This window comes from Microtus oregoni, unplaced genomic scaffold (assembly GCF_018167655.1).
Source record: "Microtus oregoni isolate MIOR12 unplaced genomic scaffold, Mior012 000003F_ref0000135, whole genome shotgun sequence".
NCBI classification, from domain to species: Eukaryota; Metazoa; Chordata; class Mammalia; order Rodentia; family Cricetidae; genus Microtus; species Microtus oregoni.
Genome location: NW_024543062.1, coordinates 63701350 through 63844076, shown reverse-complemented (window position 1 = coordinate 63844076; position 142727 = coordinate 63701350). Strand labels below are relative to the sequence as shown.

The following is a 142727-nucleotide window of genomic DNA, read 5'->3' as shown; positions in this document are numbered from 1 at the left end:
GTAATTGTGTGCCTTGAACGTTGCTGCAGCGGGGACATGTGCCAGCAGGCTTCCCCTTGGGCCCAGCCAGCTGTATCTGTATCAAAGACAAATGCTCCGCATCCCTCAAGTGGGAGACTTCTTTTCTAAATCGACTCAGGCACTGACCGAGCTCGTGCCCAGCAAGATCAGTGAGAGGGTATAGTACTCTCGTCTCCTCTCCTTGGACATCAGTCCATTCTTTCAGCAAACAAGTACAGTACTGATCATGCCTGGCTTGTGTACACTGAAGCTGAAATAAACCAAGCCCCTGACCTCTGAATTTAGTCTCATGGGGAAGAGACAAAGCAAATACTGAGCACGTCCGGGGTGACTGGGGCCAGGGTAGAAAGAGAGGTGAGGTAAACGGGGAAAGGGAGCATAAGATGGGCAAACAGAATCGTCAGTGAATGCCATTGCGTTGGAGGCATTTGTGGACCCACCCAGAAGTAGGTAGATTTTTTTTAAAATAGGGTTGTTTTTTTTTTTTTAAATTTTACGTGCACTGGTGTTTTGCCTGCATGTGTATTTTTGTGAGGATGCAGTTACGGACAGTTGTGAGCAGCCATGAGGGTGCTGGGCCATCTCATTAACCACCGAGCCATCTCTCCAGCCCCTCCCCCACTCCCCACCCCATCCAGAGATAGTGAATGCGTGCCCCAAAGAGTCAGCCCTGAGGCAGGAGATATTATATTTTGGGGGGCCTGCAAAGAGGTCACAGGTTAAGTTACTGGATGACTCATGGGGAATTGAAATGGCAGATTCATAGCCTGGAGGCTTCTACACAACAAAAGAGAGTCCAACCTTACAGTTGAAAGGGGTCCCACTGTCTGTCATGAGGCTGTGACCTAGAAGACAATGGGAAGCCATATCTTGGGTGACTCACTGCCGTGCCATTGTCTGGTGGCACACAGAACAGTAAGAAGGAAATGCCACCCGCATGTGTTTGCGCCATCCAGTCAACGAAAGGACACGATGGTTACTGAGAGGACTCTAGCCAGCCTGAGCATGGCAACATGGCTCCTGCAGGCATTGCCCTGTTCCCCCATTCCCTCTGCCTTACCAAAACCCCTTAGATTACATTCTAAAGCTAGCCACCACGGCCTATTATCTGGCCGATTCCTCCTCCTGAGGCTGACTACCAAGGTCCAGCTATGGAACCATTGAAGTCCTGCAATCAAAAGCCTCCTTTGGCTCACCTAATTAACATGCCCAGTTTGCCTGTCTGGGCCACATCTGTCTCCTCTTTATCCAGAGGCAGTCCTTGTCTCCTGTCTTTGTCGCTTATTCCCTGTCCTTTGTCCCCTTGGGGCAAATAAATCTCCTTTGGGCTGAGAGCTTGGTCTTGGGGGTCTTGAGCCAGTCCTGGTCTCTTCCATTATTGCTGGGAGTTTCTATTCATCTGCCAAGAGGCACAAAGAAAACAGTCTAGCCCGGCAGTGGTGGCGCACACCTTTAATCCCAGCACTCGGGAGACAAAGGTGTGGGGAGCCGTTCCCACATACTCCATTGCAAGATGACACTGACCATCAGCACCACCACTGTAATCAAGCCAGTGCGCATGTGCATGGTAAATGACAGTTTACCTTGTCAAGCCAGTGCGCATGCACATAGTAACTTTCCATCCCTTGCTCTCTGCCTCTCCCGTGGCGTCATAGGGTTTGACAGGCTGCAGCCAGTCAGAGTTTGACACGTCCGAGGCGAGGGCTGTTAAGCTATATAAGGGCCGGGTTTTCGACCCTTGAGGTCTTCGCTCTGTAAGCTTATGCTCTCCCTCTCAAGACGCATAAAGCTTTTCTGCAGAAAGATCCTGAATGTGCCGGCGAGAAGGTAGCGCGGGACACAAAGGCAGGTGGATCTCTGTGAGTTCGAGGCCAGCCTGGTCTACAGAACTAGCTCTAGGACAGCCAAGGCTACACAAAGGAAGTCTGTCTTGAAAAAGAAGAAGAAAGAAACAGAAAACAGCCTTGGCCAACACTCGCTATCTTCTGGTTCTTACATTCACTGTCTGGGACACAAGCAGGTGTTACTCCCCCGCTCACCTCCCCTGAGACTTGCTACAACCATCTGATTCCTACTGTGACCACCACAGTTTCCTGTGCTAGGTGTCACCCTTTCCTGGCAGGGCCCAAGGGGTCTGCTTGTCCTCATAGAGGAAGGTCACCAGCCACTTGCAACTCGGGGGACCAAGAAAAGTTAGGTTGTTCTTAGCAGCGCTTCCTTCCTCTGGACACACCTGATCACCACGGATCTGTGACTCTCGGGCTGGTTGGTCTCTAGGGACACTGAAGAAGCTGCTAGATTGAAAATCCCAGAAAAAAAACAAGAAGGCAGAGGCCTGCTCTGTCCTTGGAACTTTCATCCGTCGGTTACCAAGCACCTCCCCCATCAGGCCCAGTCTTTGTGAGTGGGCAGGGACTGCCTCCAGCCTGGCCTCAGTTCTCACCTCTGAAAGTTCCTCAAGTTGCTTGCTCAAAGGTTTGGGGTGGAGTGGAGGTGGGGAGCAGAGAAGGGAGGGAACTGCCTGGTTTTCTCAAATCTTTAGCTCTAAAGGAAGGTATTTGTTGCCTTTGTTCTGTTTCAGACCTGTCTGTACTGGAAAGGCCCCGGGGACTGAACCAGGATGGGGGAAGGGATGCCTCCATAGAGGTATTCTTGTCATCTAAGATTGTCCCAGCCCCAAAAACTTCCAAAAAAGGAAATCTGGTCTGGGTTGTTTTTCATTCTTTCACACAAGGCAATTTGGATATTTTTTTTTCCAGAAACATATGAGCTACTGTTAACACCTTTGTAGGGCAAAGACCAGCCACAAGAGCCGGGTGTCCTTCCTGTGCGGGCGGCACTGCCCTTGTCCCATGGTAGAAGAGTGCCCAGCAGGAAGAAGGAAAGCCACTGAGAAGTCCCATCTTCTCAACCATTACACTGTGGATCACAAACTCAGCCGCAAGAAAACTAGAGTCCCTCTGTGAGGTGACTCCCTGACCTTAGACCAGAGAGAGATTCCATTCTCCTGCCCCAAGGGCCTCAGAGACCACTCAGGGAGACAGATACACAGCAAAGGCAGACAGAAGAATGCCCAAGTCTCTAGAGGGAAAGCTCCCAGAGATGGTAATTCTTGGGCCACATTTTCCTTTTATAAATGAACAAACAACAAAACAACAAAACAAATACATTATTATCATTTTTTTTTCTCTAAAAATAGGATTTGATGGTTGTAACAATCTGAGCAGCGAGAGTTCAGAGAAGAAAAGTTACAGTTTCCTGAAGGTCTCTAAGCCAGAAAGGGCCAACACAGAGTTTCAGATAGGACTGTGCTGGAAGTTTACAAAATAAAAGGAAATGCTGATAAAATGGACACCCACTGTACTGTGAGGATGACTGGGGTCTCTGTATAATGTATGTACCCAAAAGGGAGTGGTCATCCAGACCTGCCACTGTGCCAGGGCAGGACCCAAGAGTGGGTCCCCCAGTGAGCAATGCCTCAAAAATATGCGATGGGGGAGTTGTGGGTGTTTTATTTGCCTCAAACCCTCAATCCTCCTGCCTCAGTCTCCCAGGAACTGTGATTACAAGAATGCTCCATGTTTAAGAAATAAGGTAATTCTGAGAGTGGAGAGCAATGGGGGCAGTTCATATAAGAGAATGAGATTAATATCACCATAACAGCAGAGCAATGAGCTCGTGTGTGTGTGTGTGTGTGTGTGTGTGTGTGTGTGTGAAGTACTGAGCCCGACAGTTTTCATTAGTGGTTCAATTAATTTTCACAACAATATTGTGTAAGAACTTTTACTGTTGCCAGCTTACTGCTAAAAAAAATACCACAAAAAAGAGAAAATGAGCTTCTAGGATCCTCTTGGTAGTTAGAATCTAAACCCTGTTGATGTTTGACTAGAACTTTGTGTCTTCCTGAGTGTTAAGAAGAGCCTCTCTGCTGGTGCAAAGAACTCCAATCAAACCAAATTAGACTGAATCAAAAATACCCATGTTTAATAAATGCCACGATCCCGGGTGGACCGGGACAGCATGGCGGGGAGAGGAGCCCACGCAAACCCGGAGACCACATGTTCCTTTTTCTAGTGCCAGCCTAAATAGCCTGTGGGAGTAGTCCTGACCCTCCCTAGGAGGGGTCAGCTCTTGGCAGGCTGGGAGTTGGAGTCTGGAGATAGAGTCTGACCCAAGGCAACTCCCAGGCCAGGGGCTGGGGTGGTGCTTCCAATCCCTGAGGAGGACTTCTGAAAAGATTCTGGCATTAGAGGCATTAATGACATAGCAAGCAACCCTCCATTCCATCAAGAGTCTTTGCTCTAGTCAGGCAGTGGTGGCACATGCCTTTCTTTCCAGCATTTGGGAGGCAGAAGGAAGTGCATCTCTGTGAGTTCAAGGCCAGCCTGGCCTTCAAAGTGAGTTCCAGGACAGCCAGGACTGTTGGTGTCTCAAAACAAACAAACAAACAAACAAACAAAACAAAATAAAGTAAAAGTCTTTGTTCACCAATATACATAAGTTGATTCTATTTCAAACCAATCTAAACCTAGCGTGGCAGGAAGATTGAGAGTTCAAGGATAACAAGGGTTACTTAAGGCCCTGCCTAAAAAAGGTAAGCAAGTCCCTATAGTTTATAGTCATATGTCACTCTCAACTCCTAAAATGATTTTGAGAGGTTTCAAGGAATACTAAAAGAACCCAGTTTAAAACATGCATTACCTCGTTTATCAGAAATAAGTGGTTTCCTTCCCTTATTTCTGAGATAGTAAATTTCTATAGTAATTTCTTAGCCAGACTTGACTTGTGGACAGGAAGAAGAGCAGGAGAGTGGAGGGTGTGGAGCCAGCAACTGAGGGAGAGAATTCCTGAGGTGGCTTCCCTCAGGCATCATGGAATACTAGGAGGGAATGCTGGTCTGGCTGCAACAGACTGGACAAGTAAGAGATGATTAGACGTAAAACGCACGCTTTTTCAGTTCTTATCAGTCAGGGTTCTGAAGTCAACTTGACCTGCCTTCCCTGGAGGCCTCACTCAAGGTCCTGGCTCACCCAGCACACGCCACAGTCTCACAAGGGCTCACAAGGGCAGTCTGGCCACCTGCCTTCTAGCGCAAGAGATCTAGTGAGGAATCCTAATTTCTATTCAGACCTGAAAGAAATGTATACAGAGACTTGGATTCCAGCCCTGGAGCCAACTGCCACCAAATCATCTGTTTCGAGATAAGCGGGCTCCCCAGAGGGAAGGTGGTGAGAGCCTGGCATGGCAGGGTTTCCTGCCGGTTACAGGGCTGGCTAGTCTGCAGCCTCCTGGGGCCCTGGGAGAGCTAGGACTTGTCTGGGCTCTGGGAGTCAAAGACTCCAATGTCCATTGGGAAGAGGTCAGGGAGAGGCCTGGTGACAAAGGCACCGATGGCGTCAGCCCATCCATCTTCCTGAAGCTCCATCCGGCTTGAGAAGCAGAGTTAGAGAGACTCTCTGTGTGCTCTCTTTACTCTTCTGGGCCTATGTGGAGCAAACAGAAAGGGAATTAAATTAGAAACAAACTTGGAACATTCTCCTAAGCTTGGGACCTTCAGGTCAATGCTGGGGAGGAACCCACTGGCGCCTGAAATTGGAGGCTACCCAGCACTGACATTGGACGACAGAAGAGCCAAGCCAGCAGCAGATAGCCCCTCACCAGAAGCCCTGAGTCCTGAGAAAGAAAAGGCCTCCAGAGGCCCTGCAGCCCAGGCTCGGTTCCATTCCCACCATGACACCGGAACAGAGGTCCTCAACGTGTGAAACACAGACGGCCTCTGGTGCTGTCACCTGCAGAGCGTCTGTTTATAAAGCCTGTCCACCCACTGAACCACAAGCAGGTGCCAGATCAGCACTCCGCTCTAAATAACTCCTCCCGGTACTGTGTTGGACCTGCTGAGAACCATTCGAAAGCCAGATGTGGTGGTGGTGGTGGTGCACAGAGGCTGGAGGATCTCTATGAGTTTGAGGCCAGCCTGGTCTACATAAGAGAAATACATAGACTGTGTCTCAGAGAAGGAAAGAAAGAAGAAAGGAAGGAAGGGAGGGGAGGGGAGGGAAGGGAAGAAAAGAGAAAGAGGGAAGGGAAAGAAAAGCAGAAAAGAAAGACAGGTGGTGATCGCGCACACCTTTAATCCCGGACCTCAGGAGACAGAGGCAGGTGAATCTCTGAGTTCAAGGCCACTGTGGTCTACTGAGTGAGTTCTAGGACAGCCAGGGCTACACAGAAAAACTCTGCCTCAAAAAACAAACAAAACAGACACACACACACACACACACACACACACACACGAAAAAGAAGAAAGAAAAAGAAAAGAACTATTCTGAGTTCCAAGCCTGGCCCACACCTGTAACTCCACCACCAGGGACATTAAGACAGGAGGGTTATTTAGATGGGGTTGCTTGTATCTCAAACTAGCCTGGCCTTGCTATATAGCCATTCATGTAAAGTTTCACGTATTTCAGGGTAGCCTAGAACTCTGCGTAGTCAAGATACATAGCTGAAGACAACCTCAGACTTCTGATCCTTCTGGGTTATGACATGTGTTCAGCTACCTTGGGCTTTGAAGGGAGATCTGCCTCAAAACCAAACAAACAGAAAAGGTCAGCAAGCTGGTTCACTTGTCTCGAACTCTGACTACTGGGGTTTGATTCCTGACACCCACATGGTAGGAGAGAACAAACACCACCAAGTGTCTTCTGACCTCCACACAAGTGCCACGGGCAGGTGTGCAGACATGCTAAATATAAAGTAAAAATAGTCAACAACGAGCAAACTATTTTAAACCTCCAGATTTTAACCCTGGAAGCTTATAACACTTAGAAAATGGTCAACAATCAAAGCTCTCACTCCCTGGCCCTCTTTAACCATGTGTGCCCCACATGCCAGAGTGCCTCTGGGGAGCAGCAAGGCTGAAGATGGGTTTCCTGCCGCCTGTGGAGAGTTGAGCATTTCCTGTGCCCCGGGCCTCATTAGCACGCTGGTGGAGGTGCTTCCTGTCAGCGACTCTTTCCATTCTGCTCTGGGGGTTGGAGGAAAAAGAGTTTCTCACAGATCCTCTGGGCAGTTTGTCCCCCTGAGCCCTTCATGTTCCCACCAACAGGCAGAAACTAGAGAGCCACCCCAGCTACTTCACACCGGGAGCATCAACACCTGGATGAGAGACAGCTGACTTTCTGCAGCGGGCACCACTCACCCCCAGTAAACCAAACCTGATGCTTTTGAACCTTGTACCAACTCAGCCTGGAATTTCACGTGAAGGTAGGGCGGTTTGGGTTTTATTATTGTTGTTGCTGTTAGTAATAGTAGTAACTTTATTTATGGTGTGGGGGGGAGAGATTGAGAGAGAGAGAGAGAGAGAGAGAGAGAGAGAGAGAGAGAGAGATCAGAGTACATTGTGGGAAATGGTTCTCTCTTTCCACCTTGAAGGTGGTAACGGGGGCAAACTTAGGTCATCAGGCAGGCAGCAAGCACCACCTCTGCCTGCAGAGCCATCACACCATCCCAAAAGAGGGAGTCCGTTAGGAGAAAGTTCTAGAACAGAAGATTAGCATCTTCAGAAAGGAAAAAACAAAAACAAAAGCCAGAAAGCAAACTTTGTTTCGTATATGAGAACTTCAGCGAATACAATCTAGGAAGACTGGCTGGGGGGCTGCTTTCATGGTAGAGTGCTTGCCTACGTATGTGCATACGTACAGCCCCAGGGTGCCAGCCCTAGTATATACAGAGTGTGGTGGCACAACCCCGTAAATCCCAGTTTTAAGGAAGTAGATGCAGAAGGATCAGAAGTTCCAGGTCATCTTCAGCTACATATCTTGGCTACAGAAAGAGTTCTAGGCTAGCCTGACAGACATAAACCCACCACGAGTGGCTGTATAGCAGGTCCCAGGCTAGTCTGAGATACATGCAACGCCATCTAAATAAACAAGTAAGAAAATTCAAGCCGGGCGGTGGTGGCGCACACCTTTAATCCCAGCACTCGGGAGGCAGAGGCAGGTGGATCTCTGTGAGTTCGAGGCCAGCCTGGTCTACAAGAGCTAGTTTCAGGACAGGCTCCAAAAACACAGAGAGACCCTGTCTTGAAAAACCAAAAAGAAAAAAAAAAAAAGAAAGAAAGAAATTTCAAGAGTAAAAACTGATACATTTGAGAAAACATGGAGATTTGGAGAATTTTCTGTCATTCTTATCTGTTTTTTTTTCCTTTTTCTTAAAAAGGTGGTTGTATGCAAAATACATACCAATTTGCCTTTTTTCCCTCTGAATCAGCAACTTAGAAAGAGCCAAGGAAAGCGAAGCCATAGAGACTAGTCAATTCTGACCCCCAGAAGACTTAGAAGCTGCCAAGCCCCTAGAGGTTCCAGGGATGTATACCACCCCAGCCCCACCAGACGTCACCAGAAGGAACTCCTGGCCCAGCACTTTGCAGAGGACTCTTGGCGGCCTGGAAGGGTGAGTGCTTTGGGAAGTGAGCTCCACTGTCCCCTGCTCCCCTACAGGAATGGTCTAACCTGGCAGAGCTGCCATACACACCTACAGTATAGGTTTGGGTCCATTAGGACCAGCAAACTTTGAGCCCAGAGCCATTTGCTCAGGGATGCTGGAGGGAAGAAAGAAGATGGGGGGGGGGGGGATTAATAGTTGAATTTCTGATTGGATTTTCTTCCTTTCAGAGGCCCTGAACTCAATCTTTCTGATCTCTCGTTCTGCCGTGATAGAAACAAAAGTCCTAATTCCCCAGCGATGAGTTTTTAGATCCTAAAACCTTGTCATGAGTGTGAAGTGTAGGGTAAAAGTGATAAAGTTTTAGGACACGGGATCTTACAGAACGAAATTCACTCTGAAGTTCTCAATCTCAGATAAACAAAAGTAAAGTGTCTGTCGGGTGTTAAGACTTCAGAAATATTAGTGGGCATGAATTTCAGGGCTCTGATCAAAGGAAAACCCAATGAAAGAATATTTTTTTCAATTCCTGTAGTTTTAGAAAATTTCAATTTTTGTTTGTTTTGTTTTTGTTTTTTGAGACAGGGTTTCTCTGTGTTGCTTTGGAGCCTGTCCTGGAACTACCTCTTATATACCAGGCTGGCGTCGAACTCACAGAGATCCGCCTGCCTCTGCCTTGAGTGCTGGGATTAAAGGCATGCGCGCCACCACCACCCGGCCAGAAAATGTCAATATTATTACCAGAGTAAATCCATGTCCCTTGCAGTTATAACGCAGGTGCTGAAGAAGAATGAGTTCATATTCATTGTTGAAGCCTGAAGCACCCTCCCAAAACTATCTCCTTTTTTTTTTTTTCATTTTGGGGAGTGGGTGGAAGGGTGGAGAGGTCAGAGGGCAATTTGCAGGAATTGGTTCTCTCCTTTCATCGTGTTGGTCTCAGGGATCAAGCTCAGAGTGCCAGGCTTGACAGTGGTGCCTTTCCCTACTGAGTCAGCTCACCGACTCTAGAAACTATTGCTTCCTTAAGTTGCCTTTTGTTTTGTTTCCTTTTTCTTTTTCACTTTGTAACTAGAATATAAAATTTGTATGCTTATATTACATTTAGCATGTTGTTTTGAAATATGTAGATTTTGTCAGTGGCTAGTGAACTAGGTAAACATCTATTAGTTAATGCACTTTTTTAGGAGAGGATACTTCAAATAACTCCTTGAGGAATATTCAAGAATACTTCATTTTCAACATTGCTATGTTGAGCTTCTTCCTTTACCCAACCTTTGACCTACATCTCTGGGACCCCTCTCTCCCCACTCCTGGTGACCACCATTCTGCTACTCCCTGCTGCTTTGAGTTGAGTCTTTTTCGGTTCTGCATGTGAGATCATGCAGTAGGTATCTACCTGCCCCAGGCTTTGTTCAGTTCGCACGATGTCCTCCAGGTCTGTCCACCTTGTCACAAACGACAAGACCGTCTTCCCTCTCTATCCAGCCATCTGTTGAGAGACGCTCAGACTGATTCCACATTGGCTCTTGTGAATTTTGCGGCGGTGAGCATGGCAGTACAAACTACTCTAACAAGCACGGGGTACAGGCACACAGCTTTCATTTGCTCTGAACATGGATCTAGCAGCGGGACTAGCAGAGCATATGGTGGTTCTATTTTTAATTTTGGGGATAATTACCGTAAGTCATTTTCCACAATGACTGCATTATTTTCAAAACCATTTCTGGGCTCGTTCACTTCTTATTTCATTCAGATAGCATTGAACAAATACTCATTAAACTTCTATTATACATCAGAGGTGCTGTTTGAGATGCTGAGTGGATAGTACAGACAAGTCCACGACTTCTTAGAGCTCACAGTCAGGGAGTGATGTTTGATAGCAAAGAGATAACCAGGTATTGTGTATTATCAGTCAACCAGAGGGGCTTGAAAGAGAAAATGGAACTGAGTAAGAAGACTGTGACTAATGAGCCTGGCAAGGGAGGATCCCTTTAAGGAGGTCACAACACTGTAGAAGAGACTTAAATAAAATGAGGAACTTGGCCCTTCTGAGTACCTACAGGGGAGGTAGATCTGAGCTAGAACTAGTCTTCATATGGGCAGGAACAGCGAGAGGCCATGGTGGTTAGCATCAGAGGTAAAGGTGTTGGAAATGGGCCCAGAAGTTAACGAGGAGAAGCCAGATCACATTAGGTCAAAAAATTCTCACTGAGTACCGACTAGAGATTCACTACCAGTATGACGGAAAGCCGTGGGAGATTCCCAGTGGAGGAGAGACATGGTGTGACTTACTCTTTACAATGATTATTCTAGTCCATGGGTGAGCACGGTATGTTGAAGCCATGTGTGAAAGCCAGGAGAGCCACCAGAGAGGTGACCACTGCAAAATTCTCCCTGGAACTCATGTTGACTTAGGCCACGGTGGTGGCAATGGGAACGCAATGGCTGGGCTTGAAGCAGATGCTCTTGCCCAGGGCAAAGCCGATTAACTGGAAGTAGGGCATGAAAGAACAGTCAGTCAGGAGTGGTGCCAAGGGTTTAGACTGGACTGCTAGATGGTGGGAAGTCTAGAGGAAAAGCCGGTATATGGAGGCAGAATGGGAGTCCATCCGGTTTTGGTTTGAGATGTCTACTGGACAACCTAAGAGGAATGGCCAGTGAAAAACTGGGTCAGTCATTCCAGAACTCAGCAAGACAAAATCTTTCCAGGAATGACCTGGTTTTAATATTTGAGGGTCAGCTGCTTGTTCCTGCTCTACTTCCACTGCCTACTTCCTGCTAGAGTGGGCGTGGCCGCCTGCTGCTGCAATCATCTGGATGCATTTCAGTACCCAAGCAGAGCCACAACTGTGCCCTGCCAGAGAATCACAAAGCTACGCAAAGCTGATGTTGGCTAAATTTCACCCAACAGTCTAGTGTTGCTTAGAGACCAGCTCTACATTTTGGGGTTACTCAAGTTCAAGTAAGCTGGACTCTGTCACAGAGTCACTTCCTGATTGTGAGTTGAGTAATCCTCTCCCAGCAAGCCAGAAAACCCTGAAAGCAGGAATGAGGGGATGTCGGGCCAGATGTATTTGGTGCTGAAAGTTCGCAGATAGTGTGAGAGCAGAAAAAGATTGCTTTCTGGCCTCAACCAACCCAGATGCTTATTCCATCTCTGCACCTACTTGAGATCGTGGCTTTATTACTTTTCTTTTCTGGTCTCAGAATCCTTAGGGACAGGTAGGAGCAGGATAGGAGCTTTGTGAAGATTAAATAATAGATTTCATATGCAAGCCCCTAGAACGTAGTAGACATTCAAAGGGATGGCTCCCTTTCCCATGTGTAAAACTCCTTTCTTCATGAAACTGCTGTTCAGAACTGACTTTCTTTCCATTCTTTGTAGCAGCAGCAGCAGTAGTATTTTCAAGACAGGGTTTCTTTGTGTAACAGCCTTGGCTGTCCCGAAGCTCACTTTGCAGACCAGGCTGGCCTCGAACTCACAGAGATCCACCTGCCTCTGCCTCCTGAATGTTGGGATTAAAGGAGTGTGCCACCACCGCCTGGCCTTTTTTTATTCTTTTTAGTTATGTATAGTTACATGTGTGTGTGCACGGGCATGTGGGTCCGTACACTCAGAGGCCAGAGGTGTTGAATCCCCTGGAACTGGAGTTACAGAAGGTTGTGAGACACCAGTGGATGCTGGGAACTGAACCCCGGGACCCTGGAAGAGCAGCAAATGCTTCCAAACACAGAGCCATTTCTCCAAGTCCCAGATATGACTTTCTCTTACTCCAGTTTGTCCCCTCCACCTCAACATCATTTGTCTGGCTCCCCCATTCTAAATCCTTGTGTTACAAGTGGGGGGGGAGGGCTCTTCTTGAAGGGAAGAATACAAACAAAAGACATATACAATTTAAACCAAAGTTTATTTTGCAACAGTAAGCAAAGCAAACACTTCAAGGAGAGATTGGGGTGAGTGTCTCAAGGCAAGGAATAGCTCAATGAGCACTGTGCTGTTGATTGCAAAGAAGCTTTTATAAATATGTATGAGGTAGGTGGCTTCACCACAGTGACCTCTGTCACCCTCCTCTCTGCCCAAATCAGGGTGGGCCAGGTCTCCCTTTCAGAATATTTCTTCTAATGATCCCTACAAAGGGTGGGAGATGTCAAAACCATAATGCATAACAATATAATAGCATCAGTCTTTCGGGTGCACGTGTATAGGAAAACGTCTGGGTGTGTTGGTTTATGATAGAGCAGAAACAACTTAACCCCAGCTTCAAGGATGTCTATGCACAAAGGGGCATCTGGCCATCAGGGGAATCAGCTAAGATTCAGTTGTGGTTGCCCTCTGTTTCCTACCTGGTATCATTTGGGCTCTATCTCCTGAAAGAAGTCTTCTCCAACATCCCCAAACCCAAATCCTATGGCCACCTGGAGCATGACCACCTGGTTTTCCTCCTAGAAAGAAAGGCCAGACCACCAGCATCTTCCCTGGCTTTCTGGCACTCATGGTCATCCTCCTGGTCATCATGGTGGCCTGCATCCTGTGGCGCTGGAACAAACAGAAGAAGCGTGAGTCCCATGCTTGTCTCCGGTTGAGAGGCTGTAGGGTCAGTCTTCCAGCCTGGTGTTTAAACCCTGGGGCATTTTCTAATCAGAAGATACCTCTCTGGAGTCCTGTATCCTTTCCTGACACTGGTCCTAAGCTGTGGCCATAGTGTGGATCAGAGTGACATCGAGAAGACATAGCTTTGGCATCCTTGTGCCTGGTTTCCTCTTCCTGCCTCTGTCCACTGAATTTCTTGTCCTTGGACTGAATTAGAAATGTATCTTTTATGACACCTGGTGAGGGTGGGGACTACTCAGCCTGAGAGACCCTGTGCTCTGCGTGTTGACCCTATCCTACCATTGCCTTTCAGGGAGAGTGCCTTACTTCCAAGTAGCTCCGTCTCTGACTCTGCCTCCACCCAGACAGAGAGCCAAAAATATTTATGACTTCTTGCCCCAGCAACAGGCACAGTTGGGTAAGTTTCTCCTAATCTACCTGTTCTCAACCTGTGGGTCATGACCCTTTCGGGGGTCAAATGACCCTTTCACTGGGGTTGCATATCAGATACCCTACATATCAGATATTTACATTATGATTCATAACAGTAGCAAAATTACAATTATGAAGTAGCAACAAAAATAATTGTATAATTGGGGGTCACCACAGCATGAGGAACTGTATTAAAGGGTCTCAGCATGAGGAAGGTTGAAAACACTGCCCTAATCTATGGAGTCCTGACATTCTGAACTTAGGCTCCCAAGATGCACCTCGCACCACTCAGAAGCAGCTTCCTCCAAGTATCCAGGCTGCGGAGTAACTAACACTCAGTAGTCTGCACCTCCAGTGGGAACTCTGGACAGAGAGCAGGGGTCAGCCAGCTTTAGGCAACAGAGCAAAGCCAGTTACATCGTAGGTGGTGAAGACATGAGTAAGACCTCGTAAGCAAGGAATGGGGAGTTCTCCACAGGCAGGCCTGGAAATGCATTCAGGTCTCAGAGTGTCATCCTGTAACTCTGACCCTCTTAACCACAGACTACCAGACATTCTAGGTTCTCACAGGAACCTAGAGACCCCCATTCATCTGCTAGCTGAGATATTGGGGCAAAAGCACTCTGAAACCCACTATCTTCAGGATTCATTTGGTTGTTGCAGGGAGACATCAGTCGAATGGCTTCAGTACTGAGAGCCTCCTCTCCAGAGATTCTGACAGCCCTGAGCACGAGGTAAGAGCCAAGGGAAAAGATAAAGTCCCAGGAGCATGGCAGAGGGCAGGAGGGAATGGGGTTTGTCTCAGTTCCGGTTGTCTAGCATTTTGGTGTCGTTTGGCACAGACCATGAAGAACTTCCTATGGACAAGGGAAGAGAAATAACTATTTAACTTATGGCTAGTGTGGTCACACATTCCTGTAATGCAGCTCTCAGGAAGCTGAGGACAGTTTGGCAATTAGAGGCTAGACTGGAGTGCATTGTGAGTTCAAGACCCACCTAGACTACACAGGACTAGCATGCCAAGAGAGGAGTGAGGGGAGGAGCCGGCACTTAGGATTTTAAGAAAGGCGCATGCACTCAAGTGTGTGATGTTAGAACTGAAAGTGATGACTTTAATAAAGACACGACAATTTGTTTATCCCAATAAATGTTGCTCCATTCAGAGTGGACACTCCAGGAAGCCATAGCTATTTCAACGTTGTCATTAGTGTTCAAACCACACTTTAAATTCATCTTTTAAAACAAAAAATTTACACTTCATTTTATTATATTGTTTTACCTGCATATATGTATGAGCACCATGTGTGTGCCTGTTGTGCAGGGAGGTCAAGAGAGACCACTAGATCCCCTGGAACTGAAGTTGTAGACAGTTGTGAGCTACCCTGTGAGTGCTGAGAACTGAACCTGGGTCCTCTGAAAGAGCAGCAAGGGCTCTTAACTGCTGAGTAATCTTTGTTGGGGTAGGTCGGGGTTCAAGATAGGGTTTCTCTGTAGCTTTGGAGCCTGTCCTGGAACTTGTTCTGCAGACCAGGCTGACCTTGAACTCACAGAGATCCTCCTGTCTCTGCCTCCCGAGTGTGCCACCACTGTCTGGCACAGCTACATCTCATGTCTCTCTTTACATACATACATCCCTCTCCCCAGCCACACCTACCTTCTACATGGCCACATGTCTCTATACATAGTTACATCTCTGTCCTACACAGCACCTCATCTCTCTACACACATTTCTGTGTATCTCTGTTTACACACTTATTTACACAGCTATGCCCCTTCTCTCTACATAGCTCTCTTCTACATAGCTACTCTTTCCTCTTCCCAGCTCCCTCTGCACAGCCCTTCTCAGCCACTGCATCTCTTCTCGCCACACATCTCTGTTAACCTACATCTCTCTCCTACATATACATCTCCACCCTACATATACATCTCTCCCTACATATACATCTCTACCCTACATATACATCTCTCCCTACATATACATCTCTACCTACATCCATCCATCTCTCCTGCACACAATCTCTCTCCTACATATACATCTCCACCCTACATATACATCTCTCTCCTACATATACATCTCCACCCTACATATACATCTCTCCCTACATATACATCTCTACCTACATCCATCCATCTCTCCTGCACACAATCTCTCTCCTACATATACATCTCCACCCTACATATACATCTCTACCTACATATACATCTCTACCTACATCCATCCATTTCTCCTGCACACAATCTCTCTCCTACATATACATCTCTACCCTACATATACATCTCTCCCTACATATACATCTCTACCTACATCCATCCATCTCTCCTGCACACAATCTCTCTCCTACATATACATCTCTCTCCTACATATACATCTCTCCCTACATATACATCTCTACCTACATCCATCCATCTCTCCTGCACACAATCTCTCTCCTACATATACATCTCCACCCTACATACAATCCTCTCTCCTGCACACACATCTCTCCCCTACACACACAACTTCTCTCTACTCTGTTCCATTTCTTCACACATAACTACATCTCTCTTCTACATCACTCACCCATTCACTCCTCCAGGAACAAACTCTGGACAAAATATGAATTACATTTTTCAGGGACATAACTTTACTTGAGTAAACAAATAAGAGTCCAAGCCATTCTGACACACGTAAGGAATCACAGTTTCTCTCAGGCTTGGAATGTCACCTTGACCAGGCGTGGAGAGTAAAATAAGCGCGTAGCTCTAAGGGGTCAGGATTCCCAGAGAGCGACATTGAAACTCAGGACTTTAACAATAAACAGTTAGAGCCGGGCGATGGTGGCACACACCTTTAATCTCAGCACTCGGGAGGCAGAGGCAGGTGGATCTCTGTGAGTTCGAGACCAGCCTGGTCTACAGAGCTAGTTCCAGGACAGGCTCCAAAGCCACAGAGAAACCCTGTCTCGAAAAACCAAAAATAATAATAATAATAATAATAATAAACAATTAGTTGACTGAACCTTGACTACTGCATCACAACTGAGGCCAGGAGTTCATGCAGAAAATCAATTACAGTGGGGAGTTATGTCTTAGTGTTATCAGCCTGATTTTGGTTCAACAAACAGACAGCTGGGAACTTCCCCTTGGGCAATTTGTCTCCAGGGGCAACTAATCTATTTTGGATTTGCTCTGAAGTCTAAACTCAGGTAAATGTGTAAAAAGCTGTCTTTGTAATTGAGAATATTGCAATTTTTCTTTGTCAGTTTGAACTATGAAAAATATCCTAGTATTATTTCTATTCATCAGAGTTATACAGTTAAGCAGAAATTATCTTTCTGATCATCCACAGATATACCGTGTGCCCAGTAGATGAAATGTATTCATGAGATAAACACACAGCAGTGGGGAGAATACCCATAGCTGTTTTTAGGGAAGAGCTATAGTAGCTCATGAGAGAACTGCAGACAGAAGCAACCGGTTCAGAGTTTGTGGTCCCGGAAGCCTTGCTTAGCAAGATTCCTCCATTGGAAAATTATTCATCTGGTGGGCTAACACCTGAATTCTCAGTTGCTATCTGCTTGAATATTCCTCTGCCCTCTGGCAAAGCCACAGCCGCCAGCGGCTCAGCAGTTTACCGTTGGTATTCTATATGCCTTGTGATCTGGCTCTGAAGTTGACTCCTAAGAAATCCGAAGGCGGTTTGGTCCAGAGACGCCTCTAAAATCAGGATAGCGGTTTTCATAGTCAATATGTTTGCTAGATGTCAGTTGCTCTGAGTCAAGGATGGTTCTTGGCTCAGTGGGGACGTCCCAGATGGAGAAGCTGTTGTTGCTCAGATGTTTAGGTTCCCAGGGAGTCACATTACAGTATGGCCTCTTCCTCCTATTCATTGACTATGACTTCCTGGAGTATCCGAAAAAGGATACTCCATTGCTAAAGTTTGGGTAGTCCCTGAGGGAATCTGTCTTTAACTTGTGGATCTGTTTGGATTCTGCAGTGATCGAAAAACATTTTGAGCTGGGCAGTGGTGGCACATGCCTTTAATTCCAACACTTGGGAGGCAGAGGCAGATGGCATCTCTGAATTTGAGGCCAGCCCTGTCTGCAGAGTGAGTTCCAGGACAGCCAGGGCTACACAGTAAAACCATGTCCCAGCCAGGTGGTGGTGGCACACGCCTTTAATCCCAGCACTCAGGAGGCAGAGGCAGGCGGATCTCTGTGAGTTCAAGACCAGCCTGGTCTACAAGAGCTAGTTCCAGGACAGGCTCCAAAACCACAGAGAAACCCTGTCTCGAAAAAAACCAAAAAAAAAAAAAAAAAAAAAAAAAAACCATGTCCCACAACAAAAAACATTTTAAACATATTTAAACATTTAATAACCGATAGCACCGGGGGTGTGGTGCATGCCTTAAATCCTAGCACTTAGGAAGCAGAGTCAGGTGGAGCTCTGTGAGTTTGAGGTCTACATAGAGAGTTCCGGGATATCCAAAGCTACTTAATGAGACCCTGTCTCAAAATGAATAAAACCAAAAATAAAAAAATAAATAAATAAAATGAAACTAGTACTTTGTTATGGAACTTGGAACTTTATGACTGCAAAAGCACTCAAAAGGCTAAAGCTGGATTGTCCATAAGCGGAAGGCCAGCCTGGGCTACGTAGTAAGCTCCTGAAGAGTGTGAGCAACAGAGGAAGACCTTGTCTCTAAAAAAAGGGGGAAAGGGTTTCCCCATTAAAAGTCCACAAGCGCCGGGCGATGGTGGCGCACGCCTTTAATCCCAGCACTCAGGAGGCAGAGGCAGGCGGATCTCTGTGAGTTCGAGACCAGCCTGGTCTACAGAGCTAGTTCCAGGACAGGCTCCAAAGCCCTGTCTCGAAAAAGCAAAAAAAAATAAAATAAAATAAAAGTCCACAAGCTTTCTTAAAATTTTTGGACTCCAAGAAACCAAAATCCTTCATCGTTAGTATTTTCTATTTGCTAACACTGTTCTCAACACTTCACGTGTAGAATCCTTTGACCATTCACAAAACCTTATAACATAAACCTTGCGACAATCTTCAGTTTACAGACTAGGAAATGAAGGTGCCAAAGGAAGACTTTCGGACTCACTCGGAGTGGCAAAGCTGGGATTTGCACGCTCAGACTGAATCCGAGTCTCCGTCTTCAGGCCATGCATTGACCCTCCAGTGTGCATTGGTGAAGGGCACTTTCTCCTGTGTGTCCTTCTCCTTACCTACTGGCTTCTCCCCCTCCACTGAGCCAAAATCTGCTGTGATTTGACATCTCACTTCAGCCTCTGTTTTTCTGAATGCATTTGCGATCTTAAGGGCTGAACCTAGGTCCTTGCATGTGCTGCACAAGTACTCGACTACTGAGCTACAGGACCAGCCTTGCTTCTCTTATACCCTTCACTCATGCCCTCAGCATACCTGGCACCCAAAGCCTTGCAGTGTGGATCCCTCGCTTGGAGCTCATCTCTAAGCTAGAGGATGGATGAAGGGATTGTAATGCCAGGCAGTGCAGGGAGGAAGAGTGGCCGTGTTTCTATTTCAGGTCCCATCCTGTCACTTTCTCTTCTTTGCAGGCCTCTCAGGCACTCAGCTCCCTTCAGATACACAGAGCTTCTGTTCATGCCGTGGCGTACACAGTAGGCATCTATGACAATGGCACAGTGCCCCAGATGTGCGGGGACCTTGCCCCCTCAGCACCTTACAACAGTGTCAGAACCTCCAGAAATAACTCCAGCATTTCTTCCAGGGAGTCAAATGATTATGTCAATATCCCTACAGCAGAGGAGACCAGTGAGGCTCTAACTGCTCCCAAAAGCACTCCTGAGAGTCACCGTGGTCTTCCCAGTGCCCAGAAGCTGGAGTTTGCTGAAGCAGGGCATGCAGGCTCTGGGGCTGCCTCTGACCACACTGCTCTGTGGGCTCCAGGAAGTAAGCGCAGTGATTCCCTCAGTGATGGAGAAGCTTCATCTCAGACTTCAAATGACTACGTCAATATGACGGCTTTGGATCTAGAGGACATTCAAGAGTATCAGCCCAGCATGGCTCTTCAGTGCTGCAGGGATTATGAAAATGTCCCATCAGCAGATCCCAACGGAAGCCAGCCGGAGACTCGGGAAGAAGTGACATCTTCCAATACGGATCATGGGGACCCTGTCTGGAGAGCCCTGTCCTCTGTGTATTATATGGCGTTCCAGCCATTTACACAGAGCGAGGAGAGTGAGGCGGCACAGGCAGAAGAGCAGTCAAGTGAAGACTCTAACGACTACGAGAATGTGCTACCTGCCAACTTAGAAGGCAGGGACTGTGAACAGGGGCCTGGCGCTTGGCATCATTCTGATGAGGGAACACCAAGCTACCTAGCTGGGAAGCCTGGTGGGGTGGCCTACCCTGCTGGGTCTTTAGCCACTGAACTCTCTAGCGAAGAAGCCTAGGTGCCCTGGCATCCTATTGGATTCACTTGGCTTGGCTAAGGAAGCTGAGAGGAGCAGGCTGCAAAAAGGCAAAAGTTTAGGAAGCCGGGAGGAGAGATCTCCTCAGGCAAGACTGCCGTTAGCTCTTAGGCCAGCTGAAGTCTTCCTGGGGATATCAGGAAAGGGAAAAGTGTGTAGCACTTAGAACAGGATGGACATGTAACACAGATGAAAATACCACCTTCACAAACACACGCCAAAAGGAGTGTAGGTCATTTGTGATTCAGGCAGGCCAAACGGAGGAACAGCTGGGGCTGGGCAAGCGAGTTCAAGTCTAAGAAGAACCGGTGAGGGTGTAGAACTACGGGAGCCCTGTTGCAGCTAGTGTGATTGCAAACTTATCTGATGAACTATTCATTTCACTCTTAGGAACTGAAGCCGCTTTCCAGTGTATGCCGGAGTTGTACAAATAAGTTAATCTGCTGGAGATAAGGAAGGGCAGGTTCCCTGTAAAATGGTTTTATTATATGAACCTGAATATATATGGCCATTTTTATGCACACATAAAGTGTGCTCTGAAATGCCCGCCCATTCCTTAAGACTTCCCTTCTCTCATTCCTTCTCCTTCCCATGAGACCTCTGCATTCCCCTGTATGGTCTCTCTTCCACTTTCCTACCAGCTATGCATAAAGAATTTTATGTATGGGCTGGAGAGATGGCTCAGAGGTTAAGAGCATTGCCTGCTCTTCCAAAGGTCCTGAGTTCAATTCCCAGCAACCACATGGTGGCTCACAACCATCTGTAATGAGGTCTGGTGCCCTCTTCTGGCCAGCAAGCATACACACAGACAGAATATTGTATACATAATAAATAAATATTAAAAAAAAGAATTTTATGTATCTATATAAAATCTAGGACCAACTAATGGGAGAAAATGTGATATTTGTTATCTTAGTGTGGTACTAACTGTGGTAAGACAAAATCTGAGTGTGGTTTTAATTTTCGTTTCTCTGATGGCTAGTGATGATAAACACTTTCTACTTCTTCTCTTTTTCTTTCCCCCTGGTTTTTTGAGACAGGGTTTCTCTGTGAAACAGTCTTGGCTGTCCTGGAACTTGCTCTGTAGACCAGGCTAGCCTCAGACTCACAAAGATTTGCCTGCCTCTGCCTCCTGAGTGTTGGGATTAAAGGCGTGCACCACCACCACCTGGGCTTGTACTTTATCTTTCCAGAACTATCTATTCCGCTCATTAGCTCTATGAATTATGAATGAGTGTGTGTGTGTGTGTGTGTATGTGCGTGCGCGTGTACACGTGCGTGTGTGTCACTAGGATGACCTAGGCAATGTCCATGAGCACACTGAGCCCTCAGATCCTGGTCCCTAAGTGCTACTTTCCTGGAGAAGGAACAAGAACTTGCTAGAGAAGCGTCTGGTTCTAAGGCTGCTTGTGCATCTTGTAAAAGGAAGAAGAGTAGAGTAGAAAGGGAGTAAGGAAGATACAGGCAGGGAGAAAGAGCCAGCTGCAAAGAGTTCCTGACTTTAAAACCTGGAACAATTGGACAATGAAAAACAAGTAATTATTGATTAGTAGTTCAGAGAATAACAACCACAAAATCAATTCTCATAAGTCCATACCAAGGGTGAATAAGTAAACCCGCTGTAAGGAAAGAATGCCTCTGAGCTATAGATGAATTCCAAAAGCTGTGTGCAGAAAGGATAAGGCAAATGGACAAATTGACACTAAGCACCCCAGGACAATGCTGCCAGCAGACCCACTGATGGATGATGCCATGATTAGAGAGTGACATCTGTAATGGATTAAGTAAAAATGCTGCAGGTTCCCAAGTGGCTGCAGTGGCAGAAACGCTGTAGGTCCCCAAGCGACAGCAGGCAGCGGGCCATGTGGTGCCAGGCAGTGGGCAGCAGGTCCCAAGAGCAGCTAGTCCCAGGCAGGGACGGCACAGTTCCCCAAGTGGCTGCAGCAGGCCACGAGGAAAGACAGACAGATGGGCATGCCACAAGACCACGCTGCAGGTCTCCGAAGGCAGTTGGTCCTAGGACGTGTTGGGTGAGAGACAGAGACATGGATAGGCATGCCATGCAGAGTGATGTTGGATGTTTATTTAGTAGGTTATGGAAGGGAAGGGGGAAGGTAGAAGAGGAGAGAAAGAGAGAGAAAGGAGAGACAAAAACTGCCTCTTCAAGAGGGAGACTGCAACGGGGGGGGGGGGACTCAGGCTGGAAGCTGAAGCTCAGCTTGCTTAGGCAGACAAGTGAGGGAGTGGATGTGACTTGTCTCTTAAAAGGACAGGACAGATCATTACAATACCAAGAGGCAAGATCATAACAGAACTTCAGAGAATCTTCCCTAAATATTTATTTATTATTGTGATGGTTTGAACACTTGTCTACAAACTTTCCCATAATTGTCCTGAAACTTAAACCTTCTCTCTTTGAATACAGGTTGCATTCATTTCCAGTGGCTAGAATATGAAAAGAGAGAAATACTAAGTTTATAATGGAAAAATTTGGCAGATACCACCTTCATCAAATGATTACTGTTAGTCAGCCAGCCAGCTGTAAGTCACGGGCTGCTGATAAGACCAGGAACACCATAAAAAATAAATCCATAACTCCAGCCTTATCCGAAATTCACACTGGGCTAGAGAAGTGACTCACTGGTTAAGAGCCTGCAGTACTCTTGCAGAGGACTGAGTTTGACTCCCAGAATCCATGTTAATTGTTCACAATTACCTGTGACTTGAGTTCCAGATCAAAAGCCTCTGATCTTCAAGCACACTTGCATGCTCAGGCACAGGCCTACATGTTGAAAGGAGCTGCAGGTTGCATTCCTGCTGCCCTGCTCCCAGCCGCCTGGCTAGCTTATGCCCCGAAATAACAACACACAAACTGTATTCATTTAAACACTGCCTGGCCCATTTCTATTAATGTGTGTAGCACTGAGGTGCGCTTACCGGGAAGATTCTAGCCTACGTTCATCTGGGGTTGGAGCTTCGTCGCGTCTGCCCAAGAGAGCAGAGCTAAGGTGTATGAGCTCACTTCCTCTTCCTCCCAGCATTCTGTTCTGTTTACTCCACCCACCTAAAGGCTAGCCTATCAAATGGGCCAAGGCAGTTTCTTTATTAGCCAATGACCTTTCTCCATCACCTACACACAGACCTACGCACTGACACATAGTTAAAAATAACTAAATCTTTAAAAGAGAAAAAAAATCCAGACTGGATGTGTTGCACAGATACCTAGCCAGAAAAGACTGAGAAACAGTCACAGATTAGAGGAGACTCAGGGGGCACAACGAAATATAGCACGATGCCTCAGATTGGATTCTACAGTAGAGAAACAAATAAGATTCCAAACACCCATATTGTCGGGATCCGGTAGCAGCCTGGACCATTGATTATTTTTTTTTAACCAGATCCCAACATAAACTATCACTCTCTGGACCAACATAGAGGCGCAGGAATAAAGAGATAACTCACATGGCTTTTTTGGGAGGGAGATTCCCAGTGGTCCCTCATGAAATCCTGAGTTCACATGCTGAAGAATTTCTCTCATTTATTCTCCAAACAGCTTTTATACCAAAATGTAAACTGAGGGGACAATTCATTAGCATTTTGTTTCCTAGGTAACCAGGTGACTGGCTTTTAGTCACATCCACATCTACCTATGTCTCTATCACATCTTCCTCGTCTGTATGCTAGCTTTGTCACGCAGGTTGAATTAGCATCTCTTTTCAGGAATCCTCCAAATTACAGAGAAGGAGCAAAACAACATCCTGACCCTTTGTTAGGTTAATGACAGCCTGTCTGGAAGGTTACATGACCATCTCAGTGTGGCCTATGGCTTTTGAGCCTGGCTGCCATACCATATAGAAATATGGGCCTACACCATCGGTAGTTAGTAACATTGTGTTAGTGCTACTGTCTTCAGTTTTATGGCTATAAAGTGATCATGTAAAACATCAACACTAGAGGAAGTGAGATGAAAAGACATATGATAATGCCCAAATTATTCTTTCACCTCTTTTGTAAGCCTGAAAGTATTTCAAAATAAAAACAAATTTAGCTGCGAATGGTGGCACACACCTTTGATCCCAGCACCCAGGAGGCAGAGGTAGGCTGATGGATCTCTGTGAGATCAAGGCCAGCTTGGTCTACAGAATGAGTTCCAGAATACTCAGAGCTAAATAGTGAGATTCTGTCTCAAAAAACAATAAACAAACAAGCATATATAATTAAAGCCTAGTTTTAATAGTTACGGTTTCCTAAAAGAATAGAACCAACAGCATGAATATGGATTACAAAGAAGACTTACTCTTAAGGCTTACATAATAAGGGCTGGTAGTATGACAAATGCTACCTGAATTCTGGAGAGATTGAGAACCTGCCACTCAGTCCAGAGACTGGAAATAGTGCCATGGACTAGACATGGCATTGCCCAATAAACTCACAGTGACTATAGTACCTATACAAGGTCAGATAACAAAATAAACCAACATTTCGGCAAGCAGCAGGAATTGAACTCAGTGGGTTACAAAAAAAAACAATTTTAAGAGAGAAAATGTGAAAACAGAAGGGAGATGTGGGGGATCCAGGAAAAGTTAACAGTAGGTAGGTGTTATCAAAATGTGTTGTACACATGTATGAAATTCTCAAAGGATAAATAAAATTGTTATATTTGAAAGATAAATAATCCATTGTGATTCCTTAAGTAGTTAAACAATAGATTAATTACTTATATTAGTCAATAGTATCAGTTCTGTAAAAAGGAACAGAACTGTTAGAATATAATATATACACATACATATATGTATGTGGGATTTTTTTTTTCTTAAGACAAGATCTCTTTGTTATTCAGCCCCAGCTGTCTTGGAGCTCTCTCTGTAGACCAGGCTGGCCTCAAACTCACAGAGACCCACCTGCCTCTGCCTCTGCCTCCTGAGTGCTTGGATTAGGGGCGTGTGCCACCACCTCCAGGCTTTTCCATATCCTTTTAGCCAGGCTGCCCCCAGAAAGTGTGGCTCAGATGTGGTGGGGGGTTTCCTACCTGTAGGCCCATATTTCTGTATGGCACAAGAGCCATTAGCCCAGTCTGAGCTGATCATGTAACTCTGCAGACAAGCTGTCTCTGTTTAACAATAGCCAGGATGTGCTGCTTCTAGTTTCTTTTGTTAAATGTAGATTACCTGAGAAGAGATGTTGGCTGAAACTGATGATTTAAGAGTTAAGAGGTTTGGTGCTTCCTTCCTTTGTAATTTGGAGGATGTCTTATAAAGATGCTAATTCATGGCCTACCTGACTGCTAGCATACAGGTAGATGCAGACGTGACTTGAGCCCATGCACCTGGTTGCCTAGGAGACAGCCTAATGTGTTTTCTCCGTTCAATTGATGTGATGATATATAAGGTGGAGAATAAAGAGAGATCTTTGGGAGAGAGATCTTGCCCTTCCATGATGACTGTGTAAGCTGTGTCGGTTTATTCCTCGCGACTCCGTTCCAGTCCAGTTAGGGAATCTGTGTTGGACCCACACGGTCTTCAACACCTACCTTCACTAGTCTGACCAAGAAAATTCCTTACAGGAGTGTCCAGCAGCTTGGGTTTTAGTTGATCCCACATGCAGTAAAGTTGGCAATCAAGATTAGCCATCGCATCATCTCCTGACCTTGTGGCTATTGTCTCCTTGTTCAGAACAGTAGCTAGTATAAAACACAGAGATTTGTTATGTCTCTCTTTCCCTCTAGAAGACACCATGCCATAGTGGGGAGCAGAAGACAAGTCGTGACAAGCAGAAGACAAGACAGACTCACAGTACCTCTGGCATCTGTCTTTCCTGATACTTTAGTACCCTGAGGGTGTTATCATTATTTCTTGCTTTTCTGTGAACTAAGGGCATGTACTAACCTGCAATAAGCCAGCAGCCTGCTCCTCTGGTGTTAGAGGAAAGTGGAGATAAACCAGCCCGTCTTTCCTCTTGCCAAGCACCCTCCTCGGCATTCCCAACTTCGGGCTGGGTAGGTAGATGACCTTTTCAAACCTGAGAAATTAGAATCTTTTCAGAAGAATACAACATGGCTGGACTCTTATTCCCAGCTCAGATGCCCTCCAATCAAAAGAATTTGAGGACTTTAACAAGAAAAGAATTTCCTACGTAGGGCCCCTAACCACACACCTACACACAGTACCTCATTTAATGACCCACCATCACCACCCTGAAATTCTTTTTTTTTAAACAAGTGGCATCTAATATACCCGAGCAACCTTAAACTCACTGTGTGACCAAGGATGACCTTGAACTTTTGTTCCTCCTGCCTCCCCCTCCCAGGTGACTGAGCTACCACCCCTGCCCTGCCATCTTGAAATTCTTGACTATGAAAGAAATTCTTACTTTTGAACTTGAGCTTTGTGCTGACAGTCCAGTGGGACAGTGGAGCACTCAGTAAGAAAGAGAAGACACACTCAGTGTGCTTTCTCTCCTCTTCTACCTTCTGCTCGCAGCAGCTACTGCTTGCTGCAGGAAAGAAGTCAGCAGGGGAACGCTGGTCCTAGGTTTGCCTTCTGCTCTCACTCTGTGTGGGAAACCATTCCAGAGACTTGTGCTGACCATATTAATGGACAGTTTACTAACTCACTCTGAAGGTTTACTCAAGTCACTCTGATCTACAAACTCCCTTGCAGACATGTCCAGGGGTTTATCTCCTATGTTATCCTAGAACCTGTCAAGTTGATAAAATTAATGACTATAATCATAAATCATAACTAAATTGGTTTTACCCCAGCAATGCAAGGTTGGTTCAACATAAGCAAAAAAAAAAGTGATCTATTATAGACCAAGAAAAGAAATCCTATAATTATTTTGATAGATTCAGAAAAGTTTCTAGAAGAAACTAGGAATATACAGAACAAACATCAACATCATAAAGTCTATATAAAGCAAACCTGTCCCCAGTGTTATCCTTAAAGGAGAAAACTGAGAACATTTCCTCTAAAATCTAGGAGACAAGAGTGATAACACTTTGCAGTCTTATTCAATATGTTTAGAGTCTTAGTTATATCAGTAAGAGAAGATGAAGATATAAAAGAGTTAAAAAATAGGGCAAGAAGAAGCCAAATTATTCCTAGTTTTAGATGGTGGAGGAGAATTGTCTGTATTCTGTCAATCATGTTTTGAATAAACGCTGATCGGCCAGGCAGGAAGCATAAGTGAGTCAACCAGACAGGAAGTAGAGGGGGGGGCGATGAGAATAGGAGAATGCTAGGAAGGAGGAAGCCCATTCCCACCAGTTCTGCTCAGACCAAGGAAGAAGCAAGATGTAACTACCCAGCTGAGAAAGGTACCAAGCCATGTGGCTAACATAGATAAGAACAATGGGTTAATATAAGCTACAAGAGTTAACAAGAAGCTTGAGCTAATGGGCCAATCCGTTTATAATCTTATGGAGATCTCTGTGTGATTTTCTTTGGGTCTTACTGGCTGTGGGAACTGGGCAGGGCAGAAACCCAACAAGCAGCCCCTCATGTTACATTTAGACAACATGATTCTATACTTTTATTTAAATATTTATTTATTTACTATGTATACAGTACTCTTCCTGCATGTATGCGTGTGGGCCAGAAGAGGGCACCAGAACTCATTACAAGTGGTTGTGAGCCACCATGGGGGTGCTGGGAATTGAACTCAGCACCTCTGCAGTCAGTGCTCTTAACCTCTGAGTCATCCCTCCAGCCCATGATTCTATACTTGAAAATTACTGTGTATGCCACCAGAAAACTTGTAGATATATCTGATAATCACGTTCTGTTAGTATTCATCTGACCTTGGGGTACACGTCCTCAGCTGTGGCCACTAAGAGCACCTCCTATGCACATTCACTACATTCCCTTTTAAAAGGCCCTGCCCATCTCCCATCTCTAGCTCCGTCTGTCTGTCTGTTTCTCCTTCTCTCCCTTCCTCTCCCTCTCCCCCCTTTTTCTCTCCTATCTTTTCTTCTCACACTCCTGTCCCCAGAGGCTAGTCTCCTTTCTCCCCTCCCTTTTTCCTTTAAAACACTTTCTCCCAATAAAACCCCTCCACCTGAGCTCTGTCTCTGGCATCTTTTTCTCTCACACTACTTTTCCTAAATTACAACACTTTTAGTAAAGTAAGAGGACACAAAATTAAGATAAAAAAAAATCAGTAACTTTTATATGTACCAAAAATGAACTTGCTGAAAAAGAAATTAGAAAAAGTATTCCATTCACAACAGCTTTAAAAAAAAAACACCAACTGATAAACAAACGAAAACACAAAACAAAGAATAAATCTACCTTAGGAAATCAAAGACCTGACACTGGAAACTTCAGGCAGAGTTATGGCACATGCCTTTAATCTCAGAGCTTAGGAATCAGAGGCATGCAGATCTCTGAGGTTGAGGCCAGCCTGTCTACAGAGCAAGGTTCAGGACAGCCAGAGTTGTTACACAAAGGAACCCTGACTCAAAAAAATCAAAATGAAAAAAGAAAGTTTCAAGACAATAAGAAGAAATGGAAAAAAGACACGAGACATCAGAAAGACCTTGCTCCTAAATTATCAAAATTAATATTGTAAAAGTGTTTTATCACCAAAATTAATCTGCAGATTCCATACAGGCCCCATCAAAATTACAATGAAAATCTTCACAAAGTAGAAAAACAACTCTAAGATTCATGCTTCTTTATAAAACACCACAGACAGCCAAAGGAATTCTAAGCAAAAAGAACACTATTAGAAGCATGAATGTATCTGACCTCAAATTATACTACAGTGCTATAGTGACAAACAGCTTGGTACTGGCTCAAAGACAGACATGTATATAATAGAATGTAATACAGGACCTAGAAATAAGCACACATACAGCTATAGCTTAATTTTTTTTACAGTGATCTCAAGAATATACAACAGGAAGAAAAGAGCTTATTCAACAAATGAGGCTGTCAAAACTTGGTATCCACTTCCAGAAGAATGAATTTGGAGCCATATCCTTGCACAAAAATCAATTCAAAATAGATAAAACAGAAACTTTAACTTAATTCTGAAACTTAAAGGAAAAAAAAAACCACTTCCAGATATTGGTATAAGCAAGAACCTTTTACAGAATTCCACTAGCATGCAGGCAGTGGTGGCACACGCCTTTAATCCCAGCACTGGAGAGGCAAAAGCAGGCAGGTCTCTGTGAGCTTGAGGCCAGCCTAGAATAGTGACTGCCAGGACAGCCATGGTGAAATAGTGAGACCCTGTCTCAAACAAAGGAAAACAAAACAAAAGAAAAGAAGTTAATCCCCAGAAAAGGTTAAAGGTTGCCCCATAAGGGACCAAGCAACACCTGGAATCTTGTCAGAAACAAATAATTTCTTTTCTTTCTTCCTTCCTTCCTTCCTTCCTTTCTTCCTTTCTTTCTTTTTTTGGTTTTTGTTTTGTTTTTTGTTTTTCGAGACAGGGTTTCTCTGTAGCTTTGGAGCCTGTTCCAGAATTAGCTCTTGTAGACTAGGCTGGCCTCGAACTCACAAAGATCCGCCTGCCTCTGCTTCCTGAGTGCTGGGATTAAAGACATGCACCACCACCGCCTGGCTTGTTTAATTTTCAATAGTTAAAAGGAGTCAAATGCTGGGTGGTGGTGGCACGTGCCTTTAATCCCAAGACACAGGAGGCAAACAGTGAGTTCAGGGCTAGCCTGGTGTACATAGTGAGTTCCAGTTCAGGACAGGGCTAGGTAGAGAGACCTGGTCTCTAAAGGAAAAACAAAAACGAAAGGAAGAAAAGAGAAGTAACCTTGAAATAGCAGATCTATTTTCTATCACCTATTTCTACTGTCCTCGGTGGTGTTTAGCACAGCAATAGAAAAGGAACTAAGATACTAGCCAGGACTGCATAGGAAGACCTTGTCTCAAAACAAAACAAAATTTCAGGTGTGTATATAGCTCAGTGGCAGAGGATTTTCTTACCATGTGTGAAGTCCTGCGTTCCAACCTAGAACTACAGAAGTGGAGGAGGAGGCAGAGAAGGAGGAGGAAGAGGAGGGGGAGGAGAAAGAAGCAGCTAAAACAAGATAAAAAACTTTATTGAGCTTAAGGAGCTAATAGACATTGATTAGGAAGGCCCGAGTCAGGCGGTGTCCCATCTCTGAAATCAAAGGGCTCTTCAGTGAGCCCAGACGAGAGGACTTTACAGTCCCAAAACGCTGAGGTTTATATGTGCAGACACCCTGTCGTGTCTGGAAAATGGTTTCCTCGGAGTCCTCCACCACCTCTGGCTTTTACAGTCTTCCTGCCTCCTCTACCTCGTAGATCCCTGAGCCTTGAGGGGAGGGGTTTGATGAAGATGTTCCTTGTAGGCCCGAGTGCTCCAAAGTCTCTCGCTGTCTGCACAGTGCCCAGGTGTGGGTCTCTGTGTTAGTTTCCGTCTGCTGCAAAAAGAAGCGTTCCTAATGAGGGTGTGAGGCCCTCATCTATGGACATAGCAGTATGTCATTAGGAGTCCTTTTGCTGTTTCTTTAGCAGGATAACAGCAGTGGGTGTCTCCCTTGGCCCCAGAGATTAGCACAACTGATGCCATGTTAGAGGCACCAATGAACCGTTCTGACCTAAACGACCCCAACACCTGTCTAAACAAGCACAAAGACCTAATCTATCATTGTCTGTATGTGGTTCTGGGAAAGTCACTAAATGTACTAACCTTGCCTTTTGATCTCTGTAGCTCCGCTCATTGCTAACTGTTCTTGCTAATTGAAGTGTGTCAACCAGAATATGGGTTTCGTGAATAAAAAGCCGAGACTAGCAAGGCTCATGGTTACACGATTTGGGCAAGTTTCTCAAGTAATTTACCAGCTGGTAAATAAAGACTTTTTGCTGGCTTTAAGAGTTTTCGGAAGGAGTTACCTTGTAATACCCTAGGCCCATGATCTATGTAGTCTTAGATTCTTGGTCCCTTTAGCAGTGTCAGATATGGGTTCCTACTCATGAAGTGAACCTTAGATTCTGTCTTAGTTACGGTTTCTATTGCAGTGATGAAACACCATGACCAAAAGCAAGCTAGGGAAGAAAGGGTTTATTTGGCTTATGCTTCTACACCATAGTTCATCACTGAAAGAAGTCAGGACAGGAACTCAAACAGGGCAGGGACCTGGAGGCTGGAGCTGATGCAGAGGCCATGGAGGGCACTGGCTTCCTGACTTGCTCAGCCTGCTTTCTTTTAGAACCCAGGACCATGAGCCCAAGGATGGCACCACCCACAATGGGATGTGTCCTCACCAATCAATCACTAATTAAGGAAATGCATACAGCTGGTTCTTTTCTGTTTTTTTGTTTGTTTGTTTGTTTGTTTTTTGTTTTTCTTTTATAGGGTTTTTTGTTTATTTGTTTGGTTTTTGTTTTTCAAGACAGGGTTTCTCTGTGTAGCTTTGGAAACTGTACTGGAACTTGCTCTGTAGACCAGGCTGGCCTCGAACTCCCAGAGATCCACCTGCCTCTGCCTCCCTAGTACTAGGGTTAAAGGCATGTGCCACCACCGCCCAGCAGGTTGCAGGGTTTGTAACTGGGTAATATTGATGATCCCCTTTCTCCTCTCATGGTGCCTAGAGTTCCTTTCAGCACTGAATGCTACTGATTAGGAATGAAGCTCCAGGTTCGATGACATAAGTGGTTGTCTTCAGCAATAGGGCCTTACCAGAAGGTTGTGAGGAGCAACCAATAGCCTTGACAATACCCTGTGATGTTTGCTGGGGATTATCCATGGAAGTCAACAAAATGTAACCTATCTGGCGCACTGGAGGCTTTATTTAGTGGCATAAGATGTCTAGTTGAGCCAGGCGGTGGTGTCACAAGTCTTTAATCCCAGTACTCTGGAGGCAGAAGCAGATGGATGTCTGTGAGTTAGAGACCAACCTGGTCTATAGAACTAGTTCCAAGAGAATCAGGATTACACAGAGAAACCCTGTCTCAAAAAACCAAACCAAACCAAATTTTAAAAAAAAGTCTAGTTGGGGCATTGTCTCCCACATATGGTGACTCCATCTAGATTCCTTCATATATGTATATATTTTAGGAAGCTTCTATAGTAGCAGGTTTCCACACGGCTTTCAAGGCCGTTAGTGTTGGTTGTCCCTCTCCATATTCCCTCCTTTGTCCTGCTTTCCCATCTATGCCCCCATTTAATCCTCCTATTTCAGTTTCCCCTTTATCTTTCCATATACCACATTATGTTTCTCTTTCCTTGGCAGACCTGCTATTCCACCCTCTGGTCTCTTCCTAGGTACCTAACCTCTGTGATAATTCTAATTTCAGCAGATATATTGAAAGTTTACAAGGTAACATCCATAAATAAGAGAAAGCCTGCAATTATTGTCTATTGGGATCTGGGTTATTTAGAATGATTTTTTTTTTCTAGCTCCATTCATTTAACTGCAAATCTCACTTTTCTTTTGGTTTTTGAGACGGGGTTTCTCTGTATAATAGTCCTGGCTGTCCTGGAACTCACTCCGTAGACCAGGCTGGCCTCGAACTCACAGTGATCTGCCTACCTGCGCCACACAAATGCTAGGATCAAAGGCATACGCCATCATACCTGAACTTACGGTTTCATTTTTCTTAACAGCTGAATCATATCCCATTGTGTAAATGCACCACACTTCCGTTGTCCACTTCACTTTACAAACATCTATGGTGCTTGTGGCTTCTCACTATTATGTGTAGAGCAGCAGTGAACATGGATGAGCAAGTATGAAACCATCCGAATGTAGGAATGTTGGAAGCATTCTGTGAGAGTACAGCCCTCACTCAATGGTGTATCAACCACCTAAGAGATGTCCTTCGATTGTCTGGAGTTTAGGGAAGCCCGGAGCCACGGGTTTTGCCTCAAGCAGCCCCAGTGGAGCCACAGTGAGGAGAAACACAAAACGAGTTCAGTAAACACGAAAATGAAATGTCACCGTGCACTGTTTCCCTTTAGTCTTCCACAGGAGGGCCCACCCTTGGAGGAAGTAACACAGGTGGGAAAGCCATGAGTGACAGGACAGCCGTCACTCATCGCTTCAGCGCCCACCTTGGGAAGATGCCTCCAGAGTGAGGGCGTATGGAGTGTGGGAACACTTCCTACTGCAGGTTCAGAGGCGGGCCTACAAACCTTCTGGAACTGAAACCTTATCCAACCCTGGTGAGAAGCCCTTATGAGTGCAGAGGACATGTAAAAACCTTCTTCCTCAGCTAATCCCCGACTCCTCACCAAATTATTCATATGGAGAGAAATCCTTAGCGAAAGATGCGGGGATACCTTTCACAAGTGGTCAAACCACAGCTGACATCTCGGAATTCACATTAGGAAGGTTTACTGTAACCACGGAGGAAAGTCAGTAGTCAGGAGAAGCCTCGCTTGGCCTCTGGCTACTCGTACTAATGGGCAGCTCCACTGACAGCATTCTGGGAAAGATGTGGAGGATTGCCATGTCTACTCATGTTTGGAATGGACCCAGGCGTCAGTCTTTTCTTGTTGTTGCTAATTTTATTGTGTTCAGAAAGGGTCTCGTGTAGCCCACACTGGCCTTAAACTCATTCTGTAGTTGAAGATGCCCTTGAACTCCTGATCATCCTGTCTCCACCTCCCAAGTGCTGGGCTTGCAGGCAATGAGCCACTCTGCCCAGCTCACAGTCCGTGTACCCTGAAACACAGCTCAGTAGGCATGCACAGAGCTCTGGGTTTGCTACCTAGTGCTACACTCGGGCTCTGCCACTGATTGTACCCTAGCTGCCCTGTATTCCCTTTTGAACCTGTCTCAGATTCATCCTTTCACTGTAAACTGAGAAATATGTGCCTGAAGATGTTTGTAGATTTCTCAGCCTTCTCATGATAAACAACATTATTATCAAATATTGAATCCGCCTTCTAATTAGTAATCCCCCTTATTCTCTTTCCCCCTTTTCCTCCTCCTAGCTAGACCTTCTGGTATGACTTCAAATTAAAAAGCTGACAGAGGGTATAACTGCCTTGTTCTTTTTTTTTTTTTTTTTTTCGAGACAGGGTTTCTTCGTAGCTTTTGGTTCCTGTCCTGGAAGAAGAAGAAAAAAGAAATGATGGAGGAAAGGGTAGATTATTGAATCTACTTTAATCCAAAAAAAAAAAAACAACAGTTAATCTCAAGATATTTTACATTGGTATGGATTTTAGTTTATTGATACAAAGTTAAAGTTAATTTTGTTATGTTGTATGTATATTTCTCATTTAAGGAATTGTGTTTATGCAGTGGTGTTGTAAATATGTTTTATTACCATTGGTTGATGAAGAATCTGTTTTGAGCCTATGTCAATGCAGGGTAGAGCAAGGTGGGAATTCCAAGCAGAGATAGAGGAGTAAAGAGGGCACAGTCAGGAAGATACCATGTAGCCAAAGGAGACAGATGCTCTGGAACCTTACCAATAAACCACGAGCCTTGAGGTAAAATACAAAATCATAGGGAATGGTTAATTTAAGATATCAGAGTTAGTTAATAAGAATCCTGAGCTAGTAGGCCAAGCAGTGTTGTAATTAATGTAGTTTCTGTGTAATTGTTTGGGTCTGGGTGGCTGGGAATCATACGAGCAGTCTCTGCCTACACAACTCAGTTAAAATTGTAATGTATAATTAAGAAATACAGATTAATAGTCATCTATAATGTCAAACTTATAGTCATTTTAGTTAGGTTTTCTAGGTATACAAAGATATTTCAGATAGGTAATCTTCAAGCACTTCAAAGACCTACAGAATACGGCATTTAATTTTTGTTAAGACAGGGTTTCTCCACTTAAAATGTTTTAATAGCTTTGACTTTTCATGACAATGAGACATGATTGCTCCCAGCAGCACCCATGCTCCTCAGAGAAATTGATGTGTATCAAAGAAACTCCCTGCTTTCTTTGTGGCAAAAGCTAGCCATGTGGGCAAAGAAACTGCCCTTGCCTCAATTGTTGACAGTAACTGAACAAAATGGACCAGCAGGACATAAAAAATGTGACTGCTGAACTTTGCCAAGACAAGGTAAGACAGTCCTTCAGAATTCCCTGCTTCACAGGAATGTTTGTCAGATATGCTAGGTCAATAGGCCAGAGTTGGATGCCCCAATATTACAGAAAAACTTTGGGTGAGGGTCCCGGCAGCAGTTTGTCCCTGTCATTAAGTAACATTTTAACCTTCTAGGGTCTTTGACGGAGCTGAAGACTAAATAGTCTTAATTATGATAAAAGGTAAATTAGATATAAAACTTTATACTCAGACTCACTAAGATAAGATAGATAATAAAATGTGCTCTCTAATTTTGCCAAGTACAAATGGACTGGATAATGTAAGTGTAATTCTCAATAACTATTTTTGCTGTATATAATCTTGCTATGTTAAGGTTAAAACCTTCCTTTTTAATTAGACAAAAGAGAAAAATGCTGTGAAATTTGTATCCTTCTGAATGCTATAAATATTATTCTCTCATTGGTTAATACAAAAGCTAATTGGCCTATAGCAAGACAGGAAAAGGCTAGGCAGGAAAGCCAAACTGAAAATGCTGAGGGAAAGAAGGGCAAAGTCAGAGAGACACAAGCCAGCCTCTCAGGAAGCAAGACATGTTAAAAAATAGCTTAAACCCAAGCTATGGGGCAATATATAAATTAATAAAATGGGTTAATTAAAATATAAGAGCTAATGTGAAAAAAAATATATTTTACTTACAAAATATATTTTACTTAAAATATAAGAGCTAGTTATTAATAAGCCTGAGCTATTGACTGAACATTTGTAATTAATATAAGTGTCTGTAAGTTTATATGGGACCAGGTGGTCAGGACATTCTGCTTACAATTGCCACAAGTCTCAGAAGAGACTTTGAACTTGACTTTTAAACAGTGTTGAGACTATAATAGACTTTGAGGACTTTTGAACTTAGACTGAATGCATTTTTTTCATTATGATATGGCTACAAGTCTATGTGGGCCAGGGAGTAGAATGTAGTGGTTTGAGTAAGAATGGCCCCCTATAGGTTCATGGATTTAAATTCTTAGTCACCAGGGACTATTTGAGAGTATTAGAAGGATTAGAAAATGTAGATTTATTGGATGAAATGTATCATGAGGAATGGGATTTCAATTTTTAACAACTCACGCCAGGCCAAGCAGCACATCTCCCTCTTCCTGTCTCTGCTTGTGGATCAGGATGTGGCTCTTAGCTCCTTCTCCAGCAACAAACCTATCTGTTGCCATGGTGATGATGGACTAAGCCTCCGCAACTATAAGCAGTTCTCCAATTAAGTACTTCCTTTCACAAGAGTTGCCTTGACCATTGGCTCATCACAGCAATAGAACAATGACTAGAACGGAGTGCTTAACCTCTCTTCTGGGGTGTTGGTCTTAGTGAAAAGCATCATCCACCATCCATTCAGCTGTTGGGGCCAGAAACTGAGTGGTATCAAGGACTTTCTTCAAATAGCACATCCTACTCACTTTATATCCTAAATATATACTTTTTCTGAGCGTCATCAATGCCAAGGCCTCATACATTCTAGATAAGCACTCTATCACAGAGTTGCACACCTACATTCCTAGCTTAATGAGTTATGAATTCACTTGTTTTAAATCCATGAGACAGAGTTTCATGAAACCTAGCTATGTGTAGCAGAGGCTGGTCTTGAACTCTTATACTTTCTGCCTCCATCTTTCCAATGCTGGGTTTACAGGTGTATGCCACCATGCCTGACTTGAGTCTACATTTCTTTCATAATTCCCATTGCTGCTGCTAAGTGCAAACCTTAGACACCATTGCTTACTCTCCACTTTGCTGTCATCATTGGCCTTGAACTCACAGAGATCCCCCTGCCACTGCCTCCCCAGTGCTGGGATTAAAGGCGTGCGCCACCACTGCCCGGCAGAAATCCCAAATGTGTTGCCAAGGCAGACATGATTGTTGGTTGAGGATGTAGAAGGCTGAGAAGTGTCTAATCAAACATAAAATAGAGTCAGTATAAGACAATGTTCTTAGTAGATTTATACTAACACTGTTTAACTAAGGAGACCAGGTAGATGTCTGAGGTAAGAAGATATTTATATTTTATTGTATACCATTTTGTTTGGGTTCTAATTTCATTTTAGTATACATGGGTTATTTCTATTATAGGAAAACTAGTTTCTTTTTTCTTTTTGTTTTTTTTCTTTTCTTTTTTTTTTTTTTTCAGGAGGGAATTCAAGACAGGGTTTCTCTGTAGCTTTGGAGCCTGTTCTGGAACTCGCTCTGTAGACCAGGCTGGCCAGGCGGTGGTAGCACATGCCTTTAATCCCAGCACTCGGGAGGCAGAGGCAGGTGGATCTCTCTGAGTTCGAGACCAGCCTGGTCTACAAGAGCTAGTTCCAGGACAGGCTCCAAAACCACAGAGAAACCCTGTCTCGAAAAACCAAAAAAAAAAAAAAAAAAAAAGAGAGAGAGAGAAAATGTAGACCAGGCTGGCCTCGAACTCACAGAGATCCACTTGCCTCTGCCTCCTGAATGCTAGGATTACAGGCATGCACTTCCACCACCCTGTGAGGGCCAGGTTTTAAAATCTCTCTATACTTTGACCTAGCGGTTCTACATTGAGCTGTTTATTTTATGACTTTACTCACACATGGTGTACCTATGTGTCTATAAATACTACTGGGACTAAATATTACATATACAGCCAGGCTGGAGAGATGGCTCAGCAGTTAAGAGCACTGGGTGCTCTTCTAGAAGATCCACTGGGTTCATGGTGGCTCACAGCCATCTGTAACTCCAGGTCCAGCGAATCCAATAACCTCTTCTGAACTCCCAGGGTACCAGACATACATGCAGGCAAAAGAACCATAAATACAAACGCAAAAAAATTTAAATTAAAAGCAATTGCAGTCATAAAATGAAGCTCCATGCTGTCATTAAGAATATTCATGTTGCTGGGCATGGTGGCGCACGCCTTTAAACCCAGTACTCAGGAGGCAGAGGCATTCGGATCTCTGAGTTTGAGGCCAATCTGCTTGTATGATTCCTAGCCACCCAGACCCAAACAATTACACAGAAACTACATTAATTACAACACTGCTTGGCCTACTAGCTCAGGATTCTTATTAACTAACTCTGATATCTTAAATTAACCATTCCCTATGATTTTGTATTTTACCTCAAGGCTCGTGGTTTATTGGTAAGGTTCCAGAGCATCTGTCTCCTTTGGCTATATGGTATCTTCCTGACTGTGCCCTCTTTACTCCTCTATCTCTGCTTGGAATTCCCACCTTGCTCTACTCTGTAGGGGGGGCATCTGAGAGCCAGCCTACCAAGCTCCTTAGCTCAAGGCCACACCTCACACTCAGGGGATGCATCTCTGTACCTGGCCCACATGAGAGACACGAACTAGGAAGCTGTTATTAGCTACATTTCTGTGTATCTAGAACTCCCCCCCCCCGCTTTAAAGCTTTTTTTATGCTTTATGTAGACATTATACCCACCTCACTAGAGTGCCATACGTATGCGGAGTTTTCCCATCCTGGGAGTCACTTCCAAATTACCACACAAATGCCTGACCAATAGCTCAGGTTTTTTACTAACTAGCTCTTACGTTTAAATTAATCCGTCTTTATTAATCTATGTTTGGCCACATGGCTTGTGGCTTTACCTGTCCTCTCGCATGTCTTGTTCTCCCAGCGTTTGGCTGGCATCTCCCTGACTCTGCCCTTCTTCTCCCCAGCATTTTCAGTTTGGCTTTCCTGCCTAGCTTTATTCTGCCTTGCTATAGGCCAAACAGTTTTTTATTAACCAATGAGAGTAATACATATTCACAGCATACAGAAGGATTATTTCACAGCAGGCAATCTCTTAACCGTAATCCCTATAAGATAAAAATGAAAATGACAAGCCGGGCTGTGGTGGCGCACACCTTTAATCCCAGCACTCGGGAGCCAGAGGCAGGTGGATCTCTGTGAGTTCGAGGCCAGCCTGGTCTACAGAGCTAGTTCCAGGACAGGAACCAAAAGCTGTGGAGAAACCCTGTCTCAAAAAATAAAAATAAATAAAAAAATGAAAATGACAGGGCTGGAGAGATGGCTCAGCGGTTAAGAGCACTGACTGTTCTTCTAGAGGACCTGAGTTCAATTCCCAGCAACCACATGGTGGCTCACAACCATCTGTAATGAGATCTGGCACCCTCGTCTGGCCTGCAGGCATACATGGAGGCAGACTGTTGTATACATAATAAATAAATAAAATCTTTAAAAAAAAATGAAAATGACAACAGTTCACATACTTCCAACATATGATGGCACAGAATATACATTATCATCCCAAAACTGGGGAAAGAGAGCATAGGGAGGAAATAATGGATCAAAACAAGACCAAAAACCAGCAAAGTAAACTCCAAACTCTGCATCTCCACGTCTGATGTCAAAGTTCACTTCAGATCTCCAATCCATTCAGCTTTGTTTACTAAAGCACACCTCTTTCTATTGAGCTGGTTCCACACGTGGTCTGCAGCTTTGCTTGACAGGCATCCCAGGACTCTGGCATCTCCAACATCTTGGGTCTCCAGCACAATCCAGGCTTGCCCTTCACAGCTTCACACAATCACATCTCTGGGCCTCCACGAGAGATGCTTGGCCCTTTCAGCTTCCCCCAGCCCCTGAGGGAGATTCTGCAACCCTTTCCTTATATCTCTAACTCTAAAGCCAGAGCCACCTGGCCAAAGCTGCCTGAGTTCTGCTAATTACTGGGACTATAATATGGCCCTTTATGTTCAAAAACAATTGCATCAACTTACTATTATTGATAGTTTTCTTTACTGTTTAAGCTTTTTCTTTAATTCCTTTATACAAATAAGAAGGCAGAGATTGCAAATCAGTTCATAAAGTGCGTTTTTTGATGGAGCTTCCATTTGGAAGCTTGGTTGTTTTTTGTTTTTTTTTTTTTCACTAAAAATGTGATATTTATTTTGTTCGCCGCTCGTCAGCTCGGCGGTCGCTCGTCTCCGTGGCCTCTCCTCGGCTGAAAGTTGAACAGCGGGCCGAAGTTTTGAGGACTCGGCCGGAGCTCAGTTACTGAGTGTCCCGCAGACGAGCACAGCGGCGGAGATGCGGCCTCTGGATGCGGTGGAGCTGGCGGAGCCCAAGGAGGTGGAGGTGCTGGAGCCGGAGGAGGACTTCAAGCAGTTTCTGCTGCCCATCATCCACGAGATGCGCGAGGACATCGCGTGGCTGACGCGCGAGCGCGCGCGCGCGCCCGTGCGCAACCGGGGCAAGCTGTGGGAGATGGACAATATACTGATCCAGATCAAGACGCAGGTGGAGACCTCGGAGAAGAGCGCGCTCAACCACCTCGAGGCGGGCGGCGCCGACCCCCGCGGCCCCAGGGCGGAGAAGGCCGAGGAGAAGGCGCAGGAGATGGCGAAGATGGCCGAGATGCTGGTGCAGCTGGTGCGGCGGATAGAGAAGAGCGAGTCGCGTGAGCGGGCCGCGGTCCCCAGCCAATGGATTCTGGTCGAGTGATGGCGATTGGCTGCCATGACACCCTGAAGAAGCTGAAACCAGAGAGCCTCTTGTTTTCCCTTTTTTTCTCTTTTATTCCCCCCCCCCCCCCCCCCCCCCCGTCTTGACTCTGTTCTCACTGACACTACGTTTCTGCTACGGTCTGCGGTTGACGACCTCGATATGAGTTTTGATTATTCAGCGGTTCTATTTTTGTTTATTTGGGTTCGGAAATAACTTTGATTTGGAAAATGCGCTCACATACAGGAATTGGGGCCTAGATTGTAAGCCCTTGTGGCAGTTGGATGACGTTCATTCCTGGGCTTTGTTTGTTGTTTATGCATTTTGAGGTGCTTTGCTCCTTCTTGGGTGACCTGATAGCTCCCTGGAACTTTGGGTCCCTGTGACACTTGTGACTCGGGTTGGAGCTCACTGGCTCTGGAAGTTCTGAAGGAGCTGCGTTCTAGAAGACCAGTCCATGCAGCAATGGCAGAAGAAGGTACCAGACTGGGACTGCGGATGGGCCGGAGATGGCTAGGACTGATGACCTGGGAGAAGGGTCGGAGGATAGTATTGTTTCTATCAGGGGGGCTTTAATTTCTGTGTGAGACCAAAGGAGGAGAGATGTATTTTGTGCAAAATTTAAATTTTATGTGCTCCACTATCTATTGTAACCTGTTTGATGAGTTTGTTTGGACAGCCTGACTCATTTCTAAATGAAATGGAACCCAGAATGGGACACAAAGTCTTGACAGTCTGTACAAGTTGATATTTTATCCCCATATATTCGAGGAGATCTGGGCATAAAATGAAAGACATTTGCAGTGCCTGTTGTGGGCTGAGAAGGAAATCTTAGAACTGTCTGCAGTGGACCCTAAACTTAGAGGAAGAGGCGTCTTCAAGGTTCATATGTAGTGAAGCTATAAATGTATTGAGTAGCAGACCTGAGAAGCATTTGAGGTCAAAACCCCTACCATGTTTGAAAAATCTTACATGTTAATAAAAGTATTCGTTTGCTTGAAAAAAATAAATAAATAAATAAATAAATAAAAATAAAAATGTGATATTTCCGGTTTGAGGAGATAGCTTTGTGGGTAATCTCTGAACACAGGATCATGAGGATCTCAGCACGAGTCTTAAAAGTCATGTGACAAGCGGGGCATGATGAGAGTTTGGATTTTGCTTTTGTTTTTGTTTTTTTCTTATGGTGTGGATTTGTAATCCCAGTACTGGGGAGGCTGAGGCCCTGGGGCTTGCTGGCCAGTCAGCCTAGTTATCTTGGTGAGTTCCAGAACTGAGAGATGGTGGGAGGGAACAAGGGCGGTGGGGGGGCGGGGTGAGGGGTGGAGGTGGGGGTGGGGGAAGCATCAGAAATCGGCTTCTAGCTTCCACAAGCCCACATCTGCGCCCACACATACACACAAATCTGAATCTCTGCTGAGAGCGTCCACCCACTCTTCTTTTTCTCCTGCTCGCTTTAGAAATCTTATAAGCCATGCCAATACTTGGCCTGCATTCCATTCCTTCTTGGTACAAACAGACTGGAGTTAAGGGTAACAGCTGGCCCTTCACTGAAGCATGCTTGAGTTATAGCCTTACCATTCTCATACATACACACATACATCTGGATTGTGTAAAAATTGAGTTTGCAACTTCAGTATAAACCACGGCTTGATGCTTAGTGTATATCGTCTGACAGATATCATTTGTTATTGATATTTATCATAGCTTCATCTAAACTTCCATATGGACGAGGAATGCAGCCTAGATTCAAATTCCCTAACGCCTACCTAGCACGGTCATCCAAACATAGATGAAGACCAGTTCAGGCCGGTAAGGCCTGCATTGGGAAGCTGAGGGAGAACAACAAGTTCAAGTCCAGTGATACTCTGTCTCAAAATACATTGACAGAAAACAAACACACATCCCAGTGACAAGAAACCCAGAACAAAGCCAAGCCAAGCTTTCAGGAGCATCCTGACCCCCCTGCACCGGGTGATCTGTCAGCACGGCTTAAAGTAGCAAGGTCAGATGGTATATCTGTTTGTTTTGTTTTTCCAGATAGAGTTTCTCTGTGAGGCCTTGGATGTCCTGGGCTCCATATGTAGACCAGAATGACCTCGACTCAGAGATCCACCTGCCTTTATCTTCCCAGTGCTAGGAATAAAGGGGTACACCACTGCTTCCTGAGTGCTGGAACTGCAGGTTTATACTACCATACCAAGCAGAGAGGTCATCTCTTTTTCTAAAAATTATTTATCTATCGCTGTGTGGGGTTGTGAGTAGGACAAAGAAACAACTTTTGGGAGCCAATCCCGGCTTTTCATCTTTTTTCCTTTTTTTAAGTTTTTTTTCCCCTTTGAGGTGGTGGCACAAATTTAATGGCAGTGTGCCTTTAACCCCAACTCTCAGGAGGCAGAGGCAGGCAGATTTCTGAGTTTGAGGACAACCTGGTCTACAGAGTGAGTTCCAGGACAGCCAGGGCTACACAGAGAAACCCTGTCTCAAAAAACAAAAAAGGAAAAGAAAGAAAAAAAAAAAGGAAGCACCATCTGCTCTTCTAAAGGACCCAAATTCAATCCCCAGCACCCCCCTGACAGGCATCCACTTTCTGGCCTCTGAGGCCATGACATGCACATGATGTCCAGGCATACATGCAAACAAAACACAAACAACAAAATAAAATAATGTTTGTTTTAGCGGGGCGGTGGTGGCGCACGCCTTTAATCCCAGCACTTGGGAGGCAGAGGCAGGTGGATCTCTGTGAGTTCGAGACCAGCCTGGTCTACAAGAGCTAGTTCCAGGACAGGCTCCAAAACCACAGAGAAACCCTGTCTCGAAAAACCAAAGGGAAAAAAAAAAAAGCCAGGAACAAGAAATTACTCAGGAAAAAAAAAAGTTTAAAAAAATAATAATAATGTTTATTTTATTTTAAATTATATGTATGATGTGAGAGGTCCGTCTGTATATGTGTTGCTTTCATTAGCTTATGAATAAAGCTGTTTCCACCAATGACTTAGCAAAGTAAGACAGGAAGTTCAAACAGAGAGAGTTTGGGAGGAGCTGAGGAGATGCCATTAGCTGCCAAAGGAGAAGAATGCCAGAACATTACCAGTAAGTTACAACTTCATGGCCATACATAATAAATAGAAATGGGTTAATTTAAGATGTAAGAGCTAGTTAGAAATACGCCTAAGTCATTGTCCAAACAGTGTTGTAGTTAATGTAATTTCTGTGTGATTATTTTGGGTCAGGATGTTTGGGAAGCGAAAGTGCAGTCTCCATTTACACAATGGCACCCAAACATTTGGCAAGAATTTCCACATAAAGCCTGAGTAAGCTTTTGAAAAGAACAGAGTCCTCGCAGCTTCTGGGTAACTGTCTTTACTCCAGTAGGCTCTGTTTGCTGCCAGCGAACAGAGGTGCGGCTCCTTTAAGAGAGGCTCCCTGATTCAGCCTTAGCCTCAGAAACCTCACAGCTCTTTTAAGAGGCTCTGCCACCAAACACTTAAATGTGCTTATGAACAGCAGGCATTAGGCTTCTTAGTGGTAACATGGACCTAGAAACTACACAGAGTGGTGGCAATACATGTGGCTCCCACCAGTACCTCCACCGTGAAGTTAGAGTCTCAAAAAGTTAAGGACTGAAGTAGAGTTAGCCACCAAAGTCACAGCTTATCCTAGGCATATCACTTAGCAGATTAAAGGCTCATGTGGTCAGAAAGAGATATAGCTATACAGTAAAGACAGATTCAGACGAAAAAAATACAAACAACAAACTCTAAACAGTATACATTGTGTTTAAAAATATACCCAAGCTTGGGAAAGAAAAGAAAAAGGATAGAGAAAGTCCTTTAAAAAAAAAAAAAGAGCCAGGCAGTGGTGGTGCACGCCTTTAATCCCAGCACTTGGGAGGCAGAGGCAGGTGGATCTCTCTGAGTTCGAGACCAGCCTGGTCTACAAGAGCTAGTTCCAGGACAGGCTCCAAAGCTACAGAGAAACCCTGTCTTGAAAAACAAAAAACAAAAGAAAGAAAGAAAGAAAGAAAGAGAAAGCGTAGTTGGGTGTGGTGGCACATTCCTTTAATCCCAGAATTCTGGAGGCAAAGGCAGGCAGATCTCTGTGAGTTCAAGGCCAGTCAGGTCTACAGAATGAGTCCAGGACAGCCAAAGATACACAGAGAAACCCTTTCTCAAAAAACAAACAAACAAAAAAACAAACAAAAAAAATATATGAGCTAGCTAGAAATACACTTAAGCTATTGGCCAAACAGTATTATAGTTCTGATGGAGGAAGGTCATTGGCTAATAAAGGCACTGCCCTGGCCCATTTTATTGGTTAGAGGATAGGTGGGAGGAGTAAACAGAACAGAACGCTGGGAGGAAGAGGAAGTGAGCTCAGAGACTCCACAGCTCTCTCGGGAGCAAATGCCTCAGAGAGAGACGCCATGCCCCACTCCCGGGATGAAGCTCCGACCCAGGATGGACTAGGCTAGAATCTCCCCGGTAAGCGCACCTTGGGGTGCCATACACAGATGATTAGAAATGGGCTAAATTGATATGTGAGAATTAGCCTAGAAGAGAATGGGCCAAGCAGTGATTAAATGAATACAGTTTGTGTGTTGTTATTTTGGGCATAAGCTAGCCGTGCGGGAGGCTGGGGTGCTGGGGACGCAGCCCCGCCGTTGCCCTTATTGCTACAATTGGCGCCCCACGTGATGGACTAAACCCACTTAAAAAACCTGAGAAGGCTTAAAAATAAGGGAGAGAGAGTTTAACACAGATTTTTGCTATTTGTTGGTGGTGTGCTGTAGAGAGATTTCCTGATTCGGCAACAGTAGCAGAAAAAAACGCTGTGTCATTTTAAAGCGCGACTTCCTGGGGCTGTGCCGCCATTGCGATCTCTGTCTGGCTCCTGCGGGAGACAGAGCTTTTGAATAGAGCATTTGGAGTAAAGTGCTATGATTTGTTTGATGGCAACTAGACTCGTTGTGTTCTCGGGTCTGCTCTGCTTGCTAGAGGCAAGCAAGTGCCTCTTCTAAGAGAAGCTTCCTGACTCAGCTTTAGCTGCAAAACCCTGCAGCTCATTAAGAGGTCCTGCCACGAAACACTTAAATGGTGTTGACGAAAAGCTGAACGCATGCTTTTCGGTTTTCAGCCGTAGCAGGAAAAAAGCTGCGCTGTTTAAAAATGCCGGCTTTCTGGGCCATCCTGCCAGGGCAAACTCTGACTGTTTGAGGCAGGAGGGCCGGCTACCGAGAGAGGACTGGAGTGTTGTCTGTTGTAGCTCACTTGCTGGCAGGGACCTTGAAATGCCATACAGTTGTTGCAGTAAACATGGCTACAGCCTGTATATCCGCCATGAGGCTGGAAAGCTAAGGAATGGACTGGATCTAGCTGGCAAAGCCACGCCTTTAGACCTACTGAGATTGCTTGGTAAATTAAAGATTCATGTGGTCAGAAAAAGAGAGATATACAGTAAAGAGAGATTCAAAGACAGAGAAAATTTTTGAATGGTTTAAAGTGTGTTAAAAATATAGCAGACTAAAAGTTGAAGTTCTTAAAGTAAAAAACAAAAAAAAGGAAGAGAGTTGTTGTGTGTGGTAGCACACGCCTTTAATCCCAGTGCCTAGAAGGCAGAGACAAACAGATCTCTGTGAGTTCAAGGTGTAGTAGTGTACACCTTTAATCCCGAATGCCTCGGAGGCAGAGACAGGCGGATCTCTGAGAGTTCAAAGACAGCCTGGTTTACAGAGTTACTTCAGGTCAAAGATACAGAGAACCTGTCTCAAAAAGTTAAAAGTAAAAATAAACGAAATAGAGGTTAAAACAAAGCTGTACAAAGATGGAAAATACACAGAGAATCTTGATACTGTATGCTATTATGCTCTCTTTGAATTGTTTGAATGCTGAGGAAGGAGCAACAGCTGCTAAAAGGTATTTATTTATAAATGCTGCTGAACTAATCCGACATAGATATTTTGATGCCTTGACTTTGAAATTTGGATCTAAGGACATGATGCTTTGGAAAGGAGTTTCTTATTTTGTTTTCACAGAGGATGAGACGCTGTTCATTTCTTCTATTCCAATTTGGTATGATGGACCACGCCCTCCTGAAGGGTTGGTGTGAACATCTTCAGAAAATTGCTTCGCTCAACTGCCAACTGAGATGAAACTAGCACACAGGTTATACCATGAAAGACCTAATTAACGACGCCCCCATTCAGCAGGAAGCAGTTTGGAGAGAAAAAACTGCGCCCATGTTCCCAAATATGGTTTATAAATGTTCTTTTACATTTAAAGGGGGATATAATATAGATATGAATAATTTACATTGATATAGATTTTGTTTTAGTGATTTAAATTTAAGGTCAATTTTGTTATATGTATAAGTGTTTCTGATTTTGATTAAGGTATTGTGATTGTGTAGTTCATTTAAATATGTACTGTATAATTAAGAAATATAGGTTGTTAATGGATAATCATCGTTAATAGTAAAGCTTGTAGTCATGTTAGATTTTCTAGATATATAGAGATATATTTTAGATAGACATTCTTCATGTCTTTCAAAGATTACAGAATAGGACATTTAATGTTTTAATAACTGAGGACTTTTCATGACAATGAGACACTCTGCTCCTGGCAGCACCAATCTACTTCGAGAGGAAGATGGGCATCAAAGAGGATCCTTATGGAGTTTGATAGCCATTTGGGCAAGAAACTGTTTTTGCCTGGACTATTGCATAAACAGGACACAGAGAACCCGCAGAGAGAGGACTACTGAACTTGCCTAAGGTGAGATGATCTTTCGGGGTTCCTGATTCATGAAAGAGTCTGCGAGACATTCTGCAGGACACAACAGATAGTGACTGAACTGACTTTGAATTTTCCTGCTTTATGGAAATGTCTGCTGGATACCATGGGCCTGAAGGCTGAAGATGGATGCCCCAACGGTACAAAAGAACTTTGGGTGACTGTCCAGGCAGCGAGATGTCTTTGTCATTTCTAGAGTTTGAAGTTTCTTAGTTCTTGTTTACTTAGGTAATATATCTTTCTGGAGTCTTTGATGGAGTTAAGAATAGTTAGTTATAGTTATAGTTTTCCTCAGTTATGATAAAGATTATTGTAACTTTTACTTGATAACTGTTTTGTTATATGTAATTTTGCTATGTTAAAGCCTTTTTTTTTTTTGTTTAAACCGAAAAAGGGGAAATGATGGAGGAAGGTTATTGGCTAATAAAGGCACTGCCCTGGCCCATTTTATTGGTTAGAGGATAGGTGGGAGGAGTAAACAGAACAGAACGCTGGGAGGAAGAGGAAGTGAGCTCAGAGACTCCACAGCTCTCTCGGGAGCAGATGCCTCAGAGAGAGACGCCATGCCCCACTCCCGGGATGAAGCTCCGACCCAGGATGGACTAGGCTAGAATCTCCCCGGTAAGCGCACCTTGGGGTGCCATACACAGATGATTAGAAATGGGCTAAATTAATATGTGAGAATTAGCCTAGAAGAGAATGGGCCAAGCAGTGATTAAATGAATACAGTTTGTGTGTTGTTATTTTGGGCATAAGCTAGCCGTGCGGGCGGCTGGGGTGCTGGGGACGCAGCCCCGCTGTTGCCCTTATTACTACATAGTTCCTGTGTGATTATTTCAGATCTGGGCAGCTAGGAAACGAACAAGCAGTCTCCACTTACAAAATGCCAACGGACTAGTCACTGTTAATGCAATTATTACATATATATATATGGATATCATTATTGTACTTATTGTTTGTGTTGTGACAAATAAAGCTTTCCTAGAGATCATAGGTTAGAGCTAGCCACTAGTTAACCATAAAGGCCAGGCGGTAGTGGCTCCCACCTTTAATCCTAGCACTTGGGAGGACCATGCTTTTGATCCCAGCACACGGAAGGCTCATGACTTTGATTCCAGAACATAGGAGGTGGAGACAGGAATGTAAGGCAGGTAGAGGCAGGGTCTCCGCCACTCAGTCTGAGGATTTGTAGAGACAGGACAACCCCACTTGGTCTAAGGTTTCATAGAGGTAAGAAGTCTCTGGTGGCTGGCTGCTCTGCTTTTTCTGATCTTTCCGCTTTCACCCTCAATATCTGACTCTGGGTTTTTATTGTTAAGACTGATTAGGATCACACTTCAATTCATCTCTGCAGCCTCCCATGTGCAATATTAAAAGGTGGACTGCATTATCACTAATGTCTGATATGGTAAGAAGACTGGGAGGTAGGCCCCAAAGAACTCAGCCTTGTTTGTTTCTTTCTTTGTTTTTTGAGACACGGTTTCTCTGTGTAGCTTCGGAGCTTTTCCTGGAACTCAGGTTAGCCTTGAACTCACAGAGATCCTCCTGCCTCTGCTTCCCCAGTGCTGAGATTAAAGGCGTGTGCCACCACTGCCCGGCTTCTCCTTTCCTTATTTTAATTGGGTTGTTTAACATTTGAGGAATGAGTTGCTTGTATTCTTTAAATTAATATTTTCTCAGCATAAATTATGTGCAGGTTACTGGGCTCTGATGCTGGGGAGGAAAATCACAGAGGTGAACCAGCTAAGATTCCTGGCAGCTGTCATGTGAACAGGGAGTCCTCCCTCTGAGAGTCAGTGAAGAGCCAGAGGGAGCACCTACAGCTAATCCTGGGGCCCTGTGGAGGGGGCAAAACCTGAGTGGAATGAACTTGGAAGCCTCGGTTGGGGGTGGGGAAATGGTAAGAATGCCTGGCCGGAGTCCAGGGATCCCTGGGGAGGTCCTGAGTGTAGAATGTTAAGTGTGGAGGTGGAAAAAGGCATGGAAGTAGGAGAGATAATATAATTAAAAACTGACGGGGTTGGGCTGGGGAGGTGGCTCAGTTTCTAAGGTGCTTACTATGGAAGCAGAAGGACTTGGACAAAGTCTGGTAGCAAATGCTTCTAGCCCCTCTGTGAAGGAGGTAGAGTTGTGCACATCCCTGGGGCTTGCTGCCCAGCGGGCCCAGCCAAATACAGTGAGTCCCAGGTCAGTGAGAGATCTCCCAAACAGCTTCTGAAGAACAACACCAGGATGACCTGGCCTCCACAACTACAAGCACACACACACATATGCACCCGCACACACTAACATGCACCTCTCCTACAGGAACATGAGCACGCATGCGCACGCACACACAGTTGACAAGGCAGGCTAGGCATGTAGCTCTGTGGTAGAACACTTGCCTAGCATGCTTAACCTCTGGCACTATAAAAAAAAAAATAAAATGAAACTAAAGTAAATGTTAAAATGTACAAGGTAAAAGCATAATGTAAAAACCATAGGAAGTTTTGCCCCATGACTGAAAGTAACTAGGACTATGGACTCCCAAACTATGGCCAGAACAACTGCACCCTTGTATACTCCCAGAAGCAATGTGCAGGCTTCCAACTGATGTCCCCCACAAAGGCAAGTGTGATGGTGAAAGTGAAATGCTGCGGATCCCCAAGGGGCTGCAGCGGGCAGCGCGCCATGAGACCACGCACAGGTCCCCAAAGTGGCGGCAGGCAGCGGGTCCTGGGAGCAGCCGGTCCCAGGCAGGGATGGCACAGGTCCCTGAGTGGCTGCAGGGAGCCGTGTGGTGGGTGGAACTCAGCCTTTCCTTACTATCTGGCCCTTGTTTGGCCTCCTCTCATACCTGTGTTGATCTGTCTCATCAGCAGACTACAGAAGAATGGAGGTATGGCCTTTCCAGGCAGGGACTTAGGGCAGTCCAGCGCGCTGTCTCCTGCTTTACCACCAAGTACATCCTTCCTCAGTAACAAAACTCTGTCCCCTCACAATGTTATTTTCATTTTTTTTAAAAAAACTATTATTAGCCGGGCGGTGGTGGCGCATGCCTTTAATCCCAGCACTTGGGAGGCAGAGACAGGCGGATCTCTCTGAGTTCGAGATCAGCCTGGTCTACAAGAGCTAGTTCCAGGACAGGCTCCAAAACCACAGAGAAACCCTGTCTCGAAAAAACCAAAAATAAAAAAATAAAAAAAAACAAAACTATTATTGGTGAACTTGCCACAGTAAGCCTTCAAAGGTCAGAGGAGAACCTTATAAGGATTCAGGGATCTGAGGCCACCAGGCTTATACAGAGCCTGCTTTGCAGACAGTGTTACCTTGTAACTTTCTTACCAAGAAGAATTATTTTTCTTACACACATTCATTTGAAGAAAGAAAATCAACTAGCCAGGCATGATAGCAGATGCCGGTGACCCTGGCACTGAAGAGGCAGGCAGAAGCAGGATTGCCAAGGTTAGAGGCCAGTGTAGTCTACAGAGTAGATTCCAGGCTAGGGCTTCATAGTGTGTCTTGCTCTCAAAAGACCAAAACAAACAGAAAAATGTAATTAAATAAAGGAAACCCTCCTGGGCACAACTTCCTGTCTAGGAGTTTTACAACTTTGTATGAGAAAAGTAGTTTCTTTCTTTCTTCTTCTTTTTTTTTTTTTTTTTTTGGTTTTTTCGAGACAGGGTTTCTCTCTAGCTTTGGAGCCTATCCTGGAACTAGCTGTTGTAGACCAGGCTGGCCTCAAATTCACAGAGATCTGCCTGCCTCTGCCTCCCGAGTGCTGGGATTAAAGGCATGTGCCACCACTGCCCGACTAAAAAGTAGTTTCTTTAATGTTAATGCACTTCCCCAAAATGAGAGCCCTGAGCATCGCTGTTCATATACGCTACCATTGAGCCACTAAACTATACATATCCTCAACCCTACAGTATGTTTTTGTTGTTATTTTGTTTTTGTGAGACAGGGTCTTTCTAAATAACCCTGGTTATACTGGAACTCAAATTGTACCTGGCTGGACTTGAACTCGCAGAGATTCTCCTGTTTCTGCCACACCTAGCTTGTTTTCCACATCTGAATTGTTTTAACTGGTGATGGGATTATAAACCTACTAGATGACTGAATTATAAACCCTGTGTTGCCCCAGAGCGGGGTTTATTTAGTGAGGTTTTGGTTTTTTGGTCTTCCTTCTTTCCTCTTCCTCTTCCTCTGCTCACTTTCTCACTCACTCTCTCTCTCTCTCCCTCCCTCTTTCTTCTCCCCTCCTTCCCTCCCTCCCTCCCTTTCTCCCTTTCTCTTTCTCCTTGGCTGTCCAGGAACTCGCTCTGTAGATCAGGCTGGCCTCGAATTTACAGAGATTCGCCTGCCTCTGCCTCCCGAGGCGTGTGCCACAAAAGCCCGATTTAGCCCTGATTTTTAATTAAATTTATTTAATTTAAAATTTCAAGATTTATTTATTTATATGTATACAATGCTAGAAGAGGGCACCAGATCTCATTATAGATGGCTGTGAGCCATCATGTTGTTGCTGGGAATTGAACTCAGGACCTCTGGAAGAGCAGTCAGTGTTTTTAACCTCTGAGTCATCTCTCCAGTTCCTTAGTTAAATTTATATCAAGTTTGGACGAGTTATTCATTATACAAACTTCGGCTAAAAACAAATTTTCTTGATTATCTACTGCGATTTTACAACAAAACAAATACTTTTGTGAAGAGTAATTTTCTGAGAGGCACCAGGGTCCAGAGAAATAGTCACGTCCGCTTGCCTCCCTAGCGCCACGACCCTATGACCCAAGAAGCCATCTTAAGGCTCGCCTCATAGAGGAAACTACAACTCCCAGAATGCCTGCGCTTTGCGTCGCGCTGGCACTTTTACTGGCCCAGCCTTAGAGCCCAGCCTGTAGCCGGGCGCCATCTTTGACGCTGGCAGTCTTAGGTTTCTGCTTGTTCTGCTGCTGTGAGGACGGCGGGCGGCCGCGGCTAAGGAAAGAGAAAGACGTGGCAGCACGCGGGAACCGGAGACAGTGTCATCGGTTCGGTAAAGTTTCTGTTCTCTGGTAACTAGACCCGTTTTTTGATTCCCGGGTGACTTGGGGCCTGGGGGGTGAGGAGAGGGCGAGGGGAGTGGCAGCGGCCTCCCCTCGCCCGAGTTTCGGCCTAGCCCGGGAAGTCCGAGCTGGGCCCGTCAGCGCGGCAGCCACCGGGGCTCCCGCCCGCGGCCCTGGCCCGCCAGGCTCCTAGCCAGACTCCAGCTCACTTTCCCACTCTCCCCACCCCCACCCACTCCGCCCCACCCCCACGGCGCCTGCTCTCTTACCAACCTCTTCCCCTCCCCCCACATCCGGTGTTCCCGAACCGGGATTCCCGGGTAGCCCCAGTAGAGTAACTGTTTCGGACCCCCTGAGCGGGAACAGATTACTAGGTTGCTTTCGTCCCAGCATCGGTTGTTTTAGTTAGCCGGTTTTCACTCCCTAAATCAGCGAGTGCCTGGACCCGAGTTTACCTACTCTCATTCCTCTCTAGGCTCCTATTTGGAGATTTTTCTCATATTCCACGTACATAGTCGATCTCTGGTGTCCTGTAGCCATTCCCCACCCTGATTACTCTCCCGCCCCAGCCCTCATCTTCGAAGTCAAGAGCTACAGGGACTCTTCGTTCTTGTAGGATTGGTGAGACCGTAATGAAGAACACCCCTTAGACGCCCATAATCGGTGCGGATCCCTATGGGAAGGCTCGTTTTGTTGACATCTACCAGGCTTTGGTTCTGAACTCTGAGAAGGCGGCTGTGGAGCTAGTGATAGCCATGCTTTCGTAGGGTAAACGTGTTGGTATTGGGGGCAGGGGGGGGGGAGTTCACGGAAAAGGAATGGAAGTGGTTTAAAGCTCTCTTCAGTTCTGTTCCTCATAGATGGTCCGATTTGTGAGTTGCGAACAGGCTGTAACGCTTTGCTTCAGTCTGAAAATATGAACTCTTGATAGAAGACGTAAATGAAAATCATAGTTTGTTACCTTGTTTTAAAATTTTATTTCCAGATAATTTTTTTTCAGTCACCTACATATTTCAGAATGTCAGAACAGGAAGGGCACACAGCTAGAGTTCACTGCTAATGACCACTGTGTGGAGTCTGATTTAGCTGTCCATAATTGACTTTTCGGGTTGTATTGGCAAATCACAGTCCAAAATGAGGACTGTTGAATGATGCGCTATGTTTAAGTGAAATTCCTGAAAACAATCCCCAAATTAATGGAAAATAAATGTTGTTGCCATGTGGGTTCATTAAAAGTACATATTTTAAAAACTGAAGGCGTTTTCAGCAGATGAAGTTCTTGATACAGCAGCTTTAATATGAACCTTCGATTTGGAAGACTTGCCCCTTAGCTGCTCCAGATTCCATGACTGTGGGAAAATGGGCCTCAGTTGTTTTTTCTATAACATGAGGACACTGGACTATTTGAATTCAGAAAGTTTAAAGGACTCTACTAACGCCTTGCAAGACAGAGTTTGGGAATGTTCTCCATTGCTGCCATTTTTCCTCCAAAAATAACCTGGCTTGGAAGTCATTGGTTGAAAGGGAATTTGACTCTCCATAGAAACTGGAAGAAAGGTAATGCAAGTGGAGAGGGCCAGCTGTGTGTTTGCCGGAGTCGTGAACCCACGGAAAGGTTCTGGTACAGATTTTGGAGATACAGAGAATGAGTGTATGTACTTTAAGTGGCCCAGTTTCCTCGATTTCTCCTGGCAGAAGATGCAGTACTTTTGGTGATGCTGGGATTCTGGGATGTGTTTCCATTAATTCAAATCCAGAAGATGATGTGGTAGAGGGAAAAATGGTGGCCGAAGGAGTGAATAAAGAGACAAAATTGCCTGCTAAGAAGAAAAGAAAGAAGGGCTTGCGAATTAAGGGGAAAAGGCGCCGAAAAAAACTGATCCTTGCCAAAAAGTTTAGTAAAGATTTGGGGTCTGGAAGACCTGTTGCAGATGCCCCTGCTTTGGTAGCTTCCAGTGCCCCTGAGCAAGATGAAGAAAGTCTTTTTGAGAGCAATATAGAAAAGCAAATCTATCTACCTAGTACCAGAGCCAAGACCTCCATTGTATGGCACTTCTTTCATGTTGACCCCCAGTACACCTGGAGAGCTATTTGTAACCTGTGTGAGAAAAGTGTCAGCAGGGGTAAGCCAGGCAGCCATCTTGGTACGTCCACTCTTCAACGACATCTGCAGGCAAGGCATTCTCCTCACTGGACCAGGGCCAACAAGTATGGAGTCACTAATGGGGAGGAGGACTTTACCTTGGATTTATCTTTATCTCCTTCTTCTCCTGAAAGCAATGGAAGCTTTGAGTATATTCCTACTGATTCATTAGATGAAAACAGAATGGGTAAGAAACGGGATAAATCAGCATCTGATGCCCTGAGGGCAAAAAGAGGGAGATTTCTCATCAAAAGCAACATTGTCAAGCATGCCTTAATTCCTGGAACCAGAGCCAAGACATCTGCAGTTTGGAATTTTTTTTATACTGATCCTCAGCACATCTCAAGAGCTGTGTGTAACATATGTAAAAGAAGTGTGAGCCGGGGTAGGCCAGGTTCCCACTTAGGAACATCAACACTTCAACGACACCTTCAGGCCACACATCCCATCCATTGGGCGGTTGCCAACAAAGACAATGGTGCTATAGGAAACGGATTAGATGAGACTGAGACTGAGAGCAGCGATCTCTTGAATGATACTTTGCATGGAGAGAAGTCATCAGGCAGCCAGGATTTAACAGCTGAGGACCTTAGTGACTCTGATACTGATGAACCTCCTGTTTTAGAAGTTGAAAACAGATCTGAGAGTCCTGTTCCTGTTGCTGAGCAAGGTAATCTGGTGTGTGTACAAGAGAGAGAAACACCAGCACCTTGTGAAAATGCAGCTTCCAGTCAGATAAGCCAGGCAGTTATTCAGATGATTGTGGAAGATATGCATCCTTACAGCTATTTCTCAACCCCAGCTTTTCAGAGGTTCCTACGGATTGTTGCTCCTGACTATAGATTGCCCTCGGAGACTTACTTTTTCACCAAAGCTGTACCTCAGTTATATGATTCTGTTAGAGAACAAATTTTCTTAACTTTAGAGAATGTTCAAAGCCAGAAGATCCACTTGACTGTTGACATATGGACCCATGACCCTTCCACTGACTATTTCGTTGTGACTGTGCATTGGGTCTCTTTGGAAACTGCATCTTCCCCGAGTAGTGGTAGGACCCCCAATTTTAGAAAGTGGGCAGTACTTTGTGTTACAGGATTAGCCAAAGACTGTTTGATAACTAACATTTTACAAGAATTAAATGACCAGATTGGTCTGTGGCTTTCTCCTAATTTCCTTATCCCTAGCTTCATTGTTTCTGACAATTCCTCTAATGTGGTACATGCAATCAAAAGTGGTGGTTTTACCCATGTGCCATGCTTCCTGCATCGTTTAAATATAGTGATTCAGGACTTCTTCTGTGAGCACAAAAGCATTGAGAATATGTTAGTGGCTGCCAGAAAAACCTGTCATCATTTTAGCCATTCAGTCAAAGCCCGCCAGATACTACAAGAGTTCCAAAATGATCACCAGCTTCCATGGAAGAATCTGAAGCAGGATGAAACTGGCCACTGGATTTCTACTTTTTATATGTTAAAATGGCTTTTAGAGCATTGCTACTCTGTTCACCACAGTCTGGGTAGAGCCAGTGGAGTTGTGCTTACCTCCCTTCAATGGACTCTAATGACATACGTTTGTGATATTCTTAAGCCATTTGAGGAGGCCACCCAGAAAGTGAGTGTAAAGACCACGGGATTGAATCAGGTGCTACCCCTAATCCATCATCTCCTCTTTTCCCTGCAGAGGCTCAGAGAAGACTTTCAAGTCAGAGGTATTACTCAGGCTCTCAATCTGGTGGACAGTTTATCTTTGAAACTTGAAACTGATGCCCTACTAAGTGCCATGCTCAAATCCAAGCATTGTATCTTGGCTACTTTGTTAGATCCTTGTTTTAAGAACAGTTTGGAAGACTTTTTCCCTCAAGGTGCTGATTTAGAAACTTACAAACAGATCCTTGCAGAAGAGGTTTGTAATTATATGGAATCTTCGCCCGGGGCCTACCAAATTGCAACCTCGGAAGCTCCCGGCTCTTTAGTTAGATTAGGAACTGATTCATTTGCTTCTATAAAAGAAGGCACCTCCAATTCAGGTTCTATGGATAGCTCAGCCACAGACAGTGCTGCTATTGGAAGCAAAAGCTTCTTGTTCCCCTGTGCTGTAGCAGTAGTGGATGAATACTTCAAAGAGAAGTATTCAGAGCTCTCAGGAGGTGATGACCCTTTGGTTTACTGGCAGAGGAAGGTGAGCATATGGCCAGCTTTAACCCAAGTTGCCATTCAGTATCTGAGTTGCCCCATGTGTAGTTGGCAATCTGAGTGCATGTTTACCACAAACAGCCACTTTCATCCAAAGCAGATGATGAACATGGACTTTGATAATATAGAACAGCTGATATTTCTGAAAATGAACTTGGAGAATGTTAACTATGACTATTCTACATTGATTCTGAGCTGCAACCCTGAAAATAAGGCTGTTCAGAACAATGAAAAAGAAATATTACCTTAATTTCTTCTTTCTTTTTCTACTTAAAATAAGCAGCTTTTGCTATATAACTATATCTTATTGCTATTGTTATTATATGTAGTCATACTATCTATTCTTTAAAAAAAAAAAACAGCTGGGGTGTGGTCATGGGTGCCTGTATTCCTGGCTATTTGAGTTGGTGAGGCTGGGTTATAACTTTAGCACATGAGTTTGAGACCAGCCGGGCCAACATCTTAAGATCCTGTCTTACAAAAATGCAAACCTGGGGAAATCTAAAAGTACAAAAAGGCTGAAAACTCGGCAGAGGCAATATGATGATGATAAAATGAAGATTAATTTTGAAGATTCCACAGTTGTAACTCAGTGTAGCTAACATCTATCAAAGTGTCATACTAGTTGAACGAGAAGAGTGTTAATGAGAAAATACAGTGCAGCTCTGAAGGGCTTAGGTGTATCTGGTTGGTAGACTGAACGATTTGAGTAAACATTTCTTCCAACGTGGAGGTTTGATTACTCTGAAATCAGTGATTTGTTTAAATATAGTGATTCAGGACTTCTGTGAGCACAAAGGCGTTTAGAATGTGTTAGTGGTTGGACTAACATATTTTTTCCCTTCTCTATTTTTTTTTATTTCTTTAAAACCCTGATACAGCTTGACAGAATAAACCCACAAAATTATTTCATCTTTGGAAATTCATAATTACCTCATACTGGTCTATTTATATTGTCAAATGACTGGATAAGATAAAATTGCCCTTGATATTTAGGACTAAGTCTGTATGAAAGGGAAAGATTACAAAACAATTAGATAAAAACGACTTTTTTAGTTTTGTAATATAGTACAGAAAAGGGATTATATAGGTGACTTTGTATAACCTATTAGTAAAAACCATTATATGTTATTTGAAAAAAATCAATTGGTATTTAGAATGCAAATCCCATGAAAATAGCAAACCCAGTATGAGTTTCCCAGAGAATATTTCTATAGTTTGTTCATTTTTTTTTTAAAGGGTACTTTATGGTCCATAGCATAGTATTCCTAACTGAAGTTTGGGCCACTATACTAACTGAACTAAACAGTTATATTTTACTGTGTTAGGCAGCGTTGTTGAAATGAGTGAACTAATCTCAGTGGCCCTACTGGTTCCTTTCCACTCGGAGTCTGTTTCTGTGACTGAGTGGCAGGCCAGAAAATAATGACTTTTATTAAGTCTGTTAGACGTTTCAGACTGAATAACTAATGTGAGATCCCAATTTTTCCTTTTTTTCATTTTAGATTTGGGGATATTCCCTGCCCAAAAAATTCCTGGAAAATTGACTAGTATTAAGTGTGAGTAAAAGGTGTCCACTTTTTTTTTTTAAAGTCTTGATTTTAGTTTTGTCTTGGATAGTATTTGGCAAGATTTAGCCTAGAAAGTATGTAGTATTTATTACATAAGAATCAAAATGGCTTTGTTACTGGGCTGGTTTTGAAACTCATTTCTGTGTATTGAAGTAACTTTTTTTTTTTTAATTTTTAAATTCTTAAATGGTGAATGTACCACTCATTGTGAAGTGAAATTTCATCTAACCCAAATTTACCCCTTTACCAACTGGAGTGACATCTTTAGCTATAACCATCAATAGTAAAGAATTTGGAACTAGTGTATCAACAAGCCCTTGCAGGGCCAGCATTGAATGCCATGCCAGTGATGCTTTTCTTGTTCTAAAGGAGGAGAAGTAGCTTCCTTTAGCATCTGTGTTTTGCCAGAGCTGGTTGGGGATGGCTATAATGCTGCTCTGCCTTCTTCAGCTGGCTGCCCCACTTTGTAGTTACTCTGTAACTATTTGCTTCTACCTTTTTTGGTTAAACACTCCCTGATAACGATTGTTAATACATATCATAGACATTGACATAAATATCAGTGTATCCATATATATGGATTTCTTTTCATCTTGATTTTGTGGCTGGGTAAAATTCAGTAGCATTAGCTTCATGGTACTTTGATATAAGAGTAAGTTCACTATTTTTGTAATGAACCCAAATCTGGAGGCTTTTATATTTTAAAAGGATAATTACCCAAATGTTTTATTTCTGTACGTGTGTGTGTATAAGCCTGTTAATATATATGTATGTGCATATTATATACATAAAACACTTTATATTTTTACATACAGTATGCTTTTATTATACAGATAATAAAGATGGGGGAAGGTTTCTGTTTTTTTTCTTAATAGGTGAAGAAATCTTGAAGACCTGAAATTGGATCTTATTGAATTTTGGTGGTGTTTTTTTGCTTTTGCTTTTTGTTTTTTCGTTTTTTAATTTTTTTCATCTTTTTATTTTTTAATTGTATTGCTCAGCTATGGAAGATGGATTCTTTTTTATTATTATTATTATTCTTTGACTCTCAAGTTCATCTTTAAATGAACATTTTGTTTTTGAGGAGATAACTAATGCTAGCTGTCTCCAGTCTGACAGAGGTTATGCAAATGGACTTGATCTTCCAGGAGTTGGGAGATGTTTTAAAGATGTTTTAAAAACACGTCCTGTGTTTCAATTGTGGCTGAGAGGTTTCCTTGGCAATGTGAGGAAGAAAATTCTTTCTACCTCATTATTATTAATTCATGGATTGAGTGTTGGTTCGACCTACAGGCGTAATAGCTTGGAACTCAGTGAAGACACAGATGTTCCTGTTGAGAGCAACCAGCTAATGTAAGTGGGGATGGGCCTTTTATTATGAAAGGAGTAAACACTGTAACTTAGGGCATGCTGGACTAATAACAGATTCAAATGCCATTGTTTGGATTTTTTTCTCTTGTAAATTTTTTTATAAGCTTTTAATTTTTTGGTTGGAAACTAACTTTCTTCTTTCTTCTTCTTGGAGCCAATAAGAAATTCTATAATTCTGTTTCCTTGGAGAAAAGCATTGTTAATCTGTTACCAAATAGCTCCTTGTCCATACAAGTGGCTCTGTTTTGTTTTCTCAGTAGCTATGTAGTATGTATTTCACTGTATGGATGTGTCGTAATGTATAACTCACTGGGCGGTACTGAAGGTTTTGCCACGGTAAACAAAAGCCCTGCATCCAGTAACAGTTTGATGCACATATCTGTGTGAACTTAGAGCCAGTTCATTCATAGAACAGTTACCTTGCCCTCTGAAGAACTAACAATTTACTAAACAGCTGAGGTCTGGCTTATTTGTGGATGCTCTTGATTGTATCCCTTGTAGTAAAGATAGCAAATCTTTGGCTATTTTGCTGATAGATATTAAATGTTAAATAGATGATGATAAATGTTTTCTCTTTTTATTACTTTTGTTGTTAGTGGTTTTTAATTTTAGTATTATAGGAAAGATTTTTACTCAATATATAGTTGGTTATAAGCTAATATTTAAATGCTGTTTAAGGATTACAGTTACATGACATAACCCCTCTGCAAGTAGGGGAGACATTGTCAGAGGTGGCTTGTCGTTTTGCTAAGTGCATTTATGAGTTCTGAATGTTTTTTTAATATACATTAAATGTACTCTAATTAGCCAGCACTCCGGAGGCAGAGGGAAGCGAGTTCGAGGCCAGCCTGGTCTAGAAGAGCTAGTTTCAGGACAGGAACCAAAAAGCTACAGAGAAACCCTGTCTCGAAAATCAAAAAAAAAAAAAAAAGTACTCTAATTAAGGATCTGATACTTCTGCCATTATGGGACTTTAAGGAGACATTTTTTTTTCCCAAGTAGCTGGCTTTATTGTTAATTTCAAACTTTTTATAACCAAATTTATTGCCTTTTGCGTTGCTGATTTGTATAGTTGTTTGTATTCTGCATTTAACTATTTTTATACTAATCTGTATCAGGTAGAGCAAAACTCTTCCATTCCTTTTTTCTTTCCATTTTCACATGTGTAGTATGTATGTGTGTATGCATGCTTGCATGTGTGTGGGGTACATGTGGAGGCCTCAAGATTATGTTGAGGCTCATCCACTATCTGTCTTCCAGTCAAACCCAGATCTCAGTGATAGACTGGTTTGGAGATATCTGAACAGCTAGCTTGTTCTGGAGCTTCCTTGTAACACTTTCAGGGATGGACTTGTTAGATGAGGACTGCCATGCCTGTGTGGTCATTTCTGTGGGTCCTGGGGATCCAAACTTAGTGCTTACACAGCGGGCACTTTAACCTCTGAGCCATCTCTCCAACCTTCTTCCGTTCTCTTTAAATGACCTTTATTTTTCTCAGTTATTGATAGTTGATTTTACAGTCTCGAATTGCAGGAAGAAATTCCCTTTGGTATTTTGAATTGTTTTCAAGATGTTCTTTATTCGGTTGGTGAAGTAATTTCCTTAATCCTCTATTGTCCCAATTATGAATTATCCAGGTCTTCTGTTCCTAGTCACTGCTCAGCTTTTGGTTTTATATTTAATATGATTCTTGCTTGCTTCATTTTCTTCATCTTTCATAGCCTTACTCCAAATTGTTACCTGAATGGGACAAATTTACTGTTTTGAGGGTATCTTTCTTATTTATAGTTTTGCTGTTTTCCATACTTTCTAGTTAGTTGTTTGTTGTTTGGTAATTTGCAGGCACTGGATTGTATGTGTGTGTTTGTCTCAAATAATCTTCTGTCCTGTCCTGTCCGTCCCCATCCTCCCCACTCCCGTGAGCCCCAGGGTTTCTCTGTGTAGCCCTGGCTGACCTGGGACTCTTGTAGACCAGACTGGCCTCCACTCAGATCCACCTGTCTCCTTAGTGCTGGGATTAAAGGCGTGCCCACTGCCCCCTGGTTTGTTTAGTTTTGTGTTCCTCAAACTCATGCCTAGACTAGAATACTGTATTGGAGTTTAGTGATGTGAAGAGTATTCCTTTGTGTGTGCAACACACACCCGTGTGAGGGGCTCACTTAGACAATGTCTGCCAAATATCTATAAAGTCATGGGTTAGTTCCAGTAACAGCATAAACCAAGCATGGGTTGCATACCTGTGATCCTTCATCAACCTGAAATAAATGAACCCTTAGCCCTTGTCTCAAAACGGGGGAGGGGAGGTGGTAGTTGTAGTTCCTTGTAATTTCCTAGTAGATAAGGTTTGTTTGGCTTGGAGTTCTTTGTGGTTTTTTTTGTCTTTATTGACCCAGGGCGTCTCTTAAAGCCCATACTGGCCTCAACTCAATATGTAGCTAAGGAAGACCTATGTATCACCACACTTTTTAACACCAAAGTTTCTTTGTGTTATGTGTGTGCTTGCTTGAGGTGTGTATATCATGCATCTGTGCACACACATGAATCTGTGCAGAGGTCAGAGAAGAACTTTGGATGTTGCTTCAGGTAGGGTCTTGGCTCACCTCTGTGTGCCATGCTAACTGGCCCAGAAGAGATCCCTGGGGTTCTCCTGTCTCTTCTTTCCATCTTTAGTAGGAGCCCTGGGATTACAGGTTTGTGTGACTGACTGGCATTACTTAGATTCTGAGAATTTGAACTCAGATCCTCATGCTTGTGTGAGCAAGGGCTTTTTCCAACTGACCTGTCTTCTAGCTTCTCCCCATCCCTAATCAGGAATGAGTGTTGGCATTTTGACTTGGTTATTTAGCCATTATACTTTTCTTTTTGATGTCATCTTAAGCATTTTGTTTTCATTATTTTTAGTTTTTATTTCCTAAATTAAACCATTCTTAGTTCTGTAATAAACCGTTCAGGTCATGCACTGTCACTCTTTCTGCTATATGATAGGTCACTTAGCTCGTCCTTTACTTAGGATATCTTCATTAGGATCATAATTTTTCATAACATTTTTTTAGCTGGATATGTCTCGTGATCCATGATCTTAGCAAATGGAAAGTAGAGGCAGAAGGATAACAGGTTTGGTCAGCCTGCAAAACTGTATTGAGACCTCTTCAAACAACGAAAACTATTGAAACATCAAAGTGTGTGGCATAGTTTTGTTCTTTTTTTCTCGCATTAATTTTTTTATTAATGGAACATTTGTTTAAATAATGTCCACCTCCCCTCCCCCAAGAATGCATTGACATTGATGGTATATACTTTTTGAGATTTTTTTCATAGTCTCCTTTAAGATCTGATGCCTGCTATCTAGGCTTGTGTTTGAGAGGTCTGAGTGTCACTTGTTAGTAGTCTTTATGTAGAGGTCTACCACTAAGTGTCTGGAAAGGCAGTCAGCCAGGCTCATTCTCTGCTCTGCCTGCCCCACTCCTGCTTCTGAGAGTTCCAGGGTCTGGGCATTGAATTCCCTGAAATTTCATGTAACACACCCTTTTGTCTCTTGTTATTTTAATTATTTTGTATGGGACAATGTTTTGCCTGTATGTATGACTCAGTACCACATGTCTGGTGTCTGTGGAGGCTAGAAAGCGGGCATCAGATCCCCTGGAGTTACAGACAGCTGTGAGCTGCCACAGGGTGCTGGGAATTGAAGCTAGGTCCTCTGGAAGAGTTTAGCTCTATCTTGGGCATGCGCATTGGATTCTGGGCCCTATCTTGTGTGTGATCTCTTAAGTGTGTTGTATTTCCACTGTTAACTGCCTGGGTTAGATGGCAATTGAGGAAAGACACTAGAAAGGTTCTTCCCTCTCATGGTGGTTTGTTTGTATTAGTGCTGTATTCTTGAAGATGCCCCCTCTCTCCAACATTAACTGTCCAGCTCATCTTGTGTCCTATTTGAAAAGGCTGTTTTCTTTTGAACAGGCACCTTGTTTTTCTCAGCAGCCTGATATTTTTTGCTGCTTCCATTTAATACTTAATAAATTTATTATTATATGACTTGATTTAGGATTTTTTTACAGTTTTTTTTTGTTTTTTTTTTTTTGTTTGTTTGTTTTTTTGCTTTTTTCGAGACAGGGTTTCTCTGTGGTTTTGGAGCCTGTCCTGGAACTAGCTCTTGTAGACCAGGCTGGTCTCGAACTCACAAAGATCCGCCTGCCTCTGCCTCCCAAGTGCTGGGATTAAAGGCGTGCGCCACCACCGCCCAGCTTTGATTTAGGATTTTTATGATATTAGATTACTAGCAATTTTTTGTTTCTTGATTTTGCCATTGTCTTGAATATTATTGTCGATTTATTGATTTATTTATTACATAACAAAAGCCAAGGAAGCTCAGGGTTACAGATATATATATAAAATTTTCTTTCTGTTAAAGTTAAGTTTAATCTCTCTATACTTTGCCTGACTTTGAGGGAATTTTGCAGTATAAGTTGCAAATAATCTCCCTCCAAAATGTAGTTCATGTTTTCATAACTGTTCTGTTTGGTCAGCTGTGGTAGATCTCTCTCAACTATTAAAACACTCCCAAGGATGAACCTGAGGTCTTGGGGATGCTGGGCCAAAAATTGACCACTAAGCTGTATTCCCCAGTCCTGTTTTTACTCGTTTTGAGAAAAATCTTTCATTAAGTTGGCTTTGAACTTACCATCTTCCTGCCTCAACTTCCTGAGTCACTGGAATTACCTACCAGTGTGTACCACTAGGCTTATGTATCTATCTAAGCCATACCCTTCCTTAAATTATTTCTATTAAAAAAAAAAAAAAAGGATGCTCAATAGTGCCACAAGGACATGTGCTCAACTATGTTCATAGCAGCTTTGTTTGTCATAGCCAGAACCTGGCAACAACCTAAATGCCCCTTGATTGAAGAATGGATAAGAAAAATGTGATACATTTACACAGCAGAAAAAAAAAATAACGACAGCTTGAATTTTTTTTTTAAATATTTATTTATTATGTATACAATATTCTATCTGTGTGTATGTCTACAGGCCAGAAGAGGGCACCAGACCTCATTACAGATGGTTGTGAGCCACCATGTGGTTGCTGGGAATTGAACTCAGGACCTTTGGAAGAGCAGGCAATGCTCTTAACCACTGAGCCATCTCTCCAGCCCCAACAGCTTGAATTTTGCAGGAAAATGGATGGAGCTAGAAAACATTATTTTGAGTGAGGTAACCCAGACACAGAAAGACAGTTATCACATGTACTCACTCATAGGTGGTTTTTAAACATAAAGCAAAGAAAACCAGCCTACAAACCACATTCCCAGAAAACTTAGACAACAATAAGGACCCTAAGAGAGATATACATAGATATAATCTACATGGGAAGTAGAAAGTAAAAAAAGACAAGATCTCCTGAGTAAATTAGGAGCATGGGGACCTTGGGAGAGGGCTGAAGTGGGGAGTAGAAAAAAGTGTAGAACTCAATAAAAATCAATAAAAAATTATTTTGAGTGGTCTTTTTGCATGTACACTTTTATGCCAGAAGAGGACATCAGATCCCACTATAGATGTTCGTGAGCCACCATGTGGTTGCTGGGAATTGAACTTAGAACCTCTGGATGAACAGCCAGTACTCTTAACTGCTGAGCCATCTCTCTAGCCCTCCTTTCCCCTTTTATTTCTTTTTGGTTTTCGAGATAGTGTTTCTCAGTGTTGCCCTGACTGTCCTGGAACTCACTGTTGTAGGCCTGGCTGGCCTTGAATACACAGAGATCTGCATGCTTCTGCCTCTGGAGTGCTGGAATTAAAGGTGTGAAAGATTTTATTTATATATGTATGTATGTATGCAGTGTTCTGCCTGCATGTGTGCCTGAACACCACCAGAAGAGGGCACCAGATCTCATTATAGATGGTTTACCATTCACCATATGGGTATTGGGAATTAAACCTGGGTCCTCTAGAAGAACAGCCAGTGCTCTTAGTCTGTGAGCTATCCTGTTTGTTTGTTTGTTTGTTTGCATTGCCTTTAGAACATAGAGTGCATTTTTGGGTTTAAGACCAGAGAGAACACCACTCCGATGCCAAGTTGGGAGATGGAGATGTGCATCCCTGAAGCTCTTGGGCCAGCTAACCTGGCTTATACAGCAGTGAGTGAGAGACTGTCTGAAACACAATGGAAGGAAGTTGTCCTGGCTTCCAAACTCATGGATGCACCTGCACTCACATACATACACACACAAAGATGTTTTTAAAGTACAGTAGTTGTTCCATGTTTTGGCCAATCAGTTGTAATCACAGCAAGCTTAAGTTTGTATTATGTCTATATTGCACTATAGTAGAAAACCAAATGTTATTCTCAGTGTAAAATAAGTAGAAAACTGGAGAGATGGTTCATCTTTTTGTTTTGTTTGTTTTTTCAAGATAGGGTTTCTCTGTGCTGCTTTGGAGCCTGTCTGGAACTCGCTCGGTAGACCCGGCTGGCCTCAAACTCACAGAGATCCGCCTGCCTCTGCCTCCCAAGTGCTGTGATTAAAGGCGTGTGCCATCACCGACCAGCTTGAGAGAGTCCTGGTTGTCCTTCTAGAGGATCAAGGTTCAATTCCCAGCACTCATGGCAGTTCACAACCATCTTATCTCCAGTTTCAGAGAACCTGATAGCCCTTTCTGGCCTGCGTGGGCAGTTGACACACAGGTGATGCATAGACTTGAATGCAGACAGAACACCCTCATGCACATAACATTAAAAAGAAAGGGTTTTGTTTTGTTTTTTTTTTTCTTTTATTTTTCTATTTTTTTTTTGTTTTTTTCCCAAAGTAAAATAATTATCCTACTCTCTTGACTACCACCATTGTGGTTTTTGTTCTTTGAGATTTCTTCCTTGCTCATGAATGTTCTCATCAACATTTCTTTTTGGTTTTACTTTCATTTTTTTGAGGCAGCTTCTTACTTTGTGAATGCTATGGTCTGGTATCCATTATGCTGTCCCCAATCCTTACTCTGTCAGCTCTTTTCTTTTTCTTTTCTCCTTCTGATTTACTTTTCTTTTTCAACATTAATAGTCTGACACGTCCCTAAATCTTCAACTGTTTCCTGTTTTCCTTAGTAGTTCCTCTCTACATATGTTTTCCATCTGTGTGCTGCTTAAGCATTGAGCAGAAGCCGATGGTGGTGGACTTCTTTTGTGCTGTTACTTGAGTGTTGTCCTTTTATCCTTTGAGTAAGTTGTAGAGTGATATCACTTGATATGGGTATATACATTTTAAAGATCTTGTTACATGGTTAGTTGAAGACTGTTGCTTCTAACTTAGATTTCTGGCTTGAGGGCTAGCTTTCATCTTGATGGACAATTCTTGGATTAGGGATTACTTTACTAATGATTGGCTTTGGTTTAGTTGACTTGGAGTGGTAAACCAGGATTTATCCGGCATTACTAGAATTTGTAGAGACGCCTTCCACATACATATGCTCTTACAGCATGATTTTCTTTTCTAGCAGCATTCTTGACATTTTGTGTGAGTTGAGAGGATGACAGGGACAGTGGCTAGAACTCCAGTTGTGTTGTCACTGTTCTGTGGGTCTGCCCTGGAAGACTTCTTCGCTCTTTCACTGTCTTAGTGACTAACCCTTAAATGGTCTCAAAAATGATTGTTTCACTAATTATTCTATTTAAGTAAGGATTTTCCCACTTAGTAATAATTATATATTTCTGATATAACATGCTTATGAAGATATTTGAATTTTTTTCATTTAGCTAAAGATTGGCAAGTCTTTTGTACAAAGTAACCTGTTAGTCTAAAATGTAGATCATGTGTTTAGCGGTACTTACTTAAATGTTACACTGAAACAATGAAACAAGCACAATAGAAAATTAAAAAAAAAAGGCATAACTGTCCTTAACAAAAATTTTGACATTGGGAGTTTACAGTACTCATGATTGGCTTGTTTATAAGGCTCTGTGTGGTAAGCACCTGCTAACACAATTAAAATCTAGTTTTACAAGTGTGGTGTCTTAGGCATTGGAGGAGGAGGTTGGAAGAATTTACCTGAAGTATTTTAATTCATTGTCTCCCCTTTTCAGGATTACGTTTTAAAGAAGATTTCTGTGGTTGAGTTGTCATTGGAAGAGTTAAGTTCATTTCAAGAGCAGTTGGAGCTGGTCTTCACCTTGAGGAAGCAGTGGCTTATTCCAAAAAGCCACTTCTGACCTGAGAATTTACCCAGCATGCCTAATCAGGGAGAAGACTGCTATTTTTATTTTTATTCTACATGCACCAAAGTAAGACTGGCATCTCTATCTAAATCAGTTCTTTCTGCTGTTTCTCAAATCATATTGTCTAAGATTTTCCCTAGATTCTAGATTGTTTATGTTGTGACTTGCTCAGCTAGCTCTTTTATTATCTGCGGTCAGTATTTTAGTAAAGAACATGTGTTAACGAAGAATACATCACTTATCTTTCCTCTTCATTTATATGCAACTATATTGTGTTACGCAAAGCAAAAATGCCCATGTTGAGTAGTCATCATTCTACCTGTAATTAACCTACTCTAAGGGCCTTTGGGATTAGGGAGATGTTGGCCTCTGTGGCTTGGCAGCTTGATTTTGTGTATTTTGCTTTAGATGAAATGACTGGTTTGTATAATACTTGTGGGAGCTGTTCGGGGTTAAATTTGACTTCTTCCACTTTTCCTGCTGGTAAGAAGTCTTTCTAAATATATTCTTTTAGAGTTTGCTTTCTCTGTCAGAATGTTCTGTTTTTCTGCTTGAGTTTTTGGTAGTTTTATTTAGGTCTGCCTGTTATTTCTTTATGGCTAATTTTGTAGGTTATAGTAGCCTGTTCTAAAATCATTGTGATCCTGTATTTAAAAAGACAAGTCTAACTGAAGAGTCCAAGAATAAGAATATAGAAATGTAGACTTCAGAAATAAGAATGTATGAATAAAAAAATACAAAGTTGTAAGCCTAGGAGAATGAGAGCAGGCTGTCTGCAGCTTTTTCAACAGCTTAAGGATTAATTTAACAGTGGGTTATTTTGCTTTACAACTGGCTGCTTTGTTTACAAGACCAAAGCATCCCTCTGCAAACTGAGAATTAGCCCTAAGATAACACCCTGGCCACCTGTGATCAACAACAAACGTGAACTGAGTTAATCTTTAGAGGGTAGGATGTACATGACTTTTGGTTTTGCATTGTGGCATACCCTTCTCTGCTCTGCGAAACTGGGAGTATCAGGGGAAGTGCAGAGCTTTGGTAAACACTATCAGGAACAGCCAGGTAAAAACAATGGACTAAATACAAACACTAGTGTAACCTACGAACTCCCGTCAATGGAAATTGTAAACAAACAAAGGCAATTTGTATCTGAGTTTTACCTCAAGATTGTAAAAGTTCCTTTGTTCATGCCTAATGCTTGTTGCTTCTTGCTATAAAAAGGGGGGGAGTTCGAAGCTGTCCTTTTACACAGCCTTACAAGTTTATCTCTGGCTGTGATCGTAGCTAGTTGATAGCTTTTTGTGTTCCGTGGAGATTTTTTAATTTTAGTTTTTTTTCCTGGAAAAATTTGCTTCTAGTTTACTAGACTTTGGAGGTCTGTCCCCTTCTTTGCGTGACCCCCGTGGACCCAACACTAACTAGGCATGGTAGTAGAAATAGGAGTGTTGAAATACATCCTAGGCTTATGTAACAAAACTTTTATCATAAAAAAAGCCCAGCCATGGTGGCCATGAAGTTTTTCTGCTGGGTATGCAGCTCAGCCATAGAGCACTTGCAAGCATGAGAGATGTCGGGTTTGGCGTCTGGCACTGCAAAAGAAAAGAAAAGCTCTGATAATCCATTTTATATACAGCAGTTTGTATATTAATGATTTGTTTTGGATAACAAAAGTAGCTATATTAGGTATATGTTAATTATACTTACATCACTTATGGCCTACCAACTTTCTGTCAAAAGCTACAAATTACTGAAGTCAGGATATATGAAGCCAAAGCCATTTTGAAGATGATGGTGTTTTTCAGAGCATCTGTTCTTGACACCTTGTCATTTTCAGCCCCCACTGTCAGTTGTGTCAATTAGACCAAAAGAAATGGGTTAAGTAATAGGTTGAGGAGAGCTGGGTCTGGTGATGCGTGCTTTAAATCCCCCACTCAGGAGGCAGAGATAGGTTGATTTCTATGAGTTTGAGGCCAACCTCTTCTACATAGGGAGTTCTAGGCCTACCAGGGTTACATAGTGAGACCCTTTCTCAAAAAAAAAACAATAAAGAAATAGGCTAAGGCTGGGGAGATAGCTCATTCAGTAAAGTGTTTATCATATAAACATGAGAACATGAGTTCAATGCCCAGATCCACATTTTAAAAAGCCAGACATAATGACATGTACTCACTCTGAGGATGTAGAAGCAGGAGGATTCCTGGGCCTCACTAGCTAATCAGCCTAATATACTTGGGGAGTTCCAGCCAGTGAAATACCCTGTCAAATAGACAGCAAAAAGCAGTAGGTTATTACATGTTTATTGCTTTCAGATGGTGGTTACTACATCTTGTTTTTTGCCCTGCTGGTATTTGCTTACTAATTTGTTTAGGTTCTTGGACACTCTTGTAGAAATGTGCCTTCGTCCTTACCTGTTTGTTTTTGTTAACAGGGTGACAGCTGCCCATTTCGTCACTGTGAAGCTGCACTAGGAAATGAAACTGTTTGCACACTATGGCAAGAAGGTCGTTGTTTTCGACAGGTGTGCAGATTTCGCCACATGGAAATTGATGTAAGTTTCCAATTTTTGTTACTGTAAGTATTTAGGATCAATACAGAATATAGAGACAGTAGCTAGTGAGGTGAGATGACTCAGTAAAAGCCCTTAACTGCCAAGCCTGGTGGGGGTGGGGTGCATGCATGCTGTTGCACACATGTGGAGGTCAGAGAACAACCTGACCTGTAGGAGTCAGTTGTAGTTCCACAGTGTATGTCTCTTCTGCTAATTATAACCTCCTGTGGCAGGGTTTTTAGCTTCGTTTTGAAAACCAACCACAAAATTAATGTAGTACTTCATTTTTTAACTTGTATTTTTTAACATTTTGGTTTTTTTTAGCAAGTTTAACATTTTTAAACAATTTTTTTCTCTCGCAGAAAAAACGAAGTGAAATTCCTTGTTACTGGGAAAATCAACCAATGGGATGTCAAAAACTAAACTGCGCCTTCCATCACAACAGAGGTCGTTATGTTGATGGACTGTTCCTACCTCCAAGCAAAAGTGAGATTGGTTTTGGCTCTAAAAGAGAACAGTTGCTAGTCATTGAGCACCCGCCATTCACACTTGTAGTCCAGTGAGAGCAGTGCTATTTCTGCTGTATAATGAGGAAACAAAACCTTATAGAGGTTAGATGATGAGTGTGCAGAGAGAATCAAATGTTTCTGTCATGCCAGATTATATTACTACATAATATAATAATTGTTTCATTCTTATTTTATTACAAAACCTGTAGATGTTTTCAAAAGAACTTAATTCTCTAGACCATGGGTTGGCAAATTGGGTTCTCTGCGTGCTCTGTAAGATGAAGATTTACTGCATATGGCTCTGGCCATCCATTTACATATTGTGGCCTGTTTTGTATTAATACTGCAGATTTAAATAGTTGAAATAGAGACCATATGGCCACAAAGCCAAAAAAGTACTAGCCATCTAGCTCTGTTATGGAGACAGGGTTATGGGCTGTAGCCTAAACTGGCTTAGAATTTCTGATTTTGCCTTAGTTTCCTGAGTGCTGGAATTATAGACATTCACCATGAAATACCTCACATACTAAGTTCAGCTTTTTATAGGCTATGTAAAAAAATTTTGATATAGGATATTTTTAAAGAATGTTTTCCTCATTGTTCCAGGAATGAGGATCAAACTGAGGATTGCAAACGTGCTAGATAAGCCCTCTTCTGCTGAATTATATCCTCAGTCCTAAAATGAATCTTGACTTTGCAAAAATCTGTGATTTATTTCAGTCTCTTTTAAAATAATTTTTATTTATAAATACTTAGTGTTTGTCTTGAGTGTGCATATACACACATGCTGTGGAGCGCGTGTGGAGGGCAAAGGATTGTTTGGAGAGACTATTGGGTTTTCTCCCTCCATGTGTGTCCTCAGGGCAAGTTTATTTTATCAGGCTTGGCAGCAGGCATCTTTACCTGTAGAGCCATCTTGCTACCTCCCCAACGTCCCTTTCCTAGTGGGCTAATTTCCTTTAGCCACCAAAGAGCCAAAGTAGTAGCTGTGATTTTAGCACTCAGAAAGCTAAGGCAGGAAGACCATGAGTGTGAGGGCCAGCCTGGGTTACATAGCAGGACACCACCAACAATAGAAAAAGATCGAGGAGTGGTGACCCATACTTTAATCCCAGCTGGGGAAACAGAGGAAGACAATCTCTGAAGTAATAAGAGCGGAGGGGCTGCGTCCCCAGCACCCCAGCCGCCTGCTCAGCTTATGCCCGAAATAACAACACACAAACTGTATTCATTTAAACACTGCTTGGCCCTTTAGCCCTAGCCCTTACTGGCTAATTCTGTTATCCCGATCAACCCATCTCTAATAATCTGTGAGCACCGGTCTTACCGGGAAAGGTTCAGCATGTCTAACCTGGCGGCTTGCTTCATGGCGTGCGTCTGCCCAGGAGCCAGGAGCATGGCATCTCTGCTCCAACGAGCAGAGCTGTCGAGTCTGAGCTCACTTCCTCTTCCTCCCAGCGTTCTGTTCTGTTTACTCCTCCCACCTATCTTCTAACCAATAAAATGGGCCAAGGCAGTTCCTTTATTAGCCAATGACCTTCCTCCATCAAATTTCTGTGTGTGTCTTTTGTGCCAAGAAAAAATTCTAGAACCTCAATTTAAAATGAAGTGTCGAGAATTTGGAACTAATTTTTGGGTTTGTTGCTTTCAGTTCCTACCATCTGTTTATATATAATACAGAGGTATTGGCTCAAAAATACCTTTTTCTTTATGAAGAATTTAGAATGAAAATGGGATTTATTCATTTTTTTTTTTAAAAAAACATGTTCTTAAGGAAAATGTACCACATTTATCATAAAAAGACAGGAATTTTTGTTGAGTTAGGATAATAATTTCTCTATGGTAAATTTGTCTTTTTTTTTTTTAAACGTTTAGCTGTGTTACCCACTGTGCCTGAGTTGCAAGAAGAAGAAGTAAAGACTAGCCAGCTGACAGTTCAGCAGAACAAACTGTCGGTCCAGTCTAACCCCTCCCCTCAGCTACGCAGTGTAATGAAAGTTGAAAGTTCAGAAAACGTCCCTAGCCCCACACATCCACCCGTTGTAATCAATGCTGCAGATGATGATGAAGATGATGATGGTATGCTTAGCTCTCCCCTTTTTTTAAAGTAATAATATAATAAATTAGGAAGAGAATAAAAACTCTAGACTTGGTCTTAATTGAACATTTGTCTTAACTTTGGATACACAGATCAGTTTTCTGAGGAGGGTGATGAAAGCAAAACGCCTGCCCTGCAGCCAGCTCCTGACGCTCATAATGGACTGCGAGTGGCTTCTGCCCGCAAACCTGGAGTCAGTTTCAAGCAAGGTAGAAAGAGGCTGTCCTGTCTCTAAGCCTTGAAGCATCACTGACAGTTGTAACTTCCTCTGAGAGTCAGTGCACAGTCGCTAAGCTTTTCTAGCAGAAGTGCTGTCCACAAACTGACACTGTGTACTTTCTCATGAGTCATTACTCAGAGTGTGTTTGAATGCCTGCAGAGAAGATGAGATGCAAAAGTTCCTCATGTGGTTCCCCCCTTGGGTTTTCCAGGTGAATGTTTGAACTTTGGAATAAAAACTCTTGAGGAAATTAAGTCAAAGAAAATGAAGGAAAAATCCAAGAAACAAGGTGGTAAGTCATCACAAGTTTTGGCATGAATACTTACGTGTTACCTGATGAGAGTAATAGATAATTCTGACACTAACACATTTAGAAAATACAGAGTCTCATTCCTATGAGATTGTTTGAAGTAAAACACAAACCTTCTGGACCTGTGCTTCAGTCCTTACTGTTCAGGGATAGAACCATATGATAATGTAAAGAAACCTGTACCTCTGGAGATCAATTGATTGATTTTTGAAACAGGATTTTAAGATTATTTAATTAGTTACCATGTATGCCTGCAAGCCAAAAGAGGGCAACAAATCTCATTATAGATGGTTGTGAGTCACCATGTGGGTGCTAGGAATTGAACTCAGGGCCTCTGGAAGAACGGCCAGTGCTCTTAACCTCTGAGCCATCTCTTCAGCCTTTGAAACGGGATCTTTTTTTTACTTTTAATACTTATTTATTATGTATACAATATTCTGTCTGCATGTATGCCTGCAGGCCAGAAGAGGGCACCAAACCTCATTACAGATGTAATGTGGTTGCTGGGAATTGAACTCAAGACCTTTAGAAGAGCAGGCAATGCTCTCAACCTCTGGGCCATCCTGGAATTCACTCTGCTGTAGACCAGGCCAGCCTTGAGCTCACAGAGATCCACCTGCCTCTGCTTCCTGAGTTTGGGGATTAAAGGCTGTGCCACCATGCCAAGCTATATCTTAAGATTTAGCTATAAACAAAGAAGAGCAGTTAAGAGGCAATATTAAGGGTCCTGTGGAGATGGTTTTCAGTAAAATGCTTGCTGCACAAGCTTGAGGACCTGTCCTCTAGCCCTTGCACCCATGGAAAAGCTAGGCATGGGTGTGTGGGGTGTGTGCTGGTAATCTTGGTTCTGGGGAGACAGAGATAGCCTCGTCTAATCATCAAACCCCAGGTCCTTATAAGACGCTATCTCCTGAGGAAAGACACCAGAGTTGACCTCTTAGCTCCACGTGTGCACACAACCTACTAGAAGAAGACGAATGTCATTAGATCCAAGAGATGCTCAGATTTTCTTCTGGGGTTGAAGGAGAGGGGAGCAAAAATGTACTGAAAGGACCATTGCCAGCCTAGATCTATAATCAACAAAAATATATTTCAAAATGGGAAAAAAAATTTTTTTCTAGAGCTTGCCTCAGTCTATCCATGTAGACTTCCTACTCTAAAATTTAGTCATAACTAAGTTAACGAAGGGATATATACTAACTATAGTAAATAGTTGGTTCTGGGGGGTCTGTCCTTAAAGCTTACCCTATAGGAGCCTTGTTTCACAGATGGGAGTGATGGGATGTCAGTGCTGAAGGCTAAAACTTAGTGTTAGAGTCTTACCCTTCCTAGTAAATGGAAGATTGATTATCTACTTAAGACAGTGTTCAGACAGCAGAGCAGTCTGATTGGATAAACTTCATAGAATAAAGATTCTTGATTTGGACTAGCTTTATTTTCCATAGGTTATTTATTTGACATTTCTCATTCAGAAGGCTCCTCGGGAGTTTCCAGCACCTTACATCAGCCTCAGCCCAATCCGGGCCCTGAAAAGGAGAATGTCCGGACTGTGGTGAGGACAGTAACTCTATCAAGCAAACAAGGTGAGGTATAGTAGGTCTCCCAGAGTTGTTGGGCTCTACTTTATGTAATTGGGAACACAAAGTCCTTGGGTGATGTTTGTTCACTTTGGACTTTTGGAGGACTTCAAGTATTTTGATCAGATAAAAGATCAGAAAATTGATACATTTGACTCTGTCGTTTAAAAAGTTAGGATTCTTGTTCAAGCACTCTCACATTTATGTGTATCAAATTTAACATGTTCTCTTTGCTTCAGCAAAGTTTATTGACTGCCCATTTTGAGTAAAGAATGTTATTGCATCTTTAGAGTGACAGGAAAAATGTTAGTCTTTTTACTAAATTGTTTAAAATCTAATAATGAATTATCTTAGTTTCGGTTACTATTGCTATGATCAAATACCATGACCAAAAGCAGGTTGGGGAGGAAAGGATTTATTTGGCTTATACTTCCTTATTGCTGTTCATCATCGAAGGTAGTCAGGACAGGAACTCAAACAGGACAAGAACCAGGAGGTAGGAACTGATGCAGAGGTCACGGAGGGGTGCTGCTTGCTGGCTTGCTTCAAATGGCTTGCTCAACCTGCTTTCTTATAAAACTCATGACCACCTGCCCGGGGATGACCCACCCACAATGGCCTCTGCCCTCCCCATCAATCACTAGTTAAGAAAATGCCTTACAGGCATGTCTACAGCCTGATCTTTTTTTTTTTTTTTTTTTTTTGATTTTCGAGACAGGGTTTCTCCGTAGCTTCTGGTTCCTGTCCTGGAACTAGCTCTTGTAGACCAGGCTGGCCTCAAACTCACAGAGATCCACCTGCCTCTGCCTCCCGAGTGCTGGGATTAAAGGTGTGCGCCACCACCGCCCGGTTTACAGCCTGATCTTATGAAGGCATTTTTTTTAAAGATTATTTATTATGTCTACAACATTCTGCCTCCGTGTCTGCTGCTGGCCAGAAGAGGGCGCCAGATCTCATTACAGGTGGCCATGAGCCACAAAGTGGTTGTTGGGAATTGAACTCAGGACCTCTGGAAGAGCAATCAGTGCTCTTAACCCCTAAGCCATCTCTCCAGCCCCCATGAAGGCATTTTTTAATTGATATTCCTTCCTCTCAGATGACTTGAACTTCTCAAGTTGACATAAAGCTATTTAGCATAGGAGTATAACACACGAAATTGTGTGTTTAAATGTTCCATTTGAACCACAAACATTTCGAAGAAGGCTTACTTGCTCATCTGATAATGTAAAGTAGCTTTTCAAAGTGCACAGGATAGTTTTGGCCAGGTTCAAAGCCTCTCTCCATGTTTGGCTACTGTTAATAATACCATGCTGTTGCATTTTCACGAGACTTGATTATTTTCTTGTTAAATGCGACTGAAGACTTAGATCTAATTTTCAGTATACTTCCTTAGTGGGCAATGAATGTAAAAGGATTAACTAACTGAACACATTTTATTTTTGTCATTTCAGAAGAGCCCTTGGTTAGACTAAGTCTTACTGAGAGACTGGGGAAACGAAAATTTTCAGTGGGTGAGTTAGAGTTGTGTATCTTCTGTGTGTTTGTGCGTTAACATGTTACCTTGTTACAAGTACTATCATACAAGCACCATCAGTATTGACCTGCTGGACTGCCTGTATGCTTGACTCATGACAACATTTATAAAATTCCATTTGTACGTTATAACTTTCATTGAAGCTATAGCAGTTTGAAGTACTATAGCTTAATTAGATTATGACCATGACCAATATTTTTTTCTTGGTTATGAGCTTCCACATCACTTTTCGTCATCAAAGTAAAAGGTCAGGAACTGCAAGAAGGCTGGAACCTAGAGCTGGGAGCTGATGCAGAGGCCATGGGAAGGTGCAGCTTACTGTCTTGATCCCCATGGCTTGTTCAACCTGCCTTTTTTTGTTATTGTTTTTTGTCTTTTTCAAGACCGGGTTTCTCTGTAGCTTTGGAGCCTGTCCTGGAACTAGCTCTTATAGACCAGGCTGGTCTCAAACTCAGAGAGATCCGCCTGCCTCTGCCACCCAAGTGCACCACCCTCGCCTGGCCAGCCTGCCTTACAGACCTCGGGATCACCAGCCCAGGAATGGCACCACTCCCTAATTAAGAAAATGCCTTATAGCCTGATTTTTGTTTGTTTGTTTGTTTTTGTTTTTGTTTTACAAGGCAGGATTTCTCTGTGTAACCCTGACTGTCCTGGAGCTCATTCTGTAGACCAGACTGACCTCAAACCCAAAGTCGGCTTGCCTCTGCCTCCTGAATGCTGGCATTAAAGGTGTGCGCCACCACTGCCCTTTTCTACAGCCAGATCTCAGGGAGGCATTTTCTCAAATGAGGTTTCCTCCTTTCAGACAACTCTAGCTTGTATTAAATTGACATAAGACTAAGTGGCAGAGGTGGTGAAGATGTTGCTCTCTTCGAGCTTCAGCTTCAGCCAGGGATTATTATCCTCTGTATTTTAGTCACTTGGCAGGTGTTGTTCATGTATCTAGATTTTTTGTCTCCTAATTTTTTTCTTTATAGGACTTATTTGTTTTTAACATTAAGTTTAAAAGATGGTGAGCAAACACCATTTAATGCAGAAAACCTCCAGAATATTTAAATTGTCTAATTTTTGCTCTTTTTTCCACTTTGTTGAAGATTAAAATCTTAAATTAAGTCTCCCTATTGTAGGTGGTGACAGTGAACCCCCATTAAAGCGAAGCCTTGCACAGAGGCTGGGGAAAAAGGTGGAAGCTCCAGAAACTAATATTGATAAAACACCAAAGAAAGGTAAGTGCTTTTATTCTGACACATTTTGTGTCTGTTTGTAATATTAACAGGTATGGATCCCCATTTGTTCAGGCTGCTTGGGTCCCTGTGTATTACTCAGCAAACAATTGAGTGCTTACTCTCCTTGATTCTGAGTAGCCAACATTAACAGCTAACACTGTCAACAACCTGGAGTTAGAGACTCCTGAAAGATCGGAATAGTGAAGATACTGTGATTGAATCTGTGACAGAAAAGAAAATGATGGTCCATGAGCTTGTTCTAATAGAATAACAAACTTTTGAAAGGTTATTTTAAAGGTATCAAGCTAATGGGATAGCTCAGCTGGTAAAAGTACTTGCTGTGTGGTGCCTGTGTTTAATCCACGCAGCAACAGTAGAAGGAGAAATTGATACCTGAAAGTTGTCTCTGACTCCCTACATGTCCAAAGTGAGGCTAATGTGCCCGTACTCACATACCAAATTAAATAATAAAAAGGGTTGGGGCCGAGAGTGTGGTGGCCCATGCCTTTAATCCCAGCACTCCAGAGGCAGAGGCAGGCGGATCTCTGTGAGTTCGAGGCCAGCCTGGTCTGCAAGAGCTAGTTCCAGGACTGGCTCCAAAGCAACAGAGAAACCCTGTCTTGAAAAAAAAAGGAAAAATGATAATGTTGTGCAATAACAATTATTTTTCTGAGTTCAGTCATTTCGCCCATACAGGTAGGTAGTTTTGTGTGTGTGTGTCTGTCCATATGTCAATCCGTCTGTCTGACTACACACAGCATTGTGGAGAATAGAGGACAACTTTGTGTGCTTGATTCTCTCCTTACACCTCTCCATGGGTTCTGGAAATCAGGTTTGTTAGACTTTAACCCTGAACCACCTCAGTGGCCCTGAAACAGATTTGGTTTTTTGTTATTGTTTTGTTTTTTCTCCCTCCCCCTTTTTGTAGGGCTCTAAGGAATGTATAGTTTACATAAATTAATTCAAGGAAAAAAAATTAAGGCCTTGAGTTTTTCTCTCCTTCCTTCCTTCCTTCCTTCCTTCCTTCCTTCCTTCCTTCCTTTTATAGCTTCATTAGAAGTACAGCCTAATTTGTAAACATATTTGACCTATGAAAAGTTTTGTTTTAACTTTGTAAACTTTGAAACTCTTTTAGTAGCTCAACTTTCCGGGTCCCTAAAGGAGAGGCAACGGGCACTTAAAATCAGAAGAGCAACATCCTTACTGTCATCTTTGTTTTTTTTGTTTGTTTTGTTTGTTTGTTTTGTTTCTTCTGATTCACCTATTACAATTAAGGTTAGGGCTTGTGTTTGTGGTTTATTGGTGTGTTGTTTTTTTAAGTGTTATTTAAAGATGAAAAATGGCTACTCTCCAAAGTATTAGGAGGAAATCCAGTAAGATTTTATTTTATGCTAAGCTGTCATAGGACATTAGGTTCGAGTAGGCTAGGATCAATTCACGGGGTATACATGGTCCCTGGGTTTGGTCAGCAGTACCAGAAAGGGCAGAAAGAAGTCGTTTTCTAAGCAATATAAAACCAATTGCAAGCCGGGCGGTGGTGGCGCATGCCTTTAATCCCAGCACTTGGGAGGCAGAGGCAGGCGGATCTCTGTGAGTTCGAGACCAGCCTGGTCTACAAGAGCTAGTTCCAGGACAGGCTCCAAAACCACAGAGAAACCCTGTCTCGAAAAACCAAAAAAAACAAAAAACATAAAACCAATTGCATTCTGTCAGATGACAAAGATGTGTACAGAACACGAACCACTCTTGGTTTTAGGGCAATGTAAAAACCTGTGTGTGGGGGTGGTGATGAGAGAGATCCCAGCACTTGGGAGACAGGTGGGTAGATCTTAGTGCATTTGAGGCCAGCTTGGCCTACACAGTGAGTTCCAGGACAGCCATGACTATATAGAGAGACCCTGTCTAAAAAAAAGGAAAATTATTTCTTTATATTCTTTTTTGATTTGGGGGGGGGGGCAGGATTTCTCGCTGTAGCTTTTGGACCCTGTTCTAGAACTCGCTTTGTAGACCAGGCTGCCCTCACAGAGATCCTTCTGTCTCTGCCTCCTGAGTGCTGGGATTAAAGATGTGCACCACCACCGCCCAACTTTCTTTATATTCTTAAATTCTTCTTGTAAATACTAGTTCTTTCTAACAGTGTGAACTACATGAGCATGTGTACATGTAAAGTGAGTATCCATGTATTCAAATACTCTGCTTTTGTTGTTGTTGTTGCTTATGGTGCTGTAGTTTCAAACCGAGAGCTTCATACATGCTAGGCAGATGATCTACTGTTATCCTATCCCTCCAACTTTGCTTTATGCTATTCAAGTTCAATGTGATAGTTTTTGTAGAAGACAGTTATAAATTTTGTGTCTCTGTGCTTTGAAGTTAACTTTTATGTTCTCCTTCTAATCTTAGCTGATCTCAATTGTTTTAAGATAGGATCTCAGTTCTATAGTCCAGGCTGGCCTGAAATTTACTAGCTAAGATTGGCCTCAAATTCATGGCTGTGTTCCTGTCACAGCCTCCCAGATGCTGGTGGGATTGCAGATGTGAGTTATCATTCTCAGCTTTATTCTCCAGAATGGTTTAGGATTTTCTGTCTCCCTGGTGTGCTATTACTTCACTGTAGTGGATGTAAACACATTTTGTTGGCAAGCCAAGGGTTCACTGGACCATTTGTATCTAATTTGGCTTCTCTGTTTTCTATAAGTTCATGTAGTAAATAATTTAAGCTTTGAAGAAGCTAAGTTATGATGGTGCCCTCAGTTTGATGATCCCTACTACCCTTAAAAACAAAAATATTTTAGGATGTAAATAAATGAATGGCTATGTTCCTAGGGAATTGTTTAGCTAGATTTGGCCTGTGTTCTGTAGTTTGCTCATCCTGTCGATCTAAATGGCTGGTTGTAGACTACCATTGTCATTTCAATTTCTTAGTCTTTCAGATGAATTTATTTTGGCATTTGTCTTCAAAAGATTTTTTTTTTTTTTTGGTTTTTCGAGACAGGGTTTCTCTGTGGCTTTGGAGCCTGTCCTGGAACTAGCTCTGTAGACCAGGCTGGCCTCGAACTCACAGAGATCCACCTGCCTCTGCCTCCCGAGTGCTGGGATTAAAGGCGTGCGCCACCACCGCCCGGCTCTTCAAAAGATTTTTGTTTTGATATCTCTCTGTCTCTTTCAAACTTAATTTTTTTTTACGCTATTCTGGATTTTTCTAATGAATCTGGGCTTTTTGCTCGTTTGCTTGTTTGCTTAGTGTTGTTTCTGTATTGTTTTGGGGATGCTGGAAATCAAGCCCAGACCTTGTGCATGCTAGGCAAGCTGTATTCAGTGAAGTGTATCCACCACCCCGGTCCTTATATTTCTACCTTAATGATTTCTCCCATAGTTCATTGTTGTTTTTCATATTCGTTAACCTAGGCCTGGCAGTTTACTGTGCTGTCGAGTAGTGTGGTGTTTAACTATTCTTTTAGAGTTATGTCTACCATGTTTAAACATATCTGCTGAAATAGATTCTCACATAAATTCTTAAAGATTACTCTGTTAAAAAAAAAGATTACTTTGTTATGGCGTTCTTTTCTTATTATTAGTGTATTATTAGTATTATTCTGTTTTTAATGTCTATCATTTTAGTGAAATTTTGCTGTGATGAAAAACAAGAACTATGTTGTGTGTGTGTTTTTTTTTTTTTTTTTTTTTTTTTTGTTGCTCTTTTGACTTTTTGAGGGGCCCACCACCCAGCTCCCAAATAAATCACACACGAAGGCTTAATCTTACTTATGAATGCCGGGCCTTTGCTTGACTTGTTTCTCATCAGCTTTTCTTAGCTTAAATTATCCTGACTGCCTTTTGCCTCTGGGCTTTTTTTCCTTTTCTTTATTTCTGTATATTTTACTTTCACTCTTACTCGGTGGCTGGCTCTTGATGTCCTCTTCCCCTGTTCTCTCATTGCTTTTCCTCTTCCAGATCTCTCTTGTTTATAGTGTCTACCTGCCAGCCCCACCTATCCTTGCTCCTGTCTCACTATTGGCCATTCAGCTCTTTATTACACCATCAGGTGTTTTAGACAGGCAAAGAATCACACTTCACAGAGTTTACAGCATAAACAAAAGTCACACACTTTAAAATAATATTCCCTAACACCATGTATTTTCTTTAAAGTGATAATTTTGAGATTAAATTGTCATTGTGGAATTGAAGGAAAAAATTACAATTATAATTCTGTTTTCAAATTTATTTTATTTCAGATTTATGTGTGAATTGCCTGCATGCTTGTAGGTGTATCGCATGTATGCCTGGTGTTTGTAGAGGTCAGAATAGGGTATCAGATACCCTTGGAACTGGAGTTGCAGATAGTTGTGAGCCAAGATATGGGTACTGGGAATTGAACCTGGACCCTCTTCAAGAATAACAAGTATTCTTAACCACTTAGCCATCTCTACAGCCCCACCATCATTTAAAGAATCTAATGAGAAGGTAGTTGTGGTAGCCCTTTATCTCAATACTCATTAAAATGGTAAGTTTGAGGCCACCATATTCCACCAGGGACCCTATCACAAAAGACTTACCTGCTCGAAACTTAAAGAGATAATTCACTGTTTGATTCCTTGCTTTGTCATGGGTTCTTTGCTATGTGGTTCAGCATCAATTGTTCTCTTAAAGCATCCAGTATGTTTGGAGGCTTAGGCAATTCCAGGACTCTAATCAGTGCTATCACCAGAGAAAGTCACTGTACTAGAAGGATGAGAATCCCAGTTGAGCTGAGTTTAAACTAATCTTTAAATAAACCATTTAAACAAGAGCAACGAAACTGGTGGGGCATGGTGGTCCACACCTATAATCCAAGCAATCAGGAGGCTAAGGCCAGGATTGCTCTAAATTTGAGGTTAAATTGGACTATGTCATATTAGGGCTCCCAGGCTGGCCTAGGCAACAGAGACAGAAACGAGATTGGTAGGGAATGCCGAGTTCACAAAGTTCCAGAACATGCTATATTTAGGAGTTTGGTTTGTTTTTTTTTTTTTAATATAATTAAAATCTCATACTGGTTAGTCTGCATGCATGCGTGTGTATCATCTCTTTTTTAATTCTACATTAGTTCATTATTTCTTTTCTTAGCCATTTAGTGATGGGAATGATTGTATAATGTGACATTTGTTCCATATTTTAAACAGATGTAGAACAATCTTTTGAGGGCTGGGGGATGCAAGTTGGGTTTGTGGCCCTTGAGTTTTGGTTTTTGTTTTGTTTTTGTCTTGTCACTTGTTTTATTTTTACCTCTCCTGTTCATGTGTTGAATGTCACTTCATGAAAAGTTTGCTTTGGCTAGTTTCTAGACCATGATAGATATTTTCACCGAGTGCAGCAGTTTCCATTGCCCTACTTCCTGACAACTCTTTCAGTTACTGGTGTTTGTCAGACTATAGACAACATCCGGTAGTAAGTAGGCTTACTACCCTACTTCTAGTGATGTGTCCAGCACAAGTTTTATATACATATGAGGGAATGGAGGAGTCGTTGCTACTTTCACTTAAGGTTTATGATGATGCAGTTTCTGCACTAATAAGTGATTTTCAGCCATTTGTATTGTGTTTCTGTGTTTTTCTGGATAGAAATACAAATCAGTAGGTTTGTCTCTAGAGATCTTCTTGCAGTTATCTAGATTCAAGAGTGAAACTAATGTTGAACATGAGACAACTGATGCCTCTCCCTTGTATTGTTCTACTCTAAGGGAGATCATAAGACATTAAGAAACGAGAGTATAAAAATATGTTCTTTCCCAAAACAGAGAGAGTTAATAAAGCTGGTGAGATCCACGTGAAGACATTAGAAGAAATTCTTCTTGAAAGAGCCAGTCAGAAACGTGGAGAATTGCAAACTAAACTGAAAACCGAAGAACCTGCACGGGCTGATGATTCTCCATCAGGAGCAAAAAGCTCTTCCGCCGTGCGGATCAAAACTTTCTCTGAGGTCCTGGCTGAAAAGAAACATCGGCAGCAGGAAATGGAGAGGCAGAAATCCAAAAAGGATACAAGCTGCCCCAAGTTGACAACAGATACTGAAGTGAAAAAGACAGTGACTCCGCCACCTGTTGCAGTCAGCAAAGGACAGCCAGAGGAGCCCGCAGGAAGAGCCAGGTCTATGCAGGAGGTGCATATTAAGACGCTAGAGGAAATTAAACTGGAGAAGGCCCTGAGGGTACAGCGGAACTCTGAGAGCAGTGCCATCTCCCGGCCTCAAGCTGAGACTGTCCCAGGGGCAAAGAGGCTGCTCCGTATAGCCAAAAGAGCAGGTCTGTACAACCCCTCCAAGCAACAGTACTATTCTAAGACACAGGGTGAGGCCGACAGGAACTTTTCCTAACTGGGGAAATTTGAGTCAGCGGATTCAGTAGAGTAAGCTGTTTCCAGTAGCAGTTGGTAGTGCTACGGTATGTTCTGTTTTCTTGAGGTTCTAGATGCCCCATCTCTTAGCTATGAGTTTCTTTCTCGTTTCCATTAGTACTGTCTGAGTTTCCTTTCTGTGCTGTGATAAAACACTGTTCAAAAGCAGTCTAGGGTGGGGAGTATTACTTGGTTTACACTTCCTGTTCACAAGTTCTTCATTGAGGGAAGTCACGGCAGAACTGAAGCCTGGGCCGTGGAGGAATATTGCATGCTGGCCTGCTCTCCATGTCTTGGTTCAGTCTGCCTCTTTATACAATCCAGGACCACTTGCCCAGGGGTGGCACTGGTCATAGTGGGCTGAACCCTCCTACATCAGTAACCAATCAAGAAAATGCTCCACAGGGTAGTTTGATGGAGGCATTTTCTGGGCTGAGTCTCCCTCTTCCCAGATGGCGTAGCTTCTGGTGACAGAAAAGCTAGCCAGTACAATTGTATTCATTTTAAGAAAACATACTTCAGTTCATTTCTCACATCCTGATTAAAGCAATGGTGTTTTTTTTTTTTTAATTTGAATATAGGTGCAAAAGAAGAGAAAAAACTCGAACTCGAAGACAGTGACATTGCTTCTCAGAGCAGTGTTCCTAAGCCAGAGGCTAGTGAGGTGAGTCTGTTCGATAATGGTCCTTGGCAGACCAGCGGGAGGGGAATGATGGATGCTTTTCGTTTTAGCGTACAGGAAATTTCTGTGGATGGTTTCATTGGTAGGTTGAGTTTGGTTTTAATTTTTTTGTTTTGGGTCATGTTTTTGTTCTTTAGTTTGGAGAGTTTTGGAGACGATTTCCCACTATGTTGTTTGAAGTCTGCCTGACTCAGCCGGCCTCATCCACTGTGCTGCGCTACTGTGCCCAGTACTGTGATCACAATTTTCTATGGAAGTTTCTTTTTGTTTGGTTTGGGGTTATCTTTTTGTTTGATTTTTGGTTTTTAAAATAAGGTTCCCTAGCTGACCTAGATAGAACTCACTGGGTAAACCTGACTGGCCTCCAACTCACAGATCTGCCTGCTTTTTTCTTTTGTTTGCTGGAATTAAAGGTGTGTGCCACCACCGCCCAGCATCTGTGAAAGATTCTTACAGTTCTCTGTATGTTCTCATAGTGTTTTAACTGACCATTGATATTTTACTGCATATCATGTAAAATTTGACCTCTTCCCTCAAGATTTATTTACTTTATGTGTGTTAGTATTAACATACATGTGTGCACAACTGCAGAGGACAGAAGAAGACATCAGATCCCCTGGAACTGGAGTTAAAGATGGTTGTGAGCTGATATGTCTGTGTTTGTAACTGAAACTGGCTTCTTTACAAGAGCAGCAGGTATTCTTAACCTCTGAGCCATCTGTCCAGCTCCCAGTGTTTTATAACTCAGGCCAGCTTCAGGCTAACTTTATGTAGCCAAGAACTTTGGACTCTCTTGTCTCTGCTACCACTGCTGCGATTACTGGTATGTGCCAACACATCTAACTAGGATTTTTCTCTTTAGAGAAAATGAACAGGCTTGAGAAATGGCTCTTCCGGAGGTCCCAACTTCAATTCCCAGCAACCACATGGTGGCTCACAACCATCTGTAACAAGATCTAGTGCCCTCTTCTGGCCTGTAGGCAGAACACTGTATACCTAGTAAATCTTCAAAAACAGAGAAAGAGACAGATGAATGGGGGTGGGTGGGAAGGAGGGAGAGAGATTTAAAAAAAGGAAGGAAGAACAACCCAGGCATGATAGCACAGGATTGTGATCAATCCCAGACTTTGGGATTGCAAAGGCAGATCTTGAGTTGAGGTCATTCTGAGCCATAGAGTCAGAACTTTTTTCTCAACAAAACAAAGGACAAATGCTATAATAATTTTTCTACTAGATTTCCTTTAAGCTTTTTGTTACATAAGTGGATTTAATGCTCAACTCAGGTTGAGAACTGTACAATATATCATTTTGCAGCCTACTCTATCTTTAGTAATTTCTTAAGGTGTTTGTCTTTACTGACTAGAATATTCTAACTTGTGACTATTAGCTCTTTCTGGATATTGACAAAAATCTTTTTAGTGGTCATTTGTGTTTTCTTGGGATCATAATTAGTCTGTAGAATATGGATTTTTCTATTAGTTCACACACGTATCTTCTGTTTAATATGAGATCATGAGCTTCCTTATTCTGAATCATGTAATATTCTGCCTAAGCTAGCTACTCATTCAGCACTATAAATGAGAAAGTAGGTTCTAATTCTTTGATTGAATTTTTCCAGAGTTCAGATGAGGCCATAACTGATCCCACAAAAATTCCAGTCAGTAGATGTGACATTGTCAGAGAGAAACACACTGAGAAGCAGCAGGAGACCGAAGCCTCACAGAAAGAGAAGCCAGCCGTGACTCCTGTCCAGGGAGACGGGGCCTCTTACTATACCCGAGTGGTGGGGAGACCAGTGCCCACTGCTGTGTCAGGCATCACACGGCACTCGGCTAAGCAGCTCCCCACGGAGTCATCCCAAAAAGGGGAGGTAGAAACCTCTGGAATTGGGGACTCAATACTGAATGTGAAATGTGCAACACAGACTTTGGAAAAAAGGAGTAAAGGTGAGTGATTTTCCCTTCATTGTGGCACAGTGACCAAATTTCAGTAACGCTGGCAACTGTGGGGTTGAATCTTGTGTGTACTAAGGTCACACCAACAGGTAGTAGTAATACAGTGATCTGCAAAGATGAAACTTAGGCATAGTTCTTTCTCACAACTTACACTGCTGGGTTTGTTTTGCTGGTTGGTTAGTTTTGCTTTCTTTGGGGCTGGAGAAGTAATTCAGTTGTTAGTGCTTATCTAGCATACACAAACCCCGGATTCCACTACAGCACCACAGGAAAACCGTGTCTGGTGGTGCGCACCTGTAATCCCAGCTCAGTCTGTATTACGGTTCTCTAGAGGAACAGAACTAATAGAAGGAATGTAGATGAGGAATTTATTAGATTGGTTTACATGATACAGTCTGGGTAGTTCAACAGAGGCTGTCCTACACTGAAGAGGACAGCTGAGGTTGAGTGCCTCAATACTGTAAGTCAGCCAATTGTATGATGAGAGTGTGAGTTTGGGTTTTGGCAACTTGAGTCCCTGTGGTGGAGGAAGATTCTCTTTCAAGGCACACTTTGAGTGCTCTGGATTGTTATGTGCATTTGGAGAATTTTATCATGGAGCTCATGCTTTTCCTCTGTGGCTCTATCCTTATACAGAGATACCCCAACAGTGTATTTTCTTTACTGTCCCACAAACACTCAAAGTTTTATGCTCAGTTACTTAATCCTTGCTATTCTCAAGAGATGAAGCAAGAAGGGAGACAGGAGCCGGGCGATGGTGGTACACACCTTTAATCCCAGCACTCGGGAGGCAGAGGCAGGCGGATCTCTGTGAGTTCGAGACCAGCCTGGTCTACAAGAGCTAGTTCCAGGACAGGCTCCAAAACCACAGAGAAACCCTGTCTCGAAAAACCAAAAACAAAAAAAAAAAGTAGGGAGACAGGAGGATCAGAAGTTCACAATCAACCTCAGCTACGTGATTGGAGGGAAGAAAAACATAAAAGCCCTATTTAGAACTTAATACCGTGCATTTTTCTTCTGGTGTTTAAGACTAGTTCTCTATGTAGCCCTGGCTATCCTGGCACTTGCTATATCTGGTCTCATATTCAGCAGAGCTCCTTCTGCCTCTGCCTCCCAGTGCTGGGATATACCACCATGCCTGGCAATTTTGTTGGTATTTCTACTCCTAAAAGCATCTGTATCTTACTCTGAGTTACTCTATATGTGAAAGAGATCATCTAGTTATAATCAGATATGTTCTGTCTCCTGTAGCCAAACCCAAAGTAAATGTGAAGCCATCTGTGGTCAAGGTTGTTTCATCGCCTAAAGTGGCTCCAAAACGGAAGGCAGTGGAGGTACACCCTGCTGTCATTGCGGCTGTGAAGCCACTTAGTGCCAGCAGCGTCCTGCAGGAAAGCCCCACCAAGAAAGCAGCTGTGGTGAGTTGATCCACTCCAGTGGTATTGGACTCTGTGGTAGGATTCCCTTTGGCACTGTCTCTGTTTGTGTCTTACACTTCTGCCTTTTCCTGAGCACTGGGTTCCTTAGACTGTTACTGTCGTCACTAGAGTCTAGTTGAGATTGGAGAAGTGGCGGGCAGTGTTTGGACGCTGGTTTTTGGGTGACAAGGTACTTACTTACATTATCAGCCTCTGCATCATTGGTTCTTGGGTTCCCCAGTTTATAGAATAGTAGCCGCTGGGCTGAAGATACAGCTCAATGAAACCACTTACCATGCAAGATTCTGGGTTACCAGAGATCTTCAACACTGCCAAAACAAAAACTAGCCATGATTCTAGGAAGGCAACGAAAGAAAATATGCTGGGGATAGGGGAGACAGGGGTAGGATACCTGAAGCTAGGCAGTGGGAAGGCAGAGGCAGGTAGAACTCTTGTTGCGTTCAAGGCCAACCTGGTCTACCCTGAGAGGTCTGGTATACCCAAAGCTACATAGTCAAGCCCTGTCTCAAAAAGTAAAATAATCTTTGACACAGAGAAGGAGAAATATGAGATTACAGAGCAGCGCAAGGCTGATCAGAAAACGGTGGACTCGCAGATTCTGCCAAAGATCAAAGCTGTTCCTCAGCTGCAGGGCTACCTGCGCTCTCAGTTCTCTCTGACGAACGGGATGTATCCTCACAAACTGGTTTTCTAAATTGCTAACAACCTAATTAAACAGCTTTATGTGTCAAAAAAAAAAGTAAAATGAGTCTTGTAGGTTTGGTGGGTGAGAGTGCTTGCTATACAGATATGAGGACCTGAGTTTGAATCGCTTAGCACCTATATAAAAAAGCCATTGTGACCATATGCTTGCCTGTTCCCAACATTGTGGGCTAGAGACAGGTGGATCCCAAGAGATCATTGACCAGCCAGCATAACTTATAACCATGAGCTTAAGGTTCACTAAGTGGCTGATTTCCCACAGAAGTGAAGCAGAGAAGAAGAGAAGGCTCCTCTTGACGGCCTCCTCTGATTCTACCTACTTGCACATGGGCCCCTGAACATATACACATCATACACACACCGAAAGTGGAATCATAACTCTCAGTGATTTTACTCTTTCTCTGTAGGCTGTGGTCCCACTTCTCTCCGAGGATAAATCCATCGCCACGTCTGAGACAGAAAACCCTAAGGACAGGTATTGCCTTCTTAACCAAGCTTCAGGCCATTACTGATTTGGCTCTTTATCAAAAAATGTGATAAGTCAATGAACATTTACAGGTTAGCTATATCTAAAGCTAACTCCACACTGATGGCAAAAGGCATGAAATTTGAAGTCACTGCTCGTCAGTGCTGCTATTGGTATTTGCCTTTATTGAAAAGGTAATCTAAAATACCTGGCTACATTCAAAAGGTACTTGATTCCAAATTAGTGAAACAATTTTTTGTGTGTCTCTTCAGAAACAACTTTTCGTTTCCTCTGTCCCTGAGGCTGCACAGTCCTTTGACCGTGAAGGAAGGACAGAGCTGGGTCTAACACTCTGCTTTTCACTTACAGTTTTGTGCTGCCTTCAACCCAGTCTTCTTCAGAACCTTCGCTCCCAGAAGGGTCTGGCCCTTCCTCGTCCCAGGTGGCAACCAAACCTCGCCGACTGAGCTCTGCCTCAACAGGAAAGCCTCCACTCTCTGTGGAAGATGATTTTGAGAAACTAATATGGGAAATTTCAGGAGGCAAATTAGAAGCTGAGATCGACTTGGATCCTGGGAAAGATGAAGATGACCTTCTGCTTGAGCTCTCAGAGATGATTGACAGCTGAAGGTGAAAGGAATGGTGAGGACGCTTTAAAGGAAAAAAAAACTCACCAAAAACTGGACTTATTTTCATCTGTTCTAACATTTACCTGAGGTGATAATTTCTTTAGTCTCAAATTTTGCCCAAATCAAAAGTATACCTCTGAAGTACCTGTATGTGTCCTGGATTCCCTTGGGGTCAGATCTTTTACATCCCTTGATAACTGTTTTGTCCATTTGATGCCATTACTTAGCATCTGTGAGAAGAACGTTCTGTAATGCCCTTCTCTCCACATGAGACTGAGCTCCAAATGAAATGGTGCAAGAGAACTAACTCAGTGGCTCCTTGAGGTGTTTGTCAGTGGGCTATCTTCCCCTTTGCTGTATTTATTTATGTACTGTCTTAATATTATCAGAGTTTAAAATGAAGAGAGCTGCTAACCATTGTGGACCAAATGTCATGCTACCACTAAACAAAAAACCCACTCCGTCTGTGTTAAATTGTATGTCTTTTTAAAGGTATTTGGAGATTCGTCTAAGCTTTAAAGAGGGCCAAGCGGCTCGAGAACCTGAGATATGGACATAACTCTGGACCTGGTCCTGTTGCATTAGCTGCTCCGTAAGCCTCTGAAGAGCAATAGCTAATTTATTATTACTGTAATTTTTTAAAGGCTTTAAAGTGCCTCAGGGGTCCCCTGAAACTAATTTTCTACTTCTGGGACTCCCTGGATTCTTTATAAGCGGTGGCGACATGACTAGGGAAATCTTTTTTTAGTATGAAAACTGTCCCTTTCCTTCAATACCTTTCTCCTTCTGGCATCGAATTATCACAGAGACAGCAAATTGGTAAATTTCAGAATTTCTAACTCTCCCAGAAAACTCCTCTTGCCTAGTATTTATTTGATGTGCTTTAACCATGGGAAGAGGAGGGGGAAAAAAAAACAAACTCATTCAAGCTGCCAGTATTGATCTACGGACTGTAGCAGTACACAGTACACCGGGCTGTGCTGTTGCAGGGATGGCGAGATGCTCTGGGGTGTATTGGATACCTCCAGTTTCTTCATTTCTGGATTGAGTTTTCTTTTCTCGATGTTGGTCTTTATATCACCTCAAGGTTTAGACTTGTGAAGAAACAAGTCTCATGAGGGTAATAGTCTTGAAATGAGACACTGTACAGAATTGGAAGGCAGAAAGAAAGACTTGTTCATTGTGATACTTTCTGTAGGTGGCCAGTTTGTTTCTCATAGGGAAATCCTGGATCACCTGTCATGTTGGCTCCTAAGGAACTGCTGTTGTAAGCGGCTCATCAAGAGTTGAAGTTCATGTAGCCTTGTTGGGAATATGGAAAAGGAAGAAAGCCACAGGACTGCCCATTCAGTCTGGGAGGATCTGGATGATTCTGCACATGCAAAAATGACTTGAAATTTATGTATAGACACTTGTACCAATCCATCTTCAGCTGACTGAATGTTGTAAGATAGCCCTTCTCCAAAGCAGGGGTGGAATGTTCTGCTTTCACCACGCATTTTATAAACACGTTTCCTTTTTTGAATTGACATATAGATTGTAGGTCTCTTTTGTATATAACCTCTATTCTTTTGCTTTAAAAAAAAAAAAGTCTGTTCATATTTAATGCCCTGTATTAGTCAATGATTTGTGTTCAACATTATTTGAACCATTTGCCATTACTGAAAGAGAAATACTTATTTGTGTTTTAAATAAAACTGATATAGGAAATACTTAGTTCTTATCATTGTAATTTCAGTGATGCTATTAAGTTTTTTAAAAGGAGGGCAGGTTTACAAGTGATCTTAATATTCAGTGACTGAGAATTTCAAGCATAAGGATGGAAGGAAAGACGTAATTAGAAGAGTGTGGTTTCAGTCTGCACACTGACTCTTAATGTTACAAAGATACATGGAAAGCTTTAGCAACCAAAGAACATGAGGGTTTTTTTTTTTTCCTAGTAGCCCAATAGTTCTCAGACTGAGGCTGTAACTTATAAGGGGGGCCAACCTAATGCTGTCCCTCACATATCCTTAAAAGTCCCATCAGTTGGATGAACCTTTCATGTACATATCTTAATGGTTATAGACTAAATATTGCAGCTTGGCTCTGCCCAAAATCTGGAGGTAGTTTTACAGTTTATATCTTCTCAAGATTGGACCAGATGTGGAGGCACACACTTTTAATCCCAAGCAGAGAGGCAGGAAGGTCAAAAAAGAAAAGATTAAAATCTGAAGATCTGACCTTAACAGTGGAATCTTTCTTGTGACTCAGTGTACATTCTTGTCTCTGCCAGTCACAGGAGCTCCCATAGAGAGAAGGCTAACACCGTAACCACACAAAGCATGAGTTACATGGATCAGACTCTGTGCGATCCCGTTCTGAAACTATTGCTTCATTCCATCTGAATTATTCTGCAGCTATTTAAGTGTGATACCCTTGAATTTGTCAGTGTAGCAGAAGGGAATGCTTAATGTAACAGTTGATGAGGACCCGTCTTGAAACTACATCTACAGAAAGGTCCCTGCTAGCCCAACCCTGTTTGTAGGCCAGCTTTTGCTGTCCAGGCTGACCTTCCTTCCTGATTGATCCTGCTGCCTTTGCCACCCAAGTGCTTAGATGAAAGAATTACAGCAAGTTCATGAGGTGCTAGGATTGCTCCCAGAGCATGGTGCTGACTCCATCCCAAATCCTGCAGCTGATTTTCAATTTGCCAAGTGTTGAGGGGTGGAGAAGGACTAGAGAGATGGCTCAATTCGTAAAGGCACTTGACTCAATCCTGGCAACAGAGTTCAATAAAGATGGACAGAGATAACCAACTCCACAACATCGTCCTCTGACTTCCTGTGCTTGTGCCATGTCCTGTGCTCCTTGCCCCCATAAGTTTCTAAAACTTAGAGCCAGTGACCCAAGTTCAATCTTTAACTCTGTAGTAAATTGAGCAAAAAATGTGCAGTGACTCTAGAACAACAATCTAAGGTTTTATGGTTTTTTTTATTAAAAGTTTCAGAAGTCTTACTGAATAGGCCTATTATAAATCTGTATGTGGGGCTGGAGAGATGGCTCTGCGGTTAAGAGCACTGACTGCTCTTCCAGAGGACCTGGGTTCAATTCCCAGCACCCACATGGCACCTCACAACTGTCTGAAAATGCAGTTCCATGAGATCTGACACCTTCACACCAATGCACATAAAATAAAGTTAAATAAATCATTAAAAAATTAAAAATTTATGGAGTGAATGTGACCATAATAAGCAAAAAGCAGTGAATTAAAACAATATTGCCCCTGTCCTGATTTTTTTTTTCTACCTCTTTACTTTGTTCTCAATTAGCAGTGAAGAAGTAGTCTGTTGAACTTACACTGGTCTGTACTCAAGGGAGCTGGACAAGAGTGTTTAGAAAGGTGTTCTGTGTGAGGGCTAAGGAACTGAACAGATGAGGGGAATATTTACATTGAACAAGCAAGTTCCAGTGGAAGGACAAGGGAGATGGACTCTTACCTGACGGAGCAGCTGTGGTGAGAAGTCACTTGTGTGTTTGGAGAGCTCGGAAAAGCTTTGGAAAAGCTACCAGGAGGAAAAGTTAGGTGTGATGGCCATCAGGATTTTGGAGTGCCCCCCCCCCCCTTAAAGAAGCACAGAGCAATCTTGGACTTACACTGTAATTAAACACTTGATCATCGAGGATAGAAGAGTAGAAGTCAGATTCCCGCTCTTGAAGAACTTACGCAGTTTTTGAGGGTGTGTGTATGTGTGTGAATGCCACCTGTGTGGGGATGTCTGGAGTTCTGAGCAGTTGTGAGCTTCCTGGCACAGGTGCTAGGAATGCAAGGTCCTCTGGAAAAGCAATAAGTAACCTTAACTGCTGGGCCATCTTTCAAGTCTCTTCGGAAATAATTGCAAGACAGAAGTCAGCCGGAGAAGTTGCTCATTTCTGTAAACCCAACATTAGAAGGTAAGGATAGTTCAAAACCAGCCTCAGTTATGTATTTCAAAGCCAATCTGCACTATGAGTGTTTCAGAAAAACAAAGCAACGGGAGTAAAGTAGAATTTTTTGTTTTTGTTTTTTTTTTTTTTGTTTTTTTCGAGACAGGGTTTCTCTGTGGTTTTGGAGCCTGTCCTGGAACTAGCTCTTGTAGACCAGGCTGGTCTCGAACTCACAAAGATCCGCCTGCCTCTGCCTCCCGAGTGCTGGGATTAAAGGCGTGTGCCACCACCGCCTGGCAGTAGAATTTTTTTTTTCTCGGTTTTTCGAGACAGGGTTTCTCTGTAGCTTTGGAGCCTGCCCTGGAACTAGCTCTTGTGGACCAGGCTAACCTTGAACTCAGATCCACACACCTCTGCTGGGATTAAAGGCATGCACCACCATTACCTATGTTTTGGTATTTTTTGAGACAAGGCCCCACTAATGTAGCCTTGGCTGGCCTGGTACTTGCTATGTAGACCAGGCTGCCTGTCTCTTTTATCCTCACTGGGATTAAAGGTATGTACTACCATGCCCAGCTTTATATGGAGATTTGAGGTAGATAATACCCCAGACAGAATGAGCTAGAGTTTTAGTAGCTTTCTTTTTATTTCTTATTGTACTCTGGAAAAAAGGGCTCATATGGCCTTACACTTTTGATCCTTCTGCCTCTACCTCTCAAATGTTGGGATTACAGATAGACGTCACTAGGTCTGGTTCATGTAGTACTGGATGTTGAAGCCAGGGTTTTGGACACGTAGAGTGGTACCTTACCTTAAACAGATAACTAAGTCACAGAGTGATGGTTTTATTTTTACTGGCTAATGGCCCAACCCTCACACGGGGAGCCTGTCTTTTGCCCTCTGCCTTTATTAAATTGCTTTTTTGTTTTGTTTTGTTTTGTTTTGTTTTGTTTTGAGACAGGGTTTCTCTACATACCCCTGGCTGTCCTGGAATTCACTGTAGACGAGACTGGCCTCAAACTCAGAGGTCTGCATTCCTCTGCCTCCTGAATGCTAGGATTAAAGGTGTGCACCACCATACCCCCCCCCCTTTTAAAAATGTGTGTGTTTTGCCTGCATGTATGTCTGTGCACCATTTGCATGCTTGGTACAGAAGAGGGTGTTAGATCCCCTGGAGTTGGAGTTACAGGTGGGTGGTTGTAAGCTGCCATGTGGGTGCTGGGTACCAAACCTGGTTCCTCTTCAAGTACAATTAGACCTCTGAAAGCCATCTCTTCAGTCCCTACCTTCGTCAGTGTGTATGTAGCTTCCTTCCTACCTAAGAGGCCATGACTGTTGGACTGCTTTTTCAAACAAGGTTGATGTCTGTCCACAGGCATGCACTTTACATTTACTCTGCATTTTAGTTGTTTGTCGTGGGGCATGGTAGCGCATGCCATTAATCCCAGCACTTGGGAGGCAGAGGTAAGTGAGTTCTGGGCCAGCCTGGTCTACATAGTAAGTTCAGGACAGCCAGGGCTATGTAGAGACCCACCCCAAATTGTTTACCAATACTTCCCTCACAAGCAGAAAGCGCTGGGGGTGCAGATCAGAGGTGCTGTGCTTGTCTAGCACGCAGAAGACCCTGGATTAAGTCCCCACGCGGGGAACGGGACGGAGAAGAGAGCATGCTAAGACATCTTGTCTTTATAGTGACTAGCTCACATAGGTGCGATAGTTCTCCCAGGCTGCCATATGTCACTATAAATCAAACAGGTCATCAGATCTCAGTTGAGAGTAAAGGCCTGGCCAGATAGATGGAGGTGGTATTTCTAGTGAGGCTCTTTCTGGCTGCGGATAGCCGCTTACAGTGTCCTCACATGGCCTTTCATCCCTCCCATGGAGAAATGGAGGCCTCTGTCCTCTCTTCGTTATTTGTTTGTTTGCTTGGCTGGGCCTGGAACTCAGGACTCATGTATGCGAGGCAAGTACTCAATACTGACCTACATCTCCAGCCCCCCTTTCTCCTCTGAGGACACCAGTAAGATGAGGTTCAGTCCCACTCAGGAGATTTCACACCATCTTAATTGCCTCTTCAGCCGTACCTCAAAATAAATAGTTAGGAAGAGACCGTCTTATCTTCAAATACAGCCCCATTCTGAAGTGCTAGCGGCTTAGAGCTTCAACAGCTAAATCCATGACCGAAGGAGTAACATGAATGGGTGAGTCACTCTTGACTCATTGCAGGGCTTGCTGATCTTTTCTGGAAACTCTAGCTTCCCAATATCCTTGTCATGCTTTTTTGAGTATCAAATGCCCAGCAAGTTGTGAGGCTTCCAGGTGAAACGGAACTTCATCTTACTGGAGAGAGGTCTGTAATATTCAGGAAGTGGCTGGCTATGGTGGCAGGAGGATTAGCAGTTCAAGGCCAGGAATTTGAGCCAGTCTGGAGTATGAGAGATACATGAGATAGCATGTCAGTCAAATCAGGAGGGTCTCTCTTTGAGCTAGTGCACCTCAGCATCTTTTACAGACATCAGGAAGCTCATGAAAACCTCAAGATTTGCAAGAATATTATGATTGATTGCAATTTAAACCAAGGTTTTGCTCGTTTCTATTATTGAATGTATTCATTGAATTGTGACTGCTTTGCCCTTTGATCTTCAGGCAAACTTTATTTATTAAAACACAAACAATATTCCACTATAGTTTGGAGTGTGATACATTCTTTTTAAAGAAATAATTATCCCATGTAAAAAAAATGTTTCTTTTTGTAGCTTACAACTAGTTTCTTCACAGCACAGGAGGCAGAGGCAGGAGAATCTCTGTGAGTTCAGGCCAGCCTGGTCTACAGATCGAGTTCCAGGACAGCTGTGGCTACAGAATGAAACTGTGTCTTTTTTTTTTATCATAATACTCTTATAAGATTGGTATTCCTGCTATTCTTATCTAAAGAAGACCCCAGCTAAGTGCATTTTGATTCTGCTATTTGACTTAAGTGCTATCCGTGAAGATATTGGTCCCCATAGATACCTTCCAAATTCCTCAGCTTCAGTTCTGAGCTTTCTTATTAGAAAGTGAATATTCCAGCTGGGTGGTGGTAGCACACACCTTTAATCCTGGCACTTGGGAGGCAGGCGAATCTCTGTGAGTTTGAGGTCAGCCTAGTCTATGAAGTGACTGAAAAAAAAAAAAAAGAAAAGAAAAAGTGAATATTCCAGTTAAGTAAAATTTGACCCAAACCAAAAGCCACGCCATAACAGAACTGAGTAGGCAACACAGGACTTGACAATTAAGCTGGACTAGCCGGCCAGCACACCCGGGCGCCCTCCTGTTCCGAATTCACAGGCGCACACTGCCTGTGTCCAGCTTTTGAGTAGGTGATTGGATTTGGGTCCTACCTAGTCTTTTCCCCAGAGCCTTAAGTGTATGTAATAAATGTGTAAGCACTGGGTGGTGGTGGCATATGCCTTTAATTCCGGCACTCGGGAGGCAGAAGTGAGTTCCAGTGCAGCCAGGACTGTTAAGCAGAGAAACCATGTCCTGAGAAACGGATTCTGGCAGAGGGGCCAAGGAATGGATGCTAAGTGATACAGCTCGGATGGAAACGGATTCTGGCAACTGGGAGTCAAGGATTAGCACAGGCCACAGTAAGCATAGCAGTTTACAGCTGCTGCTCTAGGGAAAGCCTTCCCAAGTGCAATAGCCCTGCTCCAGCAGGACAGGGCTTCCCTTTGGCTCTGGTCCCCCAGAGTGTAACAGCTCTGCTTTGCCAGCCCTGTTTGCTCTTCTCCACCCCAGCTCCGGAGAGAAGCTGTTACTTCTCTGCTCCATTCAGGAAAAAGGTCTTCACACAAACCTTATTCAAGAGATTTATTGGGGGGAAGAGTCCAGCAGAATGTCTGCCTGTCCAGAGTGGGAAAGGCAGCAGCAAACTGAAGAGGTGCAGGACTTTTATAGGGCTTCTTAGGGGTAGAGTTTTTCCAGGGAAAAGATTTCCTGGGTGGGAATTGGTCAGATTTCAGTTCCTTGAGCTCAGATTGGCTAGACCTTGTGCTCAGGGATTGGTTGGTTTCTCTACACAGGGACTGGTTGGCTTTCTGTTTTGTTGGTCAGGGCAGATTTGGCTCTGGTTTCAGGACCAAAGTGTGTTTCTTTCACTGACCCTTTAGCCTTGGGCTCTAATTTCAGGGCCAGGGCATATTTCTTTTACTGACTCTGATTCTAGGATCAAAGTGTGTTTCTTTGGTTCTGGGTTCAGGGCTAAAGATTTCTTTCATTGGCTTGGGTCTCAGAGCTAGGGTGTGTTTCTTTCACTGGCTTGGGTCTCAGAGCTAGGGTGTGTTTCTTTCACTGTCTCTGGTTTCACAGATGGGGTGGATTTCTTTGGCTGGCTCTTTGTCCCTACGAAATGCATGTGGGTTTGTTTTTTTGTTTTGTTTTTGTTTTTTGGGTTTTTTTTTGTTTTGTGTTGTTTTTTTTGTTTTGTTTTGTTTTGTTTTGAGACAGGGTTTCTCTGTTTAACAGTCCTGGCTGTCCTAGAACTCTCTTTGTATACTACATTGGCCTCGAACTCACAGAGATCTGCCTGCCTCTCCCTCCAATGTGCTGGGATTAAAGGTGTGTGCCACCATCGCCCGGCAAACATGTTTTGACTTACATTTCCAATTTATCTCAAATTTATCAGTTTTAACCTTGTGTGGCTTGTTTTATTTTGTTTTGGTTTTTGTTTTTTGTTTGTTTTTGAAACAAGGGCTCATGTAGCTTATATTGATCTGGAACACACTATTTAGCAGATGATCTTAAACTGATACTCTTGCTTCCATCTTCCATGAGCTGAGATTACAGGTGCCGGCAAATCTAATATAGTTCAAGAACACGTGTGCATTATTACCTCCTTGAGTCTTCAGTCCTGCAGAGGTACGTTTAAGTCTCCAGGCATTTTATACAGGCGTGTGCCTGTAATTCCAGCACGAGGGAGACAGGCAAGCAGAAGTCTATGAGTTCGAGGCCAGCCTTGTTGTAGACAAGAGCGAGTTCCAGGACAGCCAAGACCACACAGAGAAACCCTGTCTTGAAACAAACAAACAAAAAAAAATTAATTTTCACTTCAGAGGAGAGCGAATCAGAGATGTTGAGTCCTAATGACGTGTCATTAGTCGCACAACTCTGCGAGGGATCTGAGCCCAGCAAGCCTATTTGAGCACTTTCAAGCTAGAGAGATTGCCATCTTCAGTTGCCATCAATAGTAACAATATAAAGGTGATGAGACTTGAATCTGTTATTGGCATAAACCACAGCAACACCATTGCTTCGGGCATGACCCAGAATGAATAAGGGAGGTCCGCAGATGGTGTTGGATAAGATGCTCCTCGCTGCGCAGCTACCAAGCCTAACTTGCAGAACAGCTGTCAAAATAGCCCTTAAGCAGAAGCAAGCCGACTGTTGCGCAGGCGCCTGGCCTAAGCCCCTGTGCGCCCCCAGCCTTCCACCAGGTGGCGCGGGAGGACCAACCTTGGAAGGCGGCCTGCGGAGGTAATAAGCATAGAGAAAAGGCGCCTCGTGCCTAGAGAGGCGTTTCCCAGGAGCGGCCCCGGTCGCCTATGACCACATGCACTTCCGTTTCCAGGTCGGTCTTCCGGAAGTCGCTGTCTGAGGAGGCCTTCCTGCTCGTGCGGTCTTTGTGACTTCCACCATGGCGTACCGCGGCCAGGGCCAGAAGGTGCAGAAAGTGATGGTGCAGCCCATCGTATCCTACGCTGCGTGTGAACTCTGGGCTTTGGGTCCATAGACGCCGTGAGCGTCCCCACGGGCGGGGAGCAGGGGAGCCCGTTGCGGGCCGCTCTTCCCGTGAGGCCCCGGGGCGGCCGAGGCGGCGGGAAAGCGCGCGGAGTTGAAGGGCTGCGGGAGGCGGGCTCGGGCGGACCGTGCGGAGCGAGCGCTACGGAACGGAAGCGGGGTCGGCGGAATGCAAGAGGAGGATGCGAGCCACCAGGGAGAAACGAAGGCGGTGGGGGAGTGGGTGCCTTCTGAGTTTCTAGGTGGTCACTAGTGTTTGCGGGTGCGGCTGGGCCTGGTGTTGGGGCGCTGGAGAATCAGGTGAGGGCGGGAGCAGAGTCTCTGCTGTGTACAGTTCTTTTCCTTGATCGCCGCGGTGCAGAACCTCATCTTCAGATACTTGCAAAACGTACGTAAGTTATTCGTTAACTGTTTTCTTATGGTCACTGAAATGAAAGTTGCGCTTCTTTGGCTATTTTTGTACCAGCATCCCTGATCCTGTGCTGTAGACTTAAAAAACCGAGGGGGACCACAGTTGAGAATAAGCCTGCTCCGAGAGCGCTAATTAATAAGATGGTGTACGTCTGTGCCTCACTCAACGTGCATACAATTCCGTTACTCTCTGCAAAAACTAAATCACTCACATGATCTGTTGGTAAACTTAACAGTGCCATTTGACTATTATTTTTTTCCCTTAGCTAAGCTAAAAATGAACAAAATAAACCTAAAAAAAGAAAGTTAGATACAGAGGAGTGAGTGGCAAATGCCCCTCTTAGGAGAGATTTTTAATTTGAGAATGTTACAACAAAGATAAAAAATCGTTTTAAACCTGTGTCATTTTTAATCGCTGGAATTGAGGTTAGATGTGTGACGAGGAAAACGACAAGGGAGGGGGCGGCATTCTCACGATTTTGAATATCGATTTTGCTTAAGAAGGTCTTGGTCTATATAGAAACTTTCTTGTGTGTGCGCCATGCTGTGAACAAGTTTAACTGTAAATGTATTCATGCTGGGAGCAGTGATAAAGTCTTGGGAATGTAGGAAAATTAGTTTGAACAGCCCTGTCCGAGCATTTATTAAATAAAAATGTTTCTCAGCAAGTTAACCGAGATACCAGCTCTTAGATGTAGACTACTGACCTACAATGTTTGCCCTATATTCATTGGAACCTTTCTATAAGTCATTCACTATGGAATCAATGTAATGGTGTGGGCGTGTGTATATTTCTAAAAACATTCTTATTTTTATTTCAGAGGTCTCGGATTCAGGTCTGGCTGTATGAGCAAGTGAATATGCGGATAGAAGGTTGTATTATTGTGAGTACCCAGGCCGCTTTTCTCAGTTTATTAGAAAAAGACATCTCGGGAAATGGCCAGCTAGAGCAATATACAAGAAGTCAAGGACCCAACCCAAGGAAGACTCTTCGGGGCCCACATTATTTAGCCTCTTCTTGCTTTGGTTGTTAGGTTTAGATGGCTTCTTTCTTTTTAAGATTTATTTGTTGTATGTGCATTGGTGCTTTGCCTGCATGTGTGTCTGTGTGAGTGTGTCAGACCCCCGGAACTGGAGCTACAGTTGTGGGCTGCCATATGGTTGCTGCCAGTTGAACTCCGGTCACTGAGCCACCTCAGTGATAGTTCTTTTCTTAAAAGAACTTAAAGGGAGAATTAAACTTTTAAGAAGAACTTAGGGGGCTGGCGAGATGGCTCAAAGGTTAAGAGCACTGGCTACAATTCCCAGCAACCACATGAAGCATCTATAATGAGATCTAGTGTCCTCTTTTGTCATGCAGGCAGAACACTTTATACATAATAAGTAAATCTTTAAAAAAGAAGAAGAACTTAGTTTGTGAGGCAAGGAAACAATTAGATCAAAATCCGAGGGGGATGGGCAATGCCTCCAGAACTGGTAGGGTTAAATGAGGCACAAGAACAGGATACCTCAGCAGTGCTTGTTGTTTGCTTGGTTGGGCTTATGCTTTTATTGTTATTTTGGTGGTTCCTGGGATCAAACTCAGGATTTAGATTTGTTTTATGAGTGTCTTGCGTGTGTGCTTGTGTGTGTGTGTGTTTGCGTGCCCACCCACACAGGCCAGAAAATGGATGGTTTTGAGTCACATGGGTGCTGGGAACCAAGCCTGGGTCCTCTGCAAGAGCAGCAAATGCTCTTGTGCCATCTCTTTTTCTTTTTTTGGTTTTTCGAGACAGGGTTTCTCTGTGGTTTTGGAGCCTGTCCTGGAACTAGCTCTTGTAGACCAGGCTGGTCTCGAACTCACAGAGATCCGCCTGCCTCTGCCTCCCAAGTGCTGGGATTAAAGGCGTGCGCCACCACCGCCCGGCTTCTTGTACCATCTCTTAACCACCGTGCCATTTCCTGGCCTCTGGATTCTTTGTGTGTGGCAGAAGACTCTGCTTGGAAATCCTTTTGTTTGAGCCTCCTAAGTGTTGAAATTAATAGCCATGGGCATCTTGTTTTATTTTTTTAAAAGATTTTATGTGCAATGGTGTTTACCTGCATGTGTTTGTGTGAGGATGCCAGATCCTCAGAAACTGGAGTTAAAGACAGTGGTAAGCTGCCATGTGGTGCTGGAAACTGAACCGAGTCCTCAGGAAGAACAGCCAGTGCTCTTAACTGTGAATGTCCCTCTGACCCTGTCTTTGTTTATTCTTGAGGAACGGTGGTATTGCTGTGTAGCCAGGGGAGGCCTTGAACTTAGAATCCTTTCTCAGCCTCCTGAGATTTACAGGCTTGCACTAGCCATGTTCAACCCCAGTAATACTTCTTGTTTGTGGCGGGAAGTTTGGATGTTCATATTCATGTGTGTGTCTGTAAGAGGTAGACATTGGGTCTCGTCTATTGTTCTCCATCTTTTCTTTTTTGAGACAAGATCCCTCACTGAGCTTGGAGCTCGTGGGTTTGACAAGACTAGTTGGCCAGCAAACCCCAGAAATCCTCATGTGTCTTTCCAGCGCTAGGTGCAGGTCTATGCCACTGTGCCCTGCTTTATTTGTGAGTGCTAGGAACCCAAGCTTATTTCCTTGTAATTGCGAGTACTTTATCATTGAAGTCTCCCTAGTACCCCTCCCCCGCCTCAAAGCTGCCGACTGCTTTGAAGAAAAAATAAAAACCTTCTGGGAGTGTTGTTAGCGTACTTTGTTATTTTATATAGATAGTGTCCATCAGTAATCTCTTACCAGTTGGAAGACACGCTTAATAATTTGTGGAAGCAGTGCTTGTGAGAACAGGAGAGAGCAGTGGCAGACGGTAGTCCGTGTGTAAATCTACGCATGTCTGCACATACTGGATTGGGCAGGTTATAAAAAGATAGAGTATCTGCCTAGCATATCTAGTGAATGTTTAAATTCAGTAGATTGAAGAAGTACTTGGGATGCCATCCTAGCTTTCTTTGCTATTTAAAACAAGCAGGCTAGAGATGCGCCTCCGAGGTAAGCCACTTCCCTAACATGTGTGGGAGTCCCTGAGTTCTCAGCAGCAGCACCACCACCCAAAAATTATTTTTTTTAAATACCCCAAGAATTGTGCATGACACATTTGACAAGGCCTAGTGGCACACACCTGTCATCTCAGTATTTGGAGTAGAGAGGGATAAGAGGCTCGGGAGTTTGAGGCTGTCCTTGGTTACATAGGAAGTTTGAGGCAAACATAGACCACATGAGATGCTATCTCAAAAATAAGAGGCTATTTGATGGCTCAGCAGATAAAAGCATTTCCTCCAGAGGACCAAGTTCAGTTCCCAGTACACACATTTGATGGCGCTCAACCGCCTGTACTTCCAGTGAATGGATCCAGTGCCTCTGCCTCCTGGGGCACCTGCATTCTATGCGTACATCCACCCACAAATAAACACATAAACATAATAAAAAATTTACAACCTTTGAAAGAATACAAATAGGTTAATAAGTAGATCTTTAGTGTCTGAGCTGAAAGATCAGTGGAGGGATAAACTTCTAAAGGTAACTCATATTTCTGAATCTAATTATTCTTTAGAATGGTTGTGTGTTGTTTACTTGAAAATAACTTGTCAATTGACTTCCAGGGCTTTGATGAGTACATGAACCTCGTATTAGATGATGCAGAAGAGATTCACTCTAAAACAAAGTCAAGGAAACAATTGGGTAAGAATACAGTTGGCTTTACAGATTTCTCTCTACTTAGCTAGCAGACTTGAATGGCTTGAAGCTGAATTTGTGTTTAAATTTAGCTTAAATTTGCAAAGTTGCTTTTGAAGTCATCTTCTGCTACTTATTCCTTTACCCACTCCTTTGTTTTTGTTTTGTTTATTGGTAGGGTCTCATGTAACCCAGAATACTTTTAGTCTTGCTAAGAATGACACGGAACTCCTGACTTGCCTGCCTCCGCCTCCCCAGGGCTAGGATCATAGGCATTTGCCACCATGTCCAGCTAATGATGTTAAAGTTAAATCTTTGGTCATTACTGGTGTTCACTTATGTTTAACACTGAACAGATTTTACACAGTTGACTGCTCCTTAAAATTTGATCCCTTGGATCTGTGACATAGTTCTTGAGTATTTCTTATTCATCTCTGGTTATTTCTTTTCAGGCTTTGGTATATTTATCCTTTTCCACCCAGCCATTAAATGTTTGAGGCTGGGTTCCAGCTCTCCTTTGACTTTTTCCCTAGATACTTAATAATATCACAGTTTCAGTTACTAATCTATGCACTGATTACCGTATTCATGTGTCTAGTCCAAACCTCTTCTCTGAACCTGTTCATCATATCAGAAGGCAAATTCACTTTCTTCATACACACTGTTTAGCATGGGTTTGGTGTTTGCCACCTTACCAACAGTTTCCTTTTTGAAATTCTGTCTCTGACTTTATTAACTTTTGCTTGAAATTCTTCATTGCCAGCTGGGCGGTGGTAGTGCGCAGCTGTAGCTTCGATCCCAGCACTCTGAGGCAGAGGCTGGTGGGTCTCTGAGTTCAAGGCCAGCCTGATCTGTAGAGTAGATCCAGGACAACTAAGGCTACACAGAGAAGCCCTATCTCAAGAAACATTTAAAAAGAAAAGAAATTCTTCATTGCCTTTCTATTTTTCCTGTGAAAGGACAAATCTTGTTTTTGTGGAAACCAGATCAGGCCATGTCTTCACTCATCTTGTGACCTGCTGTCCCATTTTCTGAGTACTCACTATGCTTGTCTTTGTTCAGTTCTTTACACCTGCACATTTGCCCTGCTTTCTGTTTGAGGTAGAGCTCCCTGTTTAGCCCAGGCTGGCCTTAACTTTGCTTCATTTTCCTGAGTGATTGTGTTTTAGGGTTACGTTTCAGGTTACATTTACATACATTGTTTCCTGTGTCTTCAGAACTCCGATCAAATATACCTTTCTCTAAGATACCCAAAATTTAGCCAGGCAGTGGTGGCACACACCTTTAATCCTAGCACTCAGGAGGCAGAGGCAGGTAGATCTCTGTGAGTTTGAGGCCAGCCTGTTCTACAAGAGCTAGTTCCAGGACGGGCCCCAAAGCTACAGAGAAACCTTGTCTTGAAGAAACCAAAAAAACTAAACAACAAAAAACCCAAAATTTATTTTGGTTTTCCTTGGAATAGGAGGAGATGGGGTGTCGTGTGGTGAGTTTATAGTGATACATTTACTGTTTTACCACTGCCTCTGTGTAAGCCTAGATGCTCCATAAGTGCACGAGTCATGTCCTATCTGACTCAGTAAGCTCAGTAGCTGACTCAGTGCTTGACACAGAAGAGAGTTTAAAAAGCCAGGTAACAAGAAGGAATCTTAATCAAGCGATGATACTGAGTGTTTTGTCTTTTGTTAATAGTTAGTGCTCACCGAATCACTTATCCATGGTGGGGTTCAGATAATCTCTTTCCTGAACCCTAATGATTGTTTTGGACTTAAACTGAATAGATGGAAAACAGTCTAAGGAATGATAGTGTTGTTTGCTTTTGAGGTGCTCTTGTTCTATAGCCCAGGCTGTCCTTAGACCTGCATCCTACCTTAGCCTCCCAGTGCTGGGATTGCGGGCATACAGTGTCTCCCCCAGCAGGTGGACTATTACTTATTGACAGTTTCGGAGATAGGATTGAAATACACTGCATTTCCCAAATTTGACAGACACCTCATTTAAAAACTCTGTGAGTTTAATTTTGGGAGATACTGCTTCAAGACTTCAGTTGACGTAGACGGTAAGAACTTTAGAACAGTACTGCTTTAATTCTGCTCTTAGAGAAGAGGTGCATGTGTGCCAGTAGACCTGGCAGTGAGGCTTTCAAAATATGGGCACTTGAAAATGGTCACATACCTTTTTGTGAGAGGTATAAATCTCGAAATACTGTTTAAAACAAAAGTCTGATGCTGAAAGGTGACTGACTGGCTGTGTGTCTGGTAATTAACAGCTTTCATTCTTTCCAGGTCGGATCATGCTGAAAGGAGATAATATTACTCTGCTCCAAAGTGTTTCCAACTAGAGACCGTCAGGCGCTTGAGAAGTTGAAGAGGAAGTGCAGTGTTTTTAAAAGTGTCTTCTGTTGGGAGCATAGTCCAAAACATTTATTCCTGTTGTTTTAGTGGCCCTTATGTTATTATCAGGTGACAATAAATGCTGTGAGATTGTTTTTATTACAATTGTAGTTGTTTGATTCCTGTGGCAAAATCCTTTTGCATAGTGGTTCTTCTAGTTGTTGGTATTGTAAGGTTCCTGAAGGAAGGGTTATCAGTTGCCTTGGGCATTTGCTTTTCTCAGCAGGGGTCTGTACCTTCTTGAGGCAACGAGTAAGAATTCTGTACAGGTAAGCTGCCAATGTTGGGTGAAAGAGGCTGGGGGGTTACAAGTAAGCAGGCTTTTTCACTAGTGATAAACTCATCAGTTCTAATTGCTTGGGGTTGGAAGTGTAGTTCAGCAGTAAGTGCTCGTTTGTTGTGCAGGAGTCCCTGGGTTGATCCCCAGTTTTACAAAACAAAAGCCCACTGACTGACTTCTGGGTGCGAAAACACTAGCATTTCTAAGTGCAGAAGGCCGAAAACATGTTCATAGCTCTCTTTGCTTAGCACTTACTGAGACACTGAAGTCTTTGAGAATTTGGTGGTCCATGCCTATAACCTTAGCAAGAGAATGAGGCAGAAGGATCTGAAGGTCAAGGCTTGACTATGCTGCAAAATGAGAGACTGTTTAACAAGAGCAGACTGGGAGGAATATAAAATAAAGATGGATAAGCTTTTTTTTCTCCCTTGATTTTTGTTTATTATGTATACAGTTATACAATGTTCTAATTGCAGGCCAGAAGAGGGCACCAGATCTCATTGTGAATGGTTGTGAGCCACCATGTGGTTTCTGGGAATTGAACTCAGGACCTCTGGAAGAACAGTCAGCTCTTAACCACTGAGTCATCTCTACAGGCCGATAAGAAACTTTTTGAGATTGGTATTTTAGGGGAAAAAAAAAAAACCCACAAAACACCTGGCAAATTGTTAGATAATGTTATAGCATGGTGAAGAAACATACCAGTTTATTCTTAACTTTTAAGATCTAGATTTGGTCTGGGGAAATATCTCAGTGGGTAAGCATTTAACATGAGGACTGGAGTTAGGACCCCAGAACCTAATGAAAGCTGGGTGCATGTGGTGGCCTGCCTATAATGTCATTGCCTAGGGAGGTGGGAAATGGAACTTGGGAGCAGCATCTACAAGCTGTGTGTTCAGTGATAGACTTCCCCAAAGTGTAAGGTGGGGAATGATGGAGGAAGACAATCATTGACAGTCTTGGGGGCACATGTACAAACACATGTAAAAAAAAACTAAAAACTATTTTTGCTCACCCCCAAGGGTTTTTTGTTTCTTTTTTCATGGTTGTTTACTTTGATGAGAATGTACATGCTCGTGCCACATCTCAAATGACAACTTTCGAGAGACCGTTCTCCTTGTGGGATCTGGGGAGTGAAGGCCTGTAATCTGGCTTAATTTGTGTGTGTGAGTGCAGGTGTGCCGTGGCCATGTGTGTAGGATAGAGAACAGCTTCGGTGAGCAGAGTGTCTCCTCGAGCTCAGGCTGTCAGGCTTGCTGACACCCAAGTGCCTTTGCACAGCATGCCATCTTGTTGACCCTCCCTTTCCCCCTCTCCCCCTCTCCCTGTCTTCTGTGTGTGCACATACCTGTGTGTCTCAGGCTGTGCTGATGCCATGGAAACAGAAGAAGGTATCAGATCCCTTGGAACTGGAGTTGCCAGCCTTTGCAAGCTGCCCTCTGGGTTTTTGGATCCAGGTGTGATCCTTAGATCCTTAGGATTGAGCACTAGCATCTGCTCTTAGCCATTGAACTATTTTACCACCCACCGGCTCTTATTTTTTTCCCTCTCTTTATGTGGTGACTTGTTGGGTAATCCAGGCCAACCTCAAATTGATGCTCTTCCTGCTTCCGTTCACAAGTGCTGGGACTGTAGACATGCACCAACATGATTGACTGATTTGTTTTCTTTTTGGAATAAGGTCTTGTAGTTCAGTCTGTCCTCAAACTCAATATGTAGATGGGTGTACATTGAACACCTTATCTCCTGCCTCCTTCTCCCAAGTGTTGTGATTGCTAGCCTGCATTATCATATCTGATTGCATGTAGTGCAGGGGATTGAACCCAGGTCCCTGTTCTTGTTACTCAAGCACACTACAACTGAACTACATGCCCGGGTCTTTTTTGGGTGGTGGGAGGTGTTGGGGGTTCAAGACAGGGTTTCTCTGTGTAGCCCTGGCTGCCCTGGAACTCTGTAGACCAGGTTGGCCTCAAATTCATAGAGATCCACCTGCTTCTGCCTCCTGAGTGTTGGAATTAAAGGCATGCACCACCACCACCTGGCTAAAGAAATTACAGTCAATAACTGTAATTTTGGGGATTGAACCTAGGGCTTCAATTTACCACTGAGCTAAATCCCCAGCCCATGTACCCAGGACTTTATGTGAGCAAATGATCCTCTTAGTGGGATTTCTCTTTTTTTTTTTCTTTCCCTTTTTTAGTTAGCATTCAAAGTCATACATTTTATTGTAGCATTTTCTTCCATCCATCATACTTTGTTCTGATCAGTCCTCTCTGTAAGCTACCCCTCTGCCTGGTTTCCTTCCTTTCCTACATGGTCAGCCTCTGTTCAGCTTCCCTCCTCCCTACTTGTCTTTTTGAGTCTCCCTTATTTCACTTACAGTAACAACTTCTCATCCGTTTGCTTGTAAATGTCAGATTTTCTTATTTTTACAGATGAATAATATTTGGTGTGTATTCTGTGCTCTTATTCATATTAAGGGACATTAGGCTAGCTTGTGAAAAGTGTAACAATAAACATGGAAGTGCAAGAATTTCTGGTATTTTGAATCAGAGTTCTTTGGGAATGTATGCCCAACCTGCATGCATATATGAGCTGTATGACATTTCTGTCTTTAGTCTTTTGAGAAACCACCATGATAACTTGAGCAGAGGCTGTTCAAGTCCATAACCTATACACCAGCAGTGTATAAAGCAAGCTTCTCTTTCCACACCCTCACCTCTACATGTACGGCCTGGCACACATGCGCATGTACATCAGGACCTAATGTAAGACCTGAGATCCTCAAACTGCTAGAGGGAAATAGGAGCTTGCTGAAAAGGATTTCAGTGGCAAAGAATACTCATCCCAAGAGCTAGCAAATGGGTGATAGTCTACATGATGGGGTAAAGATCTTTGTTACCATTTTTTTTATAATTTATTTTTATTTCACGTACATTGGTATTTCGCCTGTATGTATGTATGAGGGTGTCAGGTCTCCTGGAACTGGAGTTATAGTTGTGAGCTGCCATGTGGGTGCTGGGAATTGAAAGAACAGTCAGGGCTTGCTTGTTTTTTGTTGTTTGTTTTTTGAGGCACAGTTTCTCTGTGTAGTCCTGGCTGTCCTAGAACTCACTCTGTAGACCATGCTGACTTCAAACTCAGGCATCCACCTGCCTCTGCCTCCCGAGTGCTGGAATTAAAGGTTTGTACCGCCATGCCTGGCTATCTTGCAACTAAAACTTTATTGTAAAGAACAAATGTTGGGGCTGGAAAGATGGCTCAGTGGTTAAGAGCACTGACTGCTCTTCCAGAGGATTTGGGTTCAATTCCTAGCACCCACATGGCAGCTCACAACTGTCTGTAACTTCAGTTCCAGAGAACCCAACACCTATGGCAAACACCAATGCACATAAAAAATAAAATTAAAAAAAAAAGACAAATGTTGCAGAGGATGTGGAGAGAGGAACTGGTATGGTACAACTTAATCCAGCTATGATGGAAATCAGTCTGGATTTTTCTTAAAAATCTTAAAATAGAACATGTTCCACAGCTGCCCATGTACTCTGTACAGGGATTAGCATGGTTAGCACCATTGTACTCACTATAACAGGGAAGTGGACAGTCCAGTTGTCCATCAACAGATGACTGGAACATACACATATAAGATGGAATACTTTTCCACTCTGAAAAATGTCCCAAAATTTAATCGGTAAACCCAGAATATATAATAAGGCCACACAACCTCAGGGGAAAAAAATGATCATCCTCATAAGTGGATCTTAGCCTATAATGTATACATGTGTATATGTAAACAAATGCGCGTGTGGGTACAGTCTGACATGTAGAAAGAGCAAGAAGTTTAGTTTAACCTGGGAGTTTGGGGATCTTGTGTGTGGTGGTCAAATTCATAAAAGTGTAACTGATAATGAAAGTATGTAATTCAGTGTGATAGCTGGGTGGTGGTGCACACGCCTTTAATCTCAGCTCTTCAGAGATAGGCCAGCCTGGTCTACAGAGTGAGTTCCCAGCTGTTACCCAGAGAAACTGTCTCACAAAACTAAAGTGTCATGATCAGTGGCTTCAGAATAGCTATTGTAGCTATCTAGAAGCTCACTGAGATGGGTAGCCTGCTGTGTGGTTTTGTTTGGCAATCTCTTCCAGTTTCACTGCAGATCTTACTGGAAGCTCGGCCCTCAATACCACTCAGTAGGAAGAGAACACTTCTGTAACTACAGCAGCATCAAATCATACAAGACTGAAAATACATTCAGATCAGTATTGATTTAGCTCCTTATTACATCACCAGAGAACAAAATGGTAAGGCAACTGCAGGATGGGCTATGAAGTGTGGAAATAGGGAATGAATGAAGTCAAGGAAGCAGGCAGGGAAGGGGAGAAATTGAAGCAAAGCAAGTAAATGTTTTTAAATGCAATGGAAGAAGTGTTAGGGAGGGGAAGGGAAAAGAGCACGAGATGAGAAAAGGACAACACATTGTATTACCCAATGGAAAAGCTGAGAAGAAGAATCAGAAAATAAAAACTTCTTTTTTAAAGAAAAAAATAAGGCAGTCAAAATAGAGCATCATGGGAAGGAAAAGCTAGGGAAGGGAACTAAAAAAATACTCCCAATAAGAAAGCAAAATTAGGCCGGGCGGTGGTGGCGTACGCCTTTAATCCCAGCACTGGGGAGGCAGAGGCAGGCGGATCTCTAGAAGTTCGAGGCCAGCCTAGTCTACAAGAGCTAGTTCCGGGACAGGCACCAAAGCTACAGAGAAACCCTGTCTCGAAAAACCAAAAAAAAAAAAAAAAAAAGCAAAATTAGACAAAAGCCCAAAGAACAACAAGATGTGTGTGTGTGTGTGTGTGTGTATGGGTTAGCAGGTGAGAACACATGCTGCTAGCAGCACGCCCTGAGTTCAATCTCTAGGACACACAGAAGAAGAGAACCAATGCCTGTAAGTTGTCTTCTGACTTCCAAATGGATGCTATGGCACATTCCACAAACAAAAATATACTGAAAAGGCACAAGGGAAAAGAGGTACTCGACCGGCTTTCGCCTCCCTGTACAGGGAACAGGCTTGGCTTCAGCAGCCTCAGATCAGGACAAGATGGTGCCTGGCCAGAGGAATTACTGCTGGGCCACCACATTCTGCAGTTTGTGCTCTGGGCGCAGTGGTCTTGTCCTGGATGAGGACTGCACATCTCCATGCTTGCTCCCCAGTCAGAGAGCTGTGCAGCGTAAGCTGTTTGCCTTTCCCACCCCAGTAGATATATTTTTGCCCTTGTTTATTTTGCCGTTACATTGATGGAGTGTTTGGGAGGGTGGGGAGGTATGCTCATTCCATCACAGGACAGCATGTGGGAAATAGCCCTGCGCCATCCCCTAGCCAGGTTTGGCTTGTGCTTTGCTTCCCTTTTTGTCTGCACTGTACAACTATTCTTTCACTTCCTTTGTGGATTCCAAAGCTCTTCCTCTGTCTAGAATAGAGTCTATTTTTCTGTTTTGTTTTTTTGGTTTTTTGAGACAGGGTTTGTCTTTGTAGCTTTGGAGTCTGTCCCCTCTAGATCAGGCTGGCCTCGAACTCACAGGAATCACCCTACCTCTGCCCCCCGAATGTTGGGATTAAAGGCGTGTGCCACCACTGCCCGACCGAGTCTATTTCTCCTTATCCTGATCCTCTCCTCACAAGTTCACACAGGTAGCTTCTCGCCCTCACACTTGGAAGTTTTCTGGGTGGCAGAATTGTGATGCCTGCAGGTTTTCTGGGCAGAGATGAGCAAGCAGGGATTCTTCATATTTATTTTATTTATTTATTTTAGGTTGGTTCCTCATGTGTGGCCCAGGTGGCCTTAACCCCAGTCCTCCTGCCTCAGCTTCCTAAGTGCTGGGATTATGAGCATGTGCCACCTCATCCAGCCTAACAGTTTTAGTGCTATGTTTTAAGTGGGTGCTGCAAGATGAGTAAGGCCCAGGCAGAAATCTTTAATAAGTAAATACATTTAAAAAAAAAAAGAAAAAAAGATGAGTAAGGCCCATTCTGTGTTTCTGTTTTGTGGTGCTGGGGATGAGACCCCTGACTTTGTGCATGTTCTGCAGGCATTCTACACTGAGCTGCCCTTCAGTCCTAGCCCTAGAGCCCCTTTGAAATTCTGCTAAAGGTGTTATTAAAGATGGGTGAAAATCAATCAAAATGTTAGTTCCTGGGCTGGCAAGATGGCTCAGTGGGTAAAGGCATCCTCCACAAAGCCTGAAGTCTCAAATCTGTTGAGATGGAGACTTGATTAAACTGAACAAAACAGCCCTGTCCAAAATAGAGGGAGGCAGCCCCCGGGAGCTGCTTTCAGCTACAGTGCTCCTTTCTAAACCCATTTGGTTATTTTTTCAGTAGTGCACTGTGAACACACACGAGTTTGAAATTCATTAAGCCAGCTCCAGTAAAGAAAATAGTGGGCAGTAGAGGGAGTCGTGGCTGTGGACTGCTGCTGAAAGCCCAGCTCTCTGAGAGCAGGCTGCAGGCCTCCAGGCAGCTTTCTTGGCACCAGAATAGCTGGGAAGGAGGATAAAAGCTGAAGCAGTCTAATCCCTAAGAAAACCTGCTGGCTGCTTTTTCCATTTCCCTGTGTGGCCCTTCTGACCTGCTTGCCCTGTGTAAGCAAAGCTGTGCCTGCTGGGCTTATTCTGAATGGATAAGACATGGAAGGTTCTATTTTTGACAGAGCAAACGATGATCTAGTGAGAAATAGGTGTTCTTACAATTGAGCTCTGTATTTAGACATCTTTGCCGCTCCCTGCTCTGTGGAGCCTGTGGTGTTTGCCTTTTAACTTGGACTTTTCCACAATCTGTAGATCCTTTCTTCTAACTAGGATCTGCATTGCGGGGAGCGTTGCTCTTGCTTCATTAAGGTTACTGAACTACGGGGAAGCAGCTCAGGTTGGCAGCCCTTGGAATGCGAGCAATTATTTCTCTGGAATGGCTTTTTGTTTCTGAGAGGGTCTTGCTAACCGCCCACTAACTCTTGTAACATTCTTGAAGAGGGGAATGGGAGGAGCTGGAGAGTCGTACTCTGAGAGAAAATGAAGTATGAGCCTAATACTCTATCAATAGCAGCAAGGGGGAAGGGAAAGTTTGGAAATCTTAAGGCTTCGTGTTTGTGGGTACCAGCTCTTGTGTCTTACTTGTCAGAAGTTTCAGGTTTGTAGGAGAAGATTGGTCTTGTTTGCATTGGGGTTTTATGGGCCAAGAAGTTCCCTGGGCAAATCTAACAGCTTCTGGAAACTGGATGGCATAGAGGTGTTTCCTTAACTAATGTCCTGTAGCATGATAAACACATCTGCCTGTGCGTGCTTCTGAAGAAATGCTTTTCCTAAAGCAGCAAGAGAACTTATGTCTATTTATGCTTAAACAGTTGACTTGAAGTTGATCTCTGAGTTCGAGGCCAGCAAGTGAAGAATACACAATGAGACCCTGTTCTGTTTGTTTGTTTTAAATTGGCTGCCATCCTCTTGTAATGCCCTTGTTCAGATTTGGTATCATTGATACTAGCCTTGTCAAAAGAGTTGGCTGCACTTTGATTTTTTTTTTTAAGAGTAAGTTATCTTGGACACTTCAGCAGTGAAGCCATTAAGTCTTGAACTTTTCTTGATAGGAGTGTGGTGTGTGTGTGTGTGTGACTATAGATTTAGTTCAGTACATTATACATGCTCAGCAACCACTCTCTCTACTGCATTGTACTGTATTCCAGAGCTATAAAGGACCTTATTGCTGACTCAGTTTCCTTATTCATTACTGATCTGTTTGAATTTTCCCTCTCTTCTCCCTCTCCCTCTTTGCTGTCACCTCTGCTACTGAACTACACCCTCGGCTTTGGATTTTTCTATGTCTTCATGATTCAGTAGGAGGGTATGCATTTCTTATAAGTAATCTAAGTTATTGGTGATAGGGTATCTATATATAGCACAAGCTGGCCCTGAACTCAGTCATCCCATTTCAACATCAAGAATGCTGGGATCAGAGGCATGTGTCACTGTGTTCAGCTTTGAAAGAGCACCTCCTGAATCCAGAAGATAGTGCAGTGGGTAAAGGTGAAGGAGAGAACAGACTCCATGAAGAGCTGTCCTCTGACCTCCACAAATGTGTCGTGGCCATCCATGTCCATACACACGCACTCACACACACAAAGCAACTCTTAATTTCATTTATATTTTTCTAATTTCTACCTCATCTTTATTATTTCTTTTTTCTGTCTTTGGGTTTCATTCTTTTTCTAGTTCCTTGAGGAGCGATGTTTATTTGATGTCTGTCAGTGTCTTTACTGCTCCTAGATCTGCTTTTGCTGTAGCTCATAAATTTTTCTATGTTTCTGTTTTAGTCTTGGTGTGTGTGTGTGTGTGTGTGTGTGTATGCCCATGTGCATGAAGGTCAGAGGAGGATGTCCAGTGTCCTGCATTATCCCCTTGAGACAGGGTCTCTCCCTGAACCTTTCTTGACTGTCTGCTCTATGGCTACTCCTGCTCTCTGGGTTTCCATTTGTGTGGAATGTCTTTTTCTCGTCTTTGGTTGTAGTCTGTGTGTGACTCTCTTCCAGGTAGCATACAGTTGGGTTTTTATTTGTTTGTTGTTTTAATATAGTCATCCTGTGTTTTTGGTGAATTGAATCCATTTACATGCAAGGTTTATTATTGATAGGTAGGAAGCTACTGGCAAGATGGCTCAGCCGGTTAAGCACAAATCTGGCAACCTGAGTTCTGACCCACAGAACCCATGTGAAGGTGGAATGTGGTGGCATATGTCAGGAATCTCGGCATTCGTAGAACAAGACGGGAGGGGGAAACTGGAGAGGCCTCCGGAAGCAAACCAGAGAGACTCTGCCTCAAGCACATTGGAAGAGAAGGACTAAAATCTGAAGTTGCCCTCTGACCTGCACATGCACCATGGCCTGTGCACACCCTCCGTGAACACACAACAAAAATAAATATTAATAAAATAAACCTTACTGCTATCATTTTGTCTGGTTATTTCCTTCCTTTTGTGATTTGATGGTTTTCTGCATGGATGCACTTTGAATTCTTCCTGGCTTTTCTCACCTGCCCTCCCTGCCCCTCCCCCACTCCCCCACACAGTAGAGATTGAGCCCAGACTTTGTAGTGCTAAATAAGTCCTCTACCCCTTAGCAGAAACAACAATCCTCCTTTCTGTTTTTGTTTTGTAGGTCTAAAGATTTTCACTTTATAATTACTGAATATAGATCTTATAAAATCCTAATTCAGTCTCAAAACAATTTATCTTTGCTTACAACTCTATACTTTCACATACTATTTTAGCATATGCTAATTGTACAAAATAATGGTTTCATTATGACATTTCTCTTTTTAAAAAATTGGGTCTGGAAAGATGGCTCAGCAATTAAGAGTATTGACTATTCCGGAGTCAAACCGGAAACTGTAGGAACTCTCCCTGTAGTGTTCTCTTTTTAGTTCAGTCATCTGCTGGCGTTCTTTATTGGGAGTTCACTTTATTATCATTTTTTGTTTCTTTGAACAGAGTTATAGTCATTCTTTTGAGTTCTTTGTCTGGGATCTCTAACTCATTCTCCCTAGTTGCTATTACTCAAGTGTTAGTACATTTTGGAGTAGTTATGCTGCCTGGGTTTTTCTGTTTCTTTGTGTCACTGCTTTGGGGGTTATCAGCTGCATAGTTTCAGTTCAAGTATTTACAATATTCAAGTGGGCCATGGTAGAGTTGGATATTACCATTATACAAATGTCACATGACCAATTAACAACAGTGGTTCTTTGACCAGTAATTGTTGGAGGATAAATAACCAAAAATAATGTGGTATGAATTCAAATTTTAGTTAATAATATTAGGAACAGGAGGAAGGAGTGTGGGTGAGGCTATCATAGCATCTGACCGACTTTTTTTTTTTTGTTTTTCAAGACAGGGTTTCTCGGTGTAGCCCGGCTGTCCTGGAACTCACTCTGTAGACCAGGCTGGTCTGAAACTCACAGAGATCCACTTACCTGCCTCTTGAGTACTGGGATTAAAGGTGTGCGCCACCACCACCACTACCACTTCCAGCTTAATATACATTATTTTAATCACTTTGAATCTGCTAGGTTTGTCATATAGCCTACAGTATGATTTATTTTACATTTACTTAAAAAAGAGTGTGTGTTCTTTGAGGGAACAGTTATACAGATATTGGTAGAGTAAATAGGCTGGTAGTATTTAGCTCCCATATAATAATTTTATTGATAATTGACAACTTTCTGTCTCCTTATTCTCTCTCTCTGTCTCTCTCTCTCTCAGTACAAGTTTCTTGTAACCCAGGCTGGCCTCGAACTTGGTTTATAGCCAAGGATGATTGAAGTGTTAATCTAATTAATCTTTATTAGTAAAAACTTGGGAGTCAGATATTGGGATAAGAACGTGAAAATTTAGAGCAGGGAGCAGCCACCAGTCACTTCGCACCTCTATCATTCCTCTGTCCAAAAAGGCGCTAAGATCCTCTCTCAGCCCCACCTTACTACTTCCTGTCTCCTCTCTGTCTACAGTCCTCCAAACCTCTATGGTTAATTTTGGTCAGCTAGTGGCTGACTTTACCCTCTGACTCCAAGCAAGCTTTATTTGTCAGAACACAACCAAAACATCACACAACATAACCTAAAACTTCTGATCCTCCTGCCTCCACCTGGGCTTAGAGGTGTGTTCTACCACACTAGTTAATGCAAGGCAGAGGCTTCATGTATGCTAATCAAACATACCACCAACTCAGCTACATCCCGGCCCTCAATCTCTGTCTTAATAAGCAAAGTGATTTCACCATATCAGGTAGAGACCATTCTTCCTAAATCCTTCCCATGTCTGTATGTATTGCATGCAAAAAACTGGCTGTCCTTTATTCCAGACAATCCTTTCAAGGATTTTTATTTGGGAAACAGCCTTGGTGGATAAAGAGTGTGTCTCCCACCAGAGCAATAGGAGGACATGCTCACTATCCACACAACAGCAAACAAACAGAACAATTGATCTCCCAAACTTGGGACTTTTCTCCCATAATTCAACTATGTGTGGATTCATTACATGGCTCTGTAGAAGTTGGGGTTTGGCAAACTGCTGCATAGAGCACAATGGTCTGGATGCCACCCTTGATGTGAGCCAGTCTGTCCTGCTGTGGTCTGCATCTATGTATTCACCAGTTCCCCCCAACCGCCATCACTGTTCCTACTCCATTTGGGGAGAGCAGTTTGGGAGTTTGGGAGAAGGAGTATCGCCACTTATGGGTTTTATTATTGTGGTTTTTGGTTTTCTCTCTGTGTGTTGTTGTTTCTTTTCTTTCTTTCTTTTTTTTTTTATGGTTTTTAGAGACAGGGTTTCTCTGTATAGCTTTGGATGTCCTGAACTCACTCTGTAGACCAGGCTGGCCCCAAACTCACAGAGATCCACTGCCTGCCTCTGCCCTCCCAGTGCTGGGATTAAAGGTATGGGCCACCGCCACCCCTGCCCTGTTGTTGTTGTTTCTAAGACAGGATCTCATTACATTATCCCGGCTCTCTTTGAACTTCCTGCGAAGTCTTAACTGGCCTTTAGCTACTGATCCTTTGGCCTCAGCCTCCCTTGCTCCAGGGCTGAATGAGCAGGTGTGTCTCACCTGGCTTGTTGTTTTTGTTTGTTTCATCGCTTCCTTTGTTTCCACGCATTCTTTAAAAAACATTTAAAATTATTTATTTTTACTTTATGTGCATTGGTGTTTTGCCTGCATATATTTCTCTGTGAGAGTTCCAGGACCCCTGGAACTAGAGTTACAAACAGATGTGAGCTACACTCTGGATGTTGGGAATTGAATTGGATTCCTCCAGGAGAGTAGCTAGTGCTCCTAACTGCTGAACCATCTTTCCAGATCCTGTTCCTATGCATCCTTTCTGACTTTGATAATTTTAAAGAATAGTAGTAGCCAATTACTTTGTAAAATGTTCCTCAATTTTGTTTTCTCATAACCAGATTGAGGATCTAGATGTTTGGGGATAATATCTCCCAAGTGGAACACCCTTCTCTTTGCATCACATCAGAGGTACATGAACCTTGACCATCAACATTGCAAATAAAAAGTTCCATTAGTTCATTAAGTTAAAAGAATGAAGTCTGTCAAGTCTCTCAACTGCAGAGTTTTTTTTTTCATATTCTTTTCTGTAGATGAGTTGTAACATCAGGGGCCTGCTTGTTGGGGTTTCTGTCCTGCCCGGTACCCCACAGCTGGCAAGCCCCAAAGAAAATCACACAGAGATCTCTATAAGTTATAAAGCTTATTGGCCCATTAGGTCAGGCTACTTATTAGCTCTTGCAGCTTATATTAACCCATTATTCTGATCTATTTTTGCCATATGGCTTGGTACCTTTTTCAGCTGGCAGGTCACATCCAGCTTTCTTGGTGATCTGTGCAGGACTGCGAAGAATCAACTTCCTCCTTCCCAGAATTCTCCTGTTCTCATTGCATCATTTCTACTTCCTGTCTGGTTTTCCCACCTATACTTCCTGCCTGGCCAATCAGCGTTTATTTAAAACATGATTGACAGAATACAGACAATTCTCCCACACCATGAGTCATTGAAAGTCAGGGGACTTGACTGTGTACATCTGCACATAATTTGGAATTCTGTAAGGATAACTCATCCATCTCTTTTTCCTTTAATATTCAACAATTTACTCATAATCAATTGGATTCATTAATATGTGATGATTTGGATTACAATCCGATACTGATTAATTTATTTTATCATTCCAGTTCTAGATTGGACAGTTGATTTTGTGTTGCTTTGGCATGGTCCCAACTATGAAGTATTAAATTCCTGGTTAACAGGAATCCTCCACCACTGATGTAATAAGCCAATCAAACCGAATTAATAAATCCAGGTTTATTCTGAAAAAAGCATTTTGGGGGAGATGGGGAGGAGTTGAGGAGACCACGAGGAGAACCACCAAGTGGGGGCTTTTAATGCCCTCAGGGGTGGAGCAACCATTGGTGGGCTTTCTCAGGGGCGGAGTCTGGACTGAGGCATCTCTAGGGGAGGGGACTTGTGGTGGAACCTCCACCCGATCACCAACATACTATCCTTTTAATAGTCTCTTTTCGGCATTGTATTAGTAACTATTCTGTTGCTGGGATAAAATATTGTGACCACAAGCAATTAAGAAAGAAAGGGCTTATTTTAGTATAGGGTTCCAGAGAGACAGAGGTCCTCATGGAGAAGGCATGCCAGCAGGAGGCAGAGAGATCATATTTTATCTACATACAGGAAACAGAAAGAGAGAACAGGAAGTGACACAAAGCTAAAAAAAACCTCAAAGTCTTCCTCCAGTAGTGTACTTCCTCCTTAAAGGCTCTGTTGTCTCCTCACACAGCACCAACTGGGGACCACGCCTTCAAATACATGAGCATGTTGGAGACATTTTCATGCAAACCACCCTGGTCCCCATAGTCTAATGGCCATGCCATAATGCAAAATGTACTCAATCCAATTTCAAAAGTCTCCAAAGCCTTTAGCATTCTCAATACTGGAGGCAGGTGGGTCTCTGAGTTTGAGGCCAGCCTGGTCTACAGAGTGAATTCCAGGACAGCCAGGGTTACTCAAAGAAACTGTCTCCGCCTCAACATAAAGCCAGCCACACTGAACCTTATAGAAGAGAAAGTGGGAAATACACTTGAATGCATTGGCACAGGAGACCACTTCCAAAATATAACCACAGAGCACAGATACTGAGAGAAACAATTAATAAATGGGACCTCCTGAAACTGAAAAGCTTCTGTAAAGCAAAGCACACGATCAACAAGATAAAACGACAGCCTACAGAACAGAAAAAGATCCTCACTAACCCCACATCAGACAGAGGTCTGATCTCCAAAATATACAAAGAACTCAAGAAATTGGTCACCAAAAGAACATATAATCCAATAAAAAAAAATGGAGTACAGACCTAAACATAGAACTCTCAACAGAGGAATCTAAAATGGCTGAAAGACACTTAAGGAAATGCTCAACATCCTTAGTCATCAGAGAAATGAAAATCAAAACAATTCCGAGATTCCATCTTACACCTGTAATAATGGCCAAGATCAAAAACACTGATGACAACTTATGTTGGAGAGGTTGTGGGGAAAAGGGAACACTTCCGCATTGCTGGTGGGAATGCAAGCTAGTACAACCCCTTTGGATGTCAGTGTGGCAATTTCTCAGAAAATTAGGAAACAACCTTCCTCAAGACCCAGTAATACCACTTTTGGGTATATATTCAAAGGATGCTCAATTGTGCCACAAGGACATGTGCTCAACTATGTTCAAAGCAACTTTGTTTGTCATAGCCAGAACCTGGAAACAACCTAAATGCCCCCACGACTGAAGAATGGATAAGAAAAATGTGGTACATTTACACAATGGAGTACTACATAGCAGAAAAAAATAACGACATCTTGAATTTTGCAGGAAAATGGATGGAGGTAGAAAGCATTATTTTGAGTAAGGTAACCCAGACACAGAAAGACAATTATCACATGTACTCACTCATAGGTGGTTTTTAAACATAAAGCAAAGAAAGCCAGCCTACAAACCACAATTCCAGAGAACTTAGACAACAGTACAGGTACTAAGAGAGACTTACATAGATCTAATCTACATGGGAAGTATAAAAAGACAAGATCTTCTGAGTAAATTGGGAGCATGGGGACCTTGGGGGAGGGCTGTAGGGGGAGGGGAGAAACAGGAAGAGGAGCAGAGAAAAATGTAGAGCTCCATACAAATCAATAAAAAAGAAGTTAAATTACAATAAAAAGAGAACATTTGTGCAATCAAAAAGAAAAAAGAAAAAAAAGAAAAGAAACCGTGTCTCGAATAAAACAAAAGACCAACAAATAGTCTTAGCACTGTTTAAAAGTCTAACATTTCAAGCTGGGTGGTGGCGGTGCATGCCTTTAATCCCAGCACTCGGGAAGCAGAGGCAGGTGGATCTCTGTGAGTTCGAGGCCAGCCTGGTCTACAAAGAGCTAGTTTCAGGACAGGCTCCAAAGCTACAGAGAAACCCTGTCTTGAAAAACAAAACAAAAAACAAAAGTCCAACGTTTCTTCTGAGACTGAAAAGAATCTCAATCTCTCTCTCATTCTCTCTCTCTGTCTCTTTAAAGATTGATTTATTTTGTGTACAGAGTTCTGCCTGCATGTAAGCCTGTTTACCAGAAGAGGGCACCAGATCTCATTACAGACAGTGTGAACCACCAGATAGTTGCCGGGGAATTAAATTCAGGACCTCTGGAAAAGCAGACAGTGCACTTAACCGCTGAGCCATCTCTTCAGTTCCTCAAAAGAATCTCTTGGGGGCCGGAGAGTGTTTGCTGTTCTTTCAGAGGATTGGAGTTCAATTCCCAGCACCCACATACCCACGTGGCAGCTCAGAATTGTCTGTAACTACAAGATCTGACACCCTCATGCAAACATTCATACAGGCAAAACACCAATTCACATAAAATAGAAATAAGTAAAATTTTTTAAAAAAGAAGCACTCGGGAGGCAGAAGCAGGCGGATCTCTGTGAGTTCGAGGCCAGCCTGGTCTACAAGAGCTAGTTCCAGGACAGGCTCCAAAACCACAGAGAAACCCTGTCTCGAAAAACCAAAAAAAAAAAAAAAAAAAAAAAAAGAATCTCTTACTCTATAACTGTAGCACTCTGTACAAATAAAAATAGTGAAAAACAAAAACCCCGGGCTGGAGAGATGGCTCAGTGGTTAAGAGCATTGCCTGCTCTTCCAAAGGTCCTGAGTTCAATTCCCAGCAACCACATGGTGGCTCACAACCATCTGTAAAGAGGTCTGGCGCCCTCTTCTGGCCTTCAGGCATACAGACAGAATATTGTATACATAATAAATAAATAATTAAAAAAAAAAACAAAAAAAAAACAAAAACCCCTTCCATATAAAGGCACAGAACATGCACACCCATTACGAAAAGTTGGAGTCAGGGAACAGTCAAACCAAATCTTGTAGTTCCAGGTCAGGGATCTGGGACTTAAATTTCGAAGAGCTTAGAAGGCTCTGCTCCTCCAGCATGGCTGCCCACAAACATACATCTCTTTCTTGGGTGGGGTCTACTCCCTGTGTGTAGCTTTCTTTGGCAGATACCTTAAGGCTCTGGCATTTTCAATATCTTGGGTTTGGTGTCTCCACTACAACCCAGGCTTCACTTAAAGAGCTTCATGAGATGACCTCCTTTTTACTTTTTTTTTAAATCTCAAGACAGGGTTTCTCTGTAGCTTTGGAGCCTATCCTGGAACTTACTCTGTAGACCAGACTGGCCTCGAATTCACAGAGATCTGTTTGTTTCTGCCCCCTGAGCGCTGGGATTAAAGGTGTGGGCCACCACCGCCCGACATTTTTTTTTTTTTTTTGTGAGACAAGGTTTCTCTGTAACTTTGGAGCCTGTCCTGGAACTCACTCTGTAGGCCAGGCTGGCCTCGAACTTACAGAGATCCACCTGCCTCTACCTCCCGAGTGCTGGGATTAAAGGTGTGTGCCACCACCGCCCTGCTGAAATGGCCTCCTTGCTGGGACTCTGACCCTGCCATATATTGCCTGGTGTTATTGGCTCTTTAGAACTGTAGAGGAAGAATCCACGACCCCTCCAATCTTGCAAATTTCTTATCTTCACAACCAATATTCCATAGATACACTGCCAAGTTTGCTGCCTGCTCAGGTTGAACCACAGGCTCCTGTATACAAAGGCAAGCACTCTGGGCGCCAATAACTCCCTGAGAGGGCAATGTGTGTAGCAGTGAGAATAACGCCAAAGCCTCCATGGTGACATTAGGCTTGCCAAAAAAAAAAAAAAAAAAAAAAAAAAAAAAAAAAAAAAAGCCAAGAGCACAAATCCGAGTTAGCCATGGGACCACGACTAGCAAATTAATAGGGATAGGGTTTCCCAAGCCCTACAGAATTTTACCATGCCAAACAAAGTGTGCCCTGTGTGCCAGACAGAGCTGTAGTGTGGTCATGCTCCCTTCCCAATAGAGACGCTTATTCTGTATCATTGTATTTAGGAAACATATAGCTTGTTTCTCTCTCTCTCTCTCTCTCTCTCTCTCTCTGAGTGTGTGTGTCTGTCTGTCTGTTTGTCTGTCTGTCTGTCTGTCTTTGAGACAGGGTTTCTCTGTGTAGCCCCAGCTGTTCTGAACTCATTACAAAGACCAGAATTGAACCTGCAGAGATCTGCCTACCTCTGCCTCCCAGATGCTGGGATTAAAGACATGTGCCATCATGCCTGGCTAGGTTTTTTTCATTTTTACAGAGGCTCAAAAAAGGCAAGCTTACTTTGAATCTCAGAAGAGACTTGGAACAATGTTGAAGCTGTTAGGAGATGGTGGGTTTCCTCATCAGGACCAATTAACGAAAGTAAAACAGAGTACCCAGGTTCAGTTTCCAGCACCCATTAAAAAAAAAAAAGAAAAAGGGAAGCACAAATGAATTGAAAAGCATGAAATGAAACAAAGAGAAACTGGGAATTCTCTAAGAGGCAGGCACAAACAGGAAAAGAAACTCAAGAGTGGGAGAAAAATCAGTATAAGTTTCATTCATAGGAAATATATAGAGCTCGGGTGTAGGGGGGAAGTGATATACTTGTTTCCATTATATATTTGCCTTTCTTCTGTGGGATGCTTGTTGGTGTCCTTTAATATTCTAAGAAATTAATTTCTTTCTTTTTTAAAAAATATTTATTTATTTATTATGTATACAATATTCTGTCTGTGTGTATGCCTGCAGGCCAGAAGAGGGCACCAGACCTCATTACAGATGGTTGTGAGCCACCATGTGTTTGCTGGGAATTGAACTCAGGACCTTTGGAAGAGCAGTCAGTGCTCTTAACCGCTGAGCCATCTCTCCCCCTTAATTTTCTTTTTAAAAAGATTTTATTTATTTATTATGTTTACACTGTTCTGCCTGCATGTATGCCTGCAGGCCAGAAGAGGGCACCAGATCCCACTACAGATGGTAGTGAGCCACCATGTGGAAGCTGGGAATTGAACTTAGGACCTGTGGAAGAGCAACCGGTGCTCTTAACCTCTGAGCCATCTCTCCAGTCCTGTATTCTAAGAAATTAATTTTCTGTGTGATTTGTCAACATGCAGATATATCCAACCACTGACATTGCAACACAGTGCTGTCATCTAAAACTTTCTGACCGAGAACCCTTGATCACGGGCTTATAAACCTGAGTCTCAGGGTCTTTTCCTAGTTTGGTGATCATGCCAAAGGATTAAAATATATTTCTGTGTTTCCTTCTGTTGTGATCCAGCTGCCCTCACTCCCCCTGACTGACAGCGGAACCTCCTTGTGGTTTGTAATTGACAAGGATGTTTGTGTTCTTTCTGGCCGGTGGGTCTCCACAGAAGGAGTAGAGGTATAAAAGGTTGCTTGGAAATAAAGGCTGCTGTTCTTCCACCTGAAAAGAAGCCTACGTGTCTCGATCCTGGCACCCCTGCCAGTCTTGGCTATCCAGGCTGCGCTGGCTGCAGCACCTTCCAATATTCCTGTGGTATTATGCTTTATGATTAGGATATTTACTCTCTTTGAAATATATTTGAATGTGAAGTGAGCATAAACTGCATTTATTGGGGTATTTAATTTATATTTACCAGGAAGATTAATTTATGTTCCTTTCTATACTTCTGCATTTGTTTTTATATCAGTTTTATGAAAGGCATTTGAAAGCATCATCTTTTTCTGTATTTTAAAGTATTTTGTATGAATTCAAGACTATTTAGTCCTGCTGGGCAATGGGGACACGAGCCTTTACTCCCAGCGTTTGGAAGGCAGAGGCAGGCAAATCTCTGTGAGTTCAAGGCCAGCCTGGTATACAAGAGCTAGTTTCAGGACAGACTCCAAAGCTACAGAGAAACCCTGTCTTGAAAAACAAACAAACAAACAACAAAACAAAACAAAAACAACACACACAGAGAGAAAAAGAAAAAGGAGAAAAAGACTGTTTTGTACTAGAAAATGACAGAGCTTTCCGGGAGAACAGCCATGTTCTAGAGTTTTCTTTGTTTAAAGATTTTAAATTATTTATGCTATTTTCTTAAGTATTCTTAGACAACAGATTTTAGAGCTAGCAATGTGTGTCTTCCCTAGCATGCCCAAAGCCTGGAATTCCATCCCAAGGACAAAAAGAAAAAATAAAAGAGAGAGAGAGAGAATGTGTTTTGCTGTTATTGTTACCTAGGTACAGTAGCTTGTGTGACGTGTCCCCCATAGTCTCATTTGAATATTTGGTCCCCGGTTGGTGACACTGTTTCAGAGGTTAAGAAATGTGGAAGAAGTTTGTCACCGGGGACGGAATTTGACAATTTAAACATTCAAGGCACTCAATTCATCTTTTCTACTTTATATTTGCAGTTCAAGATGTAAACTCTCAGCTGCTGCCTCTCGGCTCTGCCATCATGGACTCCAATCTCCTGGACCAAAAACTCAGATAAACTCAGATAAAGTCACCTCGCCATGGTAACATTACAGCAATAGAAAAGTAGCTAATGCACGGGGTAAGGTATTGCATTCACTTGGGCGGCTAAGCAGGAAGATCTCATTTAAATGCTTGCCACAAAAGCATGAATAGCCAAGTTCTACCCAGAATCTGCATTTTAAAAGTAGGGCATAGCTGAGAGAGAGAGAGAGAGAGAGAGAGAGAGAGAGGGGGGGGGGGGAAGGGGAGGGGGAGGGGGAGAGCGCGAGCACGAGCACTAACTGGGAATCATGTGAGTTTTGGAGACCGCAAAGCTCACCCCCAATGACACAACTCCTCTAACAAGGCCACGCCTCCTAATCCTTCTAAACCTGTCCACCAACTGGGGGCTAAGCATTCAAATATGTGAGTCTATGGGGCCATTCTCATTCAAACCACCACAGTAAGATAAATTTAGCTCACTGACTTTTAGACTGTTTTCTTCTGATGAGCATTTAAGACAGTAGTTTATTCTAACCACCTATTGAGCAGAATATCACAAGGTTTTAGACTGTTTTCTTCTGATGAGCATTTAAGACAATAGTTTATTCTAGCCACCTATTGAGCAGAGTGTCACAAGGTTTTACTTAGGCCATTGTTCTCTAAAATATTGTATTATTTTCATGAGTTCTTTTCATTTACTTACTGGTTTTTTGAGACAGGGTTTTATGTAGCCCAGGCTGGCTTTGAACTCTCTGTGTAGCTGAAGCAGATCTTGAACTCTGGGCTCACCTTCCACTTGCTAAAAAACCACTGGTGTGTGCCACCATATCTGACTCTAAATATATACTCTAATATTTTTTATCCTTTTGTAGTTTAATCACCTTTTGGAGAATGTATCATTAGTAAATGACATATAGTCTTATGTTTTTTGGGGGGGGGGTATTTTGTTTTCAGTAGAAGTTCATACAGCCTAGCTTGGCCTTAAACTTGCTGGGTACCTGAAGAGGACCTCCAGCTGCAGCCCACAACCATAGCTCCCCCCAGACACTTCAGCTCCCAGGCACACGTCCAAATTTGCATGCCAACATTTGTGTGTGCTTTCTCTCTTTTCTTAACTTCATGAGGCATGATGATGATGATGATTATACTGTCACGTGGCCAGTTTTTCAATTTGCCCTCACAGTCACCACTTTTGCTTTTGTTAGACTCTCTTCTCCTCTTCTTCTCTCCTAGATCTGTTTGAGAGACAGGAGTTTACCAGATAGACCAGGCTGGCCCAGAAATCACAATCCTTCTGTTTTAGTCTTGAATGTGTGCTTACAGATATGAACCCTCGCCGGGCGGTGGTGGCGCACGCTTTTAATCCCAGCACTCGGGAGGCAGAGGCAGGCGGATCTCTGTGAGTTCGAGACCAGCCTGGTCTACAAGAGCTAGTTCCAGGACAGGCTCCAAAACCACAGAGAAACCCTGTCTCGAAAAAAAAAAAAAAAAAAAAAAAAAAAAAAAAAAAACAGATATGAACCCTCACACCCATTATTATTCTCTTACATTTCATTTTTTTAAAATTTATTTGAGACAGGGTTTCTCTGTTTAAAAGCCCTGACTGTCCTGGAACTCACTTTGTAGACCAGGCTGGCCTCGAACTCGTAGAGACCCACGTGCCTCTGCTTGAGTGCTGAGATTAAAGATGTGTGCTACCACGCCTTATATAATACTCTATATTTTAAAGCACAAATCTGTGACGCTATGATGAATATGGACACTCAAGGTCTGCAGGGGCAAACCACTACTTCGTGTATCTAGAAAATGTCTCTGTTTACTTTTTAAAATTTATTTTCAATTGTCTATATGTACACATGTGTGCACGTACCCTCAGAGACCATCCTTTGGGGCTGGAGTTATGGGCAGTTGTAAGCCACGTGATACGGGTGCTGTGACCCAAACGGGTCCTGCAAGAGCAGTACACAGTTTTAATTGCTAAGCCATCTCTTCAGCCCCTATTAACTTTTTATTTTTAAAAACTATTTTGACTGATCAAAGAACTTGATCGGGAAAACTTCTTACTGATCAAAAAGTTGGCAATCATTCCTTATAGCACCTAATCTATCTTCAAGTATCATTATCTCACCACCTTCTAGCTTCTGTTGTTGTTAGTGATAAGTCGTCTGTCATTCTTATTGTGACACATATCAGGTCTTTTAAAAACATTATGTTATTGTTTTCTAAATTATATGTATGTGTCCGTGAGTACCCATGGAAACCAGAAGAAGGTATGGGACCCCCTGGAGCTGGAGTTACACACGGTTGTGAGCTGCCCTACGTGGGAACTGGGAACCAAGTTCAAGTTGTCGAAAAAGCAACATGTATTCTTGGCCCCTGAACCATGTCTTACAGCTCTAAGGTCTTTTAAAAGTTGTTGCCCAGCTATCTATGACTTTGTTTTGTTTTACCTAGTTTTGCTTCTGATCTAATTTATTGTGCTTGAAAATCATTGGGTTTCTTCCACCAATGCATCGAATTCTTTCTTCTCCCCCCTCTTTTGGCTATTTTTGTCTCCTTCTTGACACAGGTTCTCATACACCCCTGGCTGGCCTGGAATTTGCTCTGCAGCCCAGGTTAGATTTGAACTGAAACTTCCTTTAGTTCTAAAGCATTCTTAATCGTTATTTATTCAATTATTGCTCTATCGGGACTGTTTTAATAATACATCTTTGTGGCTGAAGAGGACTCAGAGAATAAAGTGATACAAAAGTGAGGGGCAGAGTTGGATCCCTAGAGCTCACAGGAAAAACTGGGAAGGTGTGATAGCCCACGTGTAACAGCTGGGGAGGGGCGATAGCCCACCTGTAACAGCTGGGGAGGCATGGTAGCCCACCTGTAACAGCTGGGGAGGGGTGATACCCACCTGTAATGGCAGGGGAGGGGTAGTAGCAGAGACCAAAGATTACTGGGCAAGCTGGGTAGTCATACTGTCTAGAATTGGTGAGCTCCAGTCCAACAAGAGACTGTGACTTAATAAATAAAGTGGAGAGCAACGGAAGATAATACCCAGCCTCAACTTTGGGCCTCTACATATACGTGTACACCTGGGCATACTCACATAGTTGTACTCCTATACAAGTGCACACATACATGTACATCACAAATGCAAAAAATTTTTGGTGTTGTTTTCAAGACAGAGTCTTACTATGTAACTCTGACTGTCCTAGAACTATGTAGACCAGGTTGGCCTCTAACTCACAGAGATCCTTTGCCTCTGTCTCCCGATGCTGGGAGTAAAGGTGTACACCACTATGCGTGCTAAAAAAAAGGAGAAAGAATGTTAATGTTCCTAGACACACAGAGCAATGGACACAGGAGTTAGATAAACAGAAGAGAGTTCACAGCACACCTTCCTCACTCCCCCATCTGCCACTGACCTTACTTTTTATGTGTGCCCAACTGTAAATGGTAAAACAGAGGCCCAGCCGAAAAGACCTTCAGTAATCCTAACAGACAAGCCATGGACCGGAGGTACAGACGGACTGTAGAGCGCTCGCTCACCAAGCTTCTCCAAGATCCTGGGTTGGCACGGAGGGGAGGCTCTGGAAAGCACTATCAGGTTTCCAGTGTTTCCTTTATTCCTAAGACCACACAGTCATGCACCTGCAATCCCAGCACTAGGGAGACAGAGGCAGAGGCAGCCTGAGCTACACAGTAGTAAATGAATTAAGGGTTGTAAACTGAGACACATCACTCAGCCAGTAATCCCCCAGAGCAGGCATAACACAGCCAAAGGCCTTTGCTTTTCCTGTCAGCTTCTGAACACAGTAAAGACTCTTTAAAATCCAGTAATTTTAGTTGATTTGGGCATGTGGTTCTAATATTTAGTCTGAAGCCCTCAGAGAAATGTAAGCTTTTTATTGTATTTTCTGTTTTTTATTTTCGTATTGCATTTATAATCTGGGAACATATTTGATTTCCAGAAATTATTTGGAAGAAAAAAAATGCCCTTGGAGAGGAATTTTTTTGGGGGGAGTAAATTTTTAAAAATGTTTTATTAAAAAAATTAGTTTTATCTTGATCTAAAGAATTCCTATTCTTCTCTTTCTTTTAGGGACTTTTGTTTTCAGTGTTTGTTTTGAGACAGACTTTCGTAGTCTAGACTAACCTAGAGTTCCCTGCATAGCTGAGGGTGACCTTGAACTCTTGATCTTCTTCTGACGCCCAAGTTCCAGAATTGCGTGCTGCTATGTGAGGCTACTGATGTTTTAAATATAACTGCTTTTTTAGCTTCTAAAAGCATTACTAGGTGAACAAGATGGCTCAGAAGGCTGAGCCTAGCAACCTGAGTTTGATCTCTAGGCCTACTTGGTGACAAAAAAAGACGGATTCTTTAAAATTCTCCCCTGACCTCTTTACATATGCTGTGGCATACATGTCCTTACAAACTAACAAACAAATATTTTAAAATATTAAACATCATTTAAAATTATACATTTTCTTCAAAATAGTGCTTTGACTTATCACAAAGACTTAGTTTGATATTTTATTTTTATTAAAAAAATTTTTTTCAAGACAAGGTTTCTCTGTGTACCCCTGACTATCCTGGAACTCACTCGGTATACCAGGCTGGTCTCAAATGTGGAGATCTCCCTGCCTCTGCTTCCCAAGTGCTGGGAATAAAGGGATGGCCATCACTGCCCAGCTAGTTTGATATTTTCATTATTATTCTTTTAAATACTTTAAAACATTTTCCTTTCATTATTATTGTTTGTGGGGGGCATGAGTACTTGGTGGCAGGTACTTTGTCTCTTTGATAGGCAATGGCATATGCAATGGGCTGTCCTGTCCCTTTAAGAGACAAGCCCTGCCCACTTCCTACCCTGTCCCCTGAGGCAAGCAGATCTTCCTTCTGCTTCCAGCCTGAGTTCCTTCCTTTCCATCTCTCTCCTGAAGAGGCAGCAGCTTCTGCCTCTCTCCCTTCTCCCCACTTCTCCCCTTTCCCCTTTCTCACTCTCTCTGCTTCTCTCTCTCTCTCTCTGCCACTTTCTCTGCTCTTCTCCCTTCTCTCCTTCCTCCCTTTTCCTTTCCCCTCCATAACCCACTAAATAAATACCCACTTTCTCTACATGGCATGTCTAATAGGTCTCTGTCCCTCACCTGCTGTGTGGCTCCCTGCCTGGTACCGGCTGCCTTCATGGCCTGCTGTGGTTTTGTGGCCTGCTGCCTGCTGCTGCCACTTGGAGAAGGGTGCCATTTAAGTTTTACCATAACATTTGGTGCTCGTGACTTGACCAGCTTCTCTCCACATTCCTTCCTGCCTGAGGGGCTAGGGAACCAGGTTTCTGTACAACTCTGCATTCTATCTGCCTGAACACCGACTTCTACACACACCAGCAGCTTCAGTGGTGAGTTTTCCCCTTCTAGTCAGCCAATCACAGCCTTCATGGCTACAATTGAGCCCTTCACTGAAATTCATCTCTGGTTGCTTCCCATAGCTAAAAAACGTGATCGGACAACCCAGGGTTGGTCCTCCTGTGCTAGCACTGCACATACGGTGCATAAGATTTGGGGCCCAGAGTCCCTCGGATTTTTCTTTCTCCTTTCTTTTTATTTTCTTTCCTTTTAGACCACTCATAAATGGTCCCCACCTTGAGAGACTGCTTGGAGTGGCCTCTAGCCTCTCTGGCTTTTGAATCACCCAGACTGGAGCCAGTCAGGCTTCAACACCCCACCTGTAGAGAGGAGAGTCAAAGACTGTACTAAACATTATCCTATCGATCAGGATTCCACCAGAAAAAAAAAAAAGAATCAATATAAGATACTTATCCCATGGTAGAAGGAGTAAATTAATTCTTGAAAGTTGCCCTCTGACCTCTTCCACGCTCTGTGGTACAAATATACCCTCACTCATAACACATACATCATATAAACACACACACATGCAAGTAATAAAATTAAGTTTTAAAAATAAATAGTTTATTTATTTTGAGACGGGGTCTCTCTATGAAGCCCTGGTTGTCCTGAAACTTGTTGTGTAAACCAGCTAGCCATTGCACTCACAGAGATCCACCTACCTCTGCCCCCTGAGTGCTGGGATTAAAGGTATACACCACTATGCCTGGCTATAAGTATATTTTTTAATAAGTAATTTTTAAAAATAGATTTTTTTCAAGGAAACAATCTATGAGCTAATATAGGCAAGCTAAAAAGCCCAAACCCCATGGAGCAGTAGGCTCTTCAGGCAGGCTTAACCCTTTAGGACACAGAGGTTTCAGTCCATGGGTAGAATTTCTTCTAGGTTCTGTTTTTATAAGACCTTGAAATGGACTGAAACAGGCCAGCAGGGATTATCTAGAACAATCTCCATCACTTAAAGCCAACTGATTGTGCTCCTCAATCATATCTTCAAACACTATGACGACAATGTAGACAGCCTGTGAGTAGAGAGGGACCACCGCTCAAACAGCCCGAGTGCACCAGCCGTCAACAAACAGCCTGAGTGCACCAGCCAGCACCAAACAGCCCGAGTGCACCAGCCAGCACCAAACAGCCCGAGTGTACCAGCCAGCACCAAACAGCCATAGTGCATCAGCCAGCACCAAATAGCCTGAGTGCACCAGCCAGCACCAAACAGCCCGAGTGTACCAGCCAGCACCAAACAGCCTGAGTGCACCAGCCGTCACCAAACAGCCCGAATGCACTAGCCACTACCACCATTGTCATTAAGCAAGCATAGCTTCCCTAACCTCAGCTCTGCTGTCACCAAGACATAGTGCCAAACCAACACTGCTTTCTCTTCCACTTACCTACGGGTGAAGTCTACACTTTTGTGGTAAATATCTTTGTATCTCTTAACTCCTTACTTTCGTCTTAATGCTAAAATCCAGAGCTGCTTCAATTTGCAGATGGTCCACTTTTTTTTAAATAGTAAGGCTTAGATTATTTCATTTTTTTAAAAAGATTTATTATGTATACAGTATTCTGTCTGACTGTATGCTTGCTGGCCAGAAGAGGGCACCAGATCTCATTAAAGATGGTTGTGAGCCACCATGTGGGTGCTGGGAATTGAACTCAGGACCTCTGGAAGAGCAGTCAGTGCTCCTAACCTCTGAGCCATCTCTCCAGTTATTTCATTTTTATCAGTAACTTAATTTCCTTTTCCAAAGTTATAGTCTTGGAGTTGGCTAGTTAATTTTTATTTCTTATGAGTTCTGTTTGTATCCAATCTCAATTTTCAGGCAAAAAAAATGTTATTTTATAGAATAAAATTTTGGACGTATTTATTTTATTTCATGTGCATGAGTATTTTGCCTCATTTATGTTTGTGCACCACATGTGTGCCTGATGCCCACAGTGGTCAGGAATGGGCATCAGAGTCCCAGGAACTGGAGTTATGGATGGTTGTGAGCCAAAATGTCAGTGCTGGGAGCCGAACCAGGGTCCTCCATCAGAGCAGCAAGAGCTCTTAATCAATGTGCCACCTCTCCAGCCCCTGTCTGTCCATCAGGAAAACATTACTTGAAACTGAAGGGAGCAGTTCGGTCTGAGTACTGCCATGGATTCGAGACTCCATTTTACCAGTGGGGTGAAATAAAGTTCAGGTTCAGATTCCCAAGCCCTAGGGGGAGCTGGGAATCTTCCAATATTTTACAAAAGCTGTTGAGACAAAGTCAAAATTACTGGCCTTTCTCCTTAATGTTCATATCTAAAGTCATAAAAATATTCACCGATAATAAACTGAGTAGTTCCAGCTGGTGGTGGTGCATGCCTTTAATCCCAGCGCTCAGGAGGCAGAGGCAGGTGGCTCTCTGAGAGTTCCAGGCCAGTCTGGTCTACAGAGTGAGTTCCAGGACAGTTAACCCACCCTAAAAACAAAACACCAAAAACAAAAACCCCAAGAAGGTCAAGGTCATTCTTGGCCACGTGCCAAGTTCAAGATCACCCTGTGCTAATGAGATCCTGTCTCAGATTACAACAATTTTTTTCCAATAAAAATGTTTAAATTGGGGCTGGAGAGATGGCTCAGAGGTTAAGAGCATTGCCTGCTCTTCCAAAGGTCCTGAATTCAATTCCCAGCAACTATATGGTGGCTCACAACCATCTGTAATGGGGTCTGGTGCCCTCTTCTGGCCTGCAGGCATACATGGAAGAAATGCTGTATACATAATAAGTAAATAAATATTTTTTCAAAAAAGAAAAAGGTTTAAAAAAAAGTTTAAACTTTGGCTAGCCAAGATGTTACATGCTTTAGATTGAGCCACGTGGGAGCTGGTGCAGGGTCACTTAAGCTCAGGAGTTGAGACCAGCCTGGATAAATCAACAAGACCACAGTATAAAAATGCTACATTTTCAGTTTTTATTCCATTTTTCATATACATTTGGATTTTTAATTTTCTTTTCTTTTTTTTTTGTTTTTGTTTTTTGGTTTTTTTTTTTGTTTTGTTTTGTTTTTTGAGACAGGGTTTCTCTGTAGCTTTGGAACCTGTCCTGGAACTCATTCTGTAGACCAGGCTGCCCTCTAACTCACAGAGATTCATCTATCTATCTATCTATCTATCTATCTATCTATCTATCTAATCTGTATGAGTGCATGCCATGTGATGGAGGAAGGTCATTGGTTAATTAATAAGGAAACTGCTTGGCCTGATAGGTTAGAACATAGGTGGGTGGAGTAAACAGAACAGAATGCTGGGAGGAAGAGGAAGTGAGGCAGATGCCATAGCTCTCCTCTCTGAGGCAGACGCATGAAGCAAGCCGCCAGGTCAGATGTGCTGAATCTTTCCCGGTAAGACTGGTGCTACACAGATTACTAAACATGGGTTAGGCAAGATGTAAGAACTAGCCATTAAGAGGCTGGAACTAATGGGCCAAGCAGTGTTTAAATGAATACAGTTTGTGTGTTGTTATTTTGGGGCAAAAGCTAGCCAGGCAGCCGGGAGCCAGGAGCCAGGCGGAGGAAAGCAGGCCCGCAGCTCCTACTACAGGAGACTAGAAGAGGGCATTGGATTTCCTGGAGTTGGAGCTAGAGGTAGTTGTAAATTTTGGGACCCAAACTCAAGTCCTCTGCAAAAGCAGGAAGTGTTTTTTTAAAGGGATCGATTCTAATTTTTTTTTCAGTCATGGATCATTGGCTAGTGTAACGTGGTTTTGACAGTATGAGGGATTGCTGGCAAGTGTAACGTGGTTTTGACAGTACAAGGGGCTTTTGATAGAAAGTTTGTCATGTTCCCCTGAGTGAGTATTCACCTAGCTCTCCAATTTGGTTCACTGGCAGGTTCAGTAATCCCTAAGCCCTTGCCATGGTATTTAATACAATGTCTGTTTTTTTTTTAAATTTATTTATTATGTATACAATATTCTGCTTCCATGTGTGCCTGCAGGCCAGAAGAGGGCGCCAGATCTCATTACAGATGGTTGTGAGCCACCATGTGGTTGCTGGGAATTGAACTCAGGACCTTTGGAAGAGCAGGCAATGCTCTTAACCGCTGAGCCATCTCTCCAGCCCCTACAATGTCTGTTTTTGTAAGAGATCTTGATATCTGTTCTTTAAACTCTCTTGGTTCTTTAATCTTTCACAAGAGCTAAAGGCTCTACAGAATAAATCTATTGGTATACAGTTTGGAATTTATTTTCCATATTGGGCTTTCCATCAAGGTATGGTATGTTTGTCTCTTTCCTTATTTATGTCTTTTCTTGTTCTTGTTACTGTCTTGTCTTTTTGAGATAGTTTCTGCTATGTAGCCCAGGTTGGCCTTGGGCTTGTGCTGCTCCTCCTTTCAGCCTTGCAAGGGCTGGAGTTACAGGTGCCTGTTCTGTAGACACTTATGATCTTTGTGCTACGTCAGTGCAAACATGATTTCCTTTTCTGTATGTTTCGGTTATAATTATCCAGCAATGTCCAGACTATTTTGAGAATAGAAGCACAGTCCGAGTGAGCAAGTACGGGCTCGCTTTTTTCCAACTTGACACAGATTATTTTAAAAGAGGGAAGGAACCTCAGCTGAGAAACTCCTGCCATCAGATTGACCTGTGGGCATTTTCTTGATTGATTGATGTGGGAGGGCCCAGCTCACTGTGGGCACTGCCTCTGCTGGGCTAGTGTTCCTGGATGCTCTAAGAAAGCTGGCTGAGTATGTCATAGGGAGAAAGCCAGTAAGCAGCACCCCTCCATGGTCTCTGCTTTAGCTCCTCCATCCAGGTTCCTACCCAGAGTTCCTGCTCTGACTTCCCTGCATGAGAGACTGCAAACTGTAAGCCAAAATAAACCCTTTCTGCCTAAAAGTTGCTTTTGGTCATGGTGTTTACAGTAGCAATAGAAACCCCAACTAAGATAGGACTTCATACCTTAAAGGTCAACCTGAGGAAGGTAAAGGAGGCAAGAGGTAGGAGGATCTCCGTAACTTCAAGGCCATCTTGATCTATGTGGCGATACCCTGTCTCAAACAAACAAAACTAAATTAAAAATTGATGTATTTTTATTTCATTTCGTGTGTGTAGGTGTTTTCCCTGCATATATGTTTGTACATCTTGTTCGTGCCTGGTGTTTGCAGAGACCAGAGAAGGTATCAGATCCCCTGGAACTGGAGTTACAAATGGTTGTGAGCTGCCATGTGGGGGCTGGGAATCAACTCCAGCTCCTCTGGAAGAGCAGCCAGTGCTTTAAACTGCTGAGCCATCGTTCCAGTTCCAGACTATAGACTATAACTCTTTCTTTCTTTCCTTTGCTTTCTTCCTCCCATTCTTTCTTTATCTTTTCTTTTCTTTCTGTTTTGGTTTTTGAAACAGAGTTTCTTTGTGTAGACTGTCCTAGAACTCACTCTGTACACCAGGCTGGCCTGGAACTAACAGAGGTCTGCTGCCTCTGCTTCCTGAGTGCTGGGGTTCAAGGTGTGTGCCACCACCTCCTGACTTGACTATAACTATTAATCGGAAGTTTCCAATAATTTTAAGGAAGCAGTCCTAGAGATTTCATTCATGCCCTCCAACCTCACTCTGACAGGAAGATATGCTATTGGATATTCACTCAGAGTCTGACTGTCAGTAACAGACGCTTCTGCTCTGCCCACTGTCCTCGACATAGCCTCACAAGGTTGGCATTCTCATTAAAAATGAGGCTTGAGGCTTTTTTTTTTTTTTTGTGGCACCAGGGCCACCTTTCTGCATTGTTTCTCTTTTCTATTCATTGCAGTTAAGAGAAAATGGGTCCCCAAACTCCTGAGGACTGCATTCCTCTGAAGAATTGAAATTAAAGGACCGTACCTCAATCAGAGATTAGCAAGCAGCATTTTTAATATTTGTTCTTGTTGGTGGTGTTTCTTTTGAGGTGTATGCGTGCGTGTGTGTGTGTGTTCTGAATACCTCCATAACATCCCCTAAACGCCTCTAGACACAAATTGTTAAAGACCTGGAAAAAATTTAACACTGGCTGTGGTGGCTCAAGCTAGTAATCCCAGCCCTTGGGGAGGCTGAGGCAGGAGGACAAATTTGTTTTCATCCCATCTGGCTAAACTGTCTGCTGTTTCTATTTCCCCTTCTTGGTCCCAAATCCTCTTCCTCAGAGTCAGTGCTCCAATCTGTGGGGGAAAGCAGAGCGACTGGAAAATTCCCCCTTTCCCAAGCTCTTAGGAGCAGCCGTACCATGATGGGGACTGGTTCTACAGGGAGGTAGTCTCTGGGTGCTTGAGAAGGGTGAACATTAAGTCCCTGAAATGCTCACAAGCTTTTCCCTAACTTCCGCTGGGAGGGTTGGGGAGTGACATGGCCAGAAATATTTTTAAGGCATTTTATAAGAATGTATGAAATCACAGAGGAGTAAGCCTAGGACTTCATAGCTCTAGGTAAGTGCTTTACCTCTGGGATTTCCTCACACCCTCTCCCCCTTTTTTCCTTTGGAAAAAAGTTGGAAAAAAGTTGTTCAGGCAAGCTAGGAACTTTGTGTAGCCCAGGCTGGCCTTGAATTGTGAATCCTTGCTTCTGCCTCCTGAGCTTCTGGGATTATAGACTTATACCACCAGGCCTGGCAAAATGATTTATTTACCTATGAATTGTTTTGTCAAAGCCAGTGGTTCTGGGTTGAGAGACAGCTCACAGTTAAGAGTGCTGCCCACTCTTCCAGAGGACCTGAGTTGGATTCCCAGCCCGCAAGCCCTGCAACTCACAACTGCTTGTAACTACGGCTCTAGCAGATCCGATACTCTCTTCTGACCTTCTCAGGCACTGTGCTCATGTGTACAAATTCAACACAGACCCATTCATATGCACACAATGAAAAATGATAAAAATATTTTAAGGACCATAGAATTTGGAGAAGAAATAGGAAAAATAAAGGTAGTCTTTTGCTCTGTTAGCATTTTATTTTTCAGAATTAATTAATTAATTAATTAATTAATTTATTTATGTTTTTCAAGGTAGGGTTTCTTTGTAGCTTCAGAGCCTGTCCTGGAACTCACTCTGTAGACCAGGCTGCCCTCAAACTCACAGAGATCTGCCTGCCTCTGCCTTCTGAGTGCTGGGATTAAAGGCATGCGCCACCGTGCCTGGTTGATCATTTTCTTAATTAGATATTGATGAGGGCGGACCCAGCCCTTTGTGGGTGGTGCCATCTGTAGACTAGTGATCCTGGGTTCTCTAAGAAAGCAGGCTGAGCAAGACAGTAAAACAGCACCCCTTCATGACCGCTGCATCAGCTCCTGCTTCCAGGTTCCTGCCATCCTTGAGTTCCTGTCCCCATTGCTCTTCCTGATGAACCGTTTGGAACTCTGAGTGAAATAAACCCTTTCCTCCCCGAGTTGCTGTGGTCCTGGCGTTTCATCACAGCAAGAGTGACGCTTGCCCTTCCCTGAGGCTGTGATGCCGAAGGCACTCAGTAGACGTAGCCCACGATCTTGGACTTCCTCGGAGCCACATTCCAAAGAAACCTCTCTCTCTCTTTTTTTTTAATATGTAATTTTCCAAGTCTGTGGTATTCTGAACAATTAGTATGGCCACAGGGAATTTTCATTAGTGACTCATGGATGTCCTTCCTTATATGCAGGAAGGGGCTTGTAAGGAGGGGAGCCTATGAGCTGTGAATATTTTTTTTACTATACCTTTAATTTTTTTCATTTATGTAATTTGTTTGTGATTTTGAAAATTATGCTAGACTCATAATAAAAGGTCAGACCTGGTGTCTGTCTTGTTTGTCACTACAATTTAAGTTAGGTGGGTATGTACTTGCATATGAAGAAGATCCAGCTAGCAACAGAAAGCCAAACCTAGAACCATGGCAGTGGGCCGGAAGGATAGTCGATGACAAAGTGTGTTTAGCATGTGCCAGGCCCTGGGTTCCCACCCCAACACTGGATAATAGGAACAGTAGAAAAATAAGACTTAAGTGATTTTGTCAAAAGCAAATACGTCCTACGGCTAAAGATGTAGTTCAACATGTGGGCTGCTTGCCTAGCATCACAAGGCCCTGGTTCAAACCCAGCCCTGTACAAACTGTACAAACAAGGGGTTCACACTTGTAATCCTAGCATTCAGGAGGCAGAGGCAGGTGGACCAACACTTCAAGATCATTCTCAACTACACAGTCTGAGGCCAGACCAGACTATCTGACGCCCTGTCTCAAAACAAATAAATAAAATTTAAAGTTGATAATGAGGGAAAACTTGGAAAATAGAGTTTAGAGTTTAGTGCTGAGGGGAGCTGCTCAACCAGCAGATTCTCAAACAGGGCACACTAGGGTGGAATTAATGCATTACAGGTTATACAATCTATAGCTTGTTGGGAAAGTTAAGGGCTTATAGGGCCCCGGGGAGCGGAACTAATGCCAACGAAGTACAGTTCTTCTCCCGCGGCAATCGTAGCATCTCAGACCTGTGGGGTGCAGGTGCGCCAGCAGGATGCTGCCTACCGGAGGTGGTTGTGGCTGCGCGCTCCATATCCTGGGCTCAGGCCCCTTTAAGATTGATCATCACTGTACCCATCTGTCGTTGGGAGGCCCTTGTAGATCTGGGAAACCAGATACCATCCGCTGGTGTCTGCCGAATATCTGGGTAGGTAGTGCGGACGGCAGGAAGCCAGCGCAGGCGGCTGCTACAGGAAAGAGTGCCCAGCTGGGCAGGATGGGGCTGCTAGGCCTACACACACCAGACTCTGCATCTTCCTGAAGAGCGGGGAGCATACGATTGATACCAGCTACTCAAACCACAAAAGACACCAGGGCTGAATGCGTGGCCTCGGTTGCACTGGATCAAGACGTTAAAGGTGGCCGGTTCCCTGGTGGCCGGTTTCCGGCTGCTCATGTAGCGGCCCCGTTCATTCTGAAGGTCAAGCAAGCATAACCCGGAGCTCATTAAGCATAGTGGGCAGTTTTCTGTGTCAAAGAAGACCAGATAAACCCAAACTGCAAGCATACAAGTGCAGCTTGGTCCAAGGAACAGGAAGGGCTTGGCAAAACTCATTCCCTTTCTCCGTATGTTCCATCAATGCTTGCTTGCCCCTTCTAGATGGACGTAAAGAGAAACAATTAGAAAGAGAATTGCTGCTGTGGCCTTAAAGTTGACATGTAACAGTTTTTTCTGATGTAGCAAACACTCTTGTAGCAAAGGTTCTTGTAGCCCGGTGCAGTGCTATTTTTGGAGGTGCGGTGGATCTTTAGGACGAGGAGCCTTGTGGGAGACCTTTCGCTTTTTGAGAGTATGCCCTTGAAGGGGATTATGGGATGGTCTGTCTCTTCGTGTCCTGGTTCATGATGTAGGCAGTTTGTCCCAAATATACTCCCATCATGATGTCCCTTCCTTGCGCAAAGCAATGGAGCGCTTCAGTCTTGAACTGAAATCTCTCCAGAACCATCAACTAAAATAAATCTCTTTATTTCATAAGTAGCTGCAGCTGGGACTTCACTGTAGCGATGGAAGGCTAATGCTGTTGCCGGCTGATTTTTGTGTTTCCAATTTAGAGAGCAGGCAAACCGAAAGAGACCAACTCTTTATGATCCCAGTTTGAAAATGGTAGGTCAGGAATGGCTGGCCCTGCCCGGGACAGGCACCTCCTTTGACAAATCAACTCAGGTGGCAGCCGTGTGTGCACACAATGGAAGAAACGTTAAATATTCTGTATCACAGCCCTGAGCCCGCTGCTGTGACAGTGACCCCAAACAGTGGATGATTCATCAAGTCAGGAGAAAGGGGTGCTGTGTAAATTCCCAGATAGAAATACTGAAATAAAAACCGGCATGCAAACCGGCATGGGTCTGCTGTGCGGCTGACTACAGTTTTTGGAACCTTCTTTAAAGGTGTGTGTGTGTGTGTGTGTGTGTGTGTGTGTGTATCTTGTTTCTAGCATAAAATCAGGGACAAAGTAAATATTTGCTAAATATGAGAAAATAACAAATTCCCAGGACTCTGGTGCTTCAGACAAAGTGGGGTACATCTAGAGAGCTATGGCTGTAGACACAACAACTTTGGAGTTTCAGGTCCTTCTCTGAAGCACGATTAATAAAAACTCAGGGTCAGAAATCGGGGTTCAACCTGAAGATCCAAAAAGCAAAACAGCCAGCCACTGGCTTTTACCTCAACGTCAGTTTGATCTTGCTTCCGGTAATCTCAGGGTGAGAATGTCCTGAGAGCTGTCTTCCCTGTCTTATGTTCTTCTCTAAGGCTGGGATTAAAGGCATAAACCATTGGGATCAAAGGCATGCACCACCTGACTTCTAGGGCAACTAGTGTGGCTACTGAGATTAAACGTGTGTGTTATCATAATCTGTCTAAGACTGGCCAGTGGGACCGTTTTATCCTCGGATCTTTAGGCAGTCTTTATTTATTAAAATACAATTGAAATGCCAATACACCTCTTCAGTCAATTTACCATACATGCTTCTTTTAATTAAATTTTGGAAATTATCATTATTGTGTATGAGAGGGGAGGATTGCCAGGACACGCTTGTGGAGGCCGGAGGACAACCCTTGTGAAATCGGTTCTCTCTTTCACTCTGCGTGTGTTACGTAGATTCCCAGGGTGGAAGTCAGGCCTTTTGCCAGCCCCAGACTTGGGTCTCAATGGCAATCTGTTCTCTGTATGTAGAACTCACCACAGCTGCAGCCACTGCAACATTCCCAGGCACCCAGACGGGTGAGGGGCTCTGCAGCTCCTGCTGCATCAGCTCGCGGGATATCTGCCTTGGTGCCGAAGTAAAATCCTGCGATAGAAGAACACAGACGCCCAGCTGATGGTTTTCCACTATCTCCTTATGCACAACCTCGAAGGATATTGGTATTTATGGTTAGGAGCTTCCCAACACGTCAGCTTCCTACGTAGAGAAACTCCTCAAAGCAGTCTATAGATAAAATGGGAGTTTAGAGTACTTGCCTAGCATGCACGGATTCTTGGAGCCAATCCCTAGTATACACCTGTATGACACACACCTGTATGACACACACATGTATGATACACACCTGTATGACACACCTGTATGACACACCTGTATGACACACACCTATATGACACACACCTATATGACACACACCTATATGACACACCTGTATGACACACACCTGTATGACACACACCTGTATGACACACACACATGTATGACACACACCTATATGACACACACCTATATGACACACCTGTATGACACACACCTGTATGACACACACCCATATGACACACCTGTATGACACACACCTGTATGACACACACCTATATGACACACACCTATATGACACACCTGTATGACACACACCTGTATGACACACACCTGTATGACACACACATGTATGACACACACATGTATGACACACACATGTATGACACACACCTGTAGTTCCAGCAGGAAGAGCAGAAATCCAAGGTCATCTTGAGCCATGTAGAGAGGTCAATGCTGTTCTGA

General features: G+C 43.2%; 5 protein-coding genes and 1 long non-coding RNA gene across 6 annotated transcripts in view; 5 read left to right on the top strand and 1 right to left on the bottom strand.

Moving 5' to 3' along the window:
• Positions 1–7063: 7063 nt before the first annotated feature.
• Lax1 (lymphocyte transmembrane adaptor 1) lies at positions 7064–20665 on the top strand. Its single transcript, XM_041649023.1, has 6 exons — positions 7064–7281; positions 8236–8469; positions 12908–13017; positions 13365–13469; positions 14147–14217; positions 19045–20665. The coding sequence occupies exons 2-6, from the start codon at positions 8384–8386 to the stop codon at positions 19900–19902; spliced, it is 1230 nt and encodes a 409-aa protein (XP_041504957.1). The 5' UTR covers positions 7064–7281; positions 8236–8383; the 3' UTR covers positions 19903–20665.
• A 19257-nt stretch (positions 20666–39922) lies between these two features.
• Positions 39923–41409, top strand: LOC121446221 (MORF4 family-associated protein 1-like). The gene has a single exon (XM_041648688.1). The coding sequence runs from the start codon at positions 39990–39992 to the stop codon at positions 40401–40403; it is 414 nt and encodes a 137-aa protein (XP_041504622.1). The 5' UTR covers positions 39923–39989; the 3' UTR covers positions 40404–41409.
• A 10703-nt stretch (positions 41410–52112) lies between these two features.
• On the top strand, positions 52113–56827 carry Zbed6 (zinc finger BED-type containing 6). The gene is made up of 2 exons (XM_041645940.1): positions 52113–52208; positions 52835–56827. Exon 2 carries the CDS (start codon positions 53864–53866, stop codon positions 56801–56803), a length of 2940 nt encoding a protein of 979 aa, XP_041501874.1. The 5' UTR covers positions 52113–52208; positions 52835–53863; the 3' UTR covers positions 56804–56827.
• A 10786-nt stretch (positions 56828–67613) lies between these two features.
• Positions 67614–91660, top strand: Zc3h11a (zinc finger CCCH-type containing 11A). Its single transcript, XM_041645952.1, has 15 exons — positions 67614–67751; positions 70114–70233; positions 70596–70719; positions 72618–72821; positions 72933–73049; positions 73272–73352; positions 74843–74953; positions 76399–76458; positions 77609–77707; positions 83481–83984; positions 84657–84739; positions 86376–86703; positions 87964–88130; positions 89261–89328; positions 89689–91660. Exons 1-15 carry the CDS (start codon positions 67698–67700, stop codon positions 89945–89947), a joined length of 2379 nt encoding a protein of 792 aa, XP_041501886.1. The 5' UTR covers positions 67614–67697; the 3' UTR covers positions 89948–91660.
• Positions 91661–99455: 7795 nt separating this feature from the next.
• On the top strand, positions 99456–106236 carry Snrpe (small nuclear ribonucleoprotein polypeptide E). The gene is made up of 5 exons (XM_041648933.1): positions 99456–99582; positions 99994–100020; positions 100865–100927; positions 103669–103747; positions 106024–106236. Exons 1-5 carry the CDS (start codon positions 99529–99531, stop codon positions 106077–106079), a joined length of 279 nt encoding a protein of 92 aa, XP_041504867.1. The 5' UTR covers positions 99456–99528; the 3' UTR covers positions 106080–106236.
• A 35689-nt stretch (positions 106237–141925) lies between these two features.
• Positions 141926–142727, bottom strand: part of LOC121446546 — a 16775-nt gene continuing 15973 nt past the window's right edge. The window contains exons 2-3 of the long non-coding RNA XR_005974063.1: positions 142656–142727; positions 141926–142034 (exon numbers count right to left, since the gene is read on the bottom strand). The exon at positions 142656–142727 is cut by the window's right edge and continues 1 nt beyond it. This is a non-coding gene — a long non-coding RNA (uncharacterized LOC121446546). The remainder of the gene's footprint in view (positions 142035–142655) is intronic.

Excerpts from the sequence above, each read along its gene's own strand:
- Snrpe (XM_041648933.1), top strand. The coding sequence starts at position 99,529 with ATGGCGTACCGCGGCCAGGGCCAGAAGGTGCAGAAAGTGATGGTGCAG. Across the intron at positions 99,583-99,993 it reads AAGTGATGGTGCAGCCCATC|AACCTCATCTTCAGATACTT; the intron begins GTATCCTACGCT and ends GCCGCGGTGCAG. Across the intron at positions 103,748-106,023 it reads AAAGTCAAGGAAACAATTGG|GTCGGATCATGCTGAAAGGA; the intron begins GTAAGAATACAG and ends CATTCTTTCCAG.
- LOC121446221 (XM_041648688.1), top strand. The coding sequence starts at position 39,990 with ATGCGGCCTCTGGATGCGGTGGAGCTGGCGGAGCCCAAGGAGGTGGAG.
- Lax1 (XM_041649023.1), top strand. The coding sequence starts at position 8,384 with ATGTATACCACCCCAGCCCCACCAGACGTCACCAGAAGGAACTCCTGG. Across the intron at positions 13,470-14,146 it reads CCAGCAACAGGCACAGTTGG|GGAGACATCAGTCGAATGGC; the intron begins GTAAGTTTCTCC and ends TGGTTGTTGCAG. Across the intron at positions 14,218-19,044 it reads CTGACAGCCCTGAGCACGAG|GCCTCTCAGGCACTCAGCTC; the intron begins GTAAGAGCCAAG and ends TCTTCTTTGCAG.
- Zc3h11a (XM_041645952.1), top strand. The coding sequence starts at position 67,698 with ATGCCTAATCAGGGAGAAGACTGCTATTTTTATTTTTATTCTACATGC. Across the intron at positions 73,050-73,271 it reads TGGAGTCAGTTTCAAGCAAG|GTGAATGTTTGAACTTTGGA; the intron begins GTAGAAAGAGGC and ends TGGGTTTTCCAG. Across the intron at positions 89,329-89,688 it reads ACAGAAAACCCTAAGGACAG|TTTTGTGCTGCCTTCAACCC; the intron begins GTATTGCCTTCT and ends TTTCACTTACAG.
- Zbed6 (XM_041645940.1), top strand. The coding sequence starts at position 53,864 with ATGAGTGTATGTACTTTAAGTGGCCCAGTTTCCTCGATTTCTCCTGGC.